This window comes from Capra hircus, chromosome 19 (assembly GCF_001704415.2).
Source record: "Capra hircus breed San Clemente chromosome 19, ASM170441v1, whole genome shotgun sequence".
Lineage (NCBI taxonomy): Eukaryota > Metazoa > Chordata > Mammalia > Artiodactyla > Bovidae > Capra > Capra hircus.
The window spans coordinates 50,658,424-50,798,405 of record NC_030826.1 but is presented as its reverse complement, the minus strand read 5'-3'; the positions used below and the strand labels follow the sequence as shown (position 1 = coordinate 50,798,405).

Below are 139,982 nucleotides of genomic sequence, written 5' to 3'. Positions count from 1 at the left end.
TTCCAGGCAAGAATACTAGAGTGGGTTGCCATTCCCTTCTACAGGGGACCTTCCTGACCCAGGGATCAAAGCTAGATCCCCTGCACTGCAGGCAGATTCTTTACCCTCTGAGCCACCAGGGAAGCCCCAGGTAAATCACAGAGGGCCACAGAGGGCCTGGTCCACAACAGGCGCTCCAGTCCCCTTCCTCCAGCACTGCCCACCCCTTCCTCTGGAAGTGGCCACGGCGGGCCTTGCCGCCATCTCTGCAGGTAAAAGGCCGGCCTCTGCTTGTGGACACTTGGCAGCTCACAGGACCTCGGCCCCAGGGACAGCAGGGCAGTCAGCACACCTGCTGTGTCAGGTGCCATGGAGGAGGAGTGGGTCCTGCATGTGGGAAGCAGCAGGTGAGCGTGGGACGTGGGCACCGTCCCTGCCAGCTGGTGTTGGTACTGTTGCTTAGGTGCCCAAACACAGGCTGGGTTTTCAGGTAACAGAGGAGCTAATGAAATCCCAGGCCAGAGGGTGCTGAGCCCCAAGCTTGGCACCCGTTGCAAGTTCAGACTGGCACTGGCATCAGAGACAGGCACTGATGACAAGGGCCACCAGGCTCAGATTCCAGCCGGGCTCCTCCAGCTGTCCCTACACTACCAAGGGGTGTGACCTCTTCCCTCAGTGCAGGGTGAGCGGTCGGACTGGCCGAGTACAGCTCCTGGAGGGTTCAGAGCACACAGCCTTCCGTCACACGTCACCCCAGCTCCCAGCCTGTCCAGGCTCTGCACAGACAACTCTCTTGTGCTCCACATCCCTGGGGGTGGAGGCAGCCAAGCTGGGGAGAATGGAGGGGGCAAGTAGGGGTGAGGTCCGAGCAGGAGGAAGGCAGTCACAGGACAGACCCGCAGCATGCTTCCTCCACCCTCCTGAGGTCCCCTAGCCCCCAGCAGGGATCTTGAAAGGACCCCTTTGTGTGGTGAGCTCCTCTCTGAGGCCTGGGCCATAAGATCACCTCAATTCCCAGCTAACAGGAACTGAAGTCACCCATGTTCAAGGCTATGGTGGCGGGAGTTACCCCAGCGGGCCGGACCTTCCTAACACTGTACCCCCAACCCCCAGGGAATAGTAAGCCCCCCCTCTATGATCTGCAGGTCCTGCTACATAACCTGTGAGGCCTGGTTAAAAGAGAGTGTGGGCCCTGCTCAAAAGTCGGGGGAAAGCATAAACCTTTTCCCGTTCTTCCATGGTCTCTCCACTTGTCCTGGTGTTTTTTTTTATTTGTTATTTAATGTCACTCTCAGTAAAGAAAAATTTAAATCGTTAGCACGCATTTTACATTCATCTTTATAAGAGATGGTGCCCGTTTGAAACACAAACATAGGCAGAATCGCTGAAATCACGCAACTCATGTTTTATAGCTGGTACCTGCTCTCATTTTCTATCGTCACAAACACAGTACAGACAGACCACAAAACTAACTCCACTGTTTTTATTTCACTTCCTGCTGTGCGTGATGGGGGAAGGGCAGGAAGAGGGGCCTTGTCCGCCCTTTCTTTCCACATCATCATTTCCAGCGGGAGTGTTGGGCTGACACTGGAGGGAGCACCGGGAAAGGACGTGATGGGTTCCTTGGTCGGTGGTCACGCCTCCCCTCTTCCCAGATGGCCTGGGAATGAGGCCCGTCACCTCAGCTCTGCAGCTGTGGCTCACTTCCTGCCTGGCTCCCAGCCCCCTACCCTGGTCTCCAGCCTCCTGGAGCAACCCACCTTTCCTGGCCTCTGCCCAGCAGGCCCTTCCTCACTACCCATCTTGAAACTCCATAGACGCCTCCTCCTGGAAGCCTGCCAGGACCTCTCCTTCCCCTAAGTGGGCTCATGTCCCCAGATCTCCCTGGATTTACATGCCGTCTCTTCCACCAGATGGGAACTAACACAAGATCTCATGTACCGTTGTGGCCCCGGTACCTGGTACCAAGCCTGGAATACTGTGAGTGCTCCTCACAAGAAAGTGGCTTGCTGGAGGGGGAATAGTTAGATAAAGGATGGATGAGCAGAGGAATGGACACTTGGATGGGTGGGTCGCTGAACAAGTAAATGAATAAGTGGATGATGGGCAGATGGGTGGATGAAACGGGGGAGCTGGTCGATTGGTGAGTGCGTGACAGATGACTGAGTAAATGTACATGTGATGGATGGATAAACGGATGGGTTGGTGGGCCTGATCTGGGCTACAGTCCTCTCCAAGAGGAACCTCAAGTCCCAACCCTATTAGTTTCACCTTGGTGAGTCTTAAATCAGCCAAATGTTTTCAGTCAGTTTTTGGAGACAAAAACCAGCACTGGTCTCACCATTAAACAGGATAAGATTGGAAGGATAATGGGATTTCACAGCTGAAACAGGTGGCTGGAAACTGGAGCCAGGAAACTGGGCCTCCTGGGGAGGCAAGAAGCAGGAAGAATGTTACCCACCTTTGGGCGGGCAGGTGACTTGTTCAGGGGCCAAGCTCCAGAGCCAGGGAGAGTCTGCTGGTCAAGATCTGGGTCACACACAGGTCCTGGCTACCAGAGAAAGGGTGCCCAATGTCTGGGCTTCCTGTGGGGGCAGAGACCACACAGGGTGGGGGTCCTTCCTTAGCAAGAATCACGCATGGTCCCTACCAGTCTCGAGGGAGAGCCCACTGCTCAGGAGCGGGGTCCACTGGGAGGCTGTCTGCTCATGCTGGCCTCCCAGTATGCCGTGTTTGTATCCCCACTTTGGGGGCCCCTGGTGGGCAAGGCAGGACCCACCCTCTTCTTCGAGATGCCCACACAGATCCGGGCTTAAGGTTCTTGACCCACTTACTTGTTTGATCACAGTCAAGTGGTCGTGGGCCCCTGGGGGCCAGCTGGCACCCCCCGACACGGGAGTGAGCCCCGGGCATCAGTGGGAACAGGAGGGCAGCGTCCAGTCTGTATGCTAGCCATGGTCACCTCGGTTAGCACCTGGAGCACGTGACGAAATCACATAGAACCCGAGGGCCGTATGGAGGAAGATGCCTCAGTCCCAGGTTCCCAGACTCCTCCTGGGGAGGGATGGGGGGTGGCACCTGGCAGAGGAAGGGGCGGGTCAGGAGCCAAGAGCTGTTTTCACTCGGAATGTCCGTTAACATTCTTCTAAACAGACTCCGTGCCATTTTATAAAAGACTGAGAACTCATCAATGGTACACAAAAGATTTTTGTTATTTTAGAAGGTGGCTGCTATAAAATCCTCCAACTGCCGCCTCCCACAGAGGAGAGCAGGGGATAGGCCCCCATCTCCCCTTGTCTCCATGCATGCTGAGACACCAGGGAAGAGCTCAGTTTGAGAAACAGAAGTCAACTTAACATGTAAAGAGCACAGTTACCCCAACCATCCCTCCCTCCCTTCCAAACCCAGAAGTCCAGACGCGGCTCCCCATCCTTCTCCGCAGGACGCCACTCCCCACACTGCAAGTGGTAAGAGGCTGATAGGGGGCAGCCCCTCTGCCAGGCAATCTGAAGCGCCCCGAGACCATCCCCCTCCCAGGAAACGCCGCTTGGGACCCTCTGGCCAGAGTCAGAGGCGCACTCAGGCTGGGTCAGTCCCGGTGCCCAGGAGGAGCCGACTGTGGGGTCCCCCGGGGAGGAACATGGGAGGCCTGGACACTTGGACAGGCTCAGCCCTGCAGAGCACGGGACTGAGCCGGCTTGTGAGCAAAGACCAGGTAAGGACATAAATCAGCCACCAGATCACATTTCCTGCTCTGAAAGGTCCTGTAAAACACGGGAGAAAATTGACCTGTCAGGGGGATAGATGGGCAGCGATAGTGGCCGCCAGCCGGGGGCCAGATCCCCCTCCACCCTCAGGATCCCACCTGCGCCAGGCTCCCCCGCCCACGAACCCCCGCAGCCCTGCCCTGCCAAGGGTTGGGTGCCCATGGCCTGAGCAGCCCTGAAGCAGAAGTCAGCTGGGGAGGGAGGGGGAGGAGGTACGTCTATAAGGCTCCCCTGGGGGGATCTGGCTCCTCACCACCCCCAACACACACACACACACACACACACACACACACACACTGCATGGCCTGACAGCTAAGCCCAGCTGCCTAAACCGGCAGGCTATAAAACGGATGGAGACCAGAGATGGTGTCAGCAGACAGCTAGAGTACCTTTTAAAAAATGTAATCTCTTTTTATTTCCCTTCCCCCGGCCCCCTCCTCCCTCCATACCCGTAACCTCCCGGTCACCCCTCTCCCTTCCTGCGGACTGGCAGTGACCTTGGAGGCTGGACCTTGGCGTGGGGCTGCCGGAGCCCTCAAGGACGCCCTCTTCACCTTGAGAAGCTTTCTGTGCTGGCAAGAGCACGGCGGCCAGCCAGCAGGTGGGGGTGGGGGGAGCAAGCCGGGCTCCAAGGTCACCCCGCCACCTGCAACTCCAGCAGCCCTGGGCTGATGCAGGACGTGGGCCCCTGCGGCTGCCAGCTCAAGAGGAAGGGCAGGAGCCCGTCTGCCGTCTGCTCACACGGGGGGCACTCTGGCCTCCACACACCAGCCTGCAGTCACTGGTCTCAGGCAGTCCTTATACAGCTCCTGGGGCCTCCCATTCTCGCTGGTCCTGAGCCACTCCTCTGGCCCACAGGACTGGGGAGAAGACAGCAGGAGAACCACACACGTCCTTCTGCAACAAGGGGCAGAAAACGGTACAAACATCCCCATCCTCTGGGAGCTAAGGGTCCAGGTGAGCACCAGCCTTCAAGGATCTCTGGAAGGCGCTGGGGTTTTGGGAGGTGGGATGGGCACAGAGACCTGAAAGCCAGGGAGCAGGTCAGGGTGCCAGGGATGGGCATGCCCGAGCAAGGTGGCAACACAGGCCAAGGATCAGGGGCCAGGCCTCCCGTGGGAGACTGTCGCCTAGGGCGCAGACCTCTACACAGTGCGTTCCTTCTGTCCCTCCAGCAGACTGACTGCCCTGGGGGATGTGCTTTTGGGGGCATAGTGGGAAGGGGGCACAAGGATGGAGAGATACCCAGAGACAGACAGACAGGAAAGAGAGACCAGGAGGACAAAGGCCAGGCAGGGCAGAGGGCAGAGGCCAACAGCTGTGTGCTGAGCAGAGCAAGGCAGAAACCATCCCAGCCCCATCCTGGTCCCGGGCTGCCGGGGAAGTCAATAATCTGATGTCATTTTCCAGGGTCTCAGCCTCTGGCTCCAGGGGGCTTGGGCTCTCGACTTGCGACTTGTAGCAGCCAACTCTCCCTCCAGCAGAGAACAGGGGAGGCGGCCCCTGAATTCAGGCCTCACTCTAAGCACTGCCCCAGGGTCCCCGCTGGCCCCCCAGGCACAGGTGGCCCTGGGGAGTATCCTGAGTGTGGCCCAGCCCAGGCCCTTGGGTCTGACCCTGACTGACTGGCCGAAGGCTCCTGTGTCCCCGTGCACTTCTCCTTCATCCCCTCTGGAACAATGACTCTTTTAGCTCGTGGGCAAGAGGCCACTGGCTGGCAGAGGCAGGCCTGGCTGGGGTCCCAGGGGCTGGCCCTGTGGCCTATCGGTGAGCAGGCGGATGACTGATAAGGCAGGAGAGAGAGTAAGAAGATACCGGCCAGTCCCAAGGAAGGTGGGGTCCCCTGGTCCCCTAGATCCCTGGGATGGCGGACACCTGGAGGTTGGAGGCAGCTAAGGGGGGGCGGGACTCAGCTGGTCCCTCTGAGCTGCACTCCATTCTCAAGATTTGGGGGACTGGGAGGGGGTTCCTGAAGGTCAGGAGGGTTGGTGAGCCTGAGGGGCCTGGTATGGTGGTAAAAAAGCAAAAGCTGGGGAGCACTGGTGCAGGGCAGAGTTGTGGGAGGGGGTGGGGCCCTCTTTGCAAGACCCTCCCCAGCACCTAGGCAGCCCATCACCCGCCAGCCCTCTCCTCACTTCCCCCAGGCTGAGGCTCCAGCTCCCTGCCACTGCCCAGCTCTCCTCTTGCTGGCCTCTGCGCTTCCAGCTACCTTCCCACCCTTGTGTCTCCCTCTCCTAGGATCTCCCAGGCTGGCTGTGGCCCCAGCCATTGCACCTACTCTCCCACCCTGGGATTCCTTCCTGCTATTGCTGAAGACCCAAGATCACACCCTTAGGGCTTCCCAGGTGGCTCAGTGGTAAAGAATCTGCCTGCCAATGCAGGAGACTGCCAATGCAGGAGACGCAGGAGATGAAGGTTCCATCCCCGGGTCAGGAAGATCTCCTGGAGGAGGAAATGGCAACCCACTCCAGTATTCTTGGCTGGAAAATCCTATGGACAGAGGAGCCTGGCTGGCTGTAGCGCATGGGGTTGCAAAGAATTGGGCACGACTGAGAGACTGAACACAGAAGATTTCATATCCTGAATGGAGGTGGTGATCCATTTCCAAGCAGCCTCACCCATCACTTGCACACACACTCCGGGGTCTGGGAGCACATGCCTCAGGCTCCCAAGGACACGGGGACAGGCAGTGGGAGTTGGCATGGATCCTGTCTGTGGATAGTACATGCACACACATACTCACCCCAGTGTGCACACACTGGTATCCACGCACGTGGCCCTTTCCCACCCACCCTGTCAGTCTCTGGCTCCAGGCTCTTGAAGGGGATGAGAGTCCCAGGGAGTGAGGGTTTGTCTCCCAGCTGCCACAGGCACAGCAAGTTTGGGGTGCTGGTGGGGTGATGAAGGTTATGAGAGGGTAAAGTTCGTACATACACCCCAAGGTGCCATCTTCCCCTTAGGTCACCCTGCGATGGCCCCTCTCCAGGCCTGGGGGGACTCCCTGCCTCATCTCTGTTCCCCCCACAGTCCTTGGGAACCTCTGAGGACCCCTCTGTACAGCCTGCCCAGGTTGGCCCTCTCTTCAGCTTGTCCTGGGTCCACTAGGACCCAGGTTGGTCTGCCACCGGGCAGAGAGGGGTTAATTCTCTTTGTTTTTTTAAAATCTGTATTGTGGTTTCACTCTCCACTGTGCCAGCCCTGGAAGTAGGGGGCCCTGGCTGTGCTTTAGGGTTGCCCTCCCCACCCCCTATCCCTTGCTCAGCCTGAGTCTCTACCCGATTATCTGTCCACCACTGACTGGTTTTATATTTTCTGGCCAGCGACCTGGCCCAGTGACCCTGGACATCCTGCCCAGCAGCAGCCTGTCTGACTGCCCCTCAGGTCCCACCCCTTCCTCCTCCTCTTCCTCATCCCGCCTGAAATCCTCCATATTAAGTGCTGGGTCCCCGGCGGCCCAGGCACACAGGCTTATGTAGGACAGTCCCCGGCTCCCCGGGGGTGACAGACTCAGAAAAGCAGGTTACAGCCAGCGAGCCTCAGGGCCCGCACGTTCTTAAGAAGCATCAGGAAACGCGAGTGGGCACTGTCAGGCCTCCAGGGCCTCCCCTGCATCTCGGGGGCAGCTGGAAGGTTTTTATTCAGCTAAGTAAACAATTGCCAATGTCATTTAGGATCCTAGCATGCAGGGGCTCTGGGCCTGCAAAGGGCTGCAGAAAGAGCAGGCATCAGATATATTCCCATTTAGGCCCCCGTTTTGCTGGCATGGTTTCTTTTAATATGCTTAATTTTTCCATGTCTTCAAAAAATTGTTTCTTAAAAAAGAAAAAAATTAAGTTTCTTAACTCTAATGAGACGAAGAGAAAATTCACGAAGCCAAGGAGAGGTTAGGTGCTCACATCTGGATTGGCATGTGCTGGGCCGCCCACTGTCCGGAGGGGGACTTACAGACCCATGAATTATTTGGGAATAAAAATTCAAGAGGGGGACGTGCATTGGGGACCCTGGGGCTGGGGAACCCCAGCTGGTCCTGCTGCATGTGTCGAGCTCCGTGGTTCCTCTTCATTATCTTTCAGGGCCCCCTCCCCGAGAGACTCGACTTGACCACCCGGGTCCCCCCTGCCTGTTCACACCTGAGCCCAGGCCCCCAGTCTAGCCGGGAAGGACCGCAGCTCCCCTCTCCTGAACACACCTCTCTCTCCCACAAAATAATTTAATGCAACTTAATGGCTTGAAGTTGATGTAAAAATTACAGGCGTGTGAGGGTGGGGTGGGGTGGGGGCCTCGTAAGAAATCCTTTTGAAAATATAATTGAGTTAATGGAGCCATAACCGTGTCTCATTTTGGGGGGGTAATTGGCCTGCTTTTTGTCACTCTGTCCATTTACATACTCCTGTTTTCTTTTAGCTATTGATTTTTTTCTTTATAAAGTGGGCCACTTTACTGCAATTTTTAAAGCCCCAGTGATGAATAAAAACCTCATCTTCCCACTCATTAAGACACAGGAATTAGCCAGGCTCAGGGCCCCACCAGTCAATTTGCGTAACAATCCTGAGCTGCTGGTGTTTTGGTTGGGGCCCAGGGGCTGCTTGCTAATGGCTAGGGATTCAAAGGCAGCAAGAGGGGCTGAGTCAGTTTCCGGAAGGTGGGTCTTGGGTAAGGGACCTGGAGGACTGAAGGGATCTCCTAAGCCCTGATCTAAAGGTGCCCCTTTCACCTCTCCCCTTCTGGTTTTCTTCCCCGGCTGCCCACAGCCTCGGGCCCCTCCCTTGACCTGCACCTGCCTTCTCATGACTGTAATTCAGAGGCCCCACCTACCTGCCTTTGACTTTGGATCAAGGTCACACACACAGACCAAGGTCACCTGTCCTTTAGAATATATATACATAAATATATTCATATATTCATATACATATATACATTTAAAGTCTTTATTGAATTTGTTACAATATTGTTTTATGTTTTGTTTTTTTGGCTGCGAGGCATGTGGGATCTTAGCTCCCAGATCAGGGATCAAACTTGCACCCCCAGCATTGGAAGGCAAAGTCTTAACCACTGGACCACTAGGGATATCCTTTGGAATATGTTTTTTAAATTACAAAACCCATGAGTGTTAGTCACTCAGTCGTGTCCGACTCTTTGCAACCCCACAGACTATAGCCTGTCAGGTTCCTCTGTCCATGGAATTTTCCAGGCAAGAATACTGAAGTGGGTTGCCATTCCCTTTTCCAGCACAAAACCCATACACACACAAAATAAAGGAGGCCAATGGGTTCCAAGCGCAAAGGGTTACAAAGAGAAAGTAGTATCCTCCAGAGCCTCAATCTCCAGAGGCAATGTCTGTGGACCGCCCCATGCCACCTGCAGCTTGATTATTTGATCTCACTCAGCATCTTGGGCATCTTGCCCGTTGGCCCTACTAAACCCGCTGGTCATTTTTCCTGACTTCCTAGTACTCCCTTGCCTGTCTATACTGTGGTGTGTCCCAGTCTGAGGGGGCGTGGGATCCCAGGATGTGGCAGTGTCAGTGCTAATGCCAGAATGGTCCCAGGGAAACTGAGACGGTTAGGGTGCGTCAGCTTTCATGTATTCGGCCAGTGGCTGCTGTTGGATATTTCAGTCGCTGCTAGTTTCTCAACCTGACAAAGGACATCTCTGTTCACATATCTTTGTGCCCTTATGCACATGTGTCTAGAAGATAAAATTCCTAGAAGAGAAACTGCTAGGTGAAAAGCATGCATATTTCAAATTTTGATTGCTATTGCCAAACCACTGGGCAAGTGTGTGTGCCAATAGATACACTTGCAGCAAGTGGGAAAGCTCACGCGTCCCTCCATCCTTGATAAAGCTGGAGACAATCGCTTAGGCCTCTGTCATTTGATAGGTGACAAGTAGTGTCTGGTAGGATTTTTTTAGAAATGAGCTAGAAGACTTAGATAACAATAAAAGCGCTAATTTCAAGCGTCCAGTTTGATGAGCTTTCACACATAGGTACAGTTGTGTAACCACCCCCAAAGTCAAGATGCAGAACATCCCTAGCAGCCCCGGGAAAGTTCCTTCAGGCCCCAGATCATTCCCCATCTCCCGCCCAGTCTCACCCTCGGGCCACCATGACCCGCCCTTTCCGTCCCTGTAGAATAGTTTTGCCTTTTCTAGGATTTCGCATAAATGGAACCATGTGAAATGCACCTGTTGGTTTGCTCAGCAAACCACTTTGAGATTCATCCAGACGTTGTCACGTGTGTCCTGTTCACTGCCAGGTAGGGTCCACTGCCTGGGGGCCGTGTCTGCACCATTCACCTGTTGCTTAGACACTTGGGCTGGTCCAGTTTAGTGTGTTAATGAGCCAGGCTGCTGTGAACACTCAAGTACAAGTATGTGAATGTGTTTCAACTCCTGGGCAAACACTTGAGTGCAGAACAACTGGGTCACAGGGCAAGTGGACAAGACCTTTCCTATTTCCCAACCCCTATCCCCAGGCTGCCCTGCTTTCCATTCCCCCAGGTAGAGAAAGAGGCCTTCCGCATTCTCTCCAGCATCCAACGCCAACTGCTTGTTGCGTTCAGTCCCACGGGGAGGTGTGCAGTGGTATCTCTTTGTGGCTGCAACTTGTTATTTCCCAGGTCAGTTCTGCTGTGTTTGGCATGTGTTAATAACGATGTTTTTATTGTGGAGAAATTTCAAACATTTTGTGTAATATATTTCTCTTTCTGTTTGTGGTTTTGGGGTTTTGTCATAACTTCCTTTTATACCCCAAGTGTGATGGCTTCAGCCCCCAGAAATGGTTCCCTCAGGGTGACCCTCCTTTTTAGGGGTTTCCAAAGCAATGGAACCTATACCCAGGTTCACAAACTCCCCATCTCCCCAAGCCTGCCCTGAGTCCTCATCTAGAACAATAGGGTTTGACCAGGGTCTCAGGACACAGGCACACGACCACCAGCCGTGGTCCTTACTGTACTGAGCAGAGACCCTCAGGCAAGAAGACTCTGAGAAACCCCTGCCTGGTGCGAACAAGGGCTGAGCAGGACAGGGTCAGAGGCCACTCCCTGGCCTTCATGACCCCTCTGCAATCCTGTCCCAGGGAGGGCTCTGGTCCACATGGGACCGGAGGCTGGGAGAGCAGAGGGCCAGCGTCCCTCTGCCAGGCCTCCCAGGATGGATGGAGGAGGCTGCAGTGAGGTGTGTGTAAGTGTGTGTGTGTGAACTTTCCACGCCCTGTGCCCTAGTTGGGGCCCACTCACCAGCTCCCGGGCTTGCCAGGTCACCTCACAGACACCAGACACACCTGACGTTTCAGCCCCTGGACCTGTATTCCCATCTGTTTTGTGTCATAAGTTAAGAGTCACTGGGAAGCATGAAGCCACCCCAGGCTGGAGCAGAGGCCATGCAGACAGTCTCAGGTCCGGGGAAGGAACAGCACGGGCTGAAGTGGGAAAGTGAGCCGAACTCCAGGAAAATCCCATTCTAAACATTTCTCTCAAGTATTCAGAAAGCATTAGATTCATAGCAACTGCTAACGATCTTTATTCGAATTAAACTGGAAACTCCACAGACTCTGTGATCCTGTTGCAGAAAGCAAGTCCTCCCCTTAATTCAGTTCTCTGACTTTGCCCGCACCCCCATCTCAACACAGGTCCCGGACAATGATGCAGGCAGGAAGGGGAAGTGGTCGGACCTCCAGCAGGCTGTCTGAAGGCTGGGGAGACTGAGAAGTGGAGCCCCAGAGACATTTCCCCACCCACCTGGGGCGGCCCTGCCACCAGCCTGGCTCCACCCCCACCCCAGAGGCTGTCCCAGAATGCTTTGGGCCATGGCTATTGTCTGAAGTGTGGCCTGAGCTTCCCCAGAAGAGCGGGAGACACCACACCACACCTCCACTCCACCCCCCACCCCCACTCTGCACAAGTCCCCAGACTCACACAGGTTTGGGGGTAACATCTGAGTTGAAACATCTGCAGACCCCAGCCCTGCAACGTGGCCCTGCCCAGGGGTGCATGCGTGCTTGCTAAGTCACTCCAGTCGTGCCCAACTCTTTGCGACCCCAGGGACTGTATAGCCCTCCAGGCTCTTCTGTCCATGGGATTCTCCAGGCAAGAATACTGGAGTGGGTTGCCCTGCCCTCCTCCAGGGGATCCTCCCAACCCAGGGATCGAACCTGTGTCTCCTGTGGCTCCTGCCTTGTGGGCAGATTCTTTAATGCTGAGCCACTAGGGAAGCCCCCTGCCCAGGGGTGCTGCTGGCTCTTTGGGAGGCGGGCAGGTTCTTGGGTCCCACTCTGCTCCCATGTGCTTGGGCCTTGTCAACCACCCCCTTCCTGAGCCTGAGCCTGGCCCCAGGGGCCCCCTTGAAGTCCCTCACCCCTCAAATGATGGGCCCTGAGCCCTCAGCACTTCCCAGGAGGGTGGGTAAGCAGTATGGCCCCCCTCAATGTGAGTGATATAACCTGGCATCCAGCCCTCTCTGCCTATTGTGTGGGGTGAGAGGGGTGGTCAGGACAAGAGATTCCCCCACCCAGCAGCTGGACAGACCTGGCCTTGGGTTCTGCTCCTGGATCATGCAGTCTGGGGGGTGCTGTTTGTGGGGGGCGTGGGGGTGCTCAGAGCACTTCTTTGCGGGGTAGGAAAGGGATGCACTGAGATAATGTTGAGGGGAAGGGGGTGGCCTTGCTGCCTAGAAGTCCCACTCTGGGTCCCCCAGGCCCCCATCCCACCCCCACCACCCCCACCAGACCTGGGGAATCTCCTGGCAACTGTTTTCTGGAACAACTAGAGGCTGCGGTCAGCGGGAGGCCAGTGGGGAGAGCCCTGGTAGGGCTGAGAATGGGAGGCCCTGCCCCCAGCACGAGGGCCCCCTTCCCCTTGCCTTGCGCCCCAGGGCCCCAGGAAGGCTGGGGTGGCCCGGCCAGCCCGGGAGCCGCAAAGGGCATGAAGAGTGCAGCACTGGGGCGAGCTGCCAGCAGGGCCAAGACAATGTGGTTTCAATCTAATTGTCCCAAAATATTGTTACAACACAAACCACGTGCCATCCACTCACCTGCAACTAATCAGCGGCAAAGCTACCGAATAAATCGGTTCCACACCCATGGGGCCAGGCAGCCCAGCGCGCGAACCCAGGCACCCAGGCCAAGGCCACCTCCCCGGGGCCTGCTTCCTGTGGCGGGTGAGAACCGTCAAGGGGCTCCTCCTGTCTCTGTGACCCCCACCGCATTCTGGAGGGCGAAGCTGGAAGGCCCAGGCCCTCCCATCACACCCGTTCAGGTCTCAGAATGTCGACAAGGACCTGGAGCTAAAATGCCAGGTCAGTCAAGATCTTACCAGGGTCAGAGGGCCCAGCAAGTCCGCAGCTTCCTCTCTCCACCCTGACCATCCCATCTCAAGACCGGGGCCTTGGGGACTTCACTCCTCTGGGAAATACTGGCAGGCCCATTGCAATAATGACGCAACTGCCTTCTAAGGCACTGAGGCCTTTTGGTAAATATGATTGAGAGATTTCTGCAGCACCCATGGGAGCTAAGGACATTCTCCATTTAGCTGGCCAGGAAACCCAAGCTCACAGAGGACCCCTGATGTGCCAGGGCCCATTGCTGGTGGGCTGGGGCATCAGGACCCTCACTTTGTTCTTCCTGAGATCCCTGTTCCCAGCTGACACTTTGCACACTGCCAGCCAGTTGGACTGGACGCAAGCCCTCTGGGACGGGCCTGGACCCTGAACACCATGGGACAGGACAAAGCACAATCTGAGTGCTGGAGTAGCTGGCGGCTCTGACCCCTTCCCAGAGCCTGGAAGGCCCCCAGGGCAGCCCTTGAGCCCAGCCTTGAGGGCAAACAGTATGTCCAAGGGCAGGAAAGATGGCGCAAGAGTGAGCTCCAGGAACCCACCCTCAGTGGGGTATTGCGGGGGAGATTGGCAAAGACTTTCTTTCCAAATAAGGTCACAGTCATGGGTTTCAGGTAGGCGTATCTTTGTTTCTCAGAGGCGGAGGTTGTTACCATTTGACCCCTGACACGGTGGCAGCCTCACCCCATCTACCCTTGAGAGCACAGTCTGTATTAGTTACCATGTAAATAAGCATTTGCCCACATTCATTTTCACAACACTTCTGGGATGTGGATGTTATTATCCTACTTTATAAGTAAGAAACATGAGGCTCAGAGATATTAAGCAGCCTCCCGGAAGTAGCACAGCTTGGAAACAGTGGAGCCCATTCTAACAACACCTGGGCTCTTCCTATAGGACACTGTGCTCTCTTATAGAATAAAGCCTGAAAAATGGCAATAAGGCCTTGTGACAGCCAAACACGCACCAAAATGCCCCTCAAGGAGGACCACCAACCAGAATACTACCGCCGGGAGCACCACCGCCGGGAGCATCAGCACGTACCACCATGAGCCGGCAACTCCTGCTCACGTGGGGAGATGACTGATTGTTCCTTGCACATCTCCTGGGTGACTCCATGTTGAATCAGCGGCCCAGAGAGGTCACAGGTATTCCCAATGCCACACAGCCGGCAACTGCAGAAGTAGTCTTAACTCAGGTGCACACTGAGCCTAGCAGCAGGGAGGCGGGGATCCCCCCAGGACAGGTTTTCCTGGCAGCAGGGGGCGGGGAGGGGAGCGCTGGTAGAGGGGATACTACCCCCTGAAACCAGGCATAGAGGATGGCAGCATCAACCCCGGCTCCTGGCAGCTCCCCCTGCAACGGGTGCAGGACATGAGAACCCCACGTAAGATCCCCACACCACATATGTGCCGATGGTATCAACTTCTCCCCCACCCCTCTTTGGATAGAAGCAAAGTAGACAGAATTGCTGTTTATCTCCTGTTAAGCTGGGCCTATCTGTCAGGGGAGCAGCCATGGAGGTGGACTCTGACCCTCAGAGGGATGGGGAGGCCCCAGGGGGCACCCCTACATGTCTCTCTCTGGGCCCCTCCCCTAACAAAATGTTTCTATTGTGGAAAAATACCTATAACATAAAAGTAGATATTTTAAGTATTCTTTTAAAGTGCGCCATTCAGGGCCTTTAGCTACATTCACCACGCTGTGCAGCCATCACCACTATCAAATTCTAAAACTTTCATCATCCCAAACAGAAAATCTACTCATTAAGCAATAACTCCCCTTTCCTCCCTCCCCCAGCCCCTGGTAACCTCTAAGCTACTTTCTGTAGCGAAAGGAGCCCATTCTTTCTGGCCCATTCTAAGAACCTCATATGCATGCGTGCATGCTAAGCCTCTTGAGTTGTTTCCGACTCTTTGCGACCCTAAGGACTATGGCCCGCCAGGCTCCTCTGTCCATGGGGGTTCTCCAGGCAAGAACACTGGAGTGGGCTGCCATGCTCTCCTCCAGGGGATCTTCCTGACCCAGGGATCAAAACTGCGTCTCATATCTCCTGCGTTGGCTGGCGGGTTCTATACCACTAATGCCACCTGGAAAGCCCAAGAATCCATAAAAGTGGGGTCAAACAATATTTGTCCTTTTTGTCTGAATACTTAGCATAATGTCTTCAATTACCCATGTTGTAGCATGTATCAGAACTCCTTTCCTTTTTATTCCTCTGTATGTATGGACAGAGCACACTTTGTTTACCCTTCATCAGTCAGTAGACACTTGGATTGCTTCCCCCTTTCAGCTGCTCTGAAAGCCAGCGTGCAAATGGCACTACTGCGTCATGTGGTGATTCTTTTCCCTTCGACCACACTGCACAGCTTGCAGGATCTTAGTTCCCCGACCCAGGATGGAAGCTGTGCCCCCTGCAGTGGAAACACGGATCCCTAACCACTGGACCACCAGGTGATTCTATGTTTGGAGAACCAACAGATACTCCTTTCTTTTCCAACTCAGATTTTAATCTTTCACAGGAAAAGATTTTGTCTCCATTCCCTCCCCAGAGCCAGAGGGGAATGTGTGAGTGTGAGAAATGCCCCAGGAGCTGCTGCAGTGGGTGAGGGGGCCTAGAAAGCTGTTTGTCCAGGATCCAAAACAACAGAGGGACCCTGGCAGCCTGGGCAGTGCAGGTTGCAGCTCTGAGTCTCACCTCTGAAGCTCTGGGGCTGCTGCAAGGCCTGAGTAGGTGGTTCCATCACTGGGTGCTTTGCTTTCCTTGTCTGTCAAAAATGCATAGAACGACACCTACCTCTTAAGAGGCTCTGAGCAAGGAGGCAGGTACAATGTGCAGGCCAGCACTAGTGTGTTGGAAGCACTCGAGAATATCAGCCCTCAATGCCCACAGCCTCACTCTGGGGGAGACAGGCCAAGGTGGGCTGTCCTAGCCCACCCTGCACCTGGCCCATATCTCAAGGACCCTATCAGCTCATCTCCTCCCTCCAAACTGTTCCCGAGGGCCCCAGGGCAGGTACTGAGCTCACAGCCCCCTGGAAGGAAGACCTACCAGCTGCCTGAAGGAGGGACCTTGAGGGCAATGTCGTGAGCAGAGGAGACGGGGCCTCCTGTGTCCTCCTCTGCCTGCCTGGCATCAGGGCTGGGGTCAGGGGTTGGGGGAGGTGCATGCCATGTAGGTTCTCTCCAGTAGAGGGCGTCCTCTGCATTTCGGCCTCTCCCTTAGCTTTTCCTGAGGGGTTGCAGTAACCCTTTCCTGGTCCAGTGATGGACAGCTGGCGGTGGCCTGGGGCAGGCCCTGGGGGGCCTGGCCACGTGGGGCTCTCTTAGCTGCAGGGTTCTCAAGGGCTGAGGCCTGTCTAGGGGGAGGGCCCTGAAATGGAGGGGCAGCCCAAAGAGATGAGCCCAAGGGAGGTATGGTCAGTGTGAAACCGACTAGGTCTCCCTTGGGGTGTCCCTGGCCTTTCACACTGTTCCCAGTGGAGAGGGGACTCCAGGCTGCCTGCAGAGGCTGCTTCTAGGGTCCAGGCCTGTTGAAGATAGGGTTGAGGGGGCTCTGGACTGGACTCAAAGCCACAGCCTTCATGCTCTGGGGCTGCCCTGGGGAGAGCCCCTTCCCAGATCGTCTCAGTTGCAGCCGGACCCCCTCTGGCTCTGCAGCTTCCAAAGGAAGGGTTGGCCTTCCCCCAGGCCGGTTGTGCCTGACTTGATCCACAGATGGTCCCAAAAAACTTTTCGAAACGCGTGATTTCTTTTAGCGTCTGTCAGAAGAAACAAAATCAACAGATCAAGCCCACGATTTCACAGATCTTAACGATGCCTGGGACAAGATCAGGTAAAAAACGAGCCGTGAAATTTCAGAACTCAGTTGAATAAGCAATGGGATGGGGTCTAGTGATGGCCAGGCCCAGACTGACTCAGGTTTGGGAGGTCCACCTTTCCCACCACGCAGAGGCCTGGGCAGCCCTCGGCTCCTGGCCCAGCTAGAGTAGGGAGGGAGATGCTAGGCTGGGCGGGAGGGGGCCCCTGCCACCCCACCCCAACACTGCCCCAGGCCCAGTGAGGATGCTCCCAGCCTGGCCCCTTCCCGCAGGTTTTTCCCGTCTGGCAGGAGCCCTGGCAGGCAGGCCGGCAGTCTGGGCGGGGACTCGTGGCTGGCCGGGGCCCATGTGCCCTGCACCCTGCCTCAGGGTGAAGTGAGAAGCCTGACCAGGTTCCAGCACAGATGGGAAACCCCACCCCAGGGCCCGCGGCGGGACAGGTGTGGCTGGGCGTCGGGCTCCCTCCCACACCCACACAGGCCTTGGGCCAGGGCGTCTGAGCCTGGTTTGGCAACGTCCCCGCACTGACACAGCAGCTGCCACTCCCAGGCCTGGAACCCAAGATCCAGGCCATTTTCCGGGCGAGCTCAGCTCAGGAGCGCTGTCCTGGGGGAGGAACACCTGCTCTGGTGGCAGCGCTGAGGAACTGGCGTGCCCAGGAATGGATGTCAAGTGAGGGATGGGAGGACGTTGGTCCCAACCAGGAAGAAGGCCGAGGACGGGGAAGCGTATATGGGCAGTCACGTCCACATCTGCAGGTGGGCCCAGCAGAATCAGGGCCTGGGACAGCCACCAGCCTGGAGCTAGGCAGAGGCTGCGATGTGAACTCTGGGACCAAGGCCCACCCCCTCACCTGCTCTGGGAAGGCTTTCTGAGCGGCTCAACCTCAGGCTGAGCAGGGGCTGCAGAGGGTGAGTGAGCTGGACTCAGAGCCCCGGCCTCATCCTCATCCTCCCTCTGGTCCTCTCCACAAGGACCCTCAGCTACCTGCTGGGGGCAGAGATCTCATTCACACATAGGAAAACAAGTCAAAAGCAGGCCCCTGGCCTTCACATAGCCCTGGGGAGGCTGAGCAGAATTCTGCAGGCTGATCACGATCTCAAGGAGCAGGAGAAGGGAAGGCCAGGATCTAACGAGCAAAGGTGACAAGGAGACTCTGCCGCACAGTGGGCCTGAGGACAGCGCAGAAAGCCTGGGCTGCCTGAGCCACAGCTGGCTCACTGCACCCACCTCTCAGGGACGAACCCTTGTCCCCAGTGGCACAGGCCTGGAGCCGCGGAGCACAGGGGACGTCCGCAGTTCTGGGGGATCCAAGTCAGCCTAACAAGCCCGTTTCCTCTTCTGGGGTTTGCACTTTGCCATCTTGAGATGCCACATGCACGAGTCAGTAACACACACAGCCCAGTGCAAGACCCAGAGCAAGGCCCTCTGGGCAGGGCTCCCTCCATCTCCTCCTGGAGGCGAGTGTGTGCCTGCATAGGTCTGCAGGTCTCCACTGCAGGAATGTCCCCAAGTCTGTGTCTGTGCAGCAGGGGCTTGGACTGGCCACACCCAGCTCCCCTTTCCCTGGCTGGGACTTTGGTCTCGGTGTTTAAATGCCTTACACCTCAACTTTCTCATCTGAGAAATGGGGATCATTTTCAACACCTTTCTCACAGCATTATTGTGAGGGTCAGACGAGGCCATGTTCTAGAGGTCTATACATAGTGAAGGTTAAATCAGTGGCAGGTGCTGTGTCCCTTCCCCCGAGTTTTACTCTCCCTTAGCCTCAATTTCCTTATTTAAAAATGGGTTAAAAACAGCAAACTCCCAGTGGCCACTGGGACCCAGTACGTCAGTGTTTGAGATGGGACTTTGCGACAGTTTCATCTTCCAACAACTTCCTGTGAGCCCCAGGAGTCTCTGTGTCTCAGGGTGCAAGGACAGGAGCCCAGGGAGATTCAAGAGCTCCTTCCAGGAACGTCTGAGCAAACGGATCCCATCCCCTCCCTGCCTGGACACAAACAGTGTAAACACCAGCACAGCGCTGGGCTGGGCGTGGCTCTTGCTTGTCCTCTCTGGGCACCTCCCAAGGTCCCCAGGGCACGGCAACAGTGGGGTGGGGTCTTGGGGAAGCACAGGGGGTCTGGCCTCTCCAAACCTCAGAAGATATCTTTTTTTAAGTGTATATAAATAAAATATATTTGTGTATATTGACTCTTTTTTTTTTAAACAGCTCTATTTAAAGCAATACTGTTGCCTTTGCTCTCTCTCTCTTCCTTTATACAAAACTGCTGAACTATTTGGGAGCCAGTTGCAGACACTGTGATACTTCACCCCTAAATACTTCAGCATCTCAAGTCCAAGAAGGCTTTTATAACTTCATCATGCCCTGGAAACGTAGCTGGCATGATCTCTCAGATCCTATGCAGCCCGTGTGCAAAATTCCCCGCTTCTCTCTGAAACCCTTAAGAGGTGAATCCCACACCAGGCTTTTTTTTTTTTTTTTTCCTTAACATGGACCATTTTGAAGCATCCAGAGCAGTTGTTCTGCTGAATGTCTTCCAATTTGGGTTTCCTTTATTCTTCCCTTGTGACTCAACTCAGGTTAAGCGTCCTGGACAAAAGCATCTCAGAGGTGACACCGTGAACCACCTGGAGGAAACTGAGGCTCAGAGATGGAGTGGCAGGATCATCACTGCCAGGCCTGGCCGCTCACCTGCTGCTCTGGGGGCTCCAGTGGGTGCTGTCGGCCACCTGCAGGTCTGGATGGCAAGGTTCCCCTTTGCAGCAGCAGCTATCTGCTCAAGGATCTCTCTCTTTTGGGGACTGGGGGCTCCTTGAGGTGGCACCTGCCTTTTGCTTCACCTCTGAGCTGGCCAGGAGCCAGCAGGGAGCAGAGAGGATGCAGGATGGCTGGCAGCAAAGGGTGGGGTCCCCAAGGAGCTTGTCGAGGGTGTCCCCAGGGTGCCTGAATCTCAGACCAAGACATGTGTGGGGCTCAAGCCAGATCTTGGAGGACTGTGGGCAGAGCGGAGCCAGGAAAAGTCCAGACTGGAATCAGCACATCTTTTTCCTAAGAAGAGACTCAAGAAGGATACAAAAGGCCCAGGATGAGGCCCCTGGGATATAGGTGGGCCTGCTGTCTAGCTGGGACCAGCCTGTGTTCCTCCCCTGCAGCCCCCGAGCCCAGAAAGGAGGTGGGGGCAGGGATTGTATCTCCAGTTTTCCAAGGTCTTCTCTGAGGGCAGAATCCCAAAGGTGACCTGTGTGGCTGAAAACAGGAGGGAGCCCTGTCAGCTTGGCCTAGGGGGTCTGAGGCCTCTGGGGCGCCTTCACAGAACTGTCTCTAAGGCGGTCCAAGTGTGTGGGGCCACCACAACTCAAGACAGCCAGCACCCCTCCACTTTCATGCTTTTGCTCACCACCCTGGTGATGTTCTCAGGACCAAGGACCACTCCAGAACAGCAGCATCAGCAACATATCCTTAAGTCCATGGAAACTTCTCCTCGGCTTTCTTGAGGCCAGGACACCATTACCTGCAGGGACCAGGACAGGGCCCCAGGCCAGGTGCACTGAGGCCTCCAGTCATGCTGGCGGTCGGGGGGAGAGGAGAGGAGGGCACTCATATCAGAGCCGAATGGGTTGTCAGTCGCTCAGTCACGTCTGACTCTTTTGTGACCCCATGGACTGTAGCCCGCCAAGCTCCTCTGTCTATGGAATTCTCCAGGCAAGAATACTGGAGTGGGTAGCCATTCCCTTTTCCAGGGGATCTTCCCAGCCCAGAGATTGAACCCAGGTCTCCTGCACTGCAGGCAGATTCACCATCTGAGCCACCAGGGAGTGGCCAAAGGGTCGCTGCAAAACTTAGAGAGCAAACAACAGGTCCGATGTGACTTCACCAGAGCTGGAACGCCAGAGCTGGAGCGTATCTGTGCTTCAAAGGGCTACATTCCCATAAGGGTGCAAAGAAGCATCAGACTAGTGAGTCCGATGCTGATGTCACCCAGGCACCCAGGGAGGCTCTGTTGGATGGAGGCCAGTCAGCGTGAAGAGGGAGATAAGGTCCCAGACAGGAGGTACCCCCTTTTCTAGGGATGTCCTTAAAGTGGAGCCTCCCCCCTCCCTACCCCGTCCCCCGTTTCCCCTCCCCCATGGCCCTGGCTGGCTCCAGGCCCCAGAGCTGTGTGGTGAGGCATGAGCGCCTTGCCCTCAGAAGCTGCTTAGCTCGGGAAGCTGGGTCAGCTGTCTGGCTCTGGGCCACAGACATGGGCTCAGGTGGGGGTGGGTGGGGGTCACCATCAGGTGCCCTGCTGGGCTGACGACTTTAATTAATCTGCAGTATGTCCTGTTTTGGACAAAGGCAGTCTTCCCAGGCAGACAGGGCCGGTTCAAATCCGCTGTGTGCCCTTAGGCACACAGTGAGCCTCTCTGGGCCTCTTCATCTTTAATGTGCTACAGCTGTCCAGTGACAACAGAGCCAGCTACTTTCTCTTCCTTCTCCTTTTCTTCCTCCCCCGTGTCCCTGCTGCCTTGGGTCAAAGTTATTCGGCAGTCCCCATAGGGTGCCCGTGGCAGACAGTGTGGGGCCAGCCCAAGCCCACCAAGCCCAAGGAGAGGTCTACACCTGCCAGATGGGTAGAAAGGCCCTGACCAGCTGTGGCAGTCAGCCTGGAGCCAATTCCACCAGGACAAGTGGGACTTACCCCCTTCTCCTCTCATCGCTCCCTTTATCTACACTATCCTTCTCTCCTTAATCATATCCCAGTTCCTCCAGCTTCATTTTGGTCCCATTTCACCAGCCTGGAGATGCTGGGGTGGTGTGGTTGTAAATGGGGGTAGACTGCATCCCAGGCCCCTCTATGTGCCCCTGCCCTTATAAAGGAGAGGGTCTTTCTTTTGTCCCTTGTGAGCTTGGTCACTGCAGGGAAGACGCCAAGTGGCCCTCTCAACCCTCCCCACCTCATCTTTCTCCCTAGGGGTTTGCTCTGATCTCTGATTCTCCAAAGAAAATTTCTGGGTGGAGCCAGTGAAGTCAGCTCTGCCACCAACAGGCTGTGGAGGCTGAAAAGGCCAAGGAAATCATTTTTGTGCCTGGTGAAACATTATCATCCATCCATCCATCATTCATTCATCCAACAAAACATTTCTTGTGTGAAGAGCCCCCTGTCCCGCCTGCCTCATATCACTGACTGCGGCCTGTCCAGGCCTCCTGGACAGTAAGTAGCTGGGCTGCCTGAGCCAGAATCATCTGGGGTACGTGCTGGTCATGCCCACATTTCCCAAGCCACTGTCCAGCATGGGCTTTTGCTGAGGGCCCTGAGAAGCCCTCACTGTGGTGAAGTGCTGTTGAGGACCCAGCCATCGGGCACTGTTTCCTCGCTGCTCCCAGGGATGCAAAGTCCTGAGCAGAGGCCTGTTTTGTCCAAGCACTGATTCTCCACCCAGCCCCAACAGGATGAGGCCCAGAGCTCTACGATGATAGCGATGGGGACTGTGCCTCTTTACAGGACAGGAGTCCCGGGAGCAAGGTTCCCAAGCATGAGGCACCCTCTGCCTTGGGTAGACCAACAAGATCTCGGTCATCTTCAAAAAAAGAGCTCTAAAGTGGAGGAGGTGGCCGTGTTGCCACCTGCAGCCCCCATGGCCATTCTCTCCTCTCTCTCCTTTCAGGTCCCCTTCCCCCAACAGGTCTCCAAGTATACAGTCAGGGTTCCCCTTCTCACACCTCTGCTGTGTAAGAGAACCCAGCTGGAAGCACCCCAGTGGACTCCGTGGGGCCCAGGTAACATGGCAAGACTCGGGTGGGAGTGTAGAGGTGGCTCAAACCCTCCCCAAGCACCCTCTCCACTGCCAGCACTGCACTCAGCACTGGGGCTGCAAAGCTCCTAAATTGCGTAAGGGACCCCCCAGCCCCAGCACATATCATTCATGCTAGTGGTTTTCAGCCGTGCCCCCCGCACCCTATCAGCCTTCACCCAGGCCCCCTCCTCCCAGCTGGCATGATTAGCAATGACTGTATCGTTGGGAAAATTATTAATTTCCATCCATCAAGTTTACTTCTGGGAAAGTTTGCCAATTAACTCAGCAGGCCAAGGTGCCCAGAACAAAAGAGAGAGGGAGGCAGAGGCCTGGGACGATCTTTGCAGGGGCGGGTGGAGTCCATGAGCCTTAGGAGTCTGGAGGGTGAGGAGGAATTAGGAGGCTGCTCCCCAGCCCCTGGGCACCCACCCATGGGATTGAGCAGAAGAAGGGGCCAAGGCTGCCTCTCTCCTGGTCTTCCTGGCTGTGTGCTAAAATCGGGCTCTGTGTGTGTGTGTGTGTGTGTGCATGTGTGTGCACGCATGCATGCACATGTTGGGGGTGGGGAGGTTGACAAGCTGGGCTGGGAACCCTGGCTTTGACAGTGTCCACAACAAAGTCACTCGTCTAACACTGGGTCTGAAAGGCAGAGGCCGATGGCCCAGGATCCCATGACCACCAGGGATGGAATGGGTTTCAGGCTTTCCGATGTTCTGCACAACAGTCCCCAGCCATGGTCCTTCCCATACTTTCTTTCCTGTTTTTTGTCTGAAGCCAGGGCCCTCCACCTTCGAGGCCAACTTCCAAACTCACCCGAAGGTGTCCTCACCTCTCAAGTGTCCGCTGCGGTCTGTGGCTGGGCTCAGAATGTTGCTGTCATAATCCTGGGTTCTCTAAGTGCCTGAGGACTGTCTGTGGGTGGAGGGTGAAGGGGTGCAGAAGGAAACCAGGGAGACACACCTACAGAGAGTGTCTGGGCCCTCAGGCCTTAGCAGTGCATATGGTGTCTGAGTTAGGCACACAGCGCTGGGACAGGACAGCTGGACCCTCCAGAGGCTGTAGAAACGGACATCTGACCCACTCATAAGGGTAGGAAAAGGGGGACAGAGCCATAGCTAGGCTCCTGACACAAGGAGCCTCCAAAGGCAACAGGCAGGCTACTTCGGGACCTGAGGAACCTGCCCAGCCGTGAGTGGGGCGGGGTGGGGAAGCCTCTGCGCCCAAGGTCCCAGGGTCCCCGGAGACAGTCTTGCCCAGCACGCTTCTGGATGTTTGGCTCAGGAATGCTTCCCCAGCTCACTCTGCGGCAGCCAGGGACAGAAGGGCGAGGCCTTGGAGTCAGTTTCCACTGCTTTGTAAAAGGCAGCCCAGAATGTCCAGCTCTCGCCAACCTAAAGCCAGGGCCCACTCCTTCAGTCTCCTCTGTATTTTCTGCTGCTCCAGGTCTCCTTTCATCTCAGTCACTCCCTGTCCCTCCAAATGGATGGGCTGCGGCCCCAACCCCGTCAGTGATACCCAAGCTGCCCCCCCTCCATGAAATCCCATAAATACTTAGAAACATAAATTAAAATAAATTGCATTTTTAAATTGCAAAATCAGGGCCATTTTATCGCTTTTATTGCATAACAACCATTAATGAACTATAGTCCCTGCCACCTTAATTGCCTGGAGACTAAAGTTCAGTTCCTGTCTTCGTGCAGGCTGGGGACCCTGCGTCACAGAAGCCACACACCTGGTGTCACACAAGGGTAAATACATTTACGGGCAGGATGAGGGGCTTCAAGAAAGGTCCTGGGGGCTCTGTGGTACGGCCCCTCCTGAGTGAGGGGTCCAGTGTTCCTGGAGACCACTGGACATGAAGAGGCCTCTTCCCCTGGCCCCCCTCCCCTTTCTATCGAAGGACGGGGGTGTGGGGGGGATGCAGGCCCAGGCTGGGCTGTGTAATAGCCCCCAGCAGCCCCTTCTACCTTTACCCCGACACCTCCAGTGCCAGAGAAGCCCGGTGAGGCTGATACAGGGAGACCCAGACCAGCCACACACACTGCAACACCTGCTGGCCAGCCTGGCTTTCCCTGGCCCCTCCTGGGCTCGGCCTCAGCTATTTTTCTGGGATTCTTGTCCCATTTGGGGAGGGGGCCAGGAGGGTCAGAGTTCCCCTCTGCTTTCCACTCCAGGTAGCGGGAGTCCCTAGGAGTGAAGCTGGAATTGGGGTCATGTGTATAGTTAGCAGCCAGAGTTATGTTGCTCCCCCCTGCCCCGCACCTCCTCCCGGGTCAGACAGGTGGGCCCCAGACTGCTGCTGTCCGCTTGAAGCCAAGGTTCAGCCCTAATGGTGGAGGAGCAGCATCAGGGAACAGGACTTCACGCCCAGCACAGAGTGCAGAGGCCAGCAGGGGACTGATGGCCCAGGGAGGGACCAGACTCCCTCCTCAGCCCCCTCATCCCATCCCCCAGGGCCCAGGCCCATTAATCTTTAACAGCCTCTGGTCTATAGCTGACCCCCAAAGCAAACAGGGATAGGATTCCAGGGGACAAGACACCCGCCTCCCTGCCCCCAGTGCAGGGGGCGGTGCTGGAAAGCTCTACCTCTTGTCCCTACCCCCACGGATGCTGGGGGAGACTACTCCCCAGTTCAGAGCTGTGACCTCTCCCAGGAGTAATGAGGGCAAGGGCAAGACCCCAAGGTAGATTTGGGAGTCAGACTCGAGGTAGATTTGAGAGGCTCTGAGGGCCGAGGAGGGGGCTGGGACCAGAGAAGGGGAATTGGTTCCCACTCCCCACAGAAGTCTAGCATCGTGAGGGCAGAAGCGTCCCTGGAGAAAACAAGGGAGGAGACACTTCCTCCAGAAATCCGCCAGGCTATTGTTACGCTTTCTGAGACCAGGGAATTTTTCCAAGAGGTTGCGACAACCAAAAATAATAATAATAACGCCCCTCCCCCAGCAGCAGGAATTCTGAAAAAAAAAAAAAAAAAAAAAAACAGCTGCTGCCGCTATCAGGCCGAGGAAAAAACAAGGTCAGACGCTGCGGAGATTTAATTTAAGGCGCGCACCCACAGCCCGCCAGCCACGCACCGGAACGCAGGCCGTCCTCTGAGCGCAGGGTGCGGGGTTCCCGGCCGCGCGGACGCCAAGCGGAACTCCCGGGGGCCCTTCAGGCCCCGGGAACACGGGCTCGCGCCTGGCTCCCCCGTCGGAGGCTGGGTCTCTGGTCAGAGATCGACCTGGTAAAAGGTGGACCGCACTCAGGGCTGCCTTCCGCCCCCGATCCTCGGGGAGGGGGTGGGGGCTCATTCTGGGCTAAAACCACCCAGTAAATGGGGGAGGGGGGAGAGAGGAGAAGGGGACGATGCGGTCGGGAGAATAGAGCCCGATCGTAATAAGAAGTGACAGCAGAATGGGCCGCGGGGGCTGGCGGGCCAGGCCCGGGCAGGGCCACCAAGTCCCCCATCCCCCCACGGCCCTCCGCCAGCCGGGCGGGCCGCGCCGGTCTCCGCCGCCGGGAACGACTGTCAACTGCTGGACGCGGAGGGGGCGGCCTCCGGGATCTGCACGGAGGCGGGGGGTGGCGGGCCCTAGACAGTCCTGCGCGTGATGCCCACTCCCCACAGGACAAGGCGGGTCCCGGAGCCAGCCTCTGCGGTCGCCCTAGGCCAGACCTTGTGGTCGAGGCGGGCGCGGAGCGGGCCCAGCGGGAGTGCAGTTGTTTTGCACAAAGTAGCGTGAGACTGTTCCATTCCCGGTGTCCCGCCGCGGGCTCTGCCAGGGGAACGCGCACCTGGCTTTCCAAGGGGCGCTTTCTCCATCCCACCAGCGCTGTCGGGGGAGGCTGTCCGGTGCCGGGGGCAAGCGGAGGCTTCGGCCCTCCGCGGGAGCTCCGAGGGCCCCAAGACTGTGGTGCCTGGGCCGGCATTTCGACTTTTCCAAGGACTCCGAGGAGCGGGGCTCCCATCCTTTCCGGGTAAATGGCACTGCGTGCGCGCCACCAGCGAGGCCCGCCGGCTGGCCGGCCGGCACGGGGGCGATGAAGCTGGCTGCTTGGCGGAGCCCCGGGCCGCGTCGGGTCGCGAGTGGCTTTTCCCTGACCTCCCCCTCCCGAGTGTGAGTTCCTGTTTCACCCGCAGAAATCAACAAATAGTTCTCGGTATTTCCCGAACTGGGGAACAGAGGGTGTTGAAGAAGGATGGAGAACAGAGGGGACAGGGTCGAACCTGTTTTTTACTTTAAAAATTATATATTTTATGTCACAATCGCTTTTCCTTAAGACCACAAACATCCAATTTGGCTTGGCGTAATAAAATCAGCCGGAGCTCCCTTAAACGGAGCCATTCCGGTGAATTAAGTTGTGAAATCTAATCTATTATATCCATAAAGGAGAATGCTTTCATTGTAAATTCAGGTTATAAAGAAACTATACCTGGGCCGCCAGCTCTCCTTTCGGATTTGCTACTCGAAGCCTTATCAAATTACTTCAGAATGTTGGGCTACCCTCTCCATATCTCATGGCAATAGAAATTAAACGTTGCAACATTTCTTATAACACTATGAAAAGGTCAAAAACTGCCACAAGGCGGTATACTTAAAAAAAAGAAAAGACCCCCCCCCAACCACTTCCCCGCATTGGAAAGCTCGGTTACTATTTTCCCAATTAATTCGAGTTTTTAAAACGATCTAAACGGGCTTCTTTCACGTTCTCTCCCACCCAGGCTGGTCAGGGGCACAGCTCCCGGGTGGATCGCACGTGGCCCCAAGACCTCAGATGCTAGGACCTCTGGAGAAGGGTGCAGAGATCTCCAGGCTCAGCTGAACCTGCATCAGCGGTCCCCACCCACAGCAGGCACACCTGAGCCAGGGAGGGGGTCCTCAGAAGCCAGGCTGGCTCTCCCGACTTTGGTGCCTAGTGCACAGGCCAGGATGCCACTTGTCTCAGCAGTGGACGGGCCAAAGGAGTCGCTAGTGAGGGGTTACCGCCCCCCCAACACATGCCCTTTTTTGTCCTCCCCACCACACCCCTCCTAAGGCAGTTCAGTTAGAGGAATACAGCACCCCTGTAATATTTAGTTAGCAAAATGGGTGAGGGTATTTGCTGCCCTTCCTCGGATGGGGGTCTTGGGCCCTGGTCACTCGCTGGCCAGACCATCCCTTTCCCCTACCACACCTTCATCCATTTCTGAGAACTCTGAGCCAGGCAGAAATTAAGGCCCCTGAGGGCTCTGTGAGAAGGAAATCGGTAAGTTCCCAAATTCCCAGGGAACCAGAGGACACAGCTTTTGTCAGGCCCGTGAAGATTTATGAGGCTCCACCAGAGTGTCGGCCAGGCCTCACTGAGGCCGCCAGCCAGCGTGCCCCGTCTAATCTTTGATTTCCATCTAATTATTTTTTTCCTGCCACTTTCAACTCAGAGTCCGGAGTGGCGAACAAAGGGAAGAAGATGGGGGATGGGGCCACCAGACAGTGGCGTGGGGTCGGTTCGGGATCCCTCAGGACCGTGGGGGGGGCCCCCTCAATGCCCCAGGCAGGCAGATGAGGGTGACTACTGGAGCTGGGACCATGGAGGGACTTGCTCTCTGGCTAGGCTCACCCCCAGTCACTGGGCCAGAGTTAGTGGGAGTAGGATTCTGAACCCCAAGCAATCCGCAGGGAACTAGTGCACCACGGGGGAGTGCTTCAGGGGAAGAATACCTGTTAACGATCACAGAAAGAAAAAAAATACTTTCCCCTAAACTGCAATTAAGGGGGCTATGGAGGGGTTCCAGGTCCAGTATATCCAGCCAGAGGACACAGAGAAGGCAGGAGGCCGGATTTTTCTTCCCTAACGGAAAAATGCCTGCCCAAGCCGGTAAGAAAAAGTGAAGCTCGCATTTTTCATGTTAAAATAAAAAAATCCAAATGGAAAATGATTTTAGTGGTCACCACCCATAAGTCAACTAAAAACAGGCATAATTAGAGTGTGGGGAATCCAGGGGACCATAAATCTTCGTTGCCTTTTCCACTCAAATCGGGAGCCTTTTATGGCTTGTTGAGTTTTAAGTATTTCGAGAGAAGTGAGGTCCCGGGTTTTGGTGGACGCGGGTCTATGCCGGGAGCACCACGCCGGGCGAGCGGGGACGGGCGCAGCCGGGACACCGCGAACCTCTCGGTTCTTCCGGGGAAGGTGGAAGCTGAAACTGCGTTTTATCCCCAGGAGAGGCCTTTCCCGCCCACCGGGTCCCTCGCTCCCGAGCCCGGTAATCAGGCTTCCCCAGAGCGGTGGAGGCTGGCGAACTGGGTATTGGTACACATGAGGACTCTGGGGAGTTGATTCCTTTTCTTTCCAACCCAAACTCCGATGGGAATATTCGCTGGTGCGCGGGAACTGGGAGGTTTTTACTTTGGGCCCGATTTGAATCCTTTCACCTGGGCCCTTTGTTCCGACTTATGGCGGGGTGAGGGTGGGGGTGGGGGTGGGGGAGCGGGCACCGTAGAAAATGACACAAAATTAACCCCTCCCTTTTAACCATCAAATCCCTAATTTTCAGTCTTCCCTTAAAGGGCAAGCAATACGTTTCACTCTATGGGGTATTTTTCCCCACCGGGTGGAGACCAAATTGCCAATTTCTCATCGATCTAGCCCTCTGCTTTTCCTGAAACAGTCTCCAAACAAAAATATCCCATATCCAAACATCACCTAAAACTCCATTAATCAGGTAAGAAAATGGGAAGAAAGTGAAATGTGCATTCTCTCTCTCAAAGTCTCCCTAAATAAAAGCGCGCCCTTTCCTTCAACTGTCTCCAACATTCCCCTTTGTGTAAAGGCTGTCCCATCCTAAGAACTGGGGCGGGGGAAACTAGACATTCACATGCGGAAGAGTTCTCCCCAGGAAACGATTCTCCTAAGACTTCTTTTGTTTGAAGTGGGCATGGGGGAGGGGAAGGAGTCCGCCCCAGGCCAGCTAAAGGGCCTCCCCAAACCACCAAAAAGCAAAACCCAAGGGCCTCCCCTAACAGGCAAGTCTGGGACTCGTGTGGCTAACTACTGGACAAGGGGACCTGTCCGCCTAGCGATGGACCAAGGTCGGGTTTCCCCATCCCGAGTTTCCAGCGATCGTCTCTCAGAACTGAGCGGCCCCGCTTGAAAATTCCTTGGGTTCCAGGGGGTACGGGTGGGAGAGACTGCACAAAGCCCCATGGCCCCAGCCCCGGGGCCGAGGAAGGGCGCGTGGTCTCCTCGGCAAATTAAACGCAACCTAGAGGAAAAGGGACAGGCTTTTGCAAAGAGACATTTGCTCCGAGCCCCAAGGTGGAGAAGGGAATAGTCCTCTGACCGACCCCACAGGCACAGACTAGGCCAGTGTGTACCCCGACTTCAGCGGCCCTCCCCGAGCCCTGCAGAAAGACACGTGTGCAGCGAAAGGCTCTTACACACCAGCCGGGTTTTTATTTGTTTCCTACCCGGAGTGCGCTCTAGGCGCGCGGGAAAAAGGAAAAGGCACGTACCTGGCGGCGCTCAGAGGGCGGCCTCGCGGGCCCGCCGCTGGCGAGGGGGCCCCCAGAAGCCACTCCCCGCCCGGCCGGTCGCCCCACGGCCCATCCCTCCCTCCCAGGCGACGCACCCCGCCGAGCCAACTCTCCAGGAAGCGCGACGAGCTTCCCGTCCGCGCGCCGGACACGTCTTCCAGCGCCAGGGCCCGCATCTCCTCCCTGCGAGCGGACGCGCAGAGGAACCCTGAGGCCCGACAGTTCCGGAGAGGGGCTACGAGGCCAAGGGGCAGCGCGTCCCGCCGCTACGCTGCGGCTCCGGTTGCACGTCCAGACCTGGGTCCGGGCGCGTCCTTCTCGACCCAGGTTCCCGCTTTCCCACGTTCGCGGCTGAGCTAGCGGAGACGGACGCGGAACCCTCGGGGAAGACAAGGAGGCAGCGGCGACCGCGGTCGGCGCAGGAGCCCCGGGGCGGGAGGGGTGCGGGGCGGAGGGGCGGGCGGGTTCCCGCCGCCCCTCGCCCTGCGGCCGCCGCCCTCCAGGAGCGCTCGGCCCCGCCCCCGCGGAGGGGCCCCGCCCCCGCCTCCGCCCGGCATTGGAGTCCTCCCCCTCGAACACCCCCGCACTCTCCCTCCTCGCCTTAAACCCCTCGCCTCTCCCCGCTCCCCGCCCCCGACCTCGAGCCCCCCCGTCCTCCCCTTCCAGCGCGGTTCCGTGCCCCCGCCCCTCGCTGCTTACGCCCCCATCCCCGCTCTTCCACCCCTCCCCCACTCGCTGTCCTCCCACCCCGCCTTCCCCTGCTCAGTCCGCGCCCCCGCCCCCGCCCCCGCCCCCGCCCCCGCCCCCGCCCCCGCCTGCGCGGGTGTTCCCCCGGTTCCGGCCCCAGCTCTCTTTCTCCCCTCCCCTCTGGCCTCCTCCACGCCTCCCCCATCCGCTCCCGGCCCAATCGCCGCCCGCCGCCGCCGCTCCCTTTGTCTAAGCCGCGGCCGCCGGCCAATGGGATCTCGCGGAGATGTGGGCGGTGCGCGTCTGAGCCAATGGGCTGGCCGAGCGGGTCGAGGAGGAAGGCGCCGCGGACCCCGAGTCGTGCGCTGCAGGACCGCGTCGGGCAGGCCTGCGCCGGGGCCCAAGCGGAGCTTCGAAAACAGCTGACTCGCCGCCCAAGACCCCCGCGCTTTGTACCTCCGAATCCGCCCTCCGGAAAAATGCCCTGGAGTGCAGAGGGGGTGGGGGTGACACCGCGTGGCGGCTCCGGAGCAGGGGGCCCAGGGGATTTGCCTAAGAACCGCCCGTCGCTTTCTGCCCCGGGGTCCGCCCCCATATCTCTCCGGGGACTTGAAATGCAGCACTCTGGAAGGGAAAGAGGATGCCCTGAGAGCGTCCCGGGGCTCCGGAGTGGGGCGCTACTCAGGGGCTTCGCCACCCGGAACTGTCCCCTGGGATAGGGTTGGGGCCCAGGAGCCAGTCCTGGCCTCACTTCTTGCCTGGCGTCTGTCTCAGGGTCACCGCAAATGAGGGGTGGCCCCTGTCGTCCCGGGCCGGGTCATACTGAAGGGAGGAAAGACGCCGCCCCGGGACTCTGAGATATGGACCCTCCACGGCTGGGGCTACAGATCTGCTGCTCTTTGCACTCTGCCCACAGGTGGGGTTCTTCCCAGCTTACGGGTGGAGGAGGGGTCACAGCCAGGGCCTCTGCCTCTGCCCTCACCTGAGCCCTATGGGGATGAGCATAGTTCTCACCCTTTAATTACTTCCCTGCTGCCGCCCCAGAAAGGAGGAAGGTAATCCCAAATTACTAGTTCCCATCTTTTCATAAAAAGCAGGTTGGCTTGCTTTTAAAGAAGTTGAGCCCAGTGCAGTCCTGCACATTCTTTGAAAGCACCAGAAAGACAGGAGAAGGAAATACAACCGGAGGTCCCAGGCCTCAGGAAGGGTGGTTTCTAAACTTTTCTTGGTCTCCAAGTAAGTAAGTAAGTATTAGTTGCTCAGTCGTGCGCGACTTGGCGATCCCATGGACTGCAGCCCACCAGGCTCCTCTCTCCATGAGATTTTCCAAGCAAGGATAGTGGAGTGGGTTGCCATTTCCTTCTCCAGGGCATCTTCCCAACCCAGGGATCAAACCCGGGTCTCCTGCACTGCAGGCAGATTGTTTACCTACTGAGCTACAAGAGAAGCCCTTGGTTTCCAAACCTCTGTTCAAGTTTTGATGACAAGAGTAGGAACTGAAGCAAAAGAGCTGAGCTGAACTTTATGTGTGGGTAAGATGGCAATGGCAGAGGGACCTGCCCTGTCACAAATGTCCTGGGACCTGCTGGGTTTGGCCTGAGAATTGTCAGTGTCCACATCACTGGGCTGCTGCCACCAAAGTTATGGTTCAATTCCCTGTTGCTAAAGCCACTAGTCAGTGACCATCAAGGCACCATCTTGGAGTTCTCCCAGTGACCCTTAAGGCACCACCTTGGGGTTCCTCTCACCAGGGGTCATGGGGATCCCGAACTAGGCCTCAGGAGGCCAGCAACAGCCAGGTGGAAGCAGGCAGCCTCTTCCAGCAGCCTGCCCTGGTCCAGACCCAGGTCCTGTAACCGGCAGACCCATCACAGGTCCTTGGAAATTCTGCTCCCAGAACTGGACTGGTTTAGATGCCTCAAAGAGGTTAAAAATCAAGTTGATGGTCCAGATGCTTCCTAACAGTCTGTACTCTACCCTCAATCCCTAGAAATGACAGAAAAAAAAAAAACTCACTAGAACCAGGAGAACAGGAAGGGTTTCCTTGAAGCGCAGATAGCCCAAGAAATCCTAGGGGTGGTGGGTGGTTGCTCTGGCTCCAGGGAAGAAACTGCTGGCAGTTGATGGGTGGCTTTGAGGCAGCAGCTGAAGGGTTAGCAGCAGACAGTAGACAGAGGAAATCACATTAATGAATAACACCTAGAAGAGCAGGGAACCACATGTCCCCAGAACTGTCACTGATGCCCCCAGAAGCTGGTCAGACCCACAAACACAATTTCAAGGCCAGTAACCACTTGTTGACAAACAGGAAAGCTTGCATATGAAGAGCAAGCCACAAATGAAGCATTTCCCACGAGGTGGGGCTGAGATTGCAGCTGTCCACCCCCTGCCCCCTTCCTCCCAAATTCCTTCCCATGTGCTAATGGGACACCACTGGTCCAAGGAGGGTGAGGGAGCCCTGGAGCAGTCCTAAACCCACCCACATCTACTCTCAGAGCCGTGAGTGTGAGCATCAATGACTGTTGCTTAAGACACAGAAGCTTTGGAGTGGTTTGTTATGCAGCATTGTTGTGGCAACAGCTGACTAATACGCCCAGTCTAACTAGTGCAGAAATGGGCACCCAGGGAGCTGGTGTGACAAAACTCTAAAATATGCGGTGTTAGCTTAGTGGCTGGCTTGTGGATGGTAGGGAAATGGATATGGTGAGCTGGAAATAATAATGTGCTTGCCTTGTTATGCCAGGGCTAAACATTTGGGGAAACTGGGGAGGTGATAGGAAACAGCCAGGAGAAATGTAAATGAGGAAAAGTATTTTAGAGATATTTCCGAAAATCAAGTCAATGTCTTAGGACATGAAAAGGTTTGGATGCCAAAATAAAGACTACTCGATAGGTGGGCTGAGAAGTAGAGTGGACATCTAAGTGATGAACTAGTGAGCTGGAAGGTCAAACTGGGGAATTCTCCAGAACACAGAGTCAGAGACCAAAAGTTATAACGTAAGAAGGAAACGTTAAGAAATGGGACATGAGCCCAGTTTTCCGTCTTCAGTTATTGTAAAGGAATTCCGAAGGACAGAGAGAAGAAGGAAAGGAATGCTTTGGGAAAGAATACGCGGGAGCAGCCTTGGGCTGAAGGGGACACAGGAGGACACTTTAGAACACAGAGGAGAGAGGGATCAAAGAAAAGCTCCCAGAGGGGAAAAAAAAAACAAAACACATTACTCCGAAAAAAAAGAAAAGGATAAGCCTGACATGAGACAGCTGCGAGTTCCAAACAATGGAGGGGCACCTTCACATTTTGGAGGGAAAGTGATTTGAGCCTATAATTCTCGAGCAGGCCTAACAGCCATTCAGTTAGGAGGAAAAACACTTTTTTGGGTCGTGCCAAGTGTTAGGAGAGTTTATTTCCAACAAATACCATCCAAAATAATTACTAGCTCAGATACTTTAGCAAAACGAAAAATGAACCCGAGAGGAAGACATGGGCTCCAGGAGCCAGTGAAACTATTTTTATCAGGGGACGAAGCCTGGAAAATACTCTCAGCAGTCTGGGAGGAGAATCCAAATGATCTCATTCTGGGCAGTGGAAGGGAGAGGATGGGGTGAAATAAAACTGAAAAGTGGTGTATCTTGTTCATGGGGACAGACACGGGTGGGGAGAGCTAAATTCAAATATGCATGTTAAAAAATTTCAACTACTAGATAAATAGAAATATAAAACTTCCAAACCATAAGAAGAAAGGATTGGAAGGAAGACATTTTGACTTACCTAACAAGAGTAGAAAATGGGGGTGGATGGGTGAGAACAGCAGGACACTTATAAAACCTGAAACCAGGTCACAGGAATAGGTTTAAGTATATCAACAATCACAATAAGTGCTAATAAGTTAAAGTCTTGAAGATAGAGACACTTGGGATAGATTAAAAGTTGATATCTGGAGGGTGCTATCAGTGAAGCTGACCCCCAACAATGACTGGTCTGGGCCAGGGGTGGGTGCCTAATCTTGACTCATGGATGGTAGATGAGGGGGCTGGGGTCCCTGGCCTTGGATGGAACCACGTTATCACACCTTTCCTTTATTTGATCTCTGACTACAATTTGACATTTTTTTCATGAATCCTGGCTCAATCGAAATGACAATTATTTTCAAATCGTGCTGCAATAATTCCAGGTATCTTGAAGTAGTTTCTATCATGAGTACATCAAAATTTGGGTAGTTATTTAATCCGTTAATGAGGAAGCACAAATATCACAAGTTTTTGTAATATAGTAATACATTATATACAAGACATACACAAGTCATAAAGACTTTGATGATAATTTTATCACATGGTTTATCTACAGCTCAGTGAGTATAGAATCCACCTGCAATGTAGGAGATTCCGGAAGAGACCCTGGAGGAGAAAAAAGCAACCCTCTCCAGTATTCTTGTCTGAAAATATCCCATGGACAGAGGAGCCAGGTGGACTACAGTCCACAGGATCGCAAAGAGTCAGACACAACTGAACACACACACGTGCACACATGTGTACAAGACATGTTAAATTAGCTTTGATTACAGTCTTATCACATGGTTTCCTTTATAACCCCATGCATTTTATGTATTAAAAAAACTTATTCTATGGGGGCTTCCCTGGTGGTCCAGTGGTTAAGAATCCACCTTCCAATGCAGGTTTGGTCATGGTCTGGGAAAGGAGAAAAGGAAAGATATAAGCATCTGAATGCAGAGTTCCAGAGAATAGCAAGAAGAGATGATAAGAAAGCCTTCTTCAGCGATCAATGCAAAGAAACAGAGGAAAACAACAGAATGGGAAAGACTAGAGATCTCTTCAAGAAAATCAGAGATACCAAGGGAACATTTCATGCAAAGATGGTCTTGATAAAGGACAGAAATGGTATGGACCTAACAGAAGCAGAAGATAGTAAGAAGAAGTGGCAAGAATACACAGAAGAACTGTACAAAAAAGATCTTCATGAGCCAGATAATCACGATGGCATGATCACTCACCTAGAGCCAGACATCCTGGAATGTGAAGTCAAGTGGGGCTTAGAAAGCACCACTACAAACAAAGCTAGTGGAAGTAATGGAATTGCAGTTGAGCTGTTTCAAATCCTGAAAGATGATGCTGTGAAAGTGCTGCACTCAATACGCCAGCAAATTTGAAAAACTCAGCAGTGGCCACAGGACTGGAAAAGGTCAGTTTTCATTCCAATCCCAAAGAAAGGCAATGCCAAAGAATGCTCAAACTACCGCACAATTGCACTCATCTCACATGCTAGTAAAGTAATGCTCAAAATTCTCCAAGCCAGGCTTCAGCAATACGTGAACCGTGAGCTTCCAGATGTTCAAGCTGATTTTAGAAAAGGCAGAGGAACCAGAGATCAAATTGCCAACGTCTGCTGGATCATCAAAAAAGCAAGAGAGTTCCAGAAAAACATCTATTTCTGCTTTATTGACTATACCAAAGCCTTTGTGTAGATCACAATAAACTGTGGAAAATTTTGAAAGAGATGGGAATACCAGACCACCTGACCTGCCTCTTGAGAAATCTTTATGCAGGTAAGGAAGCAACAGTTAGAACTGGACATGGAACAACAGACTGGTTCCAAATAGGAAAAGGAGTACGTCAAGGCTGTATATTGTCACCCTGCTTATTTAACTTCTATGCAGAGTACATCATGAGAAACACTGGACTGGAAGAAGCGCAAGCTGGAATCAAGATTGCCGGGAGAAATATCAATAACCTCAGATATGCAGATGACACCACCCTTATGGCAGAAAGTGAAGAGGAACTAAAAAGCCTCTTGATGAAAGTGAAAGTGGAGAGCGAAAAAGTTGGCTTAAAGCTCAACATTCAGAAAACGAAGATCATGGCATCCGGTCCCATCACTTCATGGGAAATAGATGGGGAAACAGTGTCAGACTTTAGTTTTTGGGGCTCCAAAATCACTGCAGATGGTGACTGCAGCCATGAAATTAAAAGACGCTTACTCCTTGGAAGAAAAGTTATGACCAACCTAGATAGCATATTCAAAAGCAGAGACATTACTTTGCCGACTAAGGTCCATCTAGTCAAGGCTATGGTTTTTCCAGTGGTCATGTATGGATGTGAGAGTTGGACTGTGAAGAAGGCTGAGCGCCGAAGAATTGATGCTTTTGAACTGTGGTGTTGGAGAAGACTCTTGAGAGTCCCTTGGACTGCAAGGAGATCCAACCAGTCCATTCTGAAGGAGATCAACCCTGGGATTCCTTTGGAAGGAATGATGCTAAAGCTGAAACTCCAATACTTTGGCTACCTCATGCAAAGAGTTGACTCATTGGAAAAGACACTGATGCTGGGAGGGATTGGCAGGAGGAGAAGGGGACGACAGAGGATGAGATGGCTGGATGGCATCACTGACTCGATGGACGTGAGTCTGAGTGAACTCCAGGAGTTGGTAATGGACAGGGAGGCCTGGCGTGCTGCGATTCATGGGGTCGCAAAGAGTCGGACACGACTGAGCGACTGAACTGAACTGAACTGAACTGGGAAGATCCCACATGCCATGAGGCAATAAAGCTACAACTACTTGTGTATGTTACAAATAACTGATAAAAGAAGAAAAGCTAAAGGCAAAGGAGAAAAGGAAAGATACACCCATTTGAATGCAGAGTTCCAAAGAATAGCAAGGAGAGATAAGAAAGCCTTCCTTGGTGATCAAGGCAAAGAAATAGAGGAAAACAATAGAATGGGAAAAACTAGAGATCTCTTCAAGAAAATTAGAGATACCAAGGGAACATTTCATGCGAAGTTCAGCACAATAAAGGACAGAAATGGTATGGACCTAACAGAAGCAGAAGATATCAAGAAGAGGGGAATACCAGACCACCTCACCTGCCTCCTGAGAAATCTGAATGCAGGTCAAGAAGCAACAGTTAGAACTGATCATGGAACAACAGACTGGTTCCAAATCAGGAAAGGAGTATGTCAAGGCTGTATATTTTCACCTTGCTTGTTTAACTTATATGCAGAGTACATCATGAGAGATGCTGGGCTGGGTGAAACACAAGCTAAAATCAAGATTGCCTGGAGAAATATCAATAACCTCAGATATGCAGATGACACCACCCTTATGGCAGAAAGTGAAGAGGAACTAAAAAGCCTCTTGATGAAAGTGAAAAAGGAGAGTGAAAAAGTTGGCTTAAAACTCAACATTCAGAAAACCAACATCATGGCATCTGATCCCATCACTTCATGGCAAATAGATGGGGAAACGATGGAGACAGTGACAGGCTTTATTTTGGGGGTCTTCAAAATCACTGCAAATGATGACTGCAGCCATGAAATTAAAAGATGCTTGCTCCTTGGAAGAAAAGCTATGACCAAGCTAGATAGCATATTCAAAAGCAGAGACATTACTTTGCCAACAAAGGTCTGTCTAGTCAAAGCAATGTTTTTTTCCAGTAGTCATATATGAATGTGACTGTTGGACCGTAAAGAAAGCTGAACGCCAAATAACTGATGTTTTTGAACTGTGGTGTTGGGAGAAAAGTCTTGAGAGTCCCTTGGACTGCAAGGAGATCCAACCAGTCCATCCTAAAGGAAATCAGTCCTGAATATTCATTGGAAGGACTGATACTGAAGCTGAAACTCCAATACTTTGGCCACCTGATGCGAAGAACTTACTCATTGGAAAAGACCCTGATGCTGGGAAAGATTGAAGGCAGGAGGAGAAAGGGGATGACAGAGGATGAGATGGTTAGATAGTTTCACCGACTCGACGGACATGAGTTTGAGTAAGCTCCAGGAGCTGGTGCTGGACAGGGAAGCCTGGCATGCTGCAGTCCATGGGGTGGCAAAGAGAGATGACTGAGTGACTGAACTGAACTGAGCCCACGTGCAGCAACTACTGAAGCCCGAGCCCCTAGAGCCTGTGCACTGCCACAGGCGAATTCACAACAATGAGAAGCCAACACACTGTGACTAGAGAGTAACCACTGTTCTCCAAAATTAGAGAAAGCCATGCACAGCAACAAAGACCCAGTGCAGACAAAAAAATAAATATTTTAAAAAGCCCTTATTCTAAGTAGGGGTCCACAGACTTCAATAGGTGCCAAAAGGGGCCCAGGCGCTGACCCAGAGCCAGGTTGGGTGAGCAGGGGGCACAGCACATGCAAGGTGACGTACGCTGGGACTCCAGGACAAGCTCCTGGTTTTCACACACACTGCAAGAGGAGATGCCCTGGGGCTTTCCTGGATGCTGTCTGTCTGGGCAGGAAGCCTGCAACTCCAGGCACCTCACTCAGACTGAGAGCAGAACCAATACCTCCCAACCTTCCTGAGCCGGAGCAAGGCCCTGGTTCTAAGAGACAGTGTTGGATTCTGAGTCACACTTGCCCACCTCTGTCCAGCGGAAACATTCAACTCCATTATTGTCGATTCCAGTTTGAGGCAGAGCTTCTGCTACCTGTACACCAGTGTGAAAGAAAACACCACAGAGAAAGGGGGAAAGGTGATATCAGGGGAACCTTCTATTTCTTTGCCTGGGTGTTGATTGCACCAGCGTGTTCATTATTCCAGACTCCATGCTGCTGCTGCTGCTAAGTCGCTTCAGTCGTGTCCGACTCTGTGCGACCCCATAGACGGCAGCCCACCAGGCTCCCCTGTCCCTGGGATTCTCCAGGCAAGAACACTGGAGTGGGCTGCCATTTCCTTCTCCAATGCATGAAAGTGAAAAGTGAAAGGGCTACACATTTAACTTGGGTGCATTTTTACTTATGTATGTGCTGTACTTCACAATCAGTGCAGCAGTGTGACAGTTCTGAATGTCGTTGCATTGTATACTTTAAAATGATTACAATGATAAATTTCATACACAACAAAAAGCAACTAAAAGGGACTTTCGTGGTGGTCCAGTGGCTAAGATTCCACTCTCCCAGTACAGTGGGTCTAGGTTTGATCCTTGGTCAGAGAACTAGATCCTGCATGCCACAACTGAAGATCCTACTTGCTGCAACTAAGACCTGGTGCAGCCAAATAAAATGTGTATATAGAGGACTTCCCTGTGGCTCAAACAGTAAAGAATGCAATGCAGGAGACCAGGGTTCAATCCCTGGGTTGGAAAGATCCTCTGGCAAAGATAACCACAATCCAGTCCAATATTCTTGCCTGGAGAATCCCATAGACAGAGAAGCCTGGCAGGCTACAGTCCATGGGGTCGCAAACAGTAAGACATAACTGAGCAACTAACACACACACACACACACACACACACACACACACACTCACACATATAAGGAATTGTATGCACGTATATGGAAGGAAAATATATATTCTTCTTTTACGTAAAGGAATTCATATAGAATTCAGGTAGAAATTGTAAAAAAAAAAAAAAAAAAAAAGACCAAAAAAAGCAAACAAAATTTGAAAGATTACAAAAACATGCTATATCAGACAAATGCTAACAAGAGACAAAAAAAAACACAAAGCAAAAAACATTTAAAGAGACCACTGCCCCCAAAACACCCCACTGTTTCTCATTTTTAGTCCCATCCCAGAGATATGTGTCTGTCTACAGTAGCTGTTTCTGTAGTTTCAGTTGTAGAGATCAGACAACATATAATGAGCGGCACAAGCAGAGTTTGTTGGTGGAAGAAGTGCAGAAGGTGGAGTCCACAATTAAAACACAGTTGTTGGAGGAACTCATCAGAGATACTTTGACTGGTTTTTGGTGGCATCTGGATTTGTCCTCATGGTTGCAAGATGGCTGCTGTATCTCTGGTTATGTAGTGTTTCCAAAAAATGAAGACGGGGGAAGGGCCAAGGAATAAAGCCTAAACCTTATCTCCACAAATCTTCTCCTTCATTTTTAGGAGATTTCAGTCTACATCTCCTTGGCCAGGACTAGGTCATATGGTCACCCTGTGTCTTCCAGGGAGACCAGGGATCTGGGCATTTCCTTTCTTTTAAAAAATTTTTTTTATTTTTGGGTGCCCTGGGTCCTTTTGCTGTGCATGGGCTTTTCTCAAGCTGCGGTGAGGGAGGGGTACGCTCTAGTTGTGGTGCGCAGACTTCACATTATGGCGGCTTCTCTTGTGGAGCACAGGCTCTAGGCACTTGGGTTTCAGTAGCTGCAGCACGCAGGCTTCAGGAGTCGCAGGTCCCGGGCTCTAGCGCACAGGCTCGGTCGTTGTGGCACATAGGCTGATTTGCTCCGTGGCACGTGGAATCCTCCTGGATCGGTTATTGAACCCATGTCTCCTGCATTGGCAGGCAGATTCTTAACCCCTGGACCACTCGGACATTTCCTTTCGATAGAGGAGAAGCAGATAAAAGAGAAAAGACTGGAGTAGGTGGTGAACATCTTTCCATAGTCTGTCACGCCGCTTGTGAACTGTTATGGACCAACCAACATAAACCCTCAGAACATATAGAGTGAAAAAATTACAGCATGCCTATATTAACAAATCCACATTTAGTAGAAGACCTTAACACATCAGTCTCAGAAACTGAGAGACCAAGTAAACAAAAAACAAATAAGATATAGCAGATTCTGAAAGCACAGTTAACAAACTTGACCCAACAGATCTGTATAATAGAACTTTGTGATCGATGAACAGAGACTGTATTATTTTCATATATATGGACCAGTCACAAAAAGTGGAGCATTTTGGGGGCCATGGAAATCTAATAGATTAACAGAGCAAAAATCATACAGTTCACGTTCTTTGACGGCAATAAACTCATTTAGAAATTAAGAGGAAGGAGATAATATTAAAAATATGTACATTTAAGGATACCCTTCTAGGTAACTCTTGGCTAAAGAAGAAAATCAAAACAGAAATTGTGGCGGGGGGTGGGGGGGAATAGAAGAAACGAAAACACTGTATCTGAAAACATATGAGATATCCCAAAGGGAGAATTGAAAATGTATACCCCTTAATATAGGACTTCCCTGATGGCTCAGCAGTAAAGAATCTGCCTGCAATGCAGGAGCCGCAAGAGACGCGAGTTTGATCCCTGGGTGGGGAAGTTCCCTGGAGGAGGGCATGGCAACCCATTCCAGTATTCTTGCCTGGAGAATTCCATGGACAGAGGAGCCTGGTGGGCTACAGTCCATAGGGTTGCAAAGAGTCAAACATGGCTGTAGTGACTTAACACACATGCACCTCTTAATACACTTATTGGAAAACAAGAAAGATTGAAGAGGAATACACAAAGCTTTCGACTGGTAAAGTTTGTTAAAAAAAAAAGAGAGAACAAATTTCAACATTTTAGTTAGAATTTTTGTGTCTACATTCATAAAGAAAGTTGAAATAGAGGTTTCTTTTCACGTTTCTGCTTTGGATCTGTAGAAGAGTCAGGAAATATCCTGTCTTCTTCTCTGCTTTGGAGGAGTTTACATGTATGATGATTGTCTGTTTCTTGAGAATTTTTGAAATTTAATTAATTATTTATTTAGGTTGCACTGGGTCTTAGTTGCAGCGCACGGAATCTTTGTTGCGGCTTGCAGGACGTTTAGTTGTGGCACGCGAACTCATAGTTGGGGCATGAGGGATCTAGTTCCCTGATCAGGGATTGAACCCGGGAGGGCCCCCTGCATTGAGAGCCTGGAATCTTAGCCACTGGACCACTGAGGAAGTTCCTGTGCCTTGAGCATTTCGGTAGACCTTGCTTTATGACTATCTGGGCCTTGTCACATTTTAATGGATTAATTCATGACTACCTTTCCACGAAAGGTGGTTGTTTCTACTTCTTCTTGAGTCAGTTTTAGCTTCCCCCCCCCCCCCAGAAAATAGTCTAATCTAGATTTCTTTTTATTTTGTTGGTGCAAAGGTGTACTTAAGATTATCATGAAGTGAAGTGAAGTGAAGTGAAGTCGCTCAGTCGTGTTCAACTCTTTGAGACCCCATGGACTACATGTAGCCTACCAGGCTCCTCTGTCCTTGGGATTTTCCAGGCAATAGTACTGGAGTGGATTGCCAGATTATCATAATAATAAAAAAAAAATTCTGGGACTCCCCTGGCAGTCCAGTGGTTAGGATCCACACTTTCACTGCTGAGGGCCCAGGTTCACTTCTTGGGCAATGAACTAAGGTTCTATAAGCTGTGTGGTGTGGCAAATAAAAATCATAATATAAATAAACAAGTTCTGCATTTGGATTTTTGTTCACTTTTCTTCTTCTGTGCCTGTGTGTGTGCATGTGCACCTGTGCTCTTGATTTTTCTTCCCACTAGCTCAAGAGGTGACCTCACTCCATCAATTATATCTTCTCTGCTATATCCTGTCATCTCTTTCTTTCTCAACTGGCTTTTTATCTTCATCATGTAAACATGCTCAGATTTCTCTCATCCTAAAAGTAAACTTCATCATCAACAGCAAACCAGCCAACCAAAAACCCCTCCTCTAATGCTGAATGCCCTTCAGCTGATGCTTTTTCTCTCTCTTCCCGGCAAAACATCTGGCAAGGGTTGTCTACACCACTGCTTCTGTTTTGTTTTGTTTTCCCAATCCTATGCAGACTAATACTTCTGTAAAATATAATAAAACAAATTAGTAGAAAAATGAAATTAAAACCCCAAAGCCATCCCAAATGCAGGCCCTAATTTTTTATTATTGGATTCAACAGACATAAATTACTGTCCGAGTGCTATAAAAATTGCTAAACGGTCCCTCTCGGTTTCTGTACTTATCTTGACTTGGATGTGACTCACATGGGGCCCTGGTTTGCAGCGGCACATGGAGGGTGCTGCCCATCCAAGGCCACCCACACTCTCTTGAATCCACCACCATCTGGCTTCTGCTTCCGCCCTCCTTGTTCAGGAAAAAGTCTCCAAACACGTCCTGTGGCTTTTCAGCCCTTATCTCCCCAGGCAATGCTCTGATCTCCGGGGCTCCCTTTCTTCATGAACCATTCTCTCCAGTCTTCCCATCTTGATGTCCTCCCATGGGCCTTTTTTCCTTCACCCACCCTTTGAAATGTGGTGCCCTGGACCCATTTCTTCTCTCTGCAAACTTTCTCTGGATCATCAGATTGCAGGTTGCATTTTTGACCGCACCTCTGCACTGAGAACTCCCAAATTTGTACTCTAGCCACTTTCACTACCACCTGGTCCATTGGTCACCCCCACTTGGATGTTGATAGCACCTCACGGTCAGCGTGGCGGCATCATTAGAATTTTTGGTGCTAACTTGGAAGAATGTAGGTTGGCTGATAGACAGGAGGGCAGAGCTGTACACCCAGGATTCCAAAAGTGGCAGGAATCCATGAGTCTTCTGGTTGGGCTTCACCATAGGATATATCATCTCTGTTCCAGCTAGTAGCACTGCGTAACAAACAGTCCTCAGCTCAGTGGCTGAAACCACCATTTCATGATGCCCACACGTTCTGTGAGTTAGGAACTTGGACTGGGCACAGTGGGGATGGCTTCCATGCTATCTGAGGCCTTGGCTGAGGAAGCAACTAGGTGTGACTTGAAGGGCTTGGGGACTGAAACTATCTGGAAGTACCTTCACACATCTAGTGGTTGAGGCCCACTGTAGGCTGAGGCCTGTCCTTATGGCCAGGGCTTCCTCACAGCATGATGGCCTAGGGGTGTCCTACATCCTAGTTCAGGGCTCCAAAGGCTAGTATCCCAAGAGAACCAGATAGAAATAACAAGGGTTTTCTGAATGAGCAAAGGCTGTCTGCGGAGTCAGCCCTGATTTGAGGAGGTGAGGGAACAGAGATCCATGGAAGGAGTATTCGAGAATTTATGATCATGCTTTTTATTTTCAAACCAACATATGAGGGAAATGTCCAATTTTCAATCATTGCACAAGAGTCAAAACTCCAGGGAAGGAGAGTCTAACTGCTGAGATTCAGTCTATGCGTAGAAGGATCCCCAGAAGAGTTCATTTAAAATTCATTTAAAATTTGGTCTATGAATTTTGGGGGAGAGGGCCCAAGAAGCTCATATAATATGCTCCTTTAGTGAGCCTGATGCAGGTTCCCACAGGAACCTCACTTTAAGAGACAGCACTTTTTCTTTTTCTTTTTTTTCTTCTCCCAATCTGTGAGTGATCCAGGTCACCACACCAACCCTCATGCAGTACTGGGCAAATGAGTGATTGAGAGGTGGCTCCCAGGACCTGGCTGAGTAGTGTGGACTGATGAGCCGTCTATAAGCCAAGGGTCTGTGAGAGTACAGAGCAGAGGCGTGAGATGCAAGATGTAGGCTCTGGGCAGAGGGCCGTTGGTCACTGGCTGCTGACCTTCCTCCCTGGTTGTCCTGGTGTGCTGACCTCACCTACGTCCCCTCCTAGCCTTGTGCTATGAGTAAGGTCTCTGGACCCCCAGCTCTAGCCCAGTGCCTGCTCACAGGACATTCTCAAATAACATGAGTGCACTGGAATGATATGGTGCCTTGTGGCCTAATGGAGGTTGAGGGCTTGAAAAGACAGTATTCTTCTCTGGAGACCCTGAGCTCTTGTGTTTCTGTTTGAGCAGGAACCAGAATCAACTTTGGAACTTGCTGGCACAGAGTCCAGCTCTTTGGTTTTTTTTACTTAAAAAATATTTTTTGGTCATGCTACACAGTATGTGGGAATCTTAGTTCCTAAACCAGGGATCAACCTGTGCCCTCTGCATTTGCAACTGGGAGTCTTAACCAGTGGACCACCAGAGAAATCCCAAGAGTCCAAATCTTTGGCAATTCCAGTTTAGAGGCTCTGGAGGACTGGGAACTGGCTTTTGTTTCTAAGCATTTAAAGTTGTATTTAAGTGTATGCAAATGTATGCAATAAATACAGCAATATATATTTAGCAATTATCTAAAATCACATTATTTTATATAATATTATATGTAAACAGTATGTATACAAACAAAAAATCAGTTAGGATTGTTTTGGGTTAAGCTTTTTATTTTGAAATAATTATAGATTCATATGCAGTTGTCAGAAATAACACACAGAGGGATCCAACATACCCTTCACCCAGTTTCCTCCCATGGCAACATCTTGCAAAATTATACTATAACATCACAACCAGGATTTTGGCATTGATACTGTCAAGATACAGAACATCCTGTCACCACAAGGATCTCCCAGTTGCCTTTTTATAGCCACGCCCACTCCCTTCTCCCCCACCGCCTTAGCCCCCTTCACCATTCTTTCCTCCATTTCTGTAATTTTGTCTTTTCACGAATGTTATGTATGTGGGCTCTACAGAATGTAACCTTTGAGACTGGCTTTTTTCACTCAGCACAATTCCCTAGAGATTCGTCTGGGTTGCTATGTGTGTGGACAGCTCTTCCTCTTTATTGCCGAGATGGATTCAGTCCCCAGCGTGGACAGATCAGTTTGTTTAACCATTCACCCCTGGAAGGTCATCTGGGTTGTTTCCTGTGTTTGGCCCTTTCAAATAAAACTGCTCAAGTTCAGGATTTTGTGTGAGCATCAGTCTTTACTCCATGGGATAAAGATTCAGAAATGCAAGTGCAGGATTTAAGGTAGTTGTATATTTAGTTTTTTGTTTTTTAAAGTATATGTATTTATTTGGCTGTGTTGGGTCTTAGTTCCCCTGTGACATGTGGGATCTTAGTTCCCTGACCAGGGATAAAACCCACATCCCCTGCATTGGCAGGCGGATTCTGAACCACTGGACCACCAGAGAAATCCCAGTCTATTTAGTTTTTAAGGAAACTGCTAGACCATTTTCCAGGGAGGCTGTATGTGTCACGTTCCCACCAGTAACGTGTGTGTGCGATGCAATTTCTCGACATCCTCACCACCATTTTCTTTTGTGACTATTTTTTATTTTTGCCATTCTGATAGATGTGTACCAGTGCCTCAAAATGGTTTTAATTTGCATCTCTGACAACGATGTGGTCCATCCCCTCCTGTGCTGTTGCCATCTGTGTGGCCTCTTCAGGGAATGTCTGCTCATGTCTTTTACCCATTTTCTAACTCAATTGTTTGCTTCTTTGCTGCTGAGCTTTAAGAATTCTTTACATATTTTAGATACTAGTCTTTGGTCGGATTTGCGGTTTGCAGAGATCTTCCCCCAGTCTGGAACTCGTCTTTTCATCCTCTGAACAGGGTGGGTTTGGGGTTTGTTTTCTTTTTTTAAACTTTTTACTTCTGAATAATTTCTAATGTACAGAAGTTGCTAGAATAGTACAAAGAGTCCCTAGATTCCCTAAGAATTAGCATTTTACCACTTTTTTTTATTCTAATTTTTGTTTTTAATTTTTGGAATCATTTGAGACCAAGTTACAGCCATGAAGCCTGTTATCCCTTAATGCTCATCTGCATATTTCCTGAAACAAGCACCTATATAATGATCAAAATCAGGACGTTAATACTGATATGACACTGCCCTTTATCACGGACTTCCCAGGTGGCTCAGTAGTCAAGAATGCATCTGCCATCAGGAAACCCAAGAGATGCAGGTTCAATCCCTGGGTCAGGAAGATCCACTGGAGAAGGACATGGCAATCCACTCCAGTATTCTTGCTTGGAGAATCCCATGGACAGAGGAGTCCAGCGGGCTATAGTCCATGGGGCCACATGGGGACACGACTGAAGTGACTGGGCACACCCTTTATCACAGACTCCAGCAGAGTTTCACAGCTTGCCCCCAAAAGTCTTATCCAGACGCCAATCCAAGGTCACACGTTGGATTGTGAGGGCTATCTGATTGTGACATCTGTCACCCCATTGATCGCCAGGGTTGATTCAGCTGATATGGCTGGCTAGGTGGGTGTCCCCTTCCTCCCTCCATGCCCCATGCGTGTCCCTCCCAAAGCTGCATGCTCAGTCAAAGAGGACGACCATCGCCGGTAGAGGAGGACTGGTCTTCGGGCAAGGGTATACAGGTGGCTGCGCTCCCCTGCTAGAACCTCCAAACGAGCTCTCAGGTTTCCTCAGTCTACTTAATTTTGGAATCAAAGTCTTTCTTTGTGGTGTTGTCACTTGGGCTTGAGAAAGCTTGTGTTCCACACTTTGGTCTGACAGTTGGGGTCAGCACCTTGAAATTCAGGGAGGAAGGCAGAGCATGCGTGGAGAACAAGTGGAGGGGCACAGTCAAAATGGCCCACAAGGGGGTTCCAAGCTCACTAGCCCCTTCTCAAGACCACGCAGACCCCAAGTTAGGACTCTGAACATTGCTGTCAGCTGATATAACAACCCAGAAGTTCAGAAGACCAGAGGGTCAGTTTTTAAATATTTATTTTATTTATTTGACTGTGCTGGGTCTTAGTTGTGGCATGTGCAGTATCTTTTAGTTGCTGCATGTAGGATCTAGTTCCCCCACCAGGGATCGAACCTGGGCCCCCTGCACTGGAAGTGAGGAGTCTTAGCCACTGGACCACCAGGGAAGTTGCTAGAGGATCACTTTTGAAAAATCTCATTCAAAATCTGATTTTAAAAATCTCTGTCTTTAGAATTGGTCTTTATATTTCATGTGGAGTCCTATACCAAGGTCACAGGTACCAAAGTCATAAGACAAAAATCTCTGGAAGCGACCAAGCCCCATACCAACTGTTGCCATGAGCCTCCAGATCTAAACCAGCCCAGTTCCCTGACCCCATATTAAGTAAAATACCCACCCTATAGCATCCTAACCCATCACCTAATGCCACCATTCCAATAGGAATTTTCTCTGTCTTGAGGCTATAAAAATTGGCTACTAGCCTGCAAAAGGGTTCAGCTCTCCTTTGAGCTGGCCCGCTGTTCTAACAGCGTCTCCCACTCTAATAAACTTTATTCTCCTCTCATGTTGCCTCATGTCTGGAAATCCTTTTCCAACCCGCGCACGGACCACGACATTTCATGACTGTGATATTTTTGAAGTGACTCTGTAAAATATCCCTTAGTTTGGGTTGGTGCCTAGATTCCGCTTCTGCACTTTTGGCAAGACTATCTCAGAAGTGATGCTGTGTTCTCCTCACCGCATCTTATCTGGAGGCATGCAATGTCTGATGTCCCAGTGTTGGTGGCAGTAACGTTCATCACTCAGGTGAGGTCATGTCTGCCAGGTTTCACCACTGTAAAGCTAATTAATAAGAATTTGAACTCACTAGTGAACAAGGGATAATGAGTAAACACTCATGAGGAGATACATAGAGTCCATGTAAATATCCTGTTTCCCATTAGCCTTTCACCAGCGGTTTGAGCCTCTGTCGCTGATTCTTTCCTGAATCAATTATTACTGTGCTCTTCGCTAAATGGAAGTTTTCTAATTCCACTATTCTTTTTACATTAAGAGCCAGCTTTCTCTCCCATTTATATATTCATTCACTCATTTATATCATGAATTATTTACATCATAAAGATAATCCATTATGATTTGTATTTGGTTGCTCACATTGTTCTGGATTTGGTCAGCGGGAGCCCCTTCAAATGACTTCCCAGCTTTTGACACTCCCATCATTCTTTGAATGCTTCCTTACTTTCTGCCACCACAAGATATTCCATTTGGAGCATTCCTTGTCCCAGCCCTTCTTGTTGTTGTTGTTTAGTTGCTAAGTTGTGTCTGACTCTTTAAACTGCAGCGCACCAGGCTTCCATGTTCATGCCATCTAACTATCTCATCCTCTGTCACCCCCTTCTCCCCTTGCCCTCAGTCTTTCCCAGCATCAGGGTCAGTCATTTCTCAGGAAAAACAAACAAACACCTGGTTCCGTCTAGTGGATAAATGGCATTTAGAAACCAAGGTCTGAACTTCCCTGGTGGTACAATGGATAAGAATCCACCTTATGCAGGAGACATGGTTCAATCCCTGGTCTGGGAAGATCCCATATGCCACAGAGCCACTAAGCCCATGTTCCACATCTACTGTTCCTGTGTTCCAGAGCCTGCCTGCTGCAACTACCGAGCCAGCATACTGTAGCTACTGAAGCCCATGTGCCTAGAGCCAGTGGGTGGTCTGCAACAAGAGAAGCCACTGCAATGAGAAGCGCGGGCACTGCAATGAAGCGTAGCCCCTACTCGCCACAATTAGAGAAAGCCTGTGCAAAGCAAGGAAAACCCAGCACAGCCAAAATAAGAAAAGAAAAGAAAGCAAGATCTGGGTACTAGGTGCTACTGTGATTTCATTGTTTCTGGGCCCTTTTGGCAAACAGAGCTTAGAAACACCCCTCTACACACATCTGTTTCTATATTACAAAACATGAGTTCATACCAATGCCACAATTGTCCAGCTCTATAGAACTAATTCTAGGCTTCTTACTGCCCACATTTGAAACTCCCTTTCTTCAAAAGTGAGAAGCCTGACACTTACCTATTGCCCCGTCCTCTGTCTAGCTCTCCAACTACATGCCTGAGTAGGCCAGGTCCCTGGCTCCAAATTAAAAAAAAAAGAAAAAGAAAGAAAAGAAAAAAGAAATGAAAAGCAAAGTAGAGGAGAGTGTATTACTTTTCTGTGGCTGCCGTAACAAGTTACCACAAACGGTGGCTTAGGACAACAGGAATCTACTCTCCCACAGTCTGGAAGCCAGAAGTCCAGAATCAAGGTGGCAGCAGGGTTTGTTCCTTCTGGAGGCTTTGAGAGAGAATCTGTCACCTTTTCCAGCTCTGGTGGCTACTGACAACCTTGGTGTTCCTTGGTTTATGGCTACATCACTCCAGTCTCTGCCTCCATCGTCATGTGGCTCCTCCCCTCTGCGTGTCTGTATGAAAAAGTCCCTCTTCCTCAAGGACACGAGTCATTGCATTAGGGCCCTGGTTTAGAACGCTGACTTCCCCTTCTAGTTCAGTTGCCAACATAACCACAGGGAGGTCAAGTAATCTTAACTGGATCATATCTCCAAAGGCCCTGTTTCCCGGTAACTTCACATTCATAGGTGCGAATGGTTAGGTCTCAGGCAGTTCGGCCCACAGCACAGTGGAATCTGCATTTATGAGAAGCCCAGGGGCTCACTGCTCTCTCAAGACCTCTGGGCTCGGTGTCTGAGTTCAGTGGGAGGAGGCCCTGGAACCAAAGGGCAGAAGCGGTGGCCTTGAAGCAAGGCTATAGAAGGAGCCAGAAGAACCACAGGCAGCGCTCACCCGGAGCCCTGGAGACAGGATGGGCTGTGGGCAGGGTGGGCAGGGCATGGGAACCCTGTTTGGGACAATGTTGGATAACTATACCTGGAGCCCAGGAACTGCTGGCTCGGGGACCCTCTGCATCGCAGCTAGCCTTGAGCCCCAAGCCCCAGCAGGTTCTTTCAACCTTGGTGCTGCAGAGGCCTAAGGTCTGGGGTCTGGGTGGGCCAAGACAGGCCCGAGAGGTTCTTTCAGGCTGGAGGAGTGGTGGGCAGCAAGCTGGCCAGGGGTGTCTGCACAGGTTCTCTCAGTCCTAGCTCTGCTCCCAGGTGTGACAGCTGAGTGACCTTGGTCAAGAGCTGAACCCTCCCTGGTTGATTCCTACCAGCAAGATGAGTGGCTGAGGCTCCCAATGTGGATGGCCACATGTCCCCCTTCCCCTGACATTCAGGCTCTGTATGGCATCAGGGCCATTTTGAAACCCACCCCAGTCTAAAGCTTAAAGGACAGCCCCAGTCCAGCGAGGACGTGCTTTGAGCAGAAAGATGTCGGCTGCTCAGGCCTGTTGGAGAAGAGGGGGCCATATGTCTGGAGGGCAAGCAGGAGTGTTCCCCAGAGGTGCTGTTAAGCCCTGGCTAGCCCCTGGAGAGAATGGGGGTTCTGGAACTTTCTCTCACATGTGGGGGTGGGTTGGGATTGTTTTCAGGTGTTAGCAGCATCTGGAATTCAAGAGGGAAACCAGAAGATGCTGAGCCACTTGGAGGTGGGAGGGTGGGTGGCGGGGAAGCTCTCACTAGAGAGCTGGGGCTCAGATTGAGACTACTGCCAGTCTAGGCACTGCGACCAGCCCCGGGTTCTGCCCCCTACACAGTTCTTTCTGGGGCATGGATTTGGGGGAGGGGCTGGAAAGGGCTGGAGCATTCCTCATCCCTAGCGCATGGAGGCGCCTGCCCTCCGTGCTCATGGGTTCATTTGTTTGATGAATTTGTCATAACTTGAAAGGCCCTGGTTTATAACACTAACTTCCTGTTCCAGCTCAGTTGCCAACATAACCACAGGCAGGTTAATTGCACGTCCATCAACCCGCCTGGGGCAGCGGCCCGGGGGAGTCCCTTCTCTACCATGTGGCCCCAGCTCAGGCGTGGGCCCAGCCCCTCGGCAGCTCAGCTGTGTGAACTCCCAGGCCACATCCACACCCCAGAGAGCCCCATCTCATGGCTCCAGAGCTCTGTTTCTCCAAAACTTCCTGTGAAGTGTCCCGGATTGGGGTTTACTCTCATTGTTTGCTGGACAGAGAATTGGGACAGCCTTCTGAGAGAATAACGTAGCAATAGTTGTCCCCAAAATGTGAGTGCTCTTACCAAGCAACTCTGGTTCCAAGGATTTTCCGGGAGCTGACCCCACCAGGAGTCAGATGTGGAGTCAGGACGATCGCAGCCCCTAGAATTGGGCTAGGGGAAGCACCAGTCTCAGCACTCCACGGCACTCCACTCGGGCCTCCGAGCGCCCGGGGGGAGGAGGGGCAGGGTCAATGACTCCACTGTTCAAAGCTTAACCTCAGATACCTCCCTCTACCTATCTCCCCATCAGTGAAATGGGCGTGTGAGCCCTGCCTCACAGATGACAATTCCCACAGGTGTGAGTTTGGAGTGTTCATGTCTCATTCCATCTGCTCTTGAGGAGGATCCAGGGCCAGGCCAAGGCGAGACGCTGAAACCAGAATTTGCAGGTTTGCATGCACGGGTGTATAAGTGTGCATGTGTGAGCACATGTGTTCATATGTGCACATGTGTGAATATATTAATCGGAAATTAACGTTGGGGAGAGGAAGATGGAGGCCTGTGACCATTGGAAATGCTCCCATTCCCTAGGTGTGGGTCACATAGTATTTCTGTTGGATGGCAAAGATCTAGAAGGTGTGTCAGGGAGGAGACAAGTAGCAGGATGACAGGACGAGGAGGTGATTAGACGAAAGAACAGCCCTTCTCCAGGGAGAAAATCAACTGCTGCCTGAACCCCATATGAACTGCCCCCAACCCAGGCCTCACCACAACTCAGAGCGCCTCTCCTCCTCGGAACAGGTCTGGGACCCTCGTCCTCCCTGACCAGCTGGTGGTTGCTCCTCGACAGCAGGTGCTCCCCTCTGCCTGGGCTTCGCCCAGAGTGGACAGGAGAATTGGTGCCTCCTGCAGTCCTGTCTCTGTGGGCCCTCTTGGACCGCAGAGGAGGGAAGGGTTGACTGGGGTCTGGGGCAGCCTCTCTCCTCGGGCAGCAATGAAGCATGAAGCAGGATGAAGCAGACAAGGTGAGGGAGCCATCGGCCTTTTGGCCACTGATATGCCATTCAAACCTGTGAACGCAGGACCTCAGGTTCATTAGTAATGCAAATCACCCAATAGGAGAAAGAAGCAGAAACTGGGCTGGGTCTGGCCTGCCAAGTGTGGCAGCTGCCTGCCCCCCACCCTAGGATGGGACCCCACTTCTATTCTCTCCCAGGCGTCCTTGCCTCTGGCTCAGCCCATTCCCCAGGGATCCCATCACTCAGCCTTGGCCTCCCCACTAGAGACCTTCCCAGGTGAGGAAGGCCATGGACACCTGGAGGCAAGGTAGATGGAAGGTGAGAGGCTCCTTGACCCACCTTTTCTGCATCTGAGGGCTGGGCTCAGTCAGCAGAGAAGGGGGATAGCCCCCATAAGACTTCTCATAGTCCTTCTTGGCCGTGTGGATGTCTGTCTACCCTGAGTCAGAGGCCAGTAGCAGCTCCCTCTGAATCTTGTCCACCAGAACCCAAATCCTGCATTTCTCAAGGTTTGAGGACCTGGGTGTGCGGCAGACTTAGGTTAGGTTGGTGTGGACGACCTGGGTCTGAGTCCTGGCTCCCCTCCTTCCCTCCTGCCTGTGTGACCAGGAGCAGGAGTGAGGGAGTCGGGGGTGCAGCGCCCCTCAGCCATCTGGGTTGGGCTGGGGGTGAGCAACCAACCCAGACAGATGGCTGGGGGGCACTGAACCCTGCATGTCTCTCAGCAGCGGACCCTGACCCCTGGGTGAGCCTTTCCAGCAGCCCCTGAACCTGTGGGGGAGCCAGGCCTCAGCCTAGGAGACCAGGTCCCACAGAGCCACTGTCACAGGGCATCCAGAGCCCTTGGTCTTAGCAGGGCACATTCAGAGTATGGGCCTCTGGCGGGCAGGGGCCTGGCCACCAAGGGCTCACTGTTCTGTGGGGGTCCAGGATAAATGTGCTCAGTCACCAGCCACACCCCAGCTTTGGTGGAGTGGGAAGGACTTCTGGGAGCTGGTCTGGGTTTCCCCTGGGTGCTGTGGATTAAGGGACAAGAGCCCAAGCAGATGGCACCTGCCCTGAGTCCAGCTGGTGGCCTCCATAGGGCCTGGGGGAGGGGGTGGAGCTAACTGAGGCGCCCCAGCGCCTATGACTGCTCATGGGGTCTGTGAGGTGAAGCTGGGGTCTCAGGAGAACCATGATCAATGAGCCAGGCAGGCTCACAGAACAGCCAGTAAGGGAGCGGGTGCCCCAGATCTCCCTACCAGAGTGGCTCTAGGCCCCACTGTCACCCCCTTTGCTCACTGAGAGGGAACAGTGCTTACTCACTTCCTAACCCAGACCCACAACAGTGAATTCAAGCCATTAGCCCCACAAATAACCCTCAGGGTGCCGCCGCCCCCCGCCCCCCCGGCCTGTCCTGCCCCCTGGAAACCCCTCCTGACCCACAGGTTCACTTGCTCTGGAGTCACTGCACCGTCTTCCAGCTCAGGGAGGGGGGAGGAGGGGCTCCAGCAATTGTCCCCCCTGTAGGTGGGTCTCCCTGCTCTTCCCACGGGGCTGAGATCCAGGCCTGCCCAATGGATGCCTAGCATGGGGCACCCGCCTCTGGATGACCAAGAACTCAGCAGAAGCAAAGCACATGCTAGAGCCAGGCCAGGACTAGGGTGCTGCCATGAGTGGCCCCTGTTCCCAGCCGGACCTGGTGTGGGAGGGGATTCTGTGGGGAAGGCTGCTCAGCCTTCCCCCTACCTTACCCAGGACCACCCTCTCATCTCCCCCAAGAAAAAGAAAGTCAAAGTCTCTCAGTCATGTCTGACGTTTGAGACCCCATGGACTGTAGCCTGCCAGGCTCCTCTGTCCATGGCCAGAATACGGGAGAGGGTAGCTGTTCCTTTCTCCAGGGGATCTTCCCAACCCAGGGATCAAACCCAGGTCTCCGGTATTGCAGGCAGATTCTCTACTATCTGAGCCACCAGGAAAGCGTGTCCCCTAAAGGCCGCTGCTATTTAAATATGGAAAACATTGAATTTAACAACATGCTGTTTTAAACCTTGGGACTTGACACGGATTTTTAACCCTTGCTCTGCTTGTCCCCCTGAACCCCAGGCACAGAGCTGGCGAAAGACCATGCATCCAACACCCACTCAAGGGTTAACAGAGGCCAAAAAGCAGCCACTCTAGTTCTGAAGCGCCCCCAGCCCCAGGCGCTGATCTCTAGTCCCGTGGTCACCACGGGAGTGTGGGTGCAGACAAAGCTGTGTTCATCCAGCCCCGGGTTTGATGATAGCAGCACAAGGACCCCATTCTCTGCTGTCCCCAGCTGCATCCCCTCCCCAGTGAGCCTGACATCCCGAGAGGGCCCCGGAGGGCGCAGGCTCAGCTGCTGGGGCTCCGGGAAATTCATAAGGGGCCTGCGTTGGGAAGCCCGTTCTGCCTGAATGGTACAGACAGCTGCAGGTCGCTCATCACGTCTTCAGTGGGAAGCTGCCTGCATTTTTACAACTGATTTTTGAACCTAAAAGTGGAGGTTCACATCCAGCCTGTTAAATGTAATCTTGTTGGTTTCAGTCCAATGTGACCTTCTGGAATCTGGCTTCCAGATTCTTGTCATATATCAGCAGTTCTTCCCAGCTGCAGCAATGGGGACCAGCTTCGCAATGCCTTCAGCCCAGTGACTCAAACAGGCTGGGCTGGCAGAGCCTGGAGAGGGAGCTTTCCAGGGAGAATGGGGCCCTGGTGGCATCCTTCTGTGGGTGCTGTGATCCAAAGCACCCAACTATGGGCATGAAGCCCACCTTTTTCTGTTCTCCATCTACAAGGGTGGGCTTCCCTGGTGGCTCAGACAGAAAGGAATCCGCTTGCAATGCAGGAGACCTGGGTTTGATCCCTGGGTTGGGAAGATCCCTTGGAGAAGAAAATGGCAATCCACTCCAGTATTCTTGCCTGGAGAATCCCCAGCTGCTATACAGAGGAGCTTGGCGGGCTTAAGTCCCTGGCGTAGCAAAGAGTCAGACACAACTGAGCGACTAAGCACAGCACATCTCCAAGGGTAGGAGGCACGTGGAAGTTAGGACACAAGTCTGCCCCCATGAGCCCTGGGGCTGTTGGGGACCAAAGACCAGCCAATCCATGTCTTGGCTTTGCAGAAGAACCTGGGGCCCAGGTACTTAGCCCTCGGGGGAGAACATAGAGTTATTCACTGTCTCAGGTGCTTTACGCATCTCTAAAATGGGTATAATCATCATGACATCTGCTTCCCAGTCTGTCCAGAGATTGAGTGTTAAGGACATCATCTGGCACCCAGGTGCACAAGTTGTCATCTAGGCCAGAGGGGTAGACCAAGGCTTGGGGACCTGCTTCACAGAGCCTTCAGCCCAGTGACTCAAACAGGCTGGGCTGGCAGAGCCTGGAGAAGGGGCTTTCCAGGGAGAATGGGGCCTGTCTGTAGGTGCATTCATCCAAAGCCTTACCCTCTGGATCCCAACCTGGACCCCCAACCAGGACTCTATACATTCCCCCCCGGGCTGCCCCTTACTAGGCAGTGCTCAGGGCAGCCAGCCTGCCTCCTTGGTCGGTGGGGTTGTGTTCTCTCTTGCCAGCATTAGCACTTCTTTCGCCCTGTGGCCCCACTGGGGCTCCCTCATTCATTCTCTCTCTGAGAAGCACTCCCTTCAACCTCCTCTTGTTAAAAAGTGGATCCTTGGCCCCAGCTGTGTGCTCCAGCAGGACAATGTATCTTGTGCAAGTCTGGAGGTCACAGGGAGCACGTGGCCAGGTGGTTGCTAAGTGGGGACCTCCTCCGGGCCAGCAGGCAGGGCAGGGAGAGCCCTAGTGTAAATTTTGGAGGACAGAGTGGAGGAAGGGCGAGCGCTTCGAGGGGCCGATGAGGCTGCCCAGAGTCCCTGGCGTGACCTTCTCAGCCAAAGGGACAAAGGCCGGCAGGGCCGCCGGCGCCTTTAAGGACGAAGCACGGCGGGGTCGGTGCCAGGAGGCGCCCGGCGCGCCCCAGGGGAGCCGTGCCGCGGGCGGAGGAGCGCGGGTGCTCCGGGCCAGAGGCCCCAGGCGCGCCCTGCGTGGTCATTTGCCCTCTTTTCCCCCACTTGCTTGGGGTGGGGGCTGGGTCCTCCCCTCCTCTCCTGGCGCCGGCTCGTCTTGGTGGGGGCGGGGAACTCCGCTCTGGAAGCGGAGGGGGGTGCTCATGGAGGGGGCTGAAGATTGGGTAGCGGACGGAGGGCCGGGGCCGCGTGGAGACCCGTACCTGGGCCGGGGGCCCTCCGAGCAAAAGGGAGAGATGCTTGGCTCCCCGCTCCGCCCGGTCCGAATGGAAAGGAGAGCAGATTCAGCCCGAAGCCCAGCAGAGAGGCGGCGGGCCGCAAGGGATGGGGATCCGGGCGAGGGTCGTGCTCCCTCCTCCCGTGCGCCGGCTGGGAGCCCGAATTCGGGAGGAAGCATTGGCGCGGGGCTCACGAGCGCACCAACTAACGACCACTCTGCCTTGTGTCCCCCAGCCCCTCCCCGAAGGCGCGGAGAGTCGGCATGGGGTTGGGTGGAGGGGGGAAGAGATTAGATTTCGCTCCGCTCTCATCAATTTTCTGTTTAATGTCACCCGGCCCCATTGTGGGAGAGGGAAGCACGTCACCCAGGCCATAAATTGCGATTATGGGGCCTCCGGCCGCCTCCGCGTTCTAGGGACCCGGCGGACTCCGGCGAGCAGGTCGGACACCGGCCGCCCGGACCGGAGCCGGAGTCGCCTTGGAGCCGCCGAGCGGTAGGTGCTGCGCGCCGCTTCTCCCGACGCGGGACCTGGGCGCCCGGCTCCGCCCGCCCTGCGGCGCCGTTTCCAAAGGGCTTTTGTTTCTGGCTGGGATGTAGGGACTTTGATTTTTCCCCACCCGCCTCAGGAGGGTTTTTACATCGAAAATTCCTGCTAGTTAAAAAATACAAATGCAAACCAAACAAAATCAAATTCCGGTGGAAAGAAAAACCTCTCTTTGCGTCTGCGTTTCCACCCGCCAGAGTAGAAATCGGCCGGCCAGGCTCGAGGTTTGCTTATTGAAACGAACTTCGGCCCAGAGCCTGCCAGAGATCCAGTCCTGGTGGAATGTGCTCGAAAAGGCTCCAGCGGAAGTGGCTGGCGAGGGTAGGCGGCGCAGGGCCCGGCGTGGCGCTGACCCCAGGGCAGGCTCCTCTGACCGTCCGGGCTAGCGTCGTTGAAACGGAGTTTTCTGGGGTGTCATCCTTTGGGAAACTTTCCTGCTTCCTCCCATTACCGCCTGTAGCGGGTATTGTTGAGTCATGAATTGAGGTGGAATATGTATTTGTGCAGGTCAGAAGAAAACAGACCTATTGAATGATTTTAATTAAATGGTGTGACTGTCCTGTTAACAAAAGTGGCGGTGGCTGTGCTTAGACCAGGCCTGATGGGTGGTGGTGTAGCCGAGCCCAGCTACCTGCCTTTGAGGACTGGGAGGAGAGTGCTTTGCTGCAGGCCTTAGCTGCTCTGTGGGAATTTTGATGGGAATAATTTATTTTTGGTCTATATATGCGGCAGGTAACCAGGCCAAGGACTCAACACCCACCTTCCCCAGAAATAAGAGAGAGGAGGAAAAGGTGTGTCTGTAGCTTTCCCAGGCCTCATGCCCAGCCTTGGGTCCTTCCCAAAGGCAGCCTGGGGAGGGACTGCCCCCTCCCCACCCTTGGCCATCAGACACAGGAAAAAGTCCAGAGGACAGGATGGGGCTGTGGCCCTGCCCAAGGACAGCAGGGGGTTTGTGGGGGTGGGGGCCCAGATTGCTGGGCTGGTGTGTGAGTGGGGAGCTTGGCAGGCCCAGCTTGAGAGCAGGAAGAGAATAGGATGGTGGGATGTGTGGTCCCAGAGACTAGAACTGCCCAGGCCTGTTTGTTTTGTGATCAGAAACAAGTCTGAATGGGTAGCCCCTTACCCTCTGGAGCCCTCTGCTGGGGCAGAATTGTGAGGGGGGTGTCTGGGAGGGTCTGGGGCTTTTCTAGGTCTGGGAATTGGAAGAAATCCAGTGGGGAAGCTGGCTTCGAGGTTCCTGCCCATCATGGGCACGGTGGGAAGGGGCAGGTGCTGTTCCTGCTGCCTAGGCTCTGAAACTGATGCCCAGAGGAATTTGCTGAACGTGTGTGGTGGAGGAGTCGAGGAGGGGGGGGTCGCTGACAGCTGTGGCCCCATGGATCCAAGGTTGCCAGTCCCAGTCCCTGTCCTTTCGGTTCTCCTCCTGGCCTGGCTGGACCACTCTGGCTCTGCCTGGGCCAGCTGGATTTCATCAGAGGAGACCCTGACCCCCAGCCTGCGCCCCTCTCCCAGGGCCCTCCTGCTAGTGTGAGACCAGACCCGGGAAGTCCAGCCCTGGAGGCCCTGTCCAGACTACCTTGACAGCGACACGTGTAAACACACCCAAACACTGCTGCGAAGGCGCAGAAGGCTGGGGCAGCAACTGCTTACTCGGCACTTCCTGTGGCTGGGCTGTGAGGTCCCGTCTGGAGGGAAGCAGGTGTCCTTCCAGGAAGGGTGGCAGTCAGGCTCTGGTTGGGGGGTGTGCTTGGAAGCACCAAGTAACCAGTAACCCACCCTTCATTAGGCCCTGCAGAACTTTTGTCCCCCAAAGGGGTAGTTCCAGCCACTAAGTCTCCCACACCTATTTGTGCAGGCCAAGCCTGGGCTCTCAGTAGGGTCCTTCCTGATAAGCAGGAAAACAGAGGGCCCAATTTGGGTCATCCTCCTGTAAGAAGACTCCCCAGTGCACCCCACCCCTAATTGCAGCTTTACAAGGGGAGTGGAGTTCTCCCCAGAGAACCTGCTTCCCACTCTCCCAGTCACTCCCAGACTTCCTGTGGGGCAAGAGCAGGGCTGTATTTGGGGAGGACAGCTTAGCACTACTGATTCAAGACTCCCTGAGGGGTCCCCTGCCTTCCTTCAGCCTAGATGAGAAAGTGGCCAAGAGACTGGAGGGGCAGGACAGAGCAGAGTAGGGAGGCACCCCTCTCCCACTTCCCCTGGGGTCCCAGGAGTCCCCCACTCCTATTATTCCCTTTAACACTAACAACAATCATGCAGTCACTAATACAAAGTCAGGGAGGAGCCTGGCAATAGGATGCTCCTACCCGTTTATGAAAATCACTTCAATTTAACCCATATGGGCCTCCTGGTTGATAACCTCACACAACCAGCACCCTGAATTATACTTTCCGTGTGAACACACTGGCTTATATTTAGCCACAAATTACGACTGTGTTTAACAAGCACCTTTCCGGAGCGGAGGGGGCTGGGCCTGACTTGGTTGGACAAACCAGCAACAGAATGACACTCCCCCCCAAAAAAGGGAGGGGTCCTAGGAAAGCTGTTCATCTGACTTCAAAGTCTGGCTCCCCTGCTGCTCTTGTTGCCTTTTAAAACTTCCAGCCACATCCCCAAGTCTGTCTTGGAGCCTGTCTGTGGTCTGCAGAGACCAGCTGTGCCTCCCTGACATTCCAGGGGCTCCAACTGAGCAGGGCTCAGGCCTCAGCATGCAGGCCCTTTGCTCAGGTGGGAGCTGGGACCTCTAGGAAGGGATTCAAGGTTGCACACAGGGCTCAGGAGATGCTGGAGGAAGGCCTCATGGGAAGCATGACCGGAGGACTCTCCCTCCTGGCCTGGCTCCTGACAACTCTTCATCCTCTTGACCCTCGGCCTCAGAGTGGCCCTCTCCCCTGCCACGTGGCCCTCTGGGCCCCTGCAGGCCCTGCTAGATAATGAAGGGGCTGTGACTGGAGATTTTGTTTTTGGTGGGGGCAGCCCCCTCCCCTTGGTAGTGGCAGGGGGTTCTGGGAGATCTTCGTATTCCTTTCTCCTCCAAAATAGGCCAACTCCAACAAAGCTTAAGCCCCTAAAGACAGAAGATGGCCAAAAAGAAGGCCACTCCCAATCTAGCCACAAATTCCCCGTGCAGCACCTTGGGGAGGACCCTCGGGGATGGGGTAGGGACTTCTCACTCCACTCACAGCCAAAGCTGAAGGCACCTGGGCAGGTAGGGGTGCAGGCTGCTCTGATGGCTGCCTAGTGAGTGGAGCCAGGGTGGGGCCCTGGGGTTTCTGAATCCTGGGCTGGGCTGGCACCCTAGAACCTTCCCCCCATACCCCTGCCCCCTTCAGTCCACCAGCCAACTGCCCTGGTGAAAAGAACCACTTCGCACATCTGTGGCAGAAGGTCTCATTCAGGGGATGGGTTGGGGCCTAACCCTGCTTCCTGGGGCTGGAGGGGTTCGAAGGCTGAGTTCCTCCAATCCAGGCATCTCTGGGAATTTTTTTTTTTTTCCTACCCCACTTACTTGAGAGGAAGAGTGCAAACCTCTGACCCCTGCATCAGACTCTGGGCTGAGATGGGGTAATGCTGCCCTCCAGCTAAGGGCGGGTAGGGGGGTGGTTTCTGTGAACCATACCCGGGGCCCTACAGCAGGCTGGGCAAGTGCAAATCAGTGACCCCAGCACCCCTCCGGACAGGCCTGTCTGTCGCCGAGCCCAGCCTCTGGACCTGGCCCTCTGTGCCTCTGGTAGGAAAAATTAAGAGTCAATTTTTGTCAAGAAATTGTTTCTAATTTGCCCTTTGACTAATGGCACAGGGAACAATGGAGAGACACCCGACACACAATTACCCAGCGCGCAGCTCTGCTGCTCTCTGGCCCAAGCAGGCGTTTATTTGGAGCAGAGACTAATTCACAATTTTATGTAACTCGCCCAACACCTCCACCCCCTTGCGTTAAAAAAATGATTATTTATTTCATGATTTCAGACAGCGCTGGATGGCGGTCTTGGTCTTTGGGGAACGAGGAGCTCTGGATTTGCAGCTGCTCTCAGGGGAAGTGGGGGCAAGTGCCCGGAGGGCCCCCACGGCTTGGTTAGGTTCTGGGGTGACAGGGGCCCCCAGGCTGTGTGAGGGAAGGCAGGCTCTCCAGAGCACTGGTCCCAGTGTGTGCTGTGAACGTATTGGTGTATGGGTATGTGGTGTGCTGTATAATGCTCAAGCGTGTGCCCGTGATGTGTTTGTGTTATGTGTGTGCACACATGCATGTATGTGGATGGGTGATGTGCAAGGGTGCATGCTCAGGTGTCAGGGCACAGCTGGCTGCATGGGGCCATAGGGCAAGCTTGGGTACCTGCCAGGGAGGAAGCAAGCTGGGGGTTCAAGGACACCCCTGGGTAGTGTTCCAGGCTGGGGCAGGGCATATGGGCTGGGCAGGGTGTGTGGGCCTCGCCTGACTGGGAGCCCATTCATTTGTGAAACTGTGGGCAACTGCAGAGACCTGGACACCCTAGCTCAACCCTGATCTCACATTTCTATCCCCTCTCCTTTCTCCTTCCCCACCCACTCCCTGACTCCCTCGTCCTCACCAGTGGAAAGCTGGTCTGCAGATCCCTACACCATGTTCCTCTAAAATTAAAAACATTTGTTAGCTCTGGACAGCAGGCAGAATAAAAAAGGAAACCGGGGAGGTTTCCTCTGAGCTGATAGTGCGCCCAGCCAAACATGCCCCGGCCGGCCGGAGCCTCGGTAGGCCGCGTCTTCTGAAGGGGAACACGGGGAGCTTATTTTGGTACTGCGGGAGCTGCTGAGCGGCCAGGCGCCCGCGCTGGGCAGCTGCCAGCCCCTGCCGCATCCAGCAGGCCCGTCTGCAGCTATTTGCTGTAACAACTGTTTTGAAACAGTATTAAGAAAAAGAAGAAGAAAAAAAAAAAACCCACTAGATTTGTTTTCAAGTGATGCTGGGGAGAGGAGAGGGGAAGAAGCCAAGCAGACAGGGGGCTGTGCTTCACCTCCCCCAGGCAGGCAGCCTCTATCTCCCGATGGGCCAGGAGGGGCAGGGGACAGCAGTGAGGTTCTGAAAGCCAGTTCTCTCCCACTGAATTAGGAATTTGGCGATGGCGAGCTGGAAGGATCTGAGCCAGCCTTCCGGAGGGCGGGGAGGACCCGAGCCGTGCCATCCTCTGTCCTTCCATCTCGCTGGCAGCCTGCACATCTTGGATTATGCCTAGGGTGGGGCCCATCAGCCAGGCTCCAGGACCCTCAGACAATATTTTGTTTGTGGGGGATGGGGGTTTGGGAGCCTCTCCTCACACACTCGGACGGAGAGTGGGGGCCTGGAGGCCCTTCCCCCACGTGGTGGTCCAAGGCTGAGCCCCTTTCCGACTCCAGCGCACCCCGGGGGCCCGCGCTGGCGGGCGCTCAGGGAGCTAGGTGCAACTACAGGGATACTGAGGGTAGGCAAGGTATTCTTTCTCTTGGGTTGAGGATTTTTCTCTCATACATTTTCTCATTTTTAAAAATTTCAAGTGGAGCTTACAAACTTCAGTTATAAGAAAAAGTTTCTGCGCCAGAAAACAAGATCATCAGAGACAGTAATCCGGAACCCAGATTCCAAACGTCCGGAGGCAAGGAGCACCCTGCTGGGGGTCAGGACTCCGAGGGCTGCGGGAAGCTGGCGGGACTCCTGGGCGTGCGGAACAGGCAGTCTCGGCGTGCCAGGTCACCGGTTCCGAGGAGGAAGTGCGAGGCCGGTGTGCTCCGGGACAGGGACCGCACAGCTAGCCGCTCCCAGCCATAGCTCCGGCTGCTCCTGGCCCTGCGCTGGATCCGGGAGCCATGGCCACCCCTCCTGCCCGCCCACCCTTCCGAGGACGCGATTTCTCCGCAGCCGGGCCGGGCTCAGGCTGGCTTTGCACGGTGTGCATGGGAAGCCGGCCGTCCCCGCACGCACCCGCTGGGGCAGGACCTGGAGGAACCCGTCCCCTCAACTCGCTCCGGAGCCGATGCTTTGACTTCCTCCGGAAGCCACGGCCCAAGCCCTGAGGTCTGCGCCAGAACTGTCCCCCCCACCCCACCCCACGCCCCGCATTGGCGGCTGCGCCCAACCCGCGCCGGCACCCGCCCTCGGGCCCGCACCCGGGACCTAATTCAATCGCCCCCGGCCTAATGAATAGCCGTGCGCTAATCGGATCTCCGAGCGCTTTATGGATTTATACGTGCCGCCTCCTCTCCCGCTGCCGACGCGCGCCACCCCGGTGGCTTCCGAAGGCACGGGCTTAGGGACTGGCCAGGGGCTCAGGCCGTGGGGGACAGGGGTCCTCGTCACCTCGCAGGGGTGTCGCTGGAGCCGGGACTCAGGACCGCGCCGGCCGAGTCCTGCGTCCTAGGCCCGGGCCGCGGAGCGAGGCGCTTACCTGCCAGCCCCGGACTCTCCGGAGCTGCCCGGCCGCGCCGCCCAAAGCGGGCTCCCACTTCCGGAGCCCAGTCCGCGGCCCAAGCCCCTACCCAGGTCAGAGATGCCCGCGGGGGAAGGCCGGCCGGAGCCTTGCGCCCGGCTTCCCCTTTCTCTCTGGATTCCTTTGATCCGCAGGCTCTTCGCCGCACCTCGGCTCCAAGGCTGCCAGGGTCGGCCCGCGGGGGTCCTGGAAACGGTCCCTAGCTTATCTCCTTTCATCAAGCGGCCTGGGGCCGCCTTGAAACCGCGGAGCCAGTAATTGCTTTTTTCAGGAGGCCCTGTGCGGACTGGACAACAGCCAATCAGAGCCTTGTTTACACTCGGTGATTGACAGCCTGCTGGCCGAGTGCCAGCCAATCCTGACGGTCCCTAGGGAGCGGGCGGGGGGGCGGGGAAAGAAAGGTGACAACAGAAGGCCTCTGGCTTAACCCGTTCCTGTCCCTACCGGTGGAGAAGGAAATGGCAACCCACTCCAGTATTCTTGCCTAGAGAATCCTGTGGACGGAGGAGCCTGGTGGGCTGTGTCCATAGGGTCGCACAGAGTCGGACACGGCTGAAGCGACTTAGCATGCATGCATGCATTGGAGAAGGAAATGGCAACCCACTCCAGTATTACGGCCTGGAGAATCCCAGGAACAGAGGAGCCTGGTGGGCTGCCGTCTATGGGGTCGCACAGAGTGGGACAAGACTGAAGCGACTTAGCAACGGCGGTGGCAGCGGCTGTCCCTACCGGAATGAGCCGGTGGATACCGCGCGGGCCCGAGTTGGTTGGCATCTAGTTAAATACCATTTTTTTTCCCCCTGAGGGGGAAGCAGAGCTGCACCTGGAGGAGTAAAAATAATGTATCCATCGCCACTAAGACATAGACTTGACTCCCGAGCATAAATAGCATCGTTGGGAAACCAAACTCTAACAGAAATATTTGGAGAATAACCTAAAAAATAGTTTGCATCTGATTACGATGAAGATATTTGTTTAGCGGCTTTTTTATTTAGGGCAAGAATTTATCAGATATGCAGGAGAGCGATATTGAAAAAATACTGTACATATCAAGGTGAACATATTTTTAAAATCTAGTTGCAGATGAAGAAAGGGCAATCTTTGTCATGGCCATAAATCCCCGGTTTTCATTTTCATCAGTGCTGGGTTGCAAAAATATAGCCAAGGGGAATAAAAACAGGGTCCGCAGATACGTGGCCAGAGACACAAAACCTTCTCCCCAGATTCTGATCCCTGGGGCAAGAGGAGGAGAGGACAAGGCTGGCGACTCAAGAGTCCGTGGTACCCAGACTTCGAGAGTGTAGGCATTCCTGAGCTTGGTCAGAGCAGGTGGAGCCTCGAAGTGGTAGTAGGGCCAGGCAACCCGAGGAAGCCTCTATGCTTGGATCTCGGGCCTACCTGTGCCGGGTTCAGCCACCTGCCAGACATCCCAAGTATTTTAAAAAGCATCTGCTTCAACGCGTGTTGCTGTATCATCTGGCCTCTGTGCACTGGACGCCAAACGTTAGACCTGCTGGGCTAAATTAAAAAAAAAAAAAAAGCAAAAGCCTTCTCCTCGGTGTGGATAAGCGCTCCCACTCGGCCCTGCTCCCTCTCCCGCCCTGCACCAACACATTCCCATTCAGCAGCAACGATCTGCGCAAAGGAGCTGCGCAGTCGCCGGGCTTGAATTAGGCGCCATCGGGCTCGGTAGTAGCCCTGCTGCTCCCTGATTGGCAGCTCCCTGGCCCGGCGCCAGCCTATTGGGAGGCCTGTTTACGCCGAATGAGTGGCACGAGCTCCCGGCCGCGGAGGGCCGCGCGGCCAATCAGCGCACCGGCTGCTCCGGGCTGAGTGGCACGAGCTTATTAGTATGCAGGGCCCGTGGCTCGCCGCGCCGGGCTGCAGGTTTGAGAGCCGCTCTGGATGGGCTCGCTAGAGTCGTTGTTGTGGAAGCGGTGCATTTACAGTGCAACAGTCAGCACATTGAAAATACCAATAGGAATACAAAACAAAGTCACATTTACTGGTTTAATTGTATTGCATTCAATTGTATCCAGGAAACAACCTCCAGTAAGTAACTGAAATTGCTTTCATTTTTTTTTGTTTTTGTATTTTTATTATTATTTTATTTTTATTTTGGCTTTGGGGATTTACATTTTTTTTTTAGTAAGAGAAATTCAGGGTTGCGATGTTAAGAAGTATATATCTTCCCTTTTTAAAAATCCGTTATAATGTCGAACAGGCTTTTTTTTTTTTTTTTAATGGACTATATGTAAGAGAGATTTTTTTTCCCCCTCTGAAAAATCTTATCGATCGGTTTAAAATTCCCCCTGTAATGCGTCCTTGCTTTGCTCTGAGCGCTTGTTGTGTCGATCGACACCCAGCATTAAAAATAAATAATCGCGACAGGACAGGGACCGCCAGGCTGCGTCCGGCGAAAGCCGCGCGGGCCGCTCCGGCTAGACAGCCGGCGAGGTCCCGGACGCAGCCAACGCGCTCCGGCTCTGGAGGCACCACGAACGAACCCCAATTGTTTGCACCCCCCCCCCACGTTGCTCCCCTCCCCCGAGCAGCCTTGAGTCAGCCCCGCCCGGTCGCTCCACGGCGCCGGGAACCGGCTGGCTCGCGCTGGCCGAGGCGGCTGAGCCGCCTACTAGAGGGTCTTGCCGGCCGTCAGCCGCGTGCGGGGCGAGGGACCGGGCGGAGAGGGGTAACGGCGAGGTTCGTGGGGGTTCGCTTTCCAGAGCCTAATTCATTTCAGAAAAAATTTTCCGGGGCGGCTGAGGGTGGCGGAGGGGGCCAAGCGAGGTCAGCGCAGACTGGCTTTCTCACCGAGCGCATTCCGGGCGGCATGCAGGGCTCAGACCACCACCCCTGAGACGGCATCTGCGGGCGGGTGCGCCTTGGGTTGCTGGGGCCAGGAGGGCCACGGACCTCGGTCCTCTCCTGGCGGAGGTAGGGTGGGTGTCGGGCGCGACCGTTTCGCAGGGAGCGGGTTCTACGGCGGCGCCCGAGCAGCACGCGCCGGGTGTGCGCGGGCTCCAGCCCAGCCTGCAGGCCCCACAGCGCCACCGCACCGGGAGACGGCGCTGGAGGATGCGGGCGGCCGAAGCAAAGGGAGGGTTTTCGGTGTTTAAATTAAAACCGAAGCAAAACCGAAGGAGCCGCTCCCACAATCCTGGAGCGCTCGAGCCACGCGCAGAGAGACTGGCGACTCCTGGGATCGCGCCGCGGAGCCCTAGGGAGGACCCGGCGTTTCGAAGTTCGACTGTTTCCAAAATACAGCGATTTTGTCAGCGATTTTCCAGCCGGCGCGGGGGCTCCCCGCACGCCACCGCTTTCGCTCGGTGTCCTTTCTGAGTCCGGCCTGACGCGAGCTGCGGTCTCTCGGCGCTGGGGGGAGGAGGCTAGGAGCCCTGGGATTCGCAGATGGCGGCGCCTGGGATCCGAGACTCCGGGCCCAGGCGGCGGAGACCGCGCGTCGCCGCCCCTCTCCCTACCGGGCTCGTGCTCCGCAGGCCCCCGGGAGCCGCTCTCTGGCGGACTGGGAGGCGCGGCGCGGCCTCTTCCCCGGAGCAAAGAACACAAAAGAAAGCCCCTCTGACCTGGTGAGAATCTCCGCGGCACGGAGGGGCGACAACAAGCCATCCCCTTCCGAGTAAAAAGTCTGGCGGGCTGGTGGGGAAGGATCGATCCAGCCCACAGAAGGTGAAGATTAAAGCTGTTGCTGATAGCCAAGCCCGCGTCCCGAGAATTGAGAGCAACTCCCTTTCTCGACAATTCTGGAATTTCTTATTGGAAAAAAGAAACCCCACAAAACAAAAGCATAGTATACGCGGTTCCCCGGAGGCCGCTGGGAAGCCCCCCACCCCCCGTGCGCGCAGCCGCGGGCCTTCGGCGCCTTTGAAGCCGCAGGTTCTCGACCTCCCTCCCCTCCTTCTTTCCCTTTGTCCCGCCCCGTGCCCCCCGGCTCGCAGCTCGCTGCTGCCCGGAGGCCCTAAGCCCCGCGCGGGCAGCCCCTCCCTCCCCTGACCCCAGCACGGGCAGCCCCCTCGCCCGGCGCTCTCCGGGTTCTGAGGCCAGGCGTTCGCTCAGTAGGCCCGAGCGGCGGCGAGCCGAGTGATTTGTTAGACCGGGGTAGAGAGCTGAGGATCCCTAGAGGAGAGGAAGCCCCAAACCCCTTTGTAGGAAGTTGAGAGACAAAGAGAACTCTTTGTGTAGGTCCCGTTTATTTACAATGCAAAAGCTCTCCGAATAAATATTAAAAAGCTTATCAGCTGAGCAAATATGTATTCGCTTAATACATTATGTTTTCGGTTATAGATTAAATCAAACACAAAACAGTCTGCAAATAAGACGTGTAGAACCTGTAGCATTAAATATAGTAATTTAAAATGGTATTCACAAAATGGAAAACATCTTAATCGCTTTGTTGTCACGGTGGGACGACTTTTAAAAAAAAATCCGAAGACTTTCTGCAAAGTTCACAGTTAAGAATGTTGAGCCTGCCCATCTCCCTTTTGTTCGAAGTGATATCAAACGTTAAAACAATGCAGATTGAGGAAATGAGAAATGTGCAAAATGAAAGAGGTCCACGCGGGAGCACAGCTGTTCAGTTTATGTTGCTTGCATCGTCGTTTCACACTCAGCGTCTGAAATTGTCCCCAATTTCGCCTCGGAGTGGACTCTCCGCTTTGGGTGGGGGCGGAAGAGAAAGGGAGGTGGGGGACATTACAAATGGCTCAGCCGAGAGGTGGAGGTGGACGAGGGGAGGCCAGGGGTCCGCTGGGACCTGGGCATTGGCGAAGGTTGCCCTGGGCCGGGCCAGTTGTCCGCGGCCCTAAGGCCGAGCCCGGCGTCGCAAACCCCACGTCCCCGGGCCGTGCGGAGAACGGCCTCGGCTCAGCGGGCGACCTGGGGCAGGCGCCGAAGGGAGAAATTCGTGGCCGATTTGGAGCGTTGAGGAAGAACAATTTCTGACTCTCAAAGAGGCCCCCACCAAAGCCCCAATCCACAGAGGAAGATCCTGGGCGAATTTCACCGGGGGGCGGGGTGATTATTTGAGCCTCGCTAGGAAGCTCCCGGCTCCGGGACGGCCGGCCGGGCACTGCGGCGTGGCGGCCCAGGTGACGCCGCCGGCGGACGTAAAGCCCCTGGGGCTCGGGGAGCTGGCCCGGGGTCCAAGCTCGGCATTGCGGGGTGGGGGCTTGGTCCTGTTAGGGCTGTGGCGGGGCAGGGGTGGGAGGGAGGAGCGGCGGGTTCAAAAGAATGGACCAAAAGACGCATGGGGGGGGATGGGAGAGGGGAGAAAAGGAAGGTTATAAAAAAAAAAAACTCTTGAGTTACGATCAATAAAATTACTCGCTTAATTAGCATGGTTATTCGGTTAAGCAGAATGCAGTAAAAGCTGGACCTCGGAATGGAGAGAGAAGAAAAAAGCGTGGACCCCAGGCCTTTCCTCAGAGACACCTTTGGGCAGCGGGGGAGGGGAGAGGGTGTGCGTGTGTGTGTCTCTGTGTGTGTGTGTGTGTATGCGTGATGGCTTCGCAGATTTGGGTTTTTATCACCCAACGGAGCCAGCAGCCTTTCGCCGCGGTGCCCTCGCCGCAGGGACCCGCGAAGGGGAAGCGGCGAGCAGTACGGCCGGGTTCCCTCAGGCTCCTCCGGACCGAGCGTGGCAGGGACGGTGCGTGTGCGCGGGGGGATCGGGGCGACCCGGGTGGCCCACGCCCGCGCGTGCAGCGGGAAGACGCGCTGGGCGCTCGGGGCCCGGCCGCCCGGCCTGGCGGGACTCGGGCCGGCGGGGTGGGAAGGGTGGCAGGCTGGCGGGTGGGGGCGGGGACCCCCAGGCGAGCCGAACCCCCAAGTCACCTAGTCTCCTCTGCTTGCATCCGCAGACTATGGATCCGCACGGCGGCTGCCGGCTCGGCACGCGGCCGCCCGCCGAGGAGCCCAGTCCGCCCGCGTGCTAACCGGCCCCGCCGCCGCCGCCGCCGCCGGTGACCCCAGACACCGCCTCCTCCGCGCCGCCTGCGCGCCACCCGCGCGCCGAGCCGCCCCCGGGCCCCGGCCGTGCTGCTCCCGGGAGGCGGCGGCGGGCCGGGGCCGGGGCCCGGCATGGATGGCCGCGACTTCGCACCGCCGCCTCATCTGCTGTCGGAGCGCGGAAGCCTGGGCCACCGCAGCGCCGCCGCCGCCGCGCGCCTCGCCCCGCCCGGGCCCGCCGCGCAGCCCCCCGCTCACTTCCAGCCCGGAAAGTACTTCCCGTCGCCGCTGCCCATGGCTTCGCACACAGGTCAGTGCCGGCCGGGCGGGCGCGGGAGAGGAGACCCTGCCGCGAGGTGGGCACGGTCGAGGGTCGGATGGGAGCCTGCCCCTCCTCTCTTCGAGCGTTTGCGGAGAAGCCTTCGGTTTCATTTCCCTGCTCCGGCACCGGTGGCGGCCCGCGCGTCCTGCGGGGGCCCCCCGAGCCGGATCATCGCGGTTTAGAGCGCCCTTCCCCGGGGTCCCCCAGGGTCTCGGAGGGGCAGCCCCGGAGCCGGCTAAAAATAAAGCCTTTCCTCCCCTGCACCCTCCCCCACCCCTTCCTGCCGAAGAACTAAATTCCGCGGAAACCTCATTTCTGCATTCTGCATTCACATCCTTAAGACATTCCGGGGCTGGGACAACGAGGCCACTTTCTGCGGGAACAAAAACGGCTGTTGTGACTTGGGGAGGGGAGTGCCGCGGCCTCTCGGATTAGGGCGGTGTGTGCGCGGGGTGAGCGTTAATAGGGACTGCTGGTGTAAGACGAGCAAATCCTGTTTCTATATAAAGCCTTGAAGTGTCAGGGCGAGAATGGGTTTGCAGGGGATGCATTTGCTTTAACAAGTGCCTCTGGTATCCTGCTAAAGCCGGACAAAGCGTGGCCAGATCGTGGCCCAGCCTCTCGGCCTGCGGGAGGGCAGCGCCGGCGCCGGCTCGGCTGGGGGCGGCGCGGGGGCCGCCGCCGGATTTCGGTGCAGGCGAGTTCGCCGCAGATTTGCTCCAAGAGGAGAGAGCTGGGGCCTCCCTGCACTCCAGACCTCTCCCGGGAGAGAGCTGTTCCTTGGCAGAGCTGACGCAGATCTCCAGAGCGGTCCCCCTCTGGGGTGGCTTCGATACTACTGTCGAGCCAGGTCAGAGGAGAAGCAGGGGCAGGCAGAGGGTGGCAAAGGGGCCTCTACCTCGCCGAGACCCTGGAGGTCACTGGCCAGCGCCGGCTGAGCTTGCAGGAAGCCTGAGTGGCTGCGCGTTTGGGGACCCGCTGGTCACCCTGGAAGGTTGGCTTGCTTTTGTTTACAGTTTGTTTTAAACATTAGAAATGTTGTTTGCCTCTTTTTTTGTTGTTGTTGTTGTTAATTTGGCAGTAACAGTTATTATTGCTAGCTTGATGAACTGTGAATACTAATAAAATTATATCTGCTTTAATGGGATTACAATTAGTGTGTGGATTAAAACGGATGGCAGAGTCAGGCTAGAAGGGAAAATGTCAGAAGGGAGGGCAGTCAGAAAGAAAAACATAAATTTCCTAAAAAGAAAAAAAAAAACGAGAAATTGCTTAATTACTAATGGGCTTTTAGCATTTACCACATGAGATTCAAAAAGTTAGAGCAAGCTAGGAGTGGAGGGGCTGGACTCAGCCTTCTCCTGGAATCAGCACTTCGCCCTCGTTTCCTCTTCCAGTGTGAGCCTTCTGCAAGGCTGCGTTTTTCCTCTGCCTCGCTCTTCCCTCTTCCTTGCTTCTTTCCTCTTATAGATTTATAACTCAAAAGAGCAAAAGCACTTGCCTGGGCAATCGGTGATTTTAAATATCTGTCCTTACTGTCCCTGTGGTTGTCTCTCCTGCTCCTGCATTGGAGATGCTGCCTGCCCAGCTCAGCTCACACTGAGGGGCTGTGGTTGGGGGCTGGTAGCCGTAGGGACAGTGCCACAGCGTCCCTAGTCCTTTCTGGATGCACCCCCCGCCCCCCGCCATGCCGTATGCCATGCCCTCTAGCCTGGAGGGTAACAGAAGCAAGGGTTCAGAAGGGCCCCTGACACCAAGGCTGTCCCAGTAGTGCACAGACAGGCTGGGGCCATGCCCTCCTGGGGGCTGGGGCGGTGGTGGGGGGGGGGCATGGCCAGGCTGGATTCCCCATCAGTTTAAGTCACTGCTGCCTCCCTTGTCCCTATTCAACAGCCCACACCCCTCACCAGATCCTGGTCAGCCGCCATTTCTGCTTTCTGCTCTTATATCCAGATGCAGGCACCACCAGGCCAGGTGGGAACAGGGTCTGGGTGACCCGAAGCATTGTCTGGCTCATTCCAAGTTTGACCATGTGGTTCTTGGATCGTAGGCCATGGAGGGACTGGAGAAATCAGGTGGGCGCTGGCCTGGTCTGTGTCTTTGACCCAAACCCTACTCACCTCCCCCATATGCAGAGTGTTCTAGAGCTCACTGGAGGTCCCCAGGGTACCCTCAGAGGGGGCAACTGGGGGCCCACATGTCTGCTGCTCCTGGAGGCTGCTTCTACCTCCCTGGGGGACCAGAGAGACCTATTGTGCCTGGAGATGTTCAACCCATTTGTGATGGGAAGGCTGGCCTAGAGGGCGTCCAGCTAGAAACATCTGCCGCTGAAAGGCTTTTGAAATTGCTGAAAACCAGGATCTTGTATTGGTTTTAAAATTTAGCTACATCAATTAAAAGAAAAAAAAAAGAATTATACCTCAGACTACTTTGCTTTGGTCTGTACCTATATATGATCTAGTTTAAAAAGGAAAAAGTATAATTAAGTTAAAATTTTTTTTTTCTTTTTGCATCTCGTGTGCGGATTTCAAAATGGCCAGTTTGGCGGACTTTCTTCCCATTTCCGTGACGGCCTCAGGTCCATAAGCCAGGCTGCAGCAGCCCAGCCCACCCCTCCCTCCACTGACTATCCAGCTGAAAGGAAAATTGCACCGAGCTTCTTCCTATTTGTTCGGCTCTAACATGGGAGTAGGATCCAGCCACCGGAGAGGAGATCGAGTCCCTGGCCTCAGGATTCCTCGTCTTGGCCCGCCCCCAGCCTGGGCCAAGGTCTCCCTCCATGCACTCCTCCAGTGCTGCCCCCACCCAGCGCTTTCAAAATGTCAGCTTGAAGGACCCCGTTGGGAAGTTGGGGTCCAGGGCTTCTCCCATTGTTTTTCTAAAAATGAAAGTGCGGATAGCTTTATCATTGGGCTGTAGGGTTTTATGGTAAAGTGCTGTTCCAGTAACCTTGTCACCAAAAGGTGCAATTAGAATGTTTGGAATCATTATTTTTAGTGCAGTGTTAGATTTTGTCTCTAATACAGATGGTCCGGAGGCAAAGCTGTGAAATCTAGGGGGGGGAAAAATGAAAATCAACAACACACCAACCCAAGATTTTTCATCAGCGCTACTGCCTGGAGCGATTGGGGATCGTGCCTCTCCTCGGAGGGAGCCCGTCTAGCAGGAGGCAGCCCTGCCCGGGAGAAGCCGGGTCCCCGCCCCCTCTTCCAGCCGTCAGCTACAGCTACTGCCCTTCATCCTTCTCTGTGTGTTGCCCTTGGGGCCAAAGGAGAATCACTGGGTCTCCACCCAAGCAAGGCGGAGGTTTCGGCAATGTGACTGCGGGTGGGTTCTCCTCTCCACCCCTTCTCTTGGCTTCTTTGGCGTGTAAATGGTCCGGCCTGGAAGCCAGGTGCCCTGGGCCTGTGGTTGTTGTTGGGAGTATACAGGGCGGCAGGTTCCTTCTGGTGGGAGAACCACAAACTTCTCTCCTGCTAAAAGTGCTTCTGATCCTCAATCTCAAAAAGAAAAACGCAGTGGGGGGTGGGGTGGGGAAGATAATTTCCTGGTGTGAAAAGACCCCATCAAAGGATCCCCCTCCTTTCTCTCGTGATATTTTTTCGTATAGGAAAAAAGATACAATTTCGTAAATACCTCATTAACTCAATGACACGATGGAGTGTTTCGGCAACCGTTACCAACATTAAGTAGGTGTGAAAAGAGTTACTTTCCGAAGACTCTACCCGTCCTACTCTGTAAGTGGCAGAAGCAAACATCAAAGCCACGGCTGCCCTGTGGAGCCCAGAATCCGGCGGCCGCGTGGACTGGCCAGGCTGCGGCCGCCTCACCCACCCCAACGAAGCCATTTTTGGAATGTGGGTTTTTTCTCAGTGGGGCTTGTACTGCCCCCATGTCTGATTATTCCTACAGGGATATTCCTATAGGAATATCCAGGTCACGTGAGCACTAAAGCAAATTAGCCATAGAGGCAGGGAGTGGCCTTGTGCGGATCCCAAATCACCCCCAAATGCTCCCGTTTATTCTTAGAAATCTCCCTCGTCTGCTGTGAGACTGGGTTCAACAGCCCGCACAGACAGGACAAAACGCACAGGAGGCTGTTAGAATAACATGGAGGGAGCTAAAAATACCCCTCAGAAACACACATAAAAAAGCCAAATCCAACAACAGAACGAGCTAAAAATATTCCAGGCTTTGGCAAAGAGCACAGAGTTAAATAAATTATACAAGAGCCATTCATGGGAGCAAGTTGACTTTCTCTCTTACGGGAACTTGGTTCAAGCTAATAAAAATAATAATTTACTGGCCACTGAGCTTTGCTTGAGTTTAGATTTAATTGGTGGGGCTTCTGGCATTTGTCACTTCTTGGCGATTAGTGGGCTTGCCCTGGCCTGGAGTGGGATGGGGAGGGGGTACTGAGTCTGGGTCCCTGGAAGCAGGGGCAGGGTTCTCCGCCCCCCACCCCACCAGAGGAGCAGGGCCTGGGTACAAGGGCAGGATGCCCAGGAGGCCGGAGAAGGAGGGAGGCTGCAGGGCAGTGGTCAGGGAAGGCAGAAAAGGGACAGGCAAGGCGCCGCTATTTTAATTTGATAAATGATCGTACACCTTTAAGAGTGTGTTTTAACAATCAAGATACACTCCAGCAAGTTGATAGGATGTTCGCTGTCAACTTACATATGTCATCAGCGCGGGCTGTGAGCATAAATAATGTGCGAGAGTGTGCGGGATGCGCTGCAGCCTCTCCGGGAGGCCGGCAGGTAGCACCCCTGTCTCTCCTGCGGTCTGGAGGCAGCTGCCAGAGGAGGAAAGGCGTTGGGGAATTCAGGCCGGGTCTTTCCTCTCTGGGGAGTTCCCAGATCTCCTCACCAAAATAAGAGCTCCAGACAGTTTGTTCAGGGAAACCACTGAGGGCGTGATCTGAGGCTGGAATCCAATATTGGCTGGTGTCTTTTCAGGGCAGATGTCTTAAGTTCAGCCATTTCCCAGGAATGTCAGACTTCCACCTTGGGATTAGGGTCAGAGTAACCTCCTTTGCTGTCTCTGCTTATTTGCTTGCTCTTGATGGGATGCCCACCCCACCCTCCGAAATCCCAGCAGGCCCTCTCAACTCCCAAAGGACTACACTTCCCAGAATGCCCCTGGTCTAGCTCCAGAGTCTGAGCCTGGGACCGGCCCTAAACTGGGAATTCCCAAGCTCAAATAGAGTTCAGCCAGTACCACTGGGAATGTGTGCTTTCTGGGTGGAAAGAGGCCTTGGTCACCACCCCCAGGGTCCCCTTGCCCTTTCTTCTGAAAGAGGCCTCTGGGCCCCCCACCCCCGCCTGCCCTCTTCCCTACCATAAATATCTAGGCCCCCAAAGATAAGCGCTGCCCCTCTATCCCAGGGACTTTGTGCAGCAGGGCCGGCAGCTGCCTTGATTGGCGTGGCCAGAGTCTCAGGGGGATTCCCACCAGTTGCCCTGATCTCAGCCCTTTGCACAGGGCTTTCTCAGAGGGGCCCTGGACACTCTGGCCAGAGGTCAGCATGGAAGGGATTTGGGGACTCCACCTGGGTGGCCTCAGGGCTGATCTCTGCTTAGAGAGTCCAACAAGAAAATCCTGCGCAGCCTCTGGAGCATCGCCCCTCTTCCCAGCCTCACGTCACCAGGCAGCAGTAGCCCTGTCAATGCCATATTGACTAGCATCCGCCTTGGATGACTTCTGATGACTAGAAACCATCCCCCCAGGGCGGAGGTGCTGCCTTAGCCCCTCGGAAGGGGGCCCGTCATCACCCATCCAAAGTTCTCACTCAGGCCACTACCAAGCGGCCTCTTGGAAAGGTGGGCGCCCCTTGGAAAGGCCATCCTTGGAGGTCTTTGCTGGGCCTTGTGCCAGAGCTCTCAAGCTGATGCCAGGGCTTCAGGGTGTGGCACCTGCCCTGTTTGGCAGTAGGTGCCTCGCACAGCTGGGCTCCACCTGCCTCACCTGCCAGGGGACGGCTCCCCCGGGGTTCCTTGGTCCCTATTAGCCTCTGGGGCCTTCTTTCTCCCACCAAAGGTTCAGGATTAAAAGCAAACAACAAGATCACAACCAGCATGCACTGTCTAGAACACATCCCTGCAGCTCCGGGCTGTGCCAAGGAAGGTTCGGGCCTTGCAGCCTGTGCTCCGGGGCTGCTGCTCCATCTCGGCTTTGACGCCCTGCCCGCTGACGTTTTTATGGGATAATATACCGTTTAGATCACGCAGGCCTATTTGTCAGTGGGCCGCCCCTGTTTGTTGTAATATATAATATTACTGCCTCCCGTGGCCCTGCCAGCAGCTGCCACCAGAGGATGGGGACCAGTCGGGAACTGGGTGTGGGATTGGAAAGGGGAGGGCGCAGGGTGGGAGTTGCCCCAGCCCCACATAGGGGCTTGGAGTGGGTTTGCAGCAGGCCTAGGGCCTGGCGGGGAGGCATCCAGTGCCCAAGCAGGGAGCCAGCCGGGCTGGCATCCGAGGGCTGCTGCAGCTGTCCAGACGATTAGGTTCCAGATTGGATAAGCCAGGAAGCTTTTTTTTTTTTTCATTCTGACCTAGAGCCGGGGTGGAGGAGGAGGAGGAGGGAATGAACAGGTGGGTTGGGTTCCCTGCCCCCTCACTCCCTCCCCAGGGCCCCCAACAAAGAGTCCAGTGTCTTTAGATCCAAAGATGTTTGACACTGGGGAAGGGGGACCCACTGTGTGCCTGGAACAGAAGGGAAAGTTACAGCAGTCCTGTTCCATCCAAGTGCAGGGACTTGGTTTCCAGTAGAAATTACCAGAAATGCAGGGGAGGGGCAGAGGATGCCTGTGCTGCCGAGAGAGGCCCCTGCGCGGCAGACTGGGGTCCCCCAGGGTGGCCTGGGGCTGTCTTCTTGGGGCACCCCGCCAAGTGAGAGAGAATCATCAGCCACATTTAAGTGGTGGTTTATGGACTAAACCACCCTCTGCCGTCTCCTTGAGAAGAGGCAGTCTTGGCTCTATCCCTGTGCTCCTCCTTCAGGGAAGCCAGGGCCTCTCTTCCTTGGGACTTTGTTCTCAAAGGCAGCTCTGGGGAGGACACCATGGCCCTAATATCACACAGCCAGGCCAGGGAGGGCCCCCTCCCCTCAAGGCAGGTGTGCTGGGAGCCCAGCTGGATGGGGGTGAAAAGAAGGCAGGTTGGGGACAGTGGGATGAGACCCTAGGGGTGGGACCCAGGGTGGGGATGTGCTGATGGGGGTGGGGAAGGAGCTGCACTTCCAGGCTGCTCTCCACCAGCATCTCAGGGTGGCTCCATGTGGCAGGCTCCAACTTAGCACCAGCCTTGCTGCCTGGCCCTGCTTGTGTCCCCTTTGGGGGCAGAGGCACAGACCCTGTCGTCGTCCCCACAGGCTCGCCAGCACATTAACTGGCCGAGCTCACACATGCATGGACACTCAGCACGCCTGATCACGTGTGCTCATACCCTGAGGTATGTCCTTACACTCACATGTGCTCACACTCATACACAGACACAATGGGCCTTCAAGGAATCACATCCCAGTTGGCCTGGGAGGTAGCCAGCGGGCCCAGTGATCAGAATGTGTGTTCTGGTCTGTCTCCACTTCCCACCTCCTGCTCCATCCTGCAGCTCCTGGCCAGCTGCCGGAGGTGGAGCCTAAAGGTCCCCAGTGACCTTGGTTGACAGACTCAGAGCCCGACGTGCCGGGGTTGGTGCTGGTGAGCTGCCTGCCCTTGCTTCAGCCCCCTCCTTCCCTCTGTTACCATGGAACCCATCTTTTGGTTTCCACTGAACTGGAGCTGGTCCTATCCCAGCACCTGCCCCAGGCTTCTTCCAGTGAATCTGTTCAGTTCATTTCTGTCACTCAGTCATGTCCGATTCTTTGCCACCCCATGGACTGCAGCACGCCAGGCTTCCCTGTCTATCACCAACTCCCAGAGTTTGCTCAAACTCACGTCCATTGAGTCGGTGATGCCATCCAACCATCTTCTCCTCTGTCGTCCCCTTTTCCTCCCACCTTCAATCTTTCCCACCGTCAGGATCTTTTCCAAGGAGTCAGTTCTTCGCATCAGGTGGCCAAAGTATTGGAGTTTCCGCTTCAGCATCAGTCCTTCCAGTGAATATTCAGGACAGATTTCCTTTAGGATGGACTGGTTGGATCTCCTTGCAGTCCAAGGGACTCTCACCAGTCTTCTCCAACACCACAGTTCAAAAGCATCAGTTCTTCGGCGCTCAGCCTTCTTTATAGTCCAAGTCTCACATCCATACATGACTCCTGGAAAAACCGTAGCCTTGACTAGACGGACCTTGGTCGGCAGTCATGTCTCTGGTGAGCCCACGCCCAGTTCCTCTAGGAGGTGCTAGTCAGCTTCCCTGCCCTTTCTCGACTTGCAAGTCAGTCCCAAGCCTGTGTGAGCCTTCAGCCCTGCTTCTCTTTCCCTCAAGGTCTCCCTTCCCCAACACCACCCCCCCACACACCTTAGGTCAGCTCCCACCCCCTACTTTCGTCATTCCATTGTCCCCAAGCGTTCCCAGTACTCAGTATCTATGCCCAGCCACCCACAGGCTCCGGCCACCTCTGCACCCCTCTTTGCTGCCTCAAGTACCTTCTCTGTCCCATTCCCCTGCCTCTCTTGGAATCTTCCCACCTGGGCAGCCCCCACAGTCACCAATGCTCAGATCCCCGTGACCTCCGGCCCTGACCGCCCTCGGCAGTCTCTCTCACCAGGCCTTGCGGCAGCCCCATCCTCCACCACACGGAGCCACCTTCTCTGAGGGGCGGCAGGGTCCCGAGGCTCGGTGTCTCTGCCTTCCATCCCTCTGTTTCCCCGGAGCTGGGCGTGGCTGTCACGGGCCTCCCTCCCTGCAGGATGGCTGGGGCAAGAGGGGATATGCGTGTCCGTGCACACTGAGGCAAAGCACACGCATGCCTGTAGACATGGAGAGGGGGCTGTTCAGTTTTTCTCCTACCAGTGTGCCGCCACACTGGAAAATCGAGAAGATAATGCTCTTGGAGAACCTCGTTAGGAAGAGAAGGGCAGGAAACACAGGGGTCTGGATTGGCCCTTGTCTCTACCCTAAAAACCGCCTCATACCTGACCACACATGGTAGACAATCATGCTGGCAGTGTCTCCAGCCTGTGTGGCCACCTCGCAGGGATCAGCTCAGCATCTCCTCGCCTTCCAGAAGCATCTTTTGTCATCTTCAAAGGCTCCCAGACTGTGTTTTAAAAAGGTGTCAGAGCCAAACAGATTGGCAGAAAGGGCAGTCTCCTCCTTCTTAACGCCATACTCGATGGCAGGGGGCGAGAGCGTGGCAGGGAGTGGTCCACTGGGCAGTACAGCCTGGCGTCATCTGTATGGCACCAGGGCTGGCCCCTGGGTGCACATGTGAGGTCGGGCTGTGGAGAGAAGGGGCCGGTGGGGATGGAACAAGGCTCAGGATGGGGACCGTTCCTGCAGAGACTCCCCTGCCCCATCCCACTCCAGTAAAGGAGGGACCTGATGGAGCAAAAGCTGGGCACCAGGTGGGGCCACTTCCTGTCTGTCTCTTGACTGTCCCTGGCACCCTCTGCAGGTGGCTGTCTCACCATCAACAGCAGATTCTGTGTGTGATGGGGCACCTACGATGGATCAGAGGGTAGAAGCCAGTGGCCTCACCTGGGCCCTAGGGCCTGGGGGGCAAAGAAGGACACATGCTGGAAGAGCTGCCCCCTCCCCTCCCCTCTATGGTGGCTGTTTGGGTGACCCAGTAGGCAAGAACTGGGGATCAACCAACAAAAGAAAAATAAGGGCTCAGGAGAGACGAGGGAGCAGGGCTGTGGCCCCTCACCCTCTGCTCCGTGCGCCTCCCTGGCCGGCAGGTGTGGCGGCGAGGGGCTGTGAGCACCCGAGCGTTGCATAGCCGGGTGGGGCCCCCACACTGCACCACTGTGTTCTCTAGCATTTATGCACAAGGAGGCCTAGGAGCTGCTCCAGGTTCTCAGCCTCAGCGCCCAGCCTGGCAGGAGTGCATGGCTGCTTGGGGCTGCTGGCAGTTAGTGGGACCCACTGCCTGCACGTCTCCTGGAGGCTCTTTCCCACAAGCCCTGCCACTCCAGATCCTGGTCGCTTCTCCTTGCCCAGGCAGCGGTCACGTCCCTGCAGCTCTCACTCGGTGGGGCACGGGCCCTGATGTCTACTCTCATCACCCCCTGTATGGTTCTGGCGGCCGGCAGGCAGGATTCAGGACCCAGGCTCGGACACGGGTGCAGTGAGGACAGGACTGGGCTTCTGCCCGTGGAGCCTCCTGGCCTTGGCAGCGCCACGTGGAAGGGTACCACCAGATCCCTCTGTCCCTGGCTCGTGGGCACAGCCCTCCTTGCCCTACACAGGATGCAGGTGAAGGAGCTGGACCTGGGGTCCCCCAGGACTTCCTAGTCTATCCGATGGGGCAGCTACCCTGTCCAGCTGACCTGCCACATGCCTGGCCAGCGGGTCACTTGGGGCAGTTTGCCTGAAGCCAGTCCCTTTTTCAAGACATTTTGCATCCCTTTGGGTCTCCTAAAAATAAGCTTTTAATTTGTTTTAAATTAATGTAAAAATTAAAGCTCAATTAAATTGTAATGCATCTTTAGGCAAACTCTTAAAAAGCCCTTAACAAGTGTGAATACAGGTAAAATCAAGAAAAGTTGGAAGGTGCACACAAGCAGCAGCGTCTTTCTACCTGTCGAACGTCTGCTCCAAGATACAGGCCAGTGCGATGGTCCCAAGCAGCCATGAGGCCAGTGTGGGTCACCAAGAGGCCCGGGGGCCATTGTTGAAGGCCCGGGTGCCTGGGCAGCCTGTGGCTTCCTTGGGTGCCAGGGTGAGGGTAGGTCACCGCGGCCGCTCAGTGACTGTCTAACGAATGAGCTGGGTTAGAATTTCATTCTCCGGCCAGAACTCCGGACCCAGGCTGTGGCTTGGGTGACAAGGATGTTCATGCTGTCCGGTCTGGGCAGCAATTTCTCCCCGTATTCCCACATCAGCTGCCTGCCCTAGTGAGGTCAGCAGGTGCCCCGAGCTTCCCTGGGCACTCGCCCTGGACTACCTGGAGCTGATGGAGGTTCAGGGCAGCCCAACCATGCCCTGGGCCCTCCTGGGGAGAGGGCAGCTGGCCCAGGTACCGGCTGCTGGACTAGGCGGCTAGGAGGGTCATGGTGCATCTTGTGGTCTCTAGACTGGAGTGAGGGGCACCCTTTGAAGACTTTGTGCCACTCGGGCAGCCCAGCACAGAGCCCCCTCCTCTGCTCTGGCAGCAGAGCCTTTGCCAAAGACACTTGCTTCAAGCCCAGCGTGTGAATCGGGTGAGGGAGTCAGTCCTCAGTCTCAGGGCTGAGTTTCCTGCTGCCTCCTGCCCCTGAAACAGGTGGGATCCAGGTGGTGGAGACTCAGCAAGCCAACTTGCTTGCCCTGTGATCGTATCGGGAGACAGGAGCTCAGGCTTCTGGTCTGGAGATCCAAGGCTGGCTCTCTGCCTGAGCCCCCCTACCCCTGCCCCGGCACGCCCTGCAGTAGGGCCGGGTGCACAGGCTGTGGGCTAGCTGCATGTGCCAGGGATCTTGTCTCTGTTGGGAGCTCCTGCGGAGCTGCCCTGAGCCTGTTTCCCCTACCGGCTCCCCAGGGCTGGCTGGCACTCCATCCCTATTTGGGACCCTCGATCAGTGGGATGCCCTCCACTCCAGAAACAGCTCTCCTTGCCCTGCTCATTTTGACAGTTCCCAGAAATATTGTAGTTGTACGTCAGAGAATTGAGGTTTTCTCTCTACTTACACTCACCGTCTTTAGAAATTAAAATACTTTATCTCTGTACTTTGAAGGGAGTGGGGTGGTTTGTCAGAGTAGCGCTGTTAGAAGGATACAGAGCCCTGGGTGCACCCTGCCCTCTGCCCCATCTCCCTTCTCGTGGGGCGGGTAGCGCTGCCCCCGGGAACACATTGTGGGGGATCCTGCTCCCCAGCGAGCTGCCCCCCCCACAGTGCTCCTCTTGCCAGGAGCCAGGAGCAGCCCCAGCCCCAGTGCTAGGCCTTTTCCTGCTTCTGGTCACGGACGTTAGAGTCTGGTGGGGAGGCCAGGTCTACTGCGAGTCTCAGAAGGCAGGGATGGGCTGCAGAGGGTGGCCCATCAGAAATTCAAGAACATGGGCTCCATGGAGGTCTCTGCCTGGAGAGGCACAGCCCTGCCCCCAACCCCGCCATCTGCTCCCCTCTTGCCCTGCCTGCTCACAGCTGAGACAGAGGGGTGTCCCAGACCAGCTTGAGGTGCTGAGTGCCGGGGTCCAGCGGATGAAGTGTAGAACAGGGTGGGCCCCTATGACCCTGTCCAGGGGCTCAGGGGTGTGTGTGTGTGTGCACACCCCGATGTCCACACTGGACTGCAGCCCCTAGGGCATTCGTCTCTTTGCAGCTGGCTTATTTCAACTTGGTGTGATGCTTTGGCTGAGGCTCCTTCTCTGGCTGGCGGGGTTTGGAGGGGGTGGCACTGGTCACCTCCCCACACCGCCGCCCCCTCGCCTTCAGAGGTGTCCTGGAGGGGGAGTGCTGGCCGCTTGCCAGGGAGGGTGTGAGAGGGAAGCAAGGCGGAGACCCCAGAAGGTGCGAAGAACAGGAGGAGGGGGAGCAACCCTCTGAGTCACTCTCTCAGCCAGAGTTCGAGGGCGGCCCCAGGGGGGAGTGTTGGCCGCCCCCCTCCCCCTCCAGCCAAAAAGCTAAATTTACCCTTTTAATAAGAACCAGACTTATATCCGGTTTTCCTTTTCTTTTATTAGTTCTGGGCTGTTGGTGGTTGGGCCCGTCCCCCGTCATCATTGCCTCTACACTTGTGGGCCTGGTGGCTCAGCAACCACAGAGTTCTCCTATTATGGCCTGAGAGACGCTGCCTTTGGGCCAACCGGGTCTTCTGGAAGGTTCTCCTGGACCAGCGGAGAGGGGCTTCCCATGTGACGCCTGTGTGTTCTGGCAGACACCCCTCACCGGGGCTGCCCCCACATCTCAGGGCGGGGCTGGCCCCCACATGCCGCCTCCCACCAGCACCCCTCTCCCACCACTGCAGCTGTTTCTCTTCCTGCCTCCAGCCTCTTCCTTCTCTCCTGTCCTTCCTCCCTCCCTCCGTAGGCCTGTCTTGCATCCTCTTCTGGTCCCTGCATCATCGCGGGGCTGTGGACGGCAGCTGGGGTCATTGGATGGCGTCCTCAGGGACTCGGGCTGGGGCAGCAGAGGATGGCCGAAAGCAGGGCAGGTTTTGTGTCCATTGAGACCCAGCAAGTGAGGGGAGCCAGACAGGAGGCCCCCGATTCGAGGACAGAGGGGAGTGCTCCAGATCCCGACAGTTTCTGGGTTCTGAAGAGCCTGTCAGTAAGACCAGCCCTGCTGGGAGGGGGTCTCAGATCCGAGGGGGCTTCTGAGCTGCTTCTTCACTGTAAAGGGATCGGGTGTCTGCGGGAAGATGGCCACGCAACCTGCCTGCTGCCCCCAGAACCCATACCACTGCTGGATTCACTTTCAGGTTCAGGTGGCTATGGGTTGAGTCGCTGGGCTGGTGAGGGGGCCAACTCCCAGCCAGCAGGGAGTCGGGGGTCTTGGGACCACAGTTTGGTACAGGCTTAAGGCTTGAGTTGCCCTTCCACCACGAGTAAGCTGGATGAGCCCCCCTCCCCATGGTGGAGAAGGAGAGGGGCGTCCTGGCGTCTCTCACATGCCACCATGGGCGTCACATAGAATCCAAGGCTGGGAGCCTTTTTCAGAGTCTGGGCCAGTAAGGAGACTGGTTTGGTGGAGGTGTGACCCTGGGAAGCAGCGTCCCTGAGGGCTGGCCCGGCCTGTGTGTGAGTCCCTCACATGCGAACAAGTCACCACCTCGCACACACTCAGAGCCAGGTGTGTACACCCATGTCCTGAGCGCACACTCAGAGCCCTGGCCCCAGACCTCGATGCACATCTGTAGCCTGTGTGCGTGACCATTGCCCATATGCCCGCACTCTCAGCCATGTACACAGGCTGACACACCCTGAGTGCCCACATACTCACTTCACTGCCTGCTATGCCCACGTGCACACATACACACACACATATATTATCTCATGCCTGGGCCACTGATGGATTCCAGCCCACTGGGGAGTGTCCCTGGTGACATCAGCAATTAAGCCCGGAACGCGTGTGCACCCAGAGTGGATCTGGTGGCCGGCAGTGCAGCGTAGCCTCTACAGCCCGGCCCCTGCTCTGCGCAATTTGGGTTTCCGGTGGGGCAGTCCAGAGCAGCCCCTCCCACCTGGGCCTGGTATCCCCAGTCCTGTCTCTCTCCCCACTTTCTTCTCCTGGGTGGCCAGACAGATGGACGCCCACCAGGCAGGCTGGACCGAGGTCTCGCCACCTCTGTCCACGCGGACACCCGGGATGGACATCCGCCCTTCCCTTCCCTCTCCTGGAATGAGAGGAATGTGAACAGTCCACGTGGTGGGCTGTTACCCTTCCTGCTGCCTCCTCTCCAGTCGACTCCCTTGGAGGGGCCTGGCCTAGCACCCGAGGGGCACTTTGGCCTCCCAGGCAGGCCACCTGTCACGGCAGTGTCTCAGCTGCCCCTGAGGTCCTGGGGGAGACCCAGGGATGGCCCCAGGGGAGCTGGATATCCCCAGCACCCAGGCAGGCTCTGCCGGGGGCTGGGAGCGGTGGGGTGCCTTGAGCAGGTGTGAGCCACAGGGCGGGAGCGGGTCTGGGCAGCGGGCGGGTGCAGCCGCCAGACACAGCACCCCTGGGGAGCCTCGTGCCAGCGGCCCATCAGCTGGGCCTCCAGCAGCGGCAGGGGAGCTGGAAAGGGCTTGACTCTCAGGAGCTGCCGCCAGCCATCACAGGGAGGCCTTTTGTGTGTGTGCTTTTTTACAACCCATTTCACCGTTTCCAGAAAAGGTAGCTCACTTAAGTCAAAACAAATGCTCCCGCGCTGTACTCCGGGCGCCCACTCCCGCTCCCGCGCTCTCCTAGGCCCTTCTATGTCTGTCCCTCCATCCTGCTGGCTGATGGGGAGGTAGAGGCTGGAGGCAGAGGAGGCGGGCAGGCCCTAGGTCGTCTAGGCCCCCAGGGCCAGCCTCTGGAGTGCCAGCACTTTGAACTCTGGTGACTTTACTGCCTGTCAGACACTCCCTGGACTGGAAGCTCCTTGGGGCACCCCTGGACTCCACTGCAGGGGCCCCCTCAGCACCCCTCTGGCCTGCCCAACTTCTGTTGAACGTCTTGGCTGCAGCAGGTGGGCCTGGCAAACAGGTTGGCAGAGGAAGGCCCCTTCCCCCTGGTTTTGCCTGGGGGCACGTGGGGCAGCCTCGGCCATGGCCAGCACAGAATGGTCCTATGAGCGCAGGCTAGGCAGTCAGGGGATTCTGGCCCAGCCCTGTCCAGCTGGAGCAGCTGGAAGTCGACACACGGCCAGGGCCCAGGTACGGTCTGTATCCCGGTCCAGGTTGTCTGGGCCTCGGGGCGTGGGAACGAGTAGGCCTCCGGGGGTGAGGGCCGGGCCTGAGGAACTGGGCCATGGCGGGGGGTGGGGGGTGTCAACCAGCCCTCCCGGGCATTCTGGCTTCCGGAGTGGTTTTCTCAGCCAGCCCGGCACCCGGGCCAGGCCTCCGTGGTGTCCCAGGCAGAGCTGAGGCGGCGCTGGAATCGGGGCTGGAGCCCTGTGTCTGGGGCTGCAGACCTTGGCCTGGGCCGGCCGGGCAGTGGGGACGGCGGGCTGGGGGCTGGTGTGTGGTTACAGAACCGTCTGCCTCAGTGGCCCTGTTCAGGTCTTGGTTCTGAGATGATGTTCAACTTGGCCAGATGGCTCTGTTGTGAGCCCCTAGAGGACGCAGGGCACTGGCCACCGTGACCATGCTCCCTGGACAGGCCACATCCAAACCCCAGAGGCTGGGGGGCCAACAGTGATGATGCCTACCCCTTCATCAGTCCCGCGGTGGGCTGGCCACCTGGGATCACAGTGACCTGCATTAATACAAGGCTGTGAGAAGGGCTAGGGCAGACAGTGCCAGGGTTAGGGCTCTTAGCCCCTGGAGGGCTCTGAGCCAAAAGCCCCTCTGGCCCTTCCTGCTGCTTGGGGCTCCCACTGTCCCCTCCCGGGTTGCTAACCACAACACTCCGTGGGCAAGGACCTTGCCAAGAGGAAAGAAGTCTCCAGCCCAGTTCCCGGCCAGACTTGGCTGTGCAGCTTCAGCCCTGGCCGGGGCCCAGGCCGCCTCTGCTCAAGCTCTGTCTGGGACTGGCTACTGGTCGGCGGGCGGGGGCTGGGAGGTGGCAGCCAGGTCTGCCCATGCCTCTGCTGGCTGGGCACAGGGCCATGGCCAAAGTCCTTGGAGGTGGAAGTGATACGGGAGCATGGATGCTCTGTCTGAGGGTCAGGGGTCAGATGGGGTGGGGGAGGCTCTGGGTGCCAGCCATCCCCTCCCTGACACCCATCATGGCAGTGCCCACCTGGCAAAGCCTGTAGGACCTGCGGCAGCTTGCAGATTTCTAGCCCAGGACAGCAGGAGGAGACTGACCCTTTTGGAGCAAGGCTCATGGAACCCACCAACTGAGCAGGGTCCGGGCTGGGGGCCCCATGAGGGAAGTTGGCTTTGCAGCTGCCCAGCGCCCATCCCCCAGGGCTGGCCTGCCAGTCAGGGAGTATGAGAGCCCCCGGCGGGACCTGCTGCTGTGGGCTGGGGCCTTAGGAGAGGACACCTGGGAACCTTCAGGTGGCCCACCAGGGCGAGTGCCTGAAAAGTGGTCCCTGGAATGTGTGTTGCTGTGCCCCAGAGCAGCGGGGTCCCTGATATCTCTGTTTCCTTTCTTGTTGTATCTGTCATTTGAATGTCTTACAGTGAAGATATAAAGACATAATATTTATGTGATAAGGCTCTTCCGTTTTCAATGTGAAAGGAAAAAGGAGGGAAAAGACACCCTCCGCCCCCGAGATAAATGGTCCAGCCTGAGGCCGGACGCTGGGGCCGCAAACCGCCCACAAGGCTGGGGAAGATGGAGAAGCAGGGGCATCCCCAAAAGGCTTGGAGCAAAGGAGGGCCCTGGGGAACCTTGGACCAAAGTCAAAGGGCAAGACTGGAGTGCCGTCCCAGCCACTCACTTCCCACACTCAGGAGCAAGGGTTCCTTCCTTATGGACTCAAGAAAGGCTCCAAGAGGGTCCCCCAAATTGGGAGAGTGGCTGGCCTAGACAAGGTGGGCGCACAGCAGGAAGCCCAGCCTGTCGGTGTGTCCCCTGCCCCGTGGAGCTGGGACCAGGGCTGCTGAGCTGCAGTGCCTCTCCCCGCCAAAGCGCCCACGCAGTGGGACATCCCCTTCTGGGATGGTGTCAAAACAGGCACCCTTAAGAGTGCCCAGCCAGGGCCAGGGCCAGTCTCCTGGGGGAGGGTGACAGGAAGTCCCACGTCTCCCTCACCCCAACCCAGTTCCAGCTTAGAAGACTAGTCGAACATCCCCCTCTGGGCCTCACGGATGCTCCCCACTTGCCCCTGCAGGGTGCCCGGGTGCGGGAGACCCTGTGAGGGGGCCCACCTCTGAGCCTCAGTTTCCCTGCATCCAGACTGGAGGGGCCCTATGGGATGCCAGGCCACTCCTCCCGCCCAGCCTCAGGCCCACCCGCCGCCCCCACCCGCTGGGCTGTGGGAGAACGCAAGGTTCTCAGGCCAAGCTCCCAGAGAAATCCTTTATCCAGACCGACTTCTGGACTCGGTTGCTTCCCACTGTCCCCAGGAAGAGCAGGGCGGAGGGACTTCCCTGGGAGGGTGCGGGGGTGGGAAGGCCTGGGGGACATGGGGTGGGCCTGGGCGAGGCAGGAAGAGGCCTCACTCATCCCACAAGCATGGCCCCCCCCAGGGTCCCTGGAGCCCAGCAGGAACCGCCCTCCATCTCCTGCCTGCTCTGTGCGCCCGCCCGGGAGGCCAGTACTTCCCTTCCCAGCCCAGAGTCTCCTCCCCTGGCTGGACGTGCCTGTGGTCTGGCCAGGGCCCATGGCAGTCCCAGCCCTGCGGTCTGGGAAGTCCCTGGCTCTTGGACACCTTCGCCCCCTGCCCCTGGGTCCTCTGGTCCTTTCAGGGTCTCCCTTTGGCCTGATAGCCACCACAGAGGTCAGCTCACACCCTAGCACCCTGCCAGCACTCACAGACCCTTCCGCTGAGGCTGGTTCCTGGGAGAGGCCTTTCTCATCCACAAGTCTCATCCTCGAATGGGAGTGAAGGGAAGTGGAGGGGAGCTACCAGGGTCCCGGTGGGGCAGCCCCTCCCTCTCCCCTGCTCCAGGGCCTTGCCGCCTCTCTGCTGAGTCACCTCACGTCTCGGAAGCTCCCAGGGCCCAGCCAGGCTGGATGAGACATCACAAATTTGCAAATTCCCCTTGCCTCCTGGGTAGGGAAACAGCTGCCCTGACTCACCTTGGGCTGGGCCTGCAGCCTCCTGGAGCCCCCAGAACCCTTGCAAACCCTGCCAGGCTGCTGCATTCAGCCTAATGGGATGGTGAACCCCCAGAACTTTGTTCCCCATCCCCTGAGATGGTCCCAGGCCAGGCTTACTGCCCAGGGAATGGAGGTGACAAGGTGCCAGGGGGCCTTGCCGGGGTAGGGGCTGAGCGGTGCAGCCCAGACCACCCACCTGGCACCGGGGGCTGCACTGCGCAGAGTACACGGTGTACATCATTCCTAGGCAATCCACTGGTTGCCATGGTAACCTGGAGAGACTCGAACAGCCTGGCCTTGGCCACTGGACAGGGCAGAGAGGGGGACACAGTGTCAGAGCGTGCAGGTAGGCAGGCCATGGAGGCTAGCTGCTGGGCGAAATGCCGAGTATCCTGAAACATAAATGGCTGACTGCGTCTCAATGCCACCAGGAGGGCCTGACCCTGAAAAACCCTGGGGACATTAAAGCAGATCCTGCCGTGTCCGTTCTTGGGCTCCTCCTGTGGTTCTCTTGCTCTGCCTCCGTTTCTTCTCTTGCTCACCTGATAGAGGGCATCCAGTGTGATGAGATGGTTAACTGGACCTGGGGAGAAGGTTGAAGACCCTGCTTGGGGGGAAGGCCAGAACCCTAGTGCCACCTGGGGGGAGAACAGAGACGGCTGAGACCTGCTGACCCTGGACCTTTTCGGGAGGTGCACTCTGGCAGGTCTGCCAGCAGCTAAGAAGCCTGGGGGAGTCAGCCTCCGAAGTGAAGACCCGCCCGTAGGGTCGATGTTTCCCTCAAGCCCTGGGTCCCTGAATGTTTATTCCCACAGTACCTGGCACCTGGTTGCTGGGGGTGGCGGGCGGGGTGGAGGACAGCTCAGCTGAAGTGCCAATCTTCAGGGTGTTGCAAGAACAGGAGGGTGTCAGGGCCTCCAGGGCCCGAGCGGGCAGCTTCTCCCGCCTTGGCTTCTTGGCTGTTTGAAGACAAAAGCCCGGGAACCTTGGGGCCTGAGAGTCAGCCCTGGGAAAGGGCTCCTTAATGCTTGTCCCTGCCCAGACTCACTCTCGCCCACTGTGTCCACAGCTAGCAGCCGCCTGATGGGGAACTCTCCGGCCTCCTCTTTCATGGGCAGTTTCCTCACCAGCAGCCTGGGCTCGGCGGCCTCTGCGCACCCCAGTGGCCCCACCCCATCCCCCTCGGAGCAGGCCTACCGGGGCTCACACCCCGCCACCTCCCAGATCTGGTTCTCCCACTCCCATGAAGGTAAGTCAGGGGCCCAGGCTCCCAGCCGCACCCTGCTGCTAGAGCCACTGGGTTCTTGATCGTGGTTCCCAGGGCCCGTGGGGAAGCAAAGGACTCCCCTGCTGTGGCTGGCAGACCATGCCAAGCACTGGGGCAAGGGGCTGCCTCCCTGTCGAGGACACTCCCACGGGGGAGGTGGTAACTGGTTGGAAATAGAGTGTGTGGGCGGGGGACAGCCCTGCCAGTCAGTGGTCCTGGCCAGATGTGCAGCAGAGACGGGCAGAGAGGGAAGAAGGGGTGGGGCCGGGAAGGCTCAGGGGAGCTGAGGAAATGTGGAACACAGCTGCGCTGGCCGGGCAGGCCTGCGCCCACCTCCCAGACTCGGAGAGGCATGGGCTCCAGATGTGTCAGCTGGGAGGGAGTGGAGAGAAGGAGAGAGCTGTCAACAGACTCAGGCTGCCACCCTGGGGGCCTGGCCTAGGACGGAGTCCCTCTCTGGCCCCTGCCTCCCCCTCGGTTGCAGCCTTGTACACACAGTAGGTACCTCATACGTGTCACTCTTAGGCCTCATGGCTGGCTGGAGGGCCCTTGCAGGGCCTATTAGGATGTTGAGGTTCCTCTTGGCACTCTCAGGGAAGGTCACCACCCCCACCTAGCTCTGCACTGTCGGCTCAGCCCCTGGGCACCATGATGTGGGCAGTGACCCTGAGCCCTAGTGTCCCCAGCCCGAGGTTGCTGATATCCAGTAAGCCACCACAGCATAGGAAGGGTTAAGCCCGATGGCGGCTGGCACGCGGAGAGGTAATTGCAGTTGGCAGCGGGCACAGAGGGCTCTGCGCTCCTGGCACCAGCACCGCCGTAACTCAATGACTGCTGAGCGGCGGGCGTTGTGTTTGCAGAGCACGCGGACCCACACACCGCGCCCGCTGCCGCCCGCGTTCCAGGCGGGGAGATTAGCGCCCAGTGCTGCTGGAGAGCGAGAGAAACCTCTCTTTGTGCAACAAGAAAGGGGCTGTTTTCCAAACAGGACAGGTGACGAGTGAGGGACAGTTGTTAAAATAATCTGGGCTTTAAGTGCTGTGCAGAGCGCACATGTTGGGTAGGCGATAAGGAGCAGCTCCCTTCCCCAGTGGAAGGGCGACCAGGCCCTGAGGACCCAGGTAGGCAGAGCAGACACCTGGCCCAGACCCCTCTCTGCCTGCTTCCCACCTCTGCCTCTTCGCAGCCTCCCCAGGGGACACCTGGTGCAATGGTGTCAGGCCCCGGATCCGGGCTTCCCGGGCTGGCCATGCCTGGCACCCCTTGCTCCCCTGCTCCTCCGCTCCTCCCAGCTCTTCTGCCTTCTGCATTTGCTGGGTGAACTCCTGAACTTGGCAGGAGCGTCTGGCTTCCAAAATGTCTGTGGGAGGGAGGAGAGGGCCGAGTGCCGTGGGGCGGGCAGGGCATACTCGCAGCAGCCGTGTAGGACAGCTTCCACCAAACCCACAGCCTCCCCCGGCTGCTGCTCTGCCCTGACCTGGCCATGGGGGCGTGGGCATGGCCAGGCTGGCTGCCACGGTGATCCCTGGTCAGGGTCAGGATGGCAGAGCTCTGCGTCAGAAGATACATATCCCCCTGCCCCTCCAGCCCACCCTTGAGGACCTTGCGGGCAAAAAGGGCGGTTTGTGGGCAGTGCCACCTGCCCTGGGGCCCAGGGAAAAGGCTCCCTGTCCTGCCCCTCTGGGGGCTGCTGGGGAGGCGGGGGTGGGCGGGTGGGAGGCAGCCCACAAATAGCGCCCTCAACGGCCTCCAGACACTCACTTCCCCCAGCCAACGGCTGCCTCTGCGGAGTTGCTCACGGTCTGCGGGTCACCCCGCCACCCGTCGCCACAGCCCCAGAGCCACCTGGCAGGTTGCAGTTCCCACCACCCAGTGTGAGGGGACCAGTGTGTGCAAGGGTGCCAGCCCCCCAACCCACCCCTTACCCACCGTGCATGCCAGGGAGGCAGCTACTCCGAGGCAAGGACAGTTGGAGCAGCCCCGAACCGGCCCTGGCGCCTCCTTGGGCTGAGGGCACCCACGGTTTCGTGGGGGAGGGCGTGCATGTGGAGGCAGTGGGCTCCATGGGCAAATGCAGGTGGGTGCAGGACAAGGGGAAGCCAGGAGGCCTCTGAGCCACCCACGTGGAACACAGGCTCCGGAACACAGGTAGAGGAGAGAGCAGGGCCCACCCGGGACTAAAGATGAGTTCAGGGGAGCAGCGGCCCCAATCTGCCAGGTCCCGGCTGAGGGTCGCTCGTGTGTCTGTCCTGGGGACCCTACCACCTCACAGGCCTGTGCCCTAGTCTCCCCTTCTCTGCCTGCAGTTGCGCTGCCCGGCCTGGGATCCCCTTCCTACGGGGTTCCCCTGCCCTCCTCTCCTTGCAGCCTCGCTCTGACAGGCCACGTGGTGCGGCTGCCTCGCTGTGAGCTCCCAGCGTAAAGGCCGGCGGGCGGGCGGGGCCGGGACGAGTGGCAGCGCTGGCTGGCTGGCTGCCCTGGCAGCGTGCCTGGCTGCTAGTTTGACTGGGTGCCAGCTGGCTGCCCGCGTGCAGGGGCCTGTTTCTCTGCTGTGTGTGTTCAGGGGGAAGGGGGGCCGAGGTGGGGCGGGGGGCACGCGACATGGCCGGAGAGCAGGGGACTGGCGGGCAGGGTGGGCTGCCTGGGCGGGCTGCTCCGTGGTCTGGCCTCATCGTCATCCTCTTGCCGCCCCCAGGATGGGCGGGGAGACAGGTGCCTGGCAAAGCAGGCTTGCTACCCGCCCCCTCCAGCCTGAGGATAGTCAGGGCTGGGCCCCTAAAGGAGTTCTTAGCTTAAGAGCAAGGAGGCCAGGATGGTGGGGAGGGTGTGGGGGAGGGATGGGGAGGGATGTCAGTGGGGGGCAGGAGAGAGGATGGATCCTTCCACTTCAGGCAGGGCCCCCAGCTCTCCGTGGGTGGACCCAACCCACCATCTGGGGGACAGCCACCAGAGCTGGGGCCAGGGCTTCCTGCTTCCCTGGTGGAGCAGCTGGGGTGCAGGGCAAGTACCCCAGAACGGAGGAGCCGCCCCAGAACATCTGGCCTGGGGCAGAGCTTGTCTGTCCAGGGCCTCTCACCCCACCCCACCCCCGGACCCCCCACCCCAGGCTCGACCAAGTGAAGGGTCCTGCCAGAGATGAGACTTTCCTTTCCGGGGCCTAGGGTCAGGGTGGGCGGCGGAACTGACCTGAGGCAAAGGGGTGAGCCAGTGTAGCCGGCCTGCCCTGGGTGGGTCCCCATGGGGGTGGGGTGCAGCACAGCTGGCCCTATTGTCAGCAGGCCGGGCCCCCTCCCTCCCTCCTTCCCCCCGCCCCCCCCCCACCCCCCCGCCTCCCTCCCCACCCCCGGCTGCCTGATGGGACCACCCACAGGGCGATGAAAGGGGATTCTGTTCCTGGGGGCTCAGCTGGGGAGGAACGGGGCTGCTGGGTTCCCACAGCCCAGGCCACTCGTGGTCTCTTGTGCCACCTGGAGGGAGAGCCTCCGGAGGCAGCGGGCACATGAGCCAGCGCTGGCTGTTAGCCGGGCCGGCCTCTTTGTCAGTTGCACCCGCCCTGCAGGCTATTTCTCCTTTCGGGGCTGGGCTCGCCTCCAGTGGTGCAGGGGTCGCAGCTGAGAGCCACTGGGCACTCCCTACCGTTTCCCAACCCCCCTCCTGGCTTCCCTGAGCCCCTCAGCTGTCCTTCTGTCCGCCTCTAAGACTTCAGGGTTCACCAGGGCTTCTGGGCGCACGTCTATGTGGGGGACAAAGGTCCCAGCTGGTGTCACCGTCTTGGTGTGGTGATGCTGTCGAGAGGAGCCCTCCGCCTGCCCTTCTCTGAGGTACATCCCTGCCCTGGACCTTGTCCTTCTCCCCTGGCCGCTGGCCGCTCCAGCCCCTTCTCCTGGTCTCAGTTTTCTCGGTGGCCAAAATGGCCTCTGAATCTGCCCGCACGGGACCACCGATGATCACCTCCTCTCCCTGCCCAGCTCAGTAAAGATGCCCCTACATGTAGGCAGCATTTCTCACCCTGCCCACCTGGTCCTGCCAGTGCCAGAGGGCAGGGCTGAGTCACTGGGGGCAGCTGACCACCCTGTGATCTGGGGACAGTGTAGGGGAAGGGACCAAACTCCCCAGATCCAGACATGGGGGATCAGGGCTGCCCTGCCAGACAGGCCCTCTGCTGCCAGCTTCATCGTAGCCAGAGGGAGGCCTGTCCCATCTGGACCTCTGACCCCCTCCAGAGCTTTCTCGGGGCTTTGCGTGGCCAGCCCCCACCCCCCACTCCGCCCTGCTCCCTGTGACCTTGGCCCCTCACCATGCTTTGCCTCTGCCCACCTCCCCATCCAGGTCCCAACCTCCAGGGACCCCTCTGTCCTTGCATGTCCCATGTAGCAACTGTCCACTGCTATGCTGGGGGCCTGGGGACCTTCCTGGGCTGCTGTTTGCAGCCGAGGGTGTAATGTGAGCTACACTGGGTCTGACGGGCTGGGGATGGAGGCCCAGTGTCACATCTGGGTGTGGGGCTGGCTTGCACTGTTCCTGTGGCCCCAAGCCCCCAGGATCCCCCAAGCACTATGATCTATGTGTATCTTAGATACCCCGGCATGGGGTACGGGGGTCTTAGAGCATCCACCCAGGAAGACAGGGTGCAAGAGGTGTGGTCAGGGTAGCATAGGGCTCTCTCCAGCCAAGCTCCCTGACAGAGGTGTTGGGTGGGGTGTTGTGAGGGTTTGGGGGGGTCATGCCAGTTTGTTCCCAGCTCCAAGCTCTGAGACTCTGTCTCTCCCCCAGCTTTAGTCCTGCAGCAAGCCCTGGTCCCCAGCCCTCCCTGGCCCACAGGTCCTGTTCCCCTGGAAGGGCTGCTGCTAAGGCCTGCATCTCAGCTCTGTACGGCCTGGACCCAGCTCCTCCCTGCACAGCACTCGCCAGGAGCCCGGGACTGTCCATGACTGCCTGGCTCCTGGGCTAGCTGCCTGCTGCTTTTGTTCCAGAGGTGTCCGTGGGAGCCTGGCACCTTCCCCTGGCTCTGAGCCACTCCACTCAGCCTGGGAACAGACCAGGCAGCTGGGCCCCAAACCTGGGGCGACTGGGGGTCAGTGTGTGTGCCTGGGCCAACTTTAATGGGCCACAATGGCACAGAAATCATCTTGTGCCAGCCTTAGGCCCCAGCCCCAGCCCCCAGCTGCAAGAGGCTGAGAGATCTGGGCACTCCCTGAGAGGCCCAGCTTCCAAAGCCATCTTCAGCCCATTAAGGGGTCTCACTTGGCTCCTCCCAACGAAGTCCAGGGTGGTGGATCTTGGGAGCTGCACTGTGATGCCCAGCCTGGATTACCAAGGGTTCTGACCACTTGAGTATGAGCCTGAAGGGGCCTATGGATGGAAACTGGAATATCTGGCAAGGAACAGGGAAGACGTGGGAAGGAGGCTGTTGCAAAGTTACCCGCTTCAGATACTAGAGCAAGGGTGGTAGCAGGTGTCCTCCCAGTTTGCTGCCAGTGACCATCCTGCGCCCAGGGCAGGCATTATTAGTCGATTGCAGCACTTTCCAAGCTGCGTGTAGACACAGCCTCAGAATTCTTCTTAACCCAGCTTTCAGTGTGGTCACTACTGTTTAGTAGTCTTGTGTACCACAGTGGAAATCCACTGACACCCTGAGTGAAAAGGATGTCACAGGAAGAGAGCCAGCGTGCAGTTAATGTCGGCACGGCAGAATTCAGAGGGATAGACGTGTGCAGGGCTCCAGGAACAGGGCTCTCTGCCTAGGTGTCTGTGGGGATTGTCATGGGTAGAGTAAAGATGGGACCTGTCAGGGTTGGAAGGACACCGGTCAATGGTGGAGTGGTCTGGGGGGTGCTCTACCCAGAGGGGCTTTCCCCTCTGCTGAGCCCTGGAGGGTGGCTTGACCCACGAGACAGGCAGTTGAGATGGTTCAGCTCGAGTTTTCTGGAGCGCCAGCCTGCCCCGCCCCCACAGTGTGGCCGGCTATATAAAAGCGTGATTCTTGGCCCCACTGATTAGGGACTCAGCCAGTCACGTTGTGGGGAGCTCCCCTTGGGACTTGATGTCCGACCCTGCTGGCAGCCCCTGGCCACAGCTCAGTGGTGGGGAGAACTTTCTAGCACCTCAAGCCTCCAGGGAGGTGGCCATGTTTTTTGTCAAGGCGTCATGGGGGGTGGGGGGCGTCTATTGCAGAAGGCCTTGCCCTCATGGGTGTGCGGGGAGCCAGCGGGGAGCCGGGGCAGGACCCTGGTGGCATGGGGGTGATTAGAGCCCCGTGTGTCAGGCCGCTGGCAGTTTGCTAAGCCTGCAGGGTCTGCACTGAGCTCTGGGGGTGGGGGTCTCAGGGACCCTGTGGTGGGAGTCCCCTGACTCACCCCACAAGGGATTCTGGTCCACTGGTTGGCTGGTCACAGGCCACACCCCACCCCATGCCCAGACCTGGCCAGGAGACAGTCAGCCTTCTGAGACACAAGAGCTGGTCCTCTCCTAGGAGGGTGCGCCCTGCAAGGACCACGGGGAGGTGTTGCCTCCCCAGCCTTTGGGTCTGGCCTGGGGCAGGTGGGGCACCTTGGGCTGCTGGGAAAGTTCTACAGCAGAACCCAGGAGAGGTGAGGTGCCGTGCAGGTGGGGTGGGAACTGACCCCACCAGGCAAGGAGGGTGCACGTGGGGGGCCAGGGCCACCCCTCTTTCCTCTCCAGCTGAGAGGCTTGCAGCAGGCCTGGGGTCCTCCCAGGCACCTTCTCTGGTGTGGTGACAAGAGGAGCCTCCTACCCCATGGCACCCCTCACTTATTTCCCCTGTAAAGTGTCCCCACCCTCCCTCTCACCCTTCCATCTTCAGACCTTGCCCTCTGGGCAGCCCCCACCAGGGGCGGGCTGCCCGCTGGCTCCTCTCCTCCTTAGCCCACTCCCCAGAAACACCCCTGATCTTCCCGGATGTGGCCAGCAAGGGCCCTGGGGGATGCTGGCAGGGGCTGGGTATCCCAGAATACCAAGGACCTGGTCTGCTGCCTCCGCCCAGCTCAAGATTGCCTCCACCTCACTGAACCCCATTAGGTGCTGATGGTGTCACCTTTTTGACCCTGTTAATGCTCACGTCACAGGGTGGGGTTAAGTCTCCTGGCAACTCAGAGCGTGGGACCAGACTGGGGGGAATCTCAGTGGGGTGGTGGCTGAGGCCCAGGGCTTCTCCCTAGAACTGAGCAGGGGCTTCCAGGGCTTCTCCCTAGAACTGAGCAGGGGCTTCCAGGGCTCTGACTGGGGCGATCACAGTAGCCAACCTCGGGGAGTGTGAGAGCCTGGGAACAAGGGGGTTCTGGACCATGCCACCCCAAAGGAGTGCAGGGTCGAGGATTTCTGGCCCTGGGTTCCAGGGTATCTGACCCATCCTCGGCTCCCGGAGCCCTCTTCAGAGCCCACCACCACCACATTCTCTGCAGAAGCCCCTTTGAGGACCTGAGGCATTTCCCAGGCCAGCTACAGCAGCCCTGGCTTCTGGTCACAGAACAGCTGCTCTGATTCATAAAAATCATTTTTTATTTTCCTCTTCAATTCAGAGAGTAGGGTCTTGTTGGGAAGAAGAAAGGGTCCTTTCTGTGGCTGGACTGGGAGGACTTTTCTCCTTCCTCCCTCTCTGCGCCCGACCCAGATGCCCACCCGCTCTTCACACTCCCCCTCCCTGGCCACCCCACTCAGCTCCGGCCCTTGCCCACTCCATTTCTTCTTCCATCTCCCCATCCTTACTCCCCCAGTCCTAACTCCCCTTCTGGGGTCCCAGAGGGTGGGACTTTATGCAGACTGGAGATGGGGGGAGGAGCCCCCGTAGATTCCTGTCCCCTGAGCCCTGGCCACCAGCTCAGGGTCAGACGTGGAGGGACGGGCGTGGCCATCACCCTCCCACTGCCCCCCCGAAGGGTGTGGCAGGAAGGAGCCCACCACTCGGCCAGCTGAAGGCCGAGGGCGGGTGGGCGGGAGGCCCAGACCTCCCAAGGGGTCACAGGGGGGTCTGTGCCTGGGAAACGGGCGTCTGGGAAGGAGGAATTTACAGACTTCTGTTTACCAAAACGAGGCCCCGTAAAAACATTTAACAGCAGCCAATTAAAGGGGGACAGCTGTGGCGCTTTAACCGCTCCCCTTACTACACACACAGGCCTCTGCCCCCCCCCCCCCGCCCTGGCCCGCCCCCACCCCCACCCCCGTCGGGCTCGTCCAGCTTTTGTCAGGTCTTCCAGGGGCTGCATTTCATCTCGGAAACATCTGCTCCAGATGTGTCTCCACTCACAAACCAGGCGAGGCGGCCAGGCTCCCTGGACTCAGCTGTGCCCTCGGCAGGAGGGCGCTGCAGAGCGATGGGTCTGGTGGGCAGTGGGCACCTCCTCTGTGTCCTCCCACGGGCCCGGGGATGTGAGCCCCTCCTTGGGGAGACGCCCAGGGACTTCTCAGAGCTTTTGCAACACACGTGCTCAAGGGGAACCTCTGAACGGGACTGGTACGGGAGCGTTCTGCGGGGAGCACTTCTTGAGAATGGGTGCCACGGCTTGACCTCAGATCTCCTGATCCAGAGACCATCCTCCTGCATCATTAGGGGCAGGATGGTGGCTATGTCGAGGGGGCCACCAGGACCAGGGTTCAGGGTGCACCCTTTGGACTGGGGGCCTTGACCCTGGGGGCTCCGAGAGTGTTTGATGCCTGTGCGTTTCCCATTCTCTCAATGCTCCTTGTCCATCCCTACCTCTTAGCTGGGTTCCATAGCCTGACCCCACATTGGCATGGCTCCCCCCTCCCCAACCTCAGGCCTGCCAAGGGGCTGCTCCTGGGTCCCTCATGCAGCAAGCTCCAGGGCTTACCCATATGCACCCACAGAGATCGAGCCGGCCTCCACCCTCCATCTCAACAGCCTCAGCACCAGGCAGGCCAGCCTCAGGGCCTCTGAGGACCTGGGGCCTGGAGGCCTGTCCTGCAGCTCTGAGCCTCTCCTTCTGGAAAGGTGTTGGTCTCATGGGTTCCATGGAGCATGCGGCCATGAGTTGCCACAAGGAGTTCCAGTGAAACAGCAAAGGGCTTCTGTGCTAAGAGGAATTTAGAAAACAGTAAACGAGCAGGTCACACGGAGCTAGCTCCCTGCTTCAGACTTGTCTTAACTTTGTCGTGATGCATTGAGACGGAAGTTGGTACCCCTGCTCCCCAGGCATGGGGCTCCCAGCTCCCTTGTGTCAAGGCATGGCTTATGACCCAGCTCAAACACTCGCCCTGGGACCCGCCACCCTCCCCTCAGGGACCTTGCGCCAGGCCCTCCTTCTCCCTGTGGCCACTGCTCCCCGGGGAGACCCTGGGATTCCTTCCCACTCCCTTGTCACAGCCCAGGCGCCTCAGAAGTCAGGTGGGAAGCCTTTCCCAGCAGCCATTCGCTCTTGGGACAGCCATGGGGTCCCCAGGAGAAGCTCCTCTGGGACTCATTTTCCATAGGGAAAATGTTAAGAGCATTAGCTCAAAGCAGGAATTTTGGAGCAAGACAGCATCCTGTCCAGCCCAGCCCAGCCGGCTCAGCCATCCCAGCTGTAGGCCTCCACCCGCCCCCTCACCGCTGGGCCTGGTGGGGAAGGACCAGCTGTGAGGAGCCGCATTGCAGGTGGCTGGTGGCTCTGGGCATCCAACAGACACGCCTGCCACGGCTGTGCCTGCTCTCAAGGTGCCAGTGCCTAAGGGGCCTCCTTGGCCAAATGTTCGCTCTTTCTGTCTTCATCACTTCTGGGAGGCAGGATGTGTGTCCCAGGCGGCCAGAGCGAAGTCCAGGGTGTAGCTGGTGGTCCTCTGCTGGGCAGGGCCAGTCCAAGAAGACAGTCCAGGCCCCTCAAAGGGACAGAGTGGGGCCTGCTTGACCTGACTTGGAGGCTCCAAGGAGGGTCTGGGGCTGGGGACCAACGTGGGAAACTCTTCTGGGGGGCGATGCTGCCATGGCTGGAGACCAGCTCATTTTGCAGATCTCAGAGCACTAAGGAGGCCCGGCCAGTGTAGAGCCTGGTGCCCGTGGCCTCCAGCCAGGCAGAAGCTGGCCACACCCAACCAAGTCAGCCTCAGGGTGCGGGTCACTGAGCCCAGAGTGGCTTGCTCACCTGGCAGCTACGATGGCACAGGCCAAGGTGGTGTCCAGCCCTGCCTCTCTCCTCTCGGCCTGAGCTGTGAGGGCCTCCATGTCCACTGAATGTGACCACCACATCTCCCACCTCTCCAGAGCCCCTTTTGTTGGCCTGCCTTGAAGCTCTCACACTGCTAAGTGCTACTGGGAGAGAAATCAAAGGCTCCCTCCTCCATCCTCCCCTCTCTCCCCAGCCCATCAGCAATTCAATTTGTGCCACACCGGAGGGATGGTATTAGTCGAGTCAGAGTTAATATGATGTATTGATGGGTTGATTTCCCACCGGCGGGCTGCACGCCGGGCTCCGCGGGGCGTCACTCCTGGGCCACCCGCCGGCTTCTCACCTCCCTGGGGTCAGGGCAGGTGCAAGCCTGTGGCCCAGAGGCACCTCTACCACAGTCTCCTTGCTTCTCTAGCTCCAGGGTACCCCAGATTTTCGGGGAGTCTGGCATCCACCTTCCTACCCATGAGCCACTTGGATCACCATGGAAACAGCAATGTTCTCTATGGGCAACATCGTTTCTATGGAACCCAAAAAGGCAAGTGCTGGCGTGGGTCTGTGAGAGATTGCATGGGGCCTGGGACACAGTGAATCCTGGAGGGGTGGAGGGCAGGGCCGGGGGCTTCTGGGGCCCCAGATGAAGGTGGCCGGCCTGGATGAACCCTTCTCTCCAGGTCTCAGGCCACACTGTAGGGACAGGGGCTGAAAGAGGATGGGCCTGCTTCTCAGGCCCCCAGAGAATTTAAAATGCGGGGCCCAGGACCATGGCCAAGCAGCTGGTTGCATGTTGGGGTCAGGCGAGCATGCTGAAAACACAGCCATGCTCCATGAGGTCTCATCACCCAAGTGGAAGCATTTCAAACAACCGCAGCCCTGAAGGAGAAACACCCAGCTCCCTCAGCACCTGGCCTTACCCTGTGGCACCCCCACCCCGACCCACCCAAGCAGCTCAGGGGTCCCAGGGGCAGCTCAGGGGAGAATACCATCTGATGAGGGTAGGGGAGCCCCTAGAAGCCTGTACCTCTTGCCTCATCGAGCTAGACAGCACAAGGCCCAGGCCCCAACCCACACCAGGGCTTGAGGTCAGAGGGGTCGGGTGGGGGGAAGGGGGTGGAGGCAGCAGCAGGGGACAGGGGCAATGGTGTGCCCCCAGCAGATGGAGGGACTCCTGCCCCATTGGCAGGAGATGTTGCTGGAGCGGGTACCCTGAGGTTGGAGCTTTGCTGATAGGAGCATAGGGCTGGTGGAGTCAGGAGGGCATTCCATAAGGAGAGTGTGTTCACACCACATGCCCACACGCACACGTGTGTGTGTAAAAGCCCAGCCTTCAGGGCGCAGATCCCATCAGGGAGCCCATGGGAGATGTAGCCACCTGGAGAGGAGACAGGTGTAGGGGGTCACCTGAGACCTTGATGCCCGGTGTCCAGGATTTTTCTTGGGTAGGGTGATATTTCATCTGCGTTTTAGAAAGATCTTCCAGGGGTGGTGCCCAGGAAGCTGGGGTTAGTTACCTTATTAGATGACAAGTGATCTGGACCATGGGATCCCATGGGAGGCCTAGATGGAGCACGAGGGTCAGGGGGCCCCAGATGACCCCCATCTATGCCCCAGGCTGCAGGAAGGGGTGCACCTGGGGGTGAGTTCAGCTTCCATGCTAAGGGGCTGGGGGTGGGGGCCGCCTTCCCAGAGGGTGACTGCACACTCGTGGTGGTCAGTGCCAGAAGGGTAGGTTGAAAGGTTGATCTGGCTCAAGGAGAGGGGCCACCCGGGTGAAGAGTGTAAATAAGGACAGATCCAGCTCCAGGGAGCCCAGGGAACCCCAAGAGTGGAGCTCTGAGTGGGGGCAGGGGAGGGGCCCACAAAGTACCTGGCAGGCTTCAAGCAGCAGCAGCTAAGGAGGAGAGAGTCCTGAAGGGTCTCAGGGAAGGAAGGGGACCTGAGTGGTGACCCCATGAGGCAGGTTGGCGGTGGGCCTGTGCCCAGTCCTCCTGCCCTCCCACCACTGTCCTCCCGTTTCCTCACAGCCTCCCACTCCGTGACAGTGGGGTGTCTGTGTCCTGGAGCCTACCTGGCATCTTTGTCCAGGCAGGGCGGCTGAGGCTGTGGAAGGCCTTACTCTCACTTGCCCCAGCCCAGGGCTGGTGAGACGCTGCCTGCAGACGAGCCAGGAGCACTCCTCGGCCGCATGAGGGGTTCGGACAGACACTGGATGCCCAGGGAGCCAGTCTCCTCGGGGTTGGAGCCCAGGTGCTCTGCTGCCCAGAGGAGAACCGCCTGAGTCCCTCCACCTCCCACATCAGCCCCCGCGTGTGCTGCTGCTGTTTTGACAGCGCTTGTCAAGAGCAGGCAGGTGGTCCCAGCCCCAGAAATCCGACCCAGAGCTAGGGACCCCCTCCAGGATGTGGGCCGCTGGCTTCCAGGAGCGCTGGCGGCCTCCTGGGCTTTCACAGTGTTGTGGCAGAGCCCCACCCAAGAACACTTTGGTTTTGGAAATTGAGCTAATTAGGTTTAGCCCAGGCTACCCTCTTCCCCCTTGCTTTAATTAGCAGGAAATTGACAAGGAATTTACACGACTGAGGACAGTTTTACAAGTTCCAAATGTTTCTTTTGTTCCCTCTCTAGGCTCCCGGCCATCCAGGCTGCCCATCCGCCACCCCAGCTGGGTGTAGAGGGGGTCGGTCCCTCCAGGTCCCCAGTAACCCAGGCCCAGCTTAGGGAGCAGTGGGTGTCTGCAAGGCTGGCCAGGGACCCTGGTAGAAACCAAGGCACCCCAGGTTAGGCGGGGCCCAGGCTGGCCCCATGCAGGGAGCTGGGGGAACACCCCCCAGCCACTCAAGCAGGATGGGCCTGAGCTGCAGAGACATCGAGAGCCCAGAATGTAGGGGTGGCCGTCTGGACCATTTGCCTTTCTTCCTTCCTTAAAGGATCACCCTAGCCCCTGGTGCAGAAGGCTTGGGGGCCTCTCAGAGTATTCAGAAGGTAGGTGGGCTGGGTCCTTCACTCCTGGCCCATTCTCAGACGCATGTCCGCCCCAGAGCCTCACTTCCTCCTGGGCGGGGGTGTCTTGGCACTTACAGGGGCTACTAAAGGCCGCCAATTTTGCTGTCCACAGTGCACTATCCTGCTTTCAGGGGCCTGCCTCAGATAACTCTCCACGTGGCTGGGCGTCCTGAGCTGTGTAGTAGCCACATCATAGCACATGCTGTCCACTTTTAGCCATCCCCCAACTATAAGCCCCTGGAGAAAGAAATGGAAACCCACTCCAGTGTTCTTGCCTGGGAAAATCCCACGGACAGAGGACCCTGGTGGGCTACAGTCCATGGGGTTGCAGAGTCGGACATGACTGAGCGACTAAGCGTACAACTATAAGCCCACAGCCTCCTTAGCCTTTAGAGTTCTGATGGCTGTTTGTAAAGACCTGATCAGTTTGCACTCCTCCAGCATCGTGTGGGGTTGGGGGAGATACTGCAGCCCCAGACTCCACCCCCGTGAGTCCAGCGAGGACACACTGCCACCCGCTCCCGCCCTTCCTCCACTAATCCTCAGGGTCCAGCTGGGCATGGTAGCTATGTTCTTTTCAGCGTTCCTCTTCTAGGGGTGAACATAAGTCAGAACCTCTGGGGCATGGGGAGTCAGTATTGAATGGGGACAGAGAGTTTCAGATTGGGAGCATGAAGAATTCCAGAAATGGACAGGGATGAAGGTTGCACACCATGAACACAGTAGCCACTAAATGGCACACTTTAAAATGGTTAAAGTGATATTTATGTTAATACGTTTTCTACAGTTATAAACCTTCCCTGGAAAGTACCAGTGGGTCAGGGTCAGCCGGTGATGGTGGGGAGGCACCTAGAGCAGTGTCTTGGGGGCACTGAGCCCTCCGGCACCTGCCTCGGGCTTCTTGTTGACCTCAGCTCTCTCGGCACGCAGATAACTTCTACCTGCGCAACCTGGCCCCCCAGCCCACGCTCCTGCCCGCCAACCACAACTTCCCCAGTGTGGCCCGGGCCGCCCCCAGCCACCCCATCGGCTCCTGCAGCCGCGACCGGGGCGAGGCCAGCCACCTGCAGAAGGGCACCAAGGAGTTCGACCGCTTCCTCATGGGCAAAGAGAAAGCCGGCAAGGCGGCGGAGGGCAAGGAGCGGCCAGCAGCAGAGGAGGACGTCGCCCGGGGGCGGCACAAGCTGGTGCTGCCCATGCCAGGGGACTCTCACTGCAAGGAGGGCAGCATGGCTCGGGGAGCCTGCGAAGGCCGCCCCAAGCACCTGGCCTCCTGCCTTCTCAACACCAAGGTGCTCGACGGCGAGCTGGGCCGGTCTGCGCTGGCCAGCTGCGCGGGGGCCGTGCTGGGGCGGCCGGGTGTGGGCATGCCAGCCTCTGGACGCTGCGCCAAGGAGGCGGCGGGCCCCGCGGAGCCTGGGCCAGCCTTCAGCGAGTGCCTGGAGCGGAGGCAGATGCTACACCATGCCGTGTCCTACACAGTGCCGTCCGGCCTGCCCGCGGGGCCGCCCCCTCCCCTCAGCACAGCCGCAGCTGGCCCCTTCTCCTGCCTGCAGCTGCATGGGGGTCCGGATGGTCTCTGCCCCTTGCAGGACAAAGTCCCCCGGGACCTGAAGGCCAGTGGGCCCACCTTTGTGCCTTCTGTGGGACACTTGGCCGACAAGAGCCGCCCCTTCCAGGCGGCCGAGGCCTGTGCCGTGGTGGGTGAGGGCAAGGATCGGCACCTGGAGGCAGCTGCCGCGCCTGACCATGCTGCGCCTTACGGGGTCTCCTATGCCCACCTGAAGGCCGAGGGCAAGGGTGAGCGGCGGTCCGGGAGCTTCGAGGCTGCCCTCAACCCCCGGCTGAAGGGCCTGGAGTACCTGGACAGTGCCGGCCCTGAGGCCCCCTTCCCCGGGCTCCCCAAAGCGGGTCTGGACAAAAGCGGCTACTTTGAGTTGCCCACCCCCTCGCAAGACTGCGCCCGGCCTAATCACCAGGACCCACTGGGCGGGAAGGTCACCCAGGCCTGCTGCACTTTAGACAAGGCTGCCAGCAAGGAGACTCCTGTGGGTGCCCCCGGGGCCCAGAAGGTGGCTCGCATCCGGCATCAGCAGCACTTGGTGGCCCCTGAGGTAGAACCGGGGGGCAGCGGGGCCGAGGCCAAGCGCAAGTCTCTGGAACTGGCGTCTCTTGGCTATGGCGGGCCACCCCCGCCCCCATGGAATGTCCAGTCAGGCCAGGGGGCCACCATGGCCATTGGCGAGGAGCGCAAGGCGGGCACCTATCTGGACCCCTTTGGTGGCACCCTGCAGCAGGCTGCCCTCCTGTCACAGGACCTGCCCGCCCCGCCCGACGAGGTCTCGGCCATGAAGAACTTGCTCAAATACAGCAACCAAGCGCTGGTCGTTGGCCAGAAGGCGCCCTTCGTGGGCCTCGGAGGCCTGAAGGCCAGCTGTGCCCAGCAGGATGGGAAGTTCCCAGCCTCCAAGGGTGCAGGCCAGGCCCCGGGTGAGGTGGAAAGGCCAGACTGTGCCCGAAGCCGGGAGCATGATGCCACCCACAGTGATGGGGAGGTGCGGCAGCCTCCCGTGGGCATTGCGGTAGCCTTGGCCAGGCAGAAGGACACGGTGAGCCGGTCGGAGTCGGCCTACAGTGCCAACACAGGGCGGCAGGGCAGGGCAGCCCCCACCTTCAAAGGTACGGACCCTCCACGGAGAGGGAGGCGGGGTGGGGGTGTCACTGACCTGCCCTAGTCCACTCACCTAGGGCTCCCAGGGCTGGACCCCAGGCTTTCGTGCCCATCACCTCCCCACGTCTGCAGTTATTCCCAGGGCTGAGCTGACCTGCCCTGCACCTTTCCCGTGAGGTTCACAGGGCAGGAGACCCCCTCAGTTCATCAGTCTCCTGGCTCGAAGTGGGGTTCCTGCTTGCTTTAGCTGTGGCTCCCTAGCCGACCCAACCCTTGTCTCTTCTGCCATCTCCCACCCTTGCAGCTGGCGGTGGGCCCCGCTCCACCCACCCACTGGACCTGGAGGCCGAGGAGGAGAGGGCCCGCCTGTGTGAGGACCGCCTGGGGCTCGCCGGCCGCGAACTGCTGCTGCAGTAAGAACCAGGCTGCACCTTTGGGCTGGGGACTGGGCCACGCCCCTGGGGGTGCCCAGTGGTGCCACATGGGATTAAGTGGCCACAATGTTAGGTTTTGTGACTTCTCTCCAGGCACAGATATGCACCCACCCCCAGGCTTTGCTGGGGTTTCTGCCCACTTTGGAGGGAGTTCTGCTAACTTCCCCTCAGCTGGGGGACCAGTGCTGGTGCTGAGCATGACCCCATAGGGTGGGGTGGGAGACCTGGGCTGGGGGTGGCTGGTGGCCATGCGGAACCCTCACCCACCCCCATGATGGACAGGGACAACAAGGACCTCGTGGAATTCGCCCGGATCCACCCATCAGGCGGCTGTCCTGGGGACCTGGCCCCCCATCTCATGATCACCGGGGGATCCTCCCTGCAGAGCGGCCAGCTGGCTGGGGACCCGGCCCCCCATCCCCACCCTGCCCACCCTCCCTGGCTGCCCCGCACCCGCAGCCCCTCCTTGTGGATGGGAGGACATTCCTACGGTCAGTGTCTGAGGGCAGGCAGGGGACAGGGCAGGACAAGAATCCTGGTGGGCGTGGTGGTCAGTGCCAGCCTGGGGCCCTGTTTCCTCCTCTGCTCTGTCTGACCTCATTGCCGTGTCTCCACAGGCCTTGGGCACCCTGCCCTGCACCAGAATCTGCCCCCCGGCTTCCCTGCCTCCGTGCCCGGCTCCATGCCCCCTGTCTTCCCCCTCTCCCAGGATGCTCCCACACAACTAGTCATCCTGCCCTCTGAGCCCACACCCCACACGGCCCCCCATGCGCTTGGTAAGGGCCTCTCAGGCCAGGCTATTTGCATGTTGTGGGGGGATCCGAAGCGGGTCTGAGGAAGGGAGCAGCCCCCATGGGTGCTGGGGAACGGGCAGCGAGGCAGGCACCCAGCCAGGGTCCGAGAGACAGGTGTGAGGTGAGAAGCAAGAAGCGAGGGCTGGAGGAGGCCCGCTCGGTGGCTGGGATGTGGCCCGGTCATCCTGTCTCCACCGGAGCTGACCGTTCTTTTGGCCCTGCCTACAGCTGATGTCATGGACCAGGCTTCGCTGTGGCCCCCCATGTACGGGGGCCGGGGCCCCGCCTCCCACATGCAGCACCCGGGCCAGCTCCCCGTCTACTCGCGGTCCCAGTTCCTGCGGCAACAGGAGCTGTATGCCCTGCAGCAGCAGCAGCAGCAGCAGCAGCAGCAGCAGCAGCAGCAGCAGCAGCGGGCCACTCAGGCCCTGGAGCTGCAGCGAGCCAGCCAATTCCAGGTACACCCCTGGCCATGCCCAGCCGGGACCCAGGGCACCACTGACTCCCTCTGTGCTTCAACCTGGTCCAGTCCAGGAGTCCCCACTGCCCACTCCCCCTGCCTCTGCCCTGCACTACAATGCCCTGAGCATTGGGGACCCCAGCTGGGCTGAGCCTCTGCCCCACCCCAACAGCAGAAGCCTGAGGACCACCACCTGGAGCTGGAGGAGCCCACCCAGGACAAGGCCTTGAAGTCCACCCACAAGCCAGTTGCCTTAACCCCCACGGCCAAGGGCACCCCCTCACCTGCCACCGCAGGCCCTGCCAAGCTGTCACCCTGCTGCCACTCTCCCGCCCCGAAGCACACCCCTGCCAGCTGCCCTACACCACCACCGCATCCTGGCGCCCCGTGCACTTTATCCGTCTGCCCCACCGGCAGCCCCGGGCTAGGCTCCAAGCTGCCCAGCGCCGAAGACAAGAGTGGGGAGGGCCAGCGGCCCAGAGCCGACCTCAACACATTGGAACCAGGTGAGAGCGGGCGCACTAGGCTGGCCTTCGCCTGCCTCCCCCCAACTCAGGCCTGTCACCTGCCTGGTGGGCTGAGCTGAGTGGGGACCAGGCTACCTGGCTTGGCCCCTGCAGGGCTGACCTCACCTTCCCAGTCCCCCTGATGGGGCCCGGGACAAGGTGGCCTGTCCCCATGCTCTTTCCCTTCCTCCCTCTCCGTGTCCTTCTGAGGGACCCATAGGGAAAGCACTCAGGGTCCCTGTCCCTGGCAGATAGGGCAGGGTGAAGGTCAGGCCCAGCCAGCTGGCGCTAGAGCCTCGAGGATGAGAAAGCGCCTGGCCTGCCGGGGATGGTGGCAGGACCACGGGGCAGCAGCCATGAAGCTGGGCAACACGGAGCTCATTCTCACTGTGGGGGCCCAAAATGCCACGGCTTGGGCCCGAGGCAAGGAGCAGCAGCCTGCGGTGAAGGGTCCAAGCCCAGCCTGGCCGCTGCAACCACTCTCCCGCCCGCTGCCCGCCAGCTCCCCACAGCTATTTGATTCTCTCTGAATTAGGCTAAGAGTTTATAGTGGAAGCCCGTGTGGCAAACATAAAACCCGTCCCAGTTCCACAATAAGGAGGCTGAGCCAGCCAAGGTGGTTGTATGTGTGTGTGTGTGTGTTTTAGACTTTTTGCTTTCTTTTTTTTTATTGTAGTTAATGGGGCGTAATGCCTCCAACAGGCTGCCAGCTCGTTCTGGTTCAGGGAAAACCCTGATTCAAGTATCTTGTTTTAAAATCCCCCCTTTTCTGGTTAGCCACACCACACATGCCAGAGGTGGCCTCTAGGAACCCCCCAGGGGTCCCCCCAACCCCGCCAAGGCTGTGGCAGGAGCTGGGGAGCTCACAACCATCCTGGTCGAGGAGGGGGGCCTGGGAAATCGCCCCTCCTGCCCCCGGTGCTCTTCTTCTGCCCCTTTCAACACACCGTGTCCCCATTCCTGCCTGTCACGTTTCACAAGCAGAGGGACCCTCCCCACAGGTGGAACTGGGGCGTTGGAGGCCACCCTTGTCCCCAGCTGCTCTCCTGACCGCGCTCCTCTCTTGCAGACCTGCCTCCCGGATACACGTGCCCCGCGGCGGCCAGCTCGGGCTTCTCCCTGCCCCGCAGCGTGCACTCATCTGACCTCTCGGACCCTGAAACTATGCAAACTGCCCCCCTGGGGGCCCAGCCTGAGCTGGCCAGGACGTTCCCACCTGGGGAGCTCTGTCTCCGCAGCCCCCAGAAACTGGAGGAGCCTGGGCTGCCCTCAGGGACCAGGGAGGCCACCCAGGACCTTGCCGCCACCCCCCACCCTGCCGAGCGGGGACCCCCGGGGAAGGCAGCAGACTCCAGTCCACTGGAGGGGGTGCGAGAACTGCGGTGCGGGGCTCACCTCGAGGGAGGGGGCCCTGAGGCCTCTGGCCAGGCTGATTCTACTCAGGGAGGAGGGGCCCAAGAGGCAAGGACCACGGAGGAGGGGCGGGAGGAGGGAGAGCTGGGGCCCTCGTTGGGGGCCGGTCCCCAGGCCATGGAGCAGCCAGCGAGGAGCCTGGGCGCCGTGGATCAGGCTGAGCCGGGCAAACAGCAGGCCCCTACAGAAGCAGAGGCGGAGGAGGTGGCCGAGTTTGAGGAGGCCGAGCTGGAAGAGGAGGAAGAGGAGCAGGACTGGGGTTCAACTCCTGACAACAGCCAGCTGCCCAGGGAGCTGCCTGGGCTGGACGCTCTGGTGGCAGCCACCATCAACCTGGGGGACCTGCCTGGCGTCAGCCCACTGGACCCTCTGCCCCCCGCAGTCCCTGGGCCACCCAGCACAGCTCCCCTGCCCCGTAGCTCAGGGATTCATGGAATTGCCCTGCTCAGCGAGCTGGCCGACCTGGAGATCCAGCAGCAGAGGACTGAGCCAGCCCTGCAAGGTGAGCCCCATCCCTCCAGAGCCCTGGGAGCTGGACCCTCAGGCACAGACTCAGGGTCAACCTTCAGCCCCACTCAGTTGTCCCCACAGTGTGGCCCCAGGTCAGGAAACCAGGCAGGTGCGCCCACACCTCCAGCATCACCTCCAGCCCCCCCTGCAGGTTGGGCCATGAGGGCAGGGCCTCAGGGCCAGGCCTGTGGCCCCGATGGTGGTGTCAGGAAGACCCCTGGGATTCTAACGATGCCCTGGGGGGCAGGGGGTGTGCTCAAGGTTATCCTCATTTTATGCACAAGGATGCCAAGGCCCACAGGTTGGGGGGTGGGGGGCCCAGGTCACTAAATGGTGATCTCACAGCCAGGAAAGGGGAGGAGAGATGGCGCGCTCTCTGCAAGCTATCACCACCGTGGGTTCTGCAGCTCCCGAACCTGATACCTGCATGGGGTCCAGCTAAAGACACAGTGACCCTCGCCTCCCAGGCCCTAGGGAGGTGAGGCCCCCTAAGCCTCACCAGGCCCCCAGAACTGACCTGCTGGGAAAATTGCTCCTGGGCTCCCTGCATCCCACCCAAGGGCCAGGCCTCTGCTTAGGCCTCTCTGGACCTTAGGTCCCCCCGAGGGACTCCACCCAGGCTCTCCCAGCTGGAACCCCAGGGGGGCAAGGGGAAGCACCCCCAGCCAGGCACTGTACCAGGTTGACATTTATAGAAAGAACCCAACAACATCCTCAGCTGGCCTGCCCGTCTTCTCAGCATAATGAACTCTCACAGCCCACAGCCAGCCGCCAGCACCTCTTGTGCTCCGTGGAGATAAGCAAAAGTTCTTGTTAATTTCCCCGAAGGCCTCTGTGTCACTCCTCTGCTGTCTGACCAGAGGGGCCACCACTGTGCTGGTGAGGAGAGTGAGCCAGTGAGCCCTTGCTGGTCATGACCCCTGGAGAGGTGAGGTGAGGTGGCCCTGGGCAGGGGTCTCTGCTGCCCAAGTCACCTTGTGAGTGTGGCTGGCGTGAGGGTGCACTGAGCCGATGCCAAGCACCATGTGTGTGGCCGCCCAGTCGGTGCCTGTGAATGCCTGCTGGACCCGTGCCCATTCATTGAATGGATGCTCACGTGTAGACCACGTGTGTCCCATTGTGGGCGTTGCAGCTGCCAGTCCAGGCCAGGCCCTGCTGTCACTGCTGGGTCTCCACCCCACCCTCCCCTTCTGGAACCTGCAAGCCCCCACTCTCCCCTCTTGTTTCTCCCAAGCCCCCCACCCTCCCTTCTTAGAGCCCTCGGGTCTTCACCCTCCCCTTGTGCCGCTCCCAGGCCCACCCCTTCTCACTGTCCCAGTTAATTGGCCGGTGTGCGCAGCCTCTCAGCTCTGGAGCTGTTCCCTACAAGCTCAGTGACTGCATTGCCTGAAATTAATTAGGAAATCAGCTGGTTTTCAGAGCAAAAGGGAGGACTCACAGAAGAAGACAGGAGAAGAACATCCTGGGAACAGGCTGGGATGCAGAGGGGAGAGGGAGGAAAAAGACCCCAGAGGGTCAGCAGGGCCTCCCGCCGTCCTCTTGTCCTTGAGTACATCCCCCTGAAGTACATCCCAGGCTGGGGAGAGCTGCTGAAAGGCCTGACGGGGACCCCTGAGAAATGGGAGTGAGAAAGGTGACGTGGCCCCCGGCTCCGTAGCCGGGCCCCAGGCCGTTTGCTCCCATGCTGGAAAGAGCTCTGCTCTCACTGGTGTGGGCGTCGAGAGCCCTCACTGCCCCCACCAGTAGGACTTGGCCCAGGACCCTGGCTTATCCCCCATCTGGGCTCAAGTCCAGGGAGCTCAGTGGGCAGACTGCCCAGCCCGCAGACCTCCATTCCAGCTGGGGCAGGAACTCAGGCCCCAGACAGAGCCCTGAGATTGGGAGGAAGTTGGACACCTCTGGCCGTTCGCTTATCTGACCATGGATTTTTAGGCCTGCCTGCAGGGGCCCGTCCCCGAGGCTTCCCAAGTGCCCCACTCTGCACTTGGAATGGCCATCAGGGGCCATGCTGCCCACTGCGCTTCCCATCTACCCTGGGATTTTGTGAAGCCCAGGCCCCGTCCCAGAGTATGGTTGCCCCTTCTTTCCTGAGGGACCTGCCCAGTTTACATGATGAGCTGAGACCCTCCTTTTGATCCCTTTTGATCTGCTACACTCCTTCCTCCCACCTGCTCCTGGCCCCAAGAGCTTCTACTGGCCTGGCTGGTTGGGAGGAAACCCAAGTCTTGGGCCTTTACTGTACCTGTGGAGCCTGAACCTGCCTGGAGAGCCCAGCCCCACATCCCTCCTGGGACACAGGGTGTAGACCTGGAGGCTTGGGGGGTTGGACTATTGTTGTCTGCCCCTGCAGCTCCCTGAATCAGAGAGCAAGGCAGGGTCTCGTTTGGAGCCCAGCACCACCAGTACCCCTGCCATCTCCTTGAGCCCCCCATTCCTGCCCCACCCAGAGCTCACCTGCAAAACTTTGCCATCTTAGCAGGCTTAGCCTGAGGAGTAAGTGAGAGGCAGGGAGGAACAGGGAGGCTTCCCAGCAGTTACAGTGACCTCAAGGGACAGGCAGACCCTGTGGAACTTTTAGCTGAAATGGAATTTGCAGATATCAGTGCCCCAGCCTGAGGTGGGAGAAGAAAGCCCCCGCAGCCCCTCCCCTGTCTTCCCAGGGCACCTTTGACGCAGCACCCCACCTCTGGCCTTGACCTAGCACTGCATCCAGAGGGTTGAACTTACGGTGTCCACCTGTGCTTTGTCACATTACTGAGAGTGGGTCACCCTGATGACTCTATCAAGGCTGTGACCGGGGCACCTTCTCTGTTGTAGTTATTCAGCGGGAAGTATCTTTGAAATGGTGTGATATCTCATTCCTTTTCAAAGGTTGGATTCACTCATTAATTTATTTATATCAGTGTAACTTGTGGATATTTATTCACTTCAGTCTATTATAACATGTCACTGTCACCATTTAATCTGGTGATTGAATTGTCTCAGGTTTGGCCCCTTCAGCTGGATCGTTCTCTGAGCACGTCCTGTGTTCCCAGCTCGTACCCGAACCTTCTTGGGCAATGTCCCCAAGAAGGCTGATGCCTTTCCTCAGAGGATATTAGAAGCCACGTTCAGGGTGCAGGTGTGCTCATTAGCGCTGGGGTGTTGCTGCCCTCAGGTCTTCTTCGGGGGCAGAACTGGCTGTGTGTTCTAGACGTCATGACTACCCACTATACACTTCCAGCCCTAGGGACACTATCTGACCCCATAGGGCTCATCCTGGCCGGTCCCTCCTCAGCGATAGCTCATAGGATCTGCCCACCTGCGTGTGCCTTACCCCTACCTCCGTCTCTGCCACCACCCCCTCCCCATCGTTTTATTCAGCCCCAAGTCTTCACTCCAGGCCTGTCTCATGAATGGACACTGCCCTCCACTGGCCGGGCTCTGACCCCGCACTGGACTGTCCCTCCCCACCCACCAAGGCTGTGACACTCCGCGTTTTCATGAATCTGGAAGAAAGCAAAAATGCAAGGCAGTTGCTGCTAGAGCGTAATGAACCCTAGACCTTAACAAAATCGTTTGGTCACTGTCCTGAGGACTTGTGCCATTCCAACTGGCCTGGCCCACGGTAGCTGAGGGTGACATCTCCCTCACCCAAAGCTGAGGCGAGGGCCAGGTGTCTGACCCAGGGACCGTCTCATTGTTCCCGGCCGCCTCACCCTCGCCCTTGGCCTGCATGTCTCAGGGAGCCGGACAGCCTATGGGTGAGGTGGTGGTACGGGGTGGGAGCATGATGCAGGGTGGGGTGAGGGGTAGTCTGGGCTGTGCTGAGATGCAAGGTGACATCAAGAGACTCTCTGAGGGACAGTGTGTGACCTGCTCTCATCACACTGACCTGCCTGTCCCCTGCAGAGGAGGAGGATGTGCTGGCCTTCAACCTGCAGCGCCTGGCCACTCTGGCCTCAGCCTGGTCCCTGGTCGAAGCCGCTAACCTGGACAGCTCCGCCTCCTCGGCCCAGCCTCCAACTGCTGACCCCTGCAGGGCTCCCGCACTCACTCCCCGCATGCAGATCCTGCGGCGCAAGGACACCTGGACCCCCAAGACCAAGCCTGTGAGTGGTAGGGGGGCCCTGGTCGCCCCCATTGCCCACTGCCATGACGGTGGGTGGGGCCTCGAGTGCCCAGGCTGGCCGCCTGCCCACCCCATCATGGTCTGCCCACCTGGTGGGCTCACAGGGCCCTGTGCCCCTGCCCACTAGGTGTGCCCACTGAAGGCTGCCATCGATCGGCTGGACACGCAGGAGGTGGAGATGCGTGTGCAGCTGGCGGAGCTGCAGAGGCGCTACAAGGAGAAGCAGCGGGAGCTGGCCCGGCTGCAGCGCAGGCACGACCATGAGTATGGCCCAGGCTGGCAGCGGGGTGGGGAGGGTGGGAGTGTGGCTTGTGGAGACGCTCCCATTTCAGGGCAGAGGTGGGCATGGCCCAGCCCAGGGCCATTGCCTTGTGGCCAGGGGTAAACCTGTGTGTGATGGGCTGAGCGGGGGCCAGAAGGCGGGGGGCCTAGGAAGGTCTCCAGAGGCAGTGGAACCGTGAGGCAGTCACCCAGCAGAGAAACCAAGGTGCGGTATGGTGTGGGAGGGAAGAAGTACGCAGCAGAGGCTAGTGCAGGACAGAGGCTGGTCCTTGGGTAGTGGGGCAAAGGGTGAGGGTAGGGCTGCCAGGGGGCCAGGGCAGGATTGGGCTTTGGGGGGCAGAGGGCATCCCAAATGTGTCATGGCAGTGGTGGCAGCTCACCTGACTGGTGTGTGCAGGGTGGCTGGAACTGGGAAGCAAGGATGGTGGGACCCTGGCTCAGCCATGCCCTCCACGGGGCAGCCAGGCTCCCCAGGCCCAGTCTTGGGACAGCTGGCTCCCACCATATCCCCCAAGGGCAGTGACCTCTGCTGGACACTAGTCAGGGAGCCAGGAAGGGCATCAACCTCTGACCACCCTTCCTGTGGCCCCCAGGAGAGACGAGAGCTCAAGGAGCCCTGCCAGGCGAGGGCCTGGCCGGCCACGGAAGCGCAAATACTCCAGTTTGCTGCCTGCCCTGCGCCCCAGTGACAGCAAGAAAGTCAAGTGAGTCCTGGGTGCAGGGGTCCCATGGGGTGCCTAGGGCTGAGGTTACTCGATGAGGCTGGGCAGGCCCAGGTGCCCTTAAGGCCTGACCAGTGGGACAGGGCTTCTCTCTGGCTCCTGGGGCTGCAAGAGCCCCACCTCACAGCTTCTCCTGAAGACCCAGAACCCCAGGCCAGCCATGATGGTGAGTGAAGCAGCGTCCAGAGCCCTGAGCTCAGTGCAAACAAGCCCCACCTCCTGGGCCTGGCGCGTGGCCACACCAGCCCCACACACCTGGCCGTGGCCAGGGCGGTGGCATACCCCCTGCCCGGCCCCAGCCCCCGCCCGGTCCCGTGAGTGCGAGGCGGCGTTGCGTAAAAGCCTCTTTATCTGCACCGTATAGAGTCGTTGGTCACGCTGCGGTGCTGCGCACGGCTGCCGGCACGCGGTTATTATCCATTACCCGCCCGGCGCAGTCGTTGGCGCACTCCCGGGCCTGGTATAATTGTCCTTCTCGGCTACAAATTGCCTCTCCCGGCAGGCCCATTTGCATAAATCCTCGAGTTCCTCCAAACACGATTGGCGCGGCGTGTGCGCACTGCATCAATCCTGATGATTTGGTAATAATAGTTAAATCGGCACTAAATGGTTCCTTCAATTAAGACAGAGGCAAAAAATTAATCTCAGGGCTTTATGTCACAAAACATTAGCAAATGCGGAGAAGGTTACAGGGAGGGGAATTCGCCTCCGCTGCGGGCGGGGGAGGCGATGCACCATATGGCTGGGGGGAGCCTCCCGGGGCTGTCCCTCCACCCTGCCCCAAGTGTCACCCAGAGGCGCTCCAGGGGGCTCCCTTTGAGGACTAGCCAGAACTGTGAGGGCTGCTGGCTAAGGCCAGGGCCTGGCAGGGGGCCCCGTCAGGGATCCTCTTGTCAAGGCTGCCCCACACTTGTCTCAGACCCACCTGGCACCAAGCGCCAGCCCGAGCCTGGAAGCTGAGTCCTGGTGCTTGCATCTGGCCACTTTTCCCTCTGACCTCAGAAAGCAGGCCCTGGTTGGCAGGGGAAGGAAACCAAAGCCCGGGCCCTCCCTTCCTAAGGACTGGGGTTCCCTCCCACCTCTCCCCATTTCAGGCTCCTCTCTACTTTCCATCCCTCTTCTGGGCCCCTACCCTGCAGTAGCTGCCGACAGTTGGGCCCAGGCAGGAAGTGGGAGGGCCAACACCCGGGGGCCACGCGTGGCTCCGGCTGGCTTCCTGGCTGGCCTCTCCGGGCAGGAAGGTAAAAGTTGACTTCTGGCCACACAAGGCCAGGGCTGGGTCAGGGCCCTCGGCCTCCATCTGGGACTCATTTTCATTAATGCTATGTGGGTGAGGGAGAGGGCAGGTGAGAGGCCCAGCCCCCAGCCCCTGTTTGGCCAAGGATAGAGCAGAGCTCGCAGCCTTACACCTGTGGGACACAGGGAACCAGGCTCAGAGTCAGCAGCTCCCAGAGCCTGGGGGCCAGGTTGGGGGAGATTCAGAGTCCCTCCTTTGAGACCAGGAATTGAAGGCAGGGGACAAAGTTCTGAGGGGTCTGAGCCCAGCAGTGGGAGTCCCAGGGGCTAAGAGGCAGAGCCTGGGCACGAGTTTCTCTGGCCACTGCCCCCCATCCCTTTACTGACCGTGGCAGAGATGCTTCAAGTGGACCCCATTCTCCGCAGACTCTCCTCACTCTCTTTTTTTTCCCTAACTGCAGTAGCTGCTGGCCTTTGGACTCATTAAGGGTCAGGCCTGGGACCAGTACGATCCCACCCCCACCTTGCAGAGAGGCACAATGAAAGGCACCCCCACTTTCCAGGTAGAAAGACTGAGCCTACAGCCCAGAAGGCCACAGGCCAGGTCACACAGTGGCCCAGCTGGCTGCAGGGCCGTGGCCCCTGAGCAGTGGGCAGAGGGGGCCGACTGGGTAGCAAGGGCCCCAGGGGCTCAACACTGGCTTGGCTCCCCCCGCCCCAGCAGTTCTGGGTGCTTGGAGGAGTCTGGCCCAGGGACACAGCCTTGGCCAGGAAAGAGGCAGGGCCCTCACAGGGAGAAGTGGGTCTGCAGCCTTAGAGCTGCACCGCACACCCCACCCTGGCTGCCACCTCAGGGCCTGTCATGGGCACGAGGCCCGGGTGCCCAGGTGTGACCTCTGCCCCCGTGCTCCCAGGGCAGTGCGGTCTAGCCTGAGCCTGCTGTGTGCTGAGCTGCGGGGCGGTGACGATGAACCTTCGAAGAAGCGAGGCCGGCTGGAGAAGGGCACCTACGTGGGCCTGCAGCCCGCATCTGCGGTGAGTCCCCGCTGCAGCCTTCCCCTTGGGCTGGGTTCAGGATGTCAGACAAACAGGACAGGGAGCAGGCGGAAGACCAGCCCCAGGCTGAACGTGGCCACCTCACCCCGCCCCGCACCACCACCCAGCTGGAGTCCCTTTGCTCAGATGAGCAGAAGAGGCCCAGCGAGCTTCGTATGCCTCACACAGAGGCGGGCTCCTAAAGGTATGAGAGGAGCTGGTTGTGCTCCATGACACCTGCCTCCTCTGCTCACTCGAACAAGAGGAAAGGAGCACATAGGTGTCGTAGGTCACAGGACACACTGCCCTGGTCACAGGTGGACGATGCATACCTGGTGCATACCTGACGTAGTGGATGGGCCAAGGACAGCTATTCCTCCCTTGGGACGGGCTCCCCCTGGGTGCCAGCCCCCCCATTCCTTCTCAGTGCAGTGGGTACATCCTACCCCACCCCTATTATAGGGTCCTGGGAGGGACAGGCAAGAGGTGGGTCTAAGTCTGTTTTCACCTTGCCTGACCCTCCCCTAGCAGGAGGCTGGTCCCTCTCTCCAGGACAGGACAGACACTTGGGTCCTTGGCCTCTCTCCCCAAACCTGAGTAGGTTGGGCGCCTGAGGAGGCTGTGAAATGGGGGACAGAGAGGCAGAAGTTTAGACTCCACTGGGCGGGCTCTGTGCCTGGGGGGCCAGGGCCCTCAGTCGTTTTGGAGGGCAAGCCCAGTGACTTGCCACCTCCCAAGCCTACCTACCACTGGTAGAAGGGCAGCCGGAGGTCGCAGGGCTGTGGCTCAGGGTCGGGGTCCCAGTGACTGCAGCCTCCACCTGCCTGTTCACAGGAGAAGGTTCGGTGCAAGAAGAGCAGCAGTCAGGGCGACCTGGCATCTGCTGTGGCCCACAAGGTGGCCCAGCTGAAGCCGAAGGTCAAGAGCAAGGGGCTACCCACTGGCCTCAGCCCCTTCCGGCGGAAGGAGGCCACCCCAGGGGGTCGCATCCGGAAGAAGCTGTCACGAGCCAAGAATGCCAAGGCGTCTGGGGCGGCCAGGCACCCACAGCCCGATGGCGGCATTGGCGGCAGGGAGGCACCTAAGTTCCCAGCCCAGCCGACGGCAGCCGCAGCACATGAGGCAGGCAAGTTGTTGGTCTGAGCAGTGCGACCAGGACCTCCACGCTCACGAGGGGCTGGGGAGGGGGTGGTCAGGAGCTCTTAGTGTGTGCCAGACCCAGGGAGACCCTCTTGCTGGCCTAGGATGGATTCTCTGTGTCCCGCCTCCACACGAGGGGCCATGGGGAGGAAGCAGACAGCTGGATGCATCCTGGAAAGAGGGGTTAAAAATAGCCCTTCTGCCTGCTCCAGCCAGCCTTCCTGCTGTGTCCGGCCAGGTGACTGGAGAGGTTATCTGGCCCCCAGCAGACACACATGTCCAGAGACGGGCCTGGAAAAATAGATCCTTCCTCTCTGCCAGCCCCTGACCCCTCCTCCAGGTCCCGCCTGGGAAAGAACAAAGGGAAGGAAGAGGAAGCAGGAAGCCAGAGGGCGTCTGGCAGGAGGACGAGGGAGGGAAAGAATCTGCCCCTGGGGATGGGACCCTCAGCCTTGCAAGGTGGGCGCCCCACTGTCCAGGGCGTCAGAAAGGGAGATTGAGACAGAGGGAGGTCCGAGAGGCCGCCCCTTCTCCTTCCTGGTCCAGACACCCTCACCCAGACACCTGGCCCTGGTGTCTGCCCTTGAAGCAGTCCCCATGTGACAGTGACGGACTCTACTTGGCCCCCGACACATCCGCACACATGAACCATCCGCTCCCCTAGCCACACCCCAAAATGGCGCTTCTCTGATGCCAAGTTACCTGGACCATCCCCCTCCCCACAGACAGCGGCTCGGACAGTGAAAACTGTGAAGGTCTGCTGGAGACAGAAGAACCCCCCAAGGAGCCCGGGTTGGTGCTACACGCTGGGGCCCGCGTGGCCGTGCTGGGGCCCTCGCCCTCCTCCGTAGTCAAGATGGAGGCCAACCAGAAGGCCAAGAAGAAGAAGGAGAGGCAGAGCTTGCTAGGTACCCTGGGGGCTGGGGGGGGCTGGGGCAGGCCGGCCGGTAGGGGCCCTGGAAGGCAGCTGGGGCTCCTGCGACGCCTGCCCTCCCTCCCTCCCTCCCTCCCTCCCCAGGGGCCTGCCGCCTGTCCAGCCCTGAGAGTGAGGTCAAGGTCAAGCGGAGGACGGTGAAGACCAAGGTGGGCAGCAAGCTGGAGCGGGCCCCGGGGCGCAGGCCCACGGGTGGGCCTGGCAAGAAGAAGGCCAAGGCCAAGGGTGGCCTGCGGGCAGAGCCGGGGGCCGCGCCCAGCAGGGAAGCCCTCTGCGGCCCTGCCCGGGCCTTCACCTGCCACGAGGAGGGCAGCAGGCTGGCCAGCGAGCGCCTCAAGAGAGCCACGCGCAAGAGCACGGTGCTCCAGCCGGGGCTGCGGGTGAGGGCCGGCAGGCACCCCGGGGTCCTGGGTTCGGCGGGGGTGCTGGATGCAGAAAGACTTTGGGGACCCTCACCCTACTCTTCTCTATTTGCTACACCAAGTCACACCCTGGGACTCATACTCAGGGTCTGTCTGTGTCACTCCACGGGCACACCGGGGGCAAGGAGGTTTGAGCCACTCTCACCTCACCCCTCTCCTCCAACAGCGGAAGAATGGGGCCCTGTCCATCGCCCTGTCGCCCCGCAACGCCAAGGCCATCCTGGGGAGGGGCCGGAAGGTGGGCAAGGTGAAAACCAAGGCCGTCGGCAAACAGGTAGCATCCCCGCCCCAGCCCCAGGGGACCGACCGGCCCTGACCCCCCTACCCCCCAACCCGTCCCAAGGGAGCTGACCCCTCTGGCCCCCAGGGCAAGGGCCGGGCTGTAAGTCGGCTCCTGGAGAGCTTTGCAGTGGAGGACGACTTTGAGTTTGAGGACAGCAGCTGCCTCTCGGAGGATGAGGAGGAGGAGGCCAGTGGCCCCCTGAGCGCCGAGCAGAGTGCCGCCCTGGGTGAGCGGCCAGGAGGGGGTGCAGAGCATCGGGGGAGGGGTGGTGGTGGGCAGATGGGGGACCGGGCACTGATGCCCTGGTCTCCCCAGCACGCTCGTGCACCATTCATAAGGAGGACCTGCAGGACGGGCTGCCTGTGCTCATCCCCAAGGAGGACAGTCTGCTGTACGCAGGCAGCGTCAGGACCCTGCAGCCCCCCGACATGTGAGGCCCCAGCCTGTGTGCAGGGAGGGCTATGGGCAGAGGCGTCTGCAGGCCTGTCTCATGCACCTCTTGCCATGCACCCCCACCCCCACCCCCAGCTACAGCATCGTCATCGAGGGCGAGAGAGGCAACCGGCAAAGGATCTACTCGCTGGAGCAGCTGCTGCAGGAGGCGGTGAGCAGACTGCCCCTGCTTGGCTTAGCACCCCAGGGAGGTGGGCCTGACGGCACCCAGCCCCTCCTGGGCACCCCTCGGCCAGCCCGCTTACGGCTGCCGAACTACTGTTCCCGCAGGTTCTGGATGTCCGACCGCAGTCCAGCCGGTACCTCCCGCCCGGCACGAGGGTCTGTGCCTACTGGAGCCAGAAGTCCCGCTGCCTGTATCCAGGCAATGTAGTGCGAGGTGAGCACCACCCAGGGACCCCCACCGAGGCCCATCAACTCCTCCCCTTAGGCAAAGCTACAGACGAGAGGCTCCTCCAAGACCCCTAGGGTGCCGGGGGGGGAACCCTGTCTCTCAAGGAAGGGTTCCTACCAGCCCTGCTTCCCAGGCCGAAGCAGATCGGATAAGACAAATGATAACCTCAGCTCCTTGGTCAACAGGAAAAGGCGAGGGGCTGCCTGGGTGGGGAGAGGGTAGAGCCTCTGGCTGACCAGAAGGCCTAGCAGAGAGGGGCCCAGAGCCCCAGACCTGAGGGTTATGAACTGGTCACCTGGGCACCAGCTCTCCTGGGGTGAATCCTTCTGCTCCCTGCTCCCCTGGCACAGGAAGTGGGGACCCTGGGGTCGGACAGGTGGGTGGGCAAATCGGCTGGCAGGCCTCAGCCAGGCATGTGTCTGCATCCGTGTGCCTGTGCACAGGGGGAGGTCGGGGGCCCTGCGTCCCTGCATGTGTGCCCTGGGATGCTGGTGATGGATGGCGTAATATTGCCTCTCTAGCGGCACTTCAGGAACTGGAGGGGAGGCGGGCTGCTCCCGGCTGCCACGGCAGCTCCAAGGTCAAATGTGATCAGGGAGCAGAATGTCCCAGCATCATTTGTCAGGCGCTCCGGAGCCCATCCCATCATTCTCCTGTCCCGGCCACCTGGCCAGTGGGGAGAGCCTCTTGGGCCTGGAGCAGAGGGCAGCATACTCAGGTGGGCCCTGTCTCCAGGAGCCTCCAGTGATGAGGAAGAGGATCTGGACTCTGTGGTGGTGGAGTTTGACGATGGGGACACTGGCCACATCGCTGTCTCCAACATCAGGCTGCTGCCTCCGGACTTCAAGATCCAGTGTGAGCCCCCGGGCCCTCCAGGGTGGTGTTCTTCCTTCCTGGGTCAGCCCATACGGCTGGAGTTCGGGCAGGCTTCTCCTGGGCCCAGACATTAGCTCCCTGGTCTCCCAAGAGGAGGCTCACGGGGAAGAGGTCACCCCAGCGGCACAGCACTGAGTCCCCTGGTCCACCCTGCAGGCACGGAGCCCTCGCCAGCCCTGTTGGTATCCAGCAGCTGCCGGAGGACCAAGAAGTCTTCCTGTGAGGCGCCCCCGCCCAGTGAGGCCCCCGCTCCCAGCCTGTCTCCTAAGGCTCACGATGGGTCCGAAGCCTCAAAGACCTCTGGGAAGAAATCCACAGGCAAAGACAAAGCTGGTACTCACAGGACCTCGGGTGGGGAACTCCCTCAGGAGTACGGGGGAAGGAAGGGTGGGCGGGTGGTTTCTCTGACTCTACCTGGCCTCTCCCCAGGCAAAGCAGAGCTCCTGACCTCTGGTGCCAAGCCCCCTGCGGGGGCCTCAGACCACTTCTTGGGCCGCCGGGGCAGCCCGCTGCTGAGCTGGTCAGCGGTGGCACAGACCAAGCGGAAGGCAGTGGCCGCAGCAGGCAGCAAGGGGCCGGGCATGCTGCCGAACCTCTTCCAGCTCAACGGCAGCGCCAAGAAGCTGCACGCCCGCGAGGCCCTGTTCCCCGTGCACAGCGTGGCTCCACCTGTGTTCGGCAACGGCTTCCGCGCTGACTCCTTCAGCAGCCTGGCCAGCTCCTACGCGCCCTTCGTCGGCGGGGCTGGGCCTGGCCTGCCCGGGGGTGCCCACAAACTGCTCCGGGCCAAGAAGGCCGAGGCTGAGAAGGGCGGGCGGCGGCGGGCGGGCAGCGAGTTCCTGGTCAAGCTGGACCATGAGGGCGTGACCTCCCCCAAGAGCAAGAACTGCAAGGCGCTACATGCTGGCGACAAGGACTCGGGGCCCAGGCCAGGGAGGCCCCTGCCCAGCCCCAGCTACGGGCACCCAGCCCTCGTGGGCAAGGACAGGAAGGGCCGGGCGCCCGTCCACCCGCTGTCCATGGGGCTGGCGCTGCGCAAGTTCGCAGGCCAGGCTGAGTACCCGCTGCCCTGTGACAGCGACTGCCACAGCTCCTACTCAGACGAGGAGGAGGACGGGCCTGGCCTGGCACCCGGCGTGCCCTCCCGCTTCCTCGCCCGCCTGTCCATGTCCTCCTCGTCCTCGGGTTCGTCCACCTCCTCCTCCTCGGGCTCCCTGTCCACCTCCAGCCTCTGCTCCTCGGACGACGAGGGCTCTTCCTACACCTCGGACGAGGAGGACCCCGCCCTGCTGCTGCAGACATGCCTCACCCACCCAGTGCCCGCCCTCCTGGCCCAGCCCGAAGCCCTGCGCTCCAAGGGGGGCGGCCCTCACCCGCATGCCCAGCGCTGCTTCCTGTCCAGGGCTGCTGTGGCTGGTGGGGGAGCAGGCGCAGGCCCCAGCGGCAGCAGACCCCGGCTCAAGCGCAAGGAGGCCCTGAGCTTCTCCAAAGCCAAAGAGCTGTCCCGGAGGCAGCGGCTGCCCTCCGTGGAAAACCGGCCAAAGATCTCAGCCTTCCTGCCCGCCCGGCAGCTCTGGAAGTGGTCGGGGAACCCCACGCAGGTAGGTGGGCCTGGCCCGTGCAAGCGCCCTCAAGACATGCCATCTGTCTCTCCTGCACGCTGTCTCTCTGTCATTCTGCCCTGTGTCCCTTGCCCACCCTGTGCCCCTGGCTGTCTCCTGCAGAGGCGTGGCATGAAGGGGAAGGCCAGGAAGCTGTTCTACAAGGCTATCGTCCGGGGCAAGGAGACGCTTCGCATCGGGGACTGCGCGGTCTTCCTGTCGGCCGGGCGGCCCAACCTGCCCTACATCGGCCGCATCGAGAGCATGTGGGAGTCGTGGGGCAGCAACATGGTGGTCAAGGTCAAGTGGTTCTACCATCCAGAGGAGACCAAACTGGGGAAGCGGCAGAGCGACGGGAAGGTGGGGCCGCCTGGTGGGGGGCAGGGATCCCAGGGGTCTGGGCAGGCTCAGAGTGGGGGGCCTTGGGAAGAGGTATCCTGGCAATAGCACCAGTGGGAAGAAGGGGAATGAACATCCCCCCTCCCTGTCCCCACACCTCGAGTTGCCAAGGGTCACACGGGCCCCACAGGGAGTAACATGGCTGAGGGCTCAGGCGCAGAGCCAGGCCACCTGGATCCCTCCCCAACTGCTTCTATGACTGACTCCTGGTGGAGGGGGTGACAGTTTCACCTCGTCGGGGGCTGTGACCCACGGCAGCACGTAGCACCAAGCAGGTCCCACCCTCAGTAGCGCCCCCTACAGCAGGCGCTCTGGTCCCTGCCTGCCCAAATCGACCTAAGACCCTAAACACCCCCAACACACTGTCCTGTCTTCCCTGAGATCCGTGTTTGCAGATGGTGCAGAAAAAAGTGTTTCTCCCACTCTGCCTGCCTGCTGGGGCTCCAGGCGCTGGCTCCCCTGCCACACAGTTACAGTCTTATCCAGAACTGAGGGTCCCGGGGTTGGGTGGGGTGTGCTGTCCCAGGCCAGACCTGACCCCAGGCGCTCCTCGCCCCGCTCCCTGGCAGAACGCGCTGTACCAGTCCTGCCATGAGGACGAGAACGACGTGCAGACCATCTCCCACAAGTGCCAGGTCGTAGGGCGCGAGCAGTATGAGCAGATGACACGGAGCCGCAAGTACCAGGACCGACGGGACCTCTACTACCTGGCGGGCACCTACGACCCCACCACGGGGCGCCTGGTGACGGCCGACGGCGTGCCCATTCTGTGCTGACTCTGCGCCAACGTCCGCAGGTGACCCACCCGCCCAGCGGTGCCCGGTGTGCGAGCCACAGGCACGAGAGGACACAGCCCCACGCCTCTGAGTCGGAGGCTGGCCCACACCTCGGAGGGGCAAGTCTGAGCAAATATGCAAACCCACCAAGGCAAGATCCAGGCTTTTTTTATTATTATTATTTTCCCTGGAAAGCAAGAGAGCTTTTAGGTGTCGGAACCCAGTCCCATCCGTCTGCTGCAGAGGGTCAGCTGTGCCCCCATCTGGGACCCGCCGGCCCTCTCTGTTTTCCCGCATCGGCAGTTCACAAGAGATTAGAATCCAAGCCATATTTTCCCTAGTACCTCCGACTGTCTCCCACCAGGGAAAGCAGAAATCAGGTGTGTTGTCTATTTATTTCTCTGTGTAAATATTGTATTCCTTGCGGGGAAGTTTTATGGAAAAAAAGTGGAAAAGGATTTTTTTTTTCCCCACACGCGTGACAAGGGTGTGTGTGGGTGAGTGTGTGCGTGTGTCTGTGTATGTGTGTGTGTAGAGATTTTGTTCTGGGGGGTTTTCTTTGAAAATGCACTGTTTTCCTCAGCCTAGCTGAGTTCCAACTGGGGCGTCTGTGACGACAGAGGCAGCTGGGATGTGGCCCAAAGGGCCAGAGGCCACAGGAGGGATCAGACAGAACCCTAGATTATACCTGCTGACCTCTTGGGGGGACTAAGATGGAAGTCACACTCGAATTTATTTCCTTTTAATTCATCTCCTGGGAAAAAAGTATTGGGGGAGGTTATGATGAGGGTCCCTCGGCGGGTAGAAGGGAAGCCAGGAGCAGGCTCCCTGGCCCGAGAGTGTGACTGCAGCCATATGTATCTTACCTCTGTTTAAAACAAAGCAAAAGTGAACAAATGTTTTAAACTATCAATACGAAAGGGTGATGTTTTGATTTCCTGAATATCCCAAGTTATTTCCGATTTCCGTTTCAATGATCAGCTTGCCCAGCCTCCACTCTGAGCAGGAAAGGAACTGGCCTTCCCCAGCTCACGTGAAGGTTTGCAGGCCCTTTCTGCAGCCATTTGGAAGGGCTGATGGCCTGGCAGGCTAGTGCTTGGGGCCCAGAGCAGCGTTCCTCCTGCCCACACCCCAGCCTCGGGTACAGGGAGCTCTGCTCTGTCCAGTGCTATAACTACTGTTGTGCCGCATGGGTGTCCCAGACCCTCAGCACCACCCCGGTAACCCTGGAGAACACGTCATCCTTTCACGTCTCCTGAGGCCAAGAGGGACAGGCAGAGCAAGCCAGGCCCGTGACCCAGCAGCCCTTTCCCTCCCCGCCAGAAAAACTCACTGAGTTCTTCATGCTCCCACGTCACACTGAGGGTCCCCTGGCCTCACTGAGAGCCCCAGGAAGGCCCCCCAAGTTAGCCACTGCTCCTTCGCACGGGCTCTTGTGTGACCCACAGACCCACACCAGGCACCTGGAAAATAAGTCGGGCTGCCTGGGCCCCCTTTTCTTTCCAACCAGGAAATCACCCCCGCCCACCCGGAGGGCCCCTCCCCCTCCCTGGAAGCTCCAAGGAAAGTACAGGGACAGGGAGGGGTTCCCCTGCACCCCAGCTTTCCTCTCCCACCCCAACTCTCCCCTTTGTCTCGGCTCGAGTGCAATATTTTCATTTCTGGTGGTCGTCCTGGAGACGGCGGCCAAGGTCCTGCTGGCAGCTGGGGAAGTGGAAAGATGCCGTGGAGAGGACACGGCCAGTTGCCAAGGCGCATGTGGGGAAGGCCCAGCCGTGGAAGCTAGAACCTGAGGCTACTTCCAACCCCAGTCTGCAAGGCAGGAAGGGACAAAACAGGCAGCCTTTTCCTGGCCCTCCCGCCCTCCCGCCCTCCCGTTGGTTCTTCTCCCTCATCTGTGTGGACTTCAGTCCTTTGCTTTTCTCTTCCCATCCCCTCTGTCCGTGTGTGCGCGGACAGCGCGGCCCCCCACCATGGTTAAAGCTGGCAAAAGCACGACTCATGTAAATGTGTAAACTAAGAGGATGGTTGATTTTTTTTTTTCAATGTAAACACTAAAAACAAACAAACAAAAAAAATGCAAAGGTTTTATGAACAGCAAACTCTATGTAAAGGCATTTTAGTATTAAATTTTTTATTGATAACTTGCTTAAGAATAAATATATAAACTATTGTACAGGTTTTCAGTGGTCCAGAATCCTAACTGCACCCCAATGTCCAATGTGTGTGTTCCAAGGGGACTCCCTAGAGGCCCCCGAGGCTGGGGTCTCAGCAGACAAGGGACTGGGGCAACGGCAGGGCCTACCGTGCAGCAGCCTGGCAGAGCCAGAATTGGGGGGGGGCTGGGCCTTTGAGAGGCACATGCAACCAAAATGGCTTTGGAGTGGCCTTGGCTTTGAGATGCCGCCCCCCCTTCACCCCTGCCAGGACAAGGGTCCCTCTCTTGATAGATCTCTCCCAAGGTGGGTCAGATGTCCAGCCTGAACATGTGGCCAGGCCGGGTGCCCCTGGAAGGGAGGAGGGGAAGGTACAGGCATGGGAGAAAAGGTGGTCCCCAAAGTGGAGGGGAGGGGTCTGGGCAGGCCGGACAGCAGACACTCCTCACGGAAGGCATGGATTTACTCATTTGACAAATATTTTCAGCTATGCAGGAGTCACACTCAAACAGCAGTCCTGATTGTTCAGTGGATGCTTGGTCCGCATCAGGGCCTGGGGGATATTGGGCAGGGGAACATCTCAATGTGAGCCCCCCCTCCAGAGAGCTCCGCTCAGTGAGGCTGCAGCCCTGAGGGGCCCCCAGGAACCCTAGCTAGGGGGGCACTGTTTTCTCTCCACCTCTAAAGACCTCCTGGGGAGGATCCCTTCAGCTGAAACTGGGACCCTGATGAGGGGAGCTCAGGTCAGGGCAGTGTGGGTAGTGGGGCTCTGACCCCAGGGGTGTCAGGAGCTGCGGGCCATTTGCACAGGGGCACACACATGCTGCCAGCCCATCCACTCTGGGACTGCCCTAGGCCAGCCCTGACCATGCCCTGTTCCCCTTTCTCATTTCCTCCACTAGATGATTCAGTCAGAGAGAGCAGACCCCTCCCTGGGGTGCAGAAAGCCCAAGGCCATGTGACCAGCCAAGTGTGACAGGTGAGGCCTGACAAGTTCTTCCCTTGGGCTAGCCCAAGCCCATCAAGGAAGGTGATGAAAATGGGGCTCCTGAGAAGGAGGCCTGGGGCCGCAAGAAGTTGGGACAATCAGTCCGAGCTCCCAGGTTGAGCCATGCCTGAAGGCAGACAACCTAGCCCTTAGATTCACCGAGTACATGAGTCAGCAGCCCCCACTCTGCGCAGGTCTCCAGCTGCTCAGGAGGGAAGCCCAATTCCAAGGGCTGCAGCAGGGGGAGAGAGGGCAAGCCCAGAGGAGGCCTCAGGGACTAGGATGAGCGGCAGAAGGGGTCTGAGCAGGGGAGTGCTAGCTGACCACGGTTTCTGGCTCAGAGACCCTCCAGAGTCGGGGGAAGTGGGGACTGGGGGAAGCAGGCAGAGACCCCTGTGAGCCTGAAAGTGCGTTTGGTTATGTGCTGGGGCAGAGTCCAGGCAGGACCATGGCAGGCAACAGGGAGATGAGGAACATGGCTGGCTGGTGGCCAGGAGGTACAGAAGGGCAGAAGCAATAGCTGGATTGTGGCCAGGGCCGGAGCCTGAGTGCAGGACGGGTCTACACTCTCTGCTGGATAATGGGACACACAGAAGTCTCCAGGCGGAGTCCAGAATCAGATTGAGATCCCCCACTCTGTGACCCCACAGTCAGACTCAACCAGCACCTTGGGGAGATACCAGCACCCAGAGAAAGACTCTAAGGGACTGGGGTGGGGACAGGAGTTCAGGTTTGGGTTAGAGAGTGAGGGGGCCCTGAAGACCAGGAAACTGGGAGGCATGCCAGTGGGCACAGGAACGTGGGCAGGTGGGAGAGAGCCGGGAGGCAGGGGACCACGGCAACACAGGGGAGGACCACAGCCGGACCAGGTGAGCCTCCGAGGATCCGTCCCCAGCAGCCCTACTTTCTCCTCCCCTCCCCCAACCCCTCCCTCTTCCTGCCTTAACTCCATGCGGCTCTTGCCTTCTAGAACCTCCTGCCCTCCAGAACAGGGCCTGGCAAGGGACGGGGGCTGGGGGCGGGGGCACATGAGAGGCCACAGAGCCCCAAGGGTTAACATGCGAGACTGCACTTGGATCAAGACAAATGAGCCATTATGTGAAATGCTGAAGCAAGATAAGTGATGGCATTGGGTGAGTGAGATCAATAAAAGTGATGTTTTATCAGGTAGAAATGACAACCCGGCTGATCGCAATTCGTTTTTAATACCACAAACCAATTGGGGACAGGGGCTTTAATTGTTCTTGCCCGGCTGGGGCGAGGTGGCTGGGGGCTGGGTGGGGAGCAGACCCAGGCCAGGGACAGGGAAGCTCGGCTCTGCAGCCTAGCTATCGAGGGGTCACCCAGGCACTCAGCCGGCCAAAGGCCAGTGGCCCGTTGGGCTCTCAGCGGCCTCCTGAGTCTGTGCAGCTTCGAGAGGCCCTGCCAGGCGTGGAGAGACCCACCTCTGGGGCCCCTGGGTGAGGAAGTGGGCCAAGGCGGCACCAAGAAGGGTGACCCTTAGGGCTCCCTTGCCTCCCAGAGAGAAGCTGGGGTCTCGACCTCCACCCATCCTGCCACCCACCCTCTGCTGCCACGCCTTCCCCTTCCCCAGCACTCCCCGTGACAAGCCAGCACCCCTCCCAAGACATTTCTGCTCTGAAAGTCAGGCCACCTGCTGAGACCCAGGATGGTGACAGGAACAGGGCTGCTGGTGCACAAGCTCCAGGCAGGCAGACAGGCTGGGGATCATCAAGGCAAGCCCCCACCCAGCGCCCCTGGGGTCAGAGTGCCTCAGGCCTCCGGAGAGAAGGATGAGTGGAGGTGGGCCAGGCGGGGTGGCCAGTGGGAGCGCAGCCCTGAACTGCAGAGTCCTTGTCTGTGAAACGGGGTCCCCGACTCTTGCCAACTGAGGAGATCGGGGGAGGTTGGTGGGAGGTAGCGGGGGATGCCTGGACCCACAGGTGGGCCAGGGTCTTTTCCATGGGCCACACGCCACTGCCCAGGTAGGAAGGGACTGACCAACAGAGCCCTAGGCTGAGCTCTTCACGTGAAAGGGCTCCGAATGTGGGGACACGCACAGGCCCGAGCTGGACATGGTGGAGCTGGATTCCACGCCCCTGTCTACCTCAGGGGCCTCGCTCTCCCCTGCCTGGAGACACCTCAGTACCTAGGAAGCCGCCCCAGCTTCTCCACTCAAGGGCCTCCGGCCTGCCCAGTGGCTCCGCTGGGAATTGATGAGGCTTCCCTCTGGGTACGCTAGGGGTGCTACCTGCCCTTCCCCAATAAATATTCACGGGGCCACCTAGGTGTCAAGTGTGTATCCCCCTGCTGCCCCAGGCGGACCCCCAAAGCCACACCTCTCTCCCTCCAAACTAGCCTGGAGCCCTAGGGGCCCCACACAGCCCCTGGCCCAGCCCTGAGGATGGGAGGAGCATGGAGCTGCTGGGGCCAGTGCTCTAGGACAAAGAGGAACTGAGGAAGAGAACTGGGGTGAGCAGAGGAGGTGTTCTGAGCAGTGTCCTGGGGCGGGGTGGCAATGTTCCTCCTTCCTTTCCACCCCTCTTCCCCCTGGTGGCTGCCCCTTCCCCAGGCCCCAGCTCCCAGAACTCAGCCTGTCAGGAGTGCGGCTCATTCGTCAAGCTCTGTGTCCTCTGGAGGCTGGCCCAGGCCCCCAGGAGAGTCTCCACCAGGCCTGCTGGGGTCCAGCCCATGGGAACTGGCAATGGGATGCCGGATAGGGTGCCGGAACTGGCGATGGGATGCCGGATAGGGTGATGTGGGCCCTGACGGACAGTGCTGGGGCCCCTTCCCTTCACCCGCCTCACCAGGAGCCCAGACCAGCTCTGGTGGGAATGGAAGTCAGTTACTCAAGGCACAGAAGAGTCGGCCACACCTAGCCAGCCTGGTCAGCACGGCGAGAGGCCTCTGCAAAACACGGGGATCAAGGCCGGAGACCGAACCATCTCGGGTGGGCAGGCTGCGGCTCCATGACTGCACATTCTGCTATCTTGACGCCTCCTCCTCAGAGGCTCCCATCCCCACTTCACACCCTCAAGAGACCTGGGAGGGCCCAACTCGGGCATAAAGAGGATAGGCTGGCCTCCAAACTGCCCCTCTGTGTGTCGTGCTACATTGAAGGGATGGAATCCGGAGCCAGCGCTCTCCGGGCATCTCCATCAATTCTGAAGTTCAGACACATTTCAACTTCTATTCAGCCTACTCAAATCTCCAGCGCTGAGGACAAGGCCCTCCCCAGCATCCAGAAGCAGAAAGAGCAGCCAAAGAACTGTTCTGTCACTTTGCTGACGGAGAGTGAGCCGCTCAGGGCCCAGAGAAGGGCTTGGAACAAGCTCACCACACAGCTGTGGGCACCTGACGCCATGCAGAGCTTGGAAAAGCTTTTCTTAGGTTCAAGCTTGGAAAAGCTTTTATTTTCTTAGGCTCCGAGTTCCCCTGACAGTGTCCTTTGCCCCCTTCCACTGCTTAGACTGAGCTTACAGGCGCTCTCTATCTCAAGCCACCCCAACCTCAGGGTCAGTGGGGCCTACTTGAATGAGCGTTTCCAGCCTGACTCTGTGGGGCTCCCGAGGCAGACTGCATCCGTCTTCAGAGAACAAACAAGACTGACCCAGCACCCCAGGCTTGCCGGGCCAACACCCATTGCTCAGGGAAAACCTTCACCAGTTCTGTCTCCCTCGATGGAGAAGGACAGGGGCCCCTGGTGACACCCAGGGCTGGCGGGGAAGGAGGCAATGCCTCCCACCCTTCCCAAACATCCTAGAATCCGCCATCCTGCCCATCAGAGAAGGACACGGCCTACATCTTTTCTCACCTCCCGCAGATGTGATCTGCTCCTGGCAGGAACACAACTTGTTTCCATCTGTCTGCTCACCCAACCATCCGTCTACTATTTCAGCAAGTATGTGCTGAAGACCTACTGTGTGCTGGGCCCTCTGCCAGGTACCACGATGCAGCATGGCGGGGATGACACAAAGTGCCCGCCCTCTGAGAGCCTGAGCCCAGCCAGGAAGAAGGCTGGCCCAGAAACCACAGCATCCAGCAAACCCAGAAGCTGTGCACAGGGCGCCAGGCAGGGAGCACAAAGCAGCTGCAGGCTGAGAAATCCAGGTCAAGGACCCAGTGGGAGGGAGGGGAGCTCCTCTCCCAGGAAACCCAGCCCCTGGCAGAAGCACTTCTAGGGGCATCCACAGCTGCTTCCTTTAACTGGTTTAATCTGAAGAAAAACGTTTCAGCTGAAGAAGCTTTCAGAGGAAGGCTGAACTAGGGCTTTGCTGGGTAGGAACCATCTTCCCCTGGCCTCACCTTGAAAAACAGCAATGCGGAGAACAACTCAAGACCTGAATTCTTAGCCCTAGGGCAGACTGGCCCTGAGGCCAGTAGGAACTCTACTCTTTCTGAGCCTAGGAGTGGGGACTGGGGCTCCACTGAGAAAAACCGCTCCAGATGCCGGTGGGGTGAGCTAAATGTGAGGCCTCCCACAGCCCCTCTGCCCCAAGGTTCCCAGCAGTCGGGAGCCTCAGGCTCCCCAGCCCTTCCCACAGTGATGGAATGGTCCAGAGGCCTCCTCAACGATTTGGTTTGCTGAGAGGGGAAAGTTAAAACCACTCTTTTTATTTGGGAGGTTTTGAACAAGTTAAAGATCTTGCCCCTTGTCAGGAAATCTGTTTTCACTTATAAGAAACAGACTCAGGGGCCAGCGGTGAGCAGGGGGAGTGTCAGGAGACTCCGCACTGACAGGGTAATTATATTTTTCTCTACCGGACCTTCTGCCGACCCCTCTGATCCTGGGCAAAACACCCCAGGCCTGGGGTTCCCCGAGGTCCCTGCAGTGGCTCCCTTCTTGGAGTTCCGAAGGACACAGGCTGGAAGCGGGTGTGGAGGGACTCTGCTGGAAAGGGACACGAGCCCAAGGACAAGACAGCGCCGGGGCAGCCTCTGCTCAGGCCATCAAAATTTCCGTGGGATCAGCAGGGAAACCACACCACCCCAGCCCTGCAGGACTCCCTCCTAAGGCCTCCCTCCTTTGGCCAAAATGGAAATGCCAAAGCCCTTGAAGCCTGCCCAAGGCCAATGTCCCAGTGGTCCAGAAGGCCCTGACCCAGCAGAAAGAGCCTCCCCTAGAGTCCATGACCAAGATGACCGCACCAGGGACAGCCACAGTGGGAAGAAGCCATACTGGCAGCCAGGCCTTACTCTAGTCATGTAACCTCAGCCTAGCCAATCAGAGTACCTCTCCCACAGTGATTGGTTTTGGAGTGTGCATGTGACCCAAGCTGAGCCAATCAGGGCCTGCTCCTGGGATTCTCAGGAGAGCTGGAGATAGGAGCATAGCCTTACTTTAAAAGCCAGGTGGGATGCATGAGCTGCAGGTGCAGATGAATCCTGTATCTCCTGGCCTGTACTGGACCCCAGCAGGACCAACCTCTGACTGGACTGGGTCACCAGATAGCATACGGGATGCCCAGTTTAATTAGACTTTCAGATAAACAACAAATAATGTTTAGTATAAGTATGGTCCATGGTAATAGGGATATACTAAAAATTATTCAGTGTCTGAGATTTCAATTTAACCCAATATCCTCGGACTTCCCTGGCAATCCAGTGGTTAAGACTCCATGCTTTCTCTGCAAGGGGGGAGAGTTCAATCTCTGGTCAGCAAACTAAGATCCACATGCCATGTGGGATATAATAAAATAAAATGATAAATTTAACCCAACATCCTATATTTATTTGCTACTGTGGGATGATGGGTTGAACTTGAAACCCAACTGGTGCTCCCAACACAAACTGGGTGCTCCCCAGCCCACCTGGCCATAAAAAGGTGTATCCAGCAGCTTTTTATCATGGGAAAGGAAGGGTACACACTGAAGAGGCCAAGCAAACCCTGAAGGCACGGAAAGCCACTGGAGCCTGCTCCTGCTGAAAACCTAGTTCTGGCTTGGGGCAGGGGGAAGGGCAGGAAACACTGCTGTCTAGCCCAGATGAGGGGCTGATGTCAGGGTTGGGTGGGCAGGGGGTTGCTGGGACTAAGAGGGCCAGCTCTCAGGTCCTCTCCTTTCTGCCTGTGTTCCTGTCCAGCACCAAGAGTACACTGATCATCCAGAGCTTGGCCACTTGCCTCCAGTCCTGCCTTGCCTCCTATCCCCTGAGAGATGGGGTCTGGAGGGAGGGTGGTTATGGCTGCTCCTGTGTCCTGCTTAACAAGTACGGAGACAGCCCTGGGCATTTCAAGGAAGGGAGTGATGGGGGCTTCATGGTCTTGAGCTTCCTTCACCAGATGGTAGAAATCTAGAAAGTTCTTAGCAGGGTCTGCTTCACTCGGCCTATCTCCCAACTACAGGTCCTTGGATAAGCCACTTGCCTCTCTGAGACCTATGTTCCCTGTCTGTGAAAATAAGATGAAATGTGAGGAGAGTTCATTGGTAGAGACTCCAGCATGTTCTGTGTACCCCATGGCCTCTGAGCTGCTGGGCCTAAGCAATGGCACTATCTGCAGAGAGGGACAGAGACAAAAGGTCATTTTTTGCCTTCAGCATCATCTCTTCGTTTCCAGTTACCAGCAGGGGCAGAGACTGTGTTGCCCGAATATGTCTTCCCCTTTTTCCTCAGTAATAGAACCACAACTTATAACTGGGCACCTGTCTATCCAGAGTTAAGATCACATTTCCCAGCTTCCCTTGCAGCTATTGCAAGTTCTGGCCAATGAGTGTGAACAGCAACATCACGTGCAATGGGAAGTGTCTTTAACACAGGGGCTGTGCTCTTCTTTGTCCCTTCTCTCCTGCTTGTTAGAATGTACGTGATGGCTGGTGCTTGAGCAGCCATCTCGGATCATGAGGAAGATTCCATATTTGAGAACAGTAGAGCAACAAGACAGAAGGAGAAGGAGCCTGGGTTCCTGATGACTGTGGAGTCTCTGGAGGCTTTTTATGAAATGTTTCTCTTGTTTAAGTCACTGTTATTTTGGAGTGTCTGTGGACATTAATCCTCACTGAGTGTTAGATCTTGCTCAGTCCACCCCCAGTCTCTCAGGCTCTCATTTCCTTGCTGCTTGTCTGTCGGTGTTGAGGACTTCCACTTCCACCTCCTGCCATTCTGCTGGGACACCTCTTTTAAGAGTCCCTGGGGCAATGCGATCTCTAATGTGGTTTGTTCTCAGTCCTGATGTCATTGCCAGGTCAGGCCCTCTCACAACACAAAGCACATATCACAGTCTATAATTATGTATTTATTGTGGATTTCCTTGATTGCCTGCTTCCCAGGACTGTCATTAATGTGAGGGCAGGGTCCCTGCCTGTGTGGGTTTACCATTATGTCCCTGCACCAGCTCAGGGCCTGGGCTCAGGTGTGCACCAGTTGGGTGCTGGCCCTGCTGACACCACTCAATCCTCCTCCTCGGCTCCACAGCCCCTCCTGCTCCCCACCCTCCTCCAATGCTCAGAGTCCCTTCCATAGCTCTCCTTGCTCTGCACCAGTCTTGACCTCCAAAGCCCAGAGTCTTCCAGCTATCCACATCACCACATTTCAGTTTCTGAGTTCTGGCTTCAGACGTGAGGAAAGAATTGACTCTAGAACTCCAGAAGCAGCTCCAGGGCTTGCTGACCATGCGTCTTCACTTCTCAGACCCTCCCCCCACTCTTGTCCCATAAATGGGGGATAACACCACCCCCACCCAGGTAAGCATCCTATTCACAAGGGCATTAGGAAGACTAGGAGGTGAGATGTGTTCCTCCAACCCCCAGTGGCTAACAGTAAAAGACAGACAATCTCAAATGCTGACACAGGCATGGAGCCACCAGAACTCATGACACTGGCAATAAGAAAAGCAGTCTGGATTGCCATTTGGAGAACTAGGGGTATCTGCTAAAGCTAACACTGCCTCTTCAGCAGCCCCACTGCCAGGCACAGACTCAGAAGACCTGCACTAGAATTTAGTGGCACTCTAAATTTTGGAGATAACTTGCACATCCATTAACAGGACACTGGATGAATAAACTGGCATGCCCATACAACAGAATAAACTGGAAGATGCTAAAGAACACAGCTCAGCCATGTACAGCAAAGGAGGAATCACACAGCTTATGTTAAGGAAAGAGGACAGCCTCAGGACAGGTGGTGTGGCTCCATTAATAGGAACATAAAGATCAGGCAAAAGTAATCTCTAGGGAGACATTTCTGGGTCTGGGATGAGAGGTGGCACTGGGGAGACACTGAAGGGGCAGTTATCTGGGTGGGATGGTGGCTGCATGGTGAACACAAATGGAAACTCCATCCACCTTTAAAACTGAGCTTGGTGATCTGCCTCGGGATTTCTAGATGATTTTTTTTTTTTTTTCTTTTTGGCTGCATCACTCAGCATGCACAACTTCCCCAACCAGAGATCAGACCTGTGGCACCTGCAGTGGAAGCATGGAGTCTTAACCATTGGCTCAACAGGGAAGTCCATAGGTGAACTTTTAAAACAAGGAGGAGTGGTCCAGGAACACAGAACATAGGTTCACAGGAAAGTCTTGTCACTGAAACCCCAGACCGACTCTTGTTGCTCCTCTTCTCTCCCCATTTCTGTTCAGGACTCACTGGCCTCCTGCCCTCTGGGCTCTGCTAATTCCCCGGCCAAACCCCACACTCCCTACAGCCATGTGCTTCTGTGCTCTCACACTCCTTCTGATTCAATCTCTCTCGTTGACCTTGACAGGCACCACCACCCTGGCCTCCTTGGCCTTCAGTCAGGACTGTTCTGAAAGCCCTAAGGGCACCTGCACATCCCCGCCCTGCAAGCCAGAAGGTGCTCTTAAGGACTCACCCTCCCAACCCGAGTAGCATTCCGTCCACCTGCCCCGGCTTCCTTCCTTCCTCCCTCTCTGGAAGGAGGATCCAGGTCTGAAACTGGCACTCCTGATTTCAGGCCATCACATCCCAACTTCTGATCTCAGCCGAGTCAGGGATGGCAAATTGGTCATCTTATGTGCCAGCTGCAATAGATTAGAGGGTTGCCTAGAGAATGTGCTGAGGATTCTGAGGCCACCTTGGGCTCCACAGGAAGGAGTGGTTGATGGATGAGTGACACCTACCACACGTGATGGAAGAATGCGCGGCCACCTTGCTGCCCTGTGGGCCACCTTCACTCTACAACCCCCACGGCCCCCAGACAGGCTCCCCAAATCCCGCCAAACCCAGTGCCACCTCCTTGACTACAACGAATGCTTATGACAGCTCACGTGTATTTATTGAACCCATAATTACCACGTGCAAGACTGTGCTAAGCACATCACATACAGTCTCTTTCAACCTGCCCGATAATCCTGTTATTACCTCCATATGACAGGTGGGGAACTGAGGCGGGGTACTTGGCCCAGGCCCCCTGACTCCCATGTAGTGGGGTGCACACACAGCCAGACTTCCCAGAACCACCTCCTTGGATCTTGAGGTTTCACCTCTGTGCCCTTTGCCTTTCTTCACCTTCTCCAGTGCTCCAATGCCTACCTGTCCTTCCAAGCCACCTAAAGCACCATCTCCTTCCATCTCCCCTCCCCAAACTTTTCAGGGGTCCTTGGCTCAGGCTGCCTCATCCTGAACTTGTTGGACCACGAACTTCACACCTGGAACACATCCTTCCCTCCTTGGAGCCTCCTGGGACTGAGACCTGGCCAGGCAGAGAAAGGCCCCCTGAAAAGTGTGTAAACACTCCTTGTCTCAGAGCAAAGCCTGTCAGACCATGCCAAGACAAAATGCAAAGGTCCTTCCACCCTCTAGTATGTGCTGAGCACTGTGGATGAGGCAGGCACGTGAAGAGACAACAGTGAGCAAGACCAGTCCCTGACCCTGGGACTTATGGTCCCAGCGGTGCCCTGTGACAGCCACTTAATGAAAAAAGAGCATCAGGGAGGGCCTCCTGAAGGAGGCACTTGAACTGTGTGGCCCACGCGCACTGACAAGCATGCTCTGCACCCACTGCTCTGCCCTGTGTTCGACTCACTGCTTGCATGTTGTCTTCCCACTCCTAGGGCTTGGACTGGTTCTGCACCAGAGAGGAAGGCCGAACCCCGCCCCACCCATTTCTCAACAACCTCAGCATAGGCGTGCACAAGGGTTTCACTTACATCCTGTGTCACTGCCTACAAAACAAAACAGCAATGTTTCTGAGATGCTTTTATTCACACTTCCCAACAGGTGCTGGACACCTCCCCATTTCCCTACCCCAGCTGCCCTGCCTTGTGGCCCAAGGCTGACCTGTGGGCGCCGTGTTAATTGGAATTCAGCCAAAAAGGAGCTGGCAGATGAGAGGCGCAGGCAGGAGTAAAGTGAGGTCAGTATATATATCACCTGGCTTCTCCCGGCCAGTCGCTGTATCCCTCCCTCCAAGGTCGGAGCTCCTACAGGATGGGCCTCTCCTGTGGCTACAGCTACCCTTCAGGTCAAAGTTGTAACAGCTCCCCTTTGTTGCTGGCCCTGGGCAGCACCATCTCTCCTTTAATTCATTCATTTTCCATTTATTCAACTCTCCTCAAATACTCTGTCTGAGGGTGCCATAAAAATGTAAGACCACATCAATTGGCCATAAAGAACATTCTTGTATGTTCCACTTGGAGTAGCTTGGAGGGGAGACTAATGGAAACTAGGGGGAGGCTAGCCTCCAAGCCTCCCCTGGGGCCACCACTGTTCGTGTCCCGAGGATAATAGTAGAAGGTGTCAATAACTGACTCAATCGATATATGAATTGATCCCGCCTAGCCCCTCTACCACCCAACAGCAGACTGCCTCTTCCTTCCTTCCACCCAATCCGCTTCAGCCTTCATGGCCAAGCCCAGATGGCACGCTCCTTCCTTCCTCGTCCCCTGAGGTCAGGAGAGTACAGCGGTGAGTGAGTGGCTCAAGCCCCCAGGGAAGGTGAGGACCCGCGGCCCGTGCAGCAGAGTCAGAAAACCTGGTCTCCAGGGGCTTCCGCCCTAACAGGCTAGGTGGATTTGAAGCTGTCACTTCACTCCACGTGTGCAACGGGAGCAACCACGACCCTAACCCTGCACAGCAGATGACCCAGAAGATGGTACAGTGTTTTGCGTGCAAAGGGCACTCGGGGACCCTCGGGGCGGTGGGGGGGGTCCTCAGGGTTGGGGGTCCTTCAGACAGCGCAAGTCGCTGTACGGTTTCCCTAGCACACCCAACTATAAGTACTCAGCCCGCCGCGGCCGGAGTACAGCGGCGCACGCCGCCCCACGTGGGGCCGCACGGGCTCGCGGCCCCGGCGCCCGATTGGTCTCCGTGCAGCCAATCAGAGGGCGTCGTTGACAGTGGCCTCGCCAATTGGCTGCGGGGAGCCTGCCGGGGAGGGGCGGGGCCTCCTTTTGTTCTTTCCTCCGCGGCACCGCGAGCCCGCCTCCTGGGCCCCGCCTCGGGGGTCCGGTACCGCCAGCGTTCCACCGTTGCGCGTACCCCCATCCCAGAGCTCAGGTTGGGGCCACTGGGGAGCTGCAGGCTGCGGCCGCGGACCCTACTAAGTGGCCGCTCCCGGGCCAGCCTCCCCTTCAGTCCCCTTTCCAACCACCCTCCCCCCAACATGCTCACACACAGGAGAAAGAACCCGCAGCCTGAAACACGGCCTGTGCTGGGACTGACCTTGGGCAAGCGCTTTCAGTTCTGTCCCTCAGTACACTTACCCTTGCTTTCTCCCTGTTTCCTAGGACTTGTGGAGAAGAAGAACCCATAAAAAATGAGCTCAGGCTCTTTCTAAAATGTACCCAGTGAGTGATAGAAAGTCTCTTGATTTTTCCAGAGGGAAAGTTTGTCGGAGACCAAGTGTCCGGATGTTGCTAACCTGAGACAGAGTGACAGTCTTCTTCTAATCAGAGGGGATGGTTGGGGGATGGGGCAAAAGCCCCTGCCTCAGCCTG

At 57.1% G+C, this 139,982-nt stretch overlaps 1 protein-coding gene across 3 annotated transcripts; it reads left to right on the top strand.

Annotated features, from left to right (window-relative positions):
• Positions 70,494-127,129, top strand: BAHCC1 (BAH domain and coiled-coil containing 1). 3 transcript variants are annotated; one of them, XM_018063604.1, is made up of 27 exons: positions 70,494-70,671; positions 90,180-90,359; positions 100,911-101,033; positions 104,426-106,174; positions 106,471-106,579; positions 106,883-107,091; positions 107,218-107,376; positions 107,623-107,852; positions 108,027-108,360; positions 109,430-110,275; positions 114,175-114,374; positions 114,522-114,658; positions 115,270-115,380; positions 117,549-117,669; positions 118,504-118,795; positions 119,535-119,717; positions 119,828-120,123; positions 120,332-120,439; positions 120,533-120,674; positions 120,764-120,878; positions 120,977-121,052; positions 121,172-121,280; positions 122,031-122,150; positions 122,328-122,504; positions 122,601-123,772; positions 123,896-124,132; positions 124,741-127,129. In XM_018063604.1, exons 1-27 carry the CDS (start codon positions 70,494-70,496, stop codon positions 124,945-124,947), a joined length of 7,920 nt encoding a protein of 2,639 aa, XP_017919093.1. In that variant the 3' UTR covers positions 124,948-127,129. The 3 variants fall into 3 exon arrangements, with proteins under 3 accessions (XP_017919093.1, XP_017919094.1, XP_017919095.1); XM_018063605.1 differs by having other exon boundaries at positions 108,030-108,360; positions 124,741-125,186; XM_018063606.1 differs by having other exon boundaries at positions 119,828-119,892; positions 124,741-125,186.

Coding starts and splice junctions, on each gene's coding strand:
- BAHCC1 (XM_018063604.1), top strand. CDS start 70,494: ATGGATGGCCGCGACTTCGCACCGCCGCCTCATCTGCTGTCGGAGCGC. Junction 106,175..106,470: donor GGCAGCCCCCACCTTCAAAG/GTACGGACCCTC, acceptor CCACCCTTGCAG/CTGGCGGTGGGCCCCGCTCC. Junction 108,361..109,429: donor CCTCAACACATTGGAACCAG/GTGAGAGCGGGC, acceptor CCTCTCTTGCAG/ACCTGCCTCCCGGATACACG.